At 40.8% G+C, this 142114-nt stretch overlaps 3 protein-coding genes and 1 long non-coding RNA gene across 5 annotated transcripts; 3 read left to right on the forward strand and 1 right to left on the reverse strand.

The window, feature by feature from the left end:
- Nucleotides 1-5710: 5710 nt before the first annotated feature.
- On the forward strand, nt 5711-65553 carry LOC143886156 (uncharacterized). Its single transcript, XR_013253691.1, has 3 exons — nt 5711-6301; nt 63178-63258; nt 65203-65553. It is a non-coding gene; the product is annotated as an uncharacterized LOC143886156 (long non-coding RNA).
- Nucleotides 65554-77386: 11833 nt separating this feature from the next.
- On the forward strand, nt 77387-78721 carry LOC143885898 (uncharacterized). Its single transcript, XM_077389939.1, has one exon. It carries the CDS (start codon nt 77387-77389, stop codon nt 78719-78721), a length of 1335 nt encoding a protein of 444 aa, XP_077246054.1.
- An 11198-nt stretch (nt 78722-89919) lies between these two features.
- On the forward strand, nt 89920-130006 carry LOC143886157 (Chalcone-flavanone isomerase family protein). Of its 2 annotated transcripts, none has more exons than XM_077390112.1 (3): nt 89920-90541; nt 128590-129008; nt 129228-130006. In XM_077390112.1, the coding sequence occupies exons 2-3, from the start codon at nt 128697-128699 to the stop codon at nt 129756-129758; spliced, it is 843 nt and encodes a 280-aa protein (XP_077246227.1). In that variant the 5' UTR covers nt 89920-90541; nt 128590-128696; the 3' UTR covers nt 129759-130006. The 2 variants fall into 2 exon arrangements, with proteins under 2 accessions (XP_077246227.1, XP_077246226.1); XM_077390111.1 differs by lacking the exon at nt 89920-90541 and adding an exon at nt 128169-128464.
- Nucleotides 130007-131389: 1383 nt separating this feature from the next.
- LAP5 (Chalcone and stilbene synthase family protein) lies at nt 131390-133397 on the reverse strand. Its single transcript, XM_077390113.1, has 2 exons — nt 133146-133397; nt 131390-132517 (listed from the first exon to the last, which is right to left on the reverse strand). The coding sequence occupies exons 1-2, from the start codon at nt 133333-133335 to the stop codon at nt 131523-131525; spliced, it is 1185 nt and encodes a 394-aa protein (XP_077246228.1). The 5' UTR covers nt 133336-133397; the 3' UTR covers nt 131390-131522.
- Nucleotides 133398-142114: the final 8717 nt, after the last annotated feature.

The raw sequence follows: 142114 nt of genomic DNA on the forward strand, positions 1-142114 counted from the left end.
GGCTAAATATCAAGAAACAAAAAATAGTGTCTCCAAGTGATTAGAAGTAGCAAAAAAATCAGGAAACGAATATTACAAGTTGGATGATTTTTCCTGACTTTTAGCCACTTCTTAGGCTCAACTCAATCGTGCCTTTTCAAATCTCTCCCCTTCGACTGCCCTACGCTTATCTCACCACTTGGTGACACCGATTTATCATGAAAAAAAAAAACTACTAGCAGCCGGACATGGCCTTAAGAATTTTCTTGGTTATTTTCCAAAACATTGTGGATCTTTTAGGATCTTTAAAAATTTCATTTTTAAAAATTTCATTTTTAAAAATTTCATTTTCTTGGTTATTTTCAAAAATATTGTTGCTCTTATAAGAACTCAAATTTGCATGTGTCGATCGCTTTTTCAATGATCCAAACTATTCCTTTTTTTTATTTTTTGGAAACATTACAGATTTTATTAAAATAATCAAGGATTGTAGAATTGTGACCTGGGGTACAAGGTGTCCTCCCAGGCTGAACAACAAAAGTCCTGCCGGGTTAAAACCTAATGAGCCCTATTAAGCAGCATCAGACGTAATGTTACTTTCCCAAAATGGTGAAGTCCCACTGGTCTACGCTCTTTGGTCCCCAAGCAGATGGTTCTTTACTGGCAATCATAGGCTTGCTTTGTCGACGACTGAGGGTATACTCTTGCACATTCCATCGGTATCGGCAATCTTCCAGTTGGTTGAACCGGTAGGGGCTCTCACTACTTCTGTTGCCATACCTTTATGCCAGCCCGAGGTAGTTTCTCTCGTTTGCAACATTTTCACAATTACAGTTCACTGCGTGCCTTACTAGTACGGGCTTTGAAGCCAGCTGAAAAAATGTAATCACCTAGCGCACTTGACTAATAGGGGCTTTCAAGCCATTGCTTGCTTCAAAAATACGTATGAGCTAGTGCAATAAACGAAACATCAGCTGCCATGGCCGCTTCTTGCTGCGTTTTCTCTTGACAAAATTCATCCAATTCGCTCTCAGATACACCTGATATGAACTGTTATGCAGAATTTCAATCTGATACGAAAGAAAACTCAGAGATCAGATACTTGGACTGCCATTTAGTAAGTGATGCTTGCTAATTTCCTTTAAAGGCAAGCCCTTTCTTCTTCTTTAGGACTGGGATTTGTTGACTCCCTAACCTAATATGGATACCCATCCCTTCGTTTGATCTTTCGTGATGAAACTGGCTACCAGCAAGGAAAGATTCGATGATCTACTACCCTCGCAAGAGTACCGGCACTCAGCAGTTTGAGTTACTACATCTATTGCTCTAAATAGGAATAAGACAAATGCGAATCAACGGCTCCAGGGGGTTACCCAAGGAAGGGAATCAGCCTCTGTCGATTCATTCATTCCCGCTAGAACTAGAAATAGCGAAATGGCGAGGCGAAGCTGTGGAACACAACGAGACTAACGCTCTGCTCGTTGTTTGCTTGCTTACCATCATGGATATTAGGAAGATTCCGCATGCCAGCCCCTGTGTCGATACCAATCATCATTGTGGCGTCCTGCAAAACTGCAGCCGAAATTCATGACACTCCAGTACCATTGAACATCTGGTTCATCCATCGCTCCAGGGTACATATGTAATGAAGATCCCATCGGAATGGGTGGTATGCCCACCTGTCCACTCCTCTCCCGTTTGATCGAGTATCCCCCAAGGGGAACCATTCCCGCACTCGGTCGCTCTGCTTGGGTGGGAGCTAGTGAAGGAAGAGTCACTTGCCCGTAAACCATCATGACACAAGGGAACGAGAAGCGTGATACCATCCCATAAGCTTTAGGGGTTGCTATTGCCTGGTTGCCTTTTTTTATCCCGCCGGAGGGGGAGACCCCATATTATACCAGCATCTCTTTTAGTTCTTCGGTCATCCAGAGGTGTATATTCCCATTCTGCCTACAGTATCATAACTCATATCGTATCGACTTTTTTAGAAAAACCATAAGATATCTTTTATAATGTGTACAAATATGAAATCGAGGATCTCAACTTGCCCTCTATTTTTGTGCCTTTAGTGGGTCTGGCTTCTCGATGCCTTTCAGAGCCATAGCCGATCCTTGTCGTCAATCGAAAGCATTTCTGATCATACAAACACGTGGGGCCCTCTTACGTGGGATTCTTCTCAAAGCAATCAAAAGTGATTGATATTGGTGAATCTTACTGTGGATCCCTGATCTTGCCGCGGGGGGGGGGGGGGGGGGGGGGGGCTGCCCTACCGCGGTCTCCCCACACTCGGGTGGTGCTCGCCATGCGTGCCGCTGGTCGTTGATTGTTGGTTGGGTTGTCCTTTTTTGTTTCCTTTGGCCAGGGGGTGTTTGTTTGTCTGTGTTTTCTGTGGACTTGGGATGAAGATCCGAATCTCACAGAAAAGAGATTCTCAGAGTCGCCACCTAGGTTAGGGCCTAGGACCCATGTCTGCATTCCTTATGAACTAGGGATAAAAATCTGAATTTCATTAGGAAGGTAGTGACCAAAGTTACCATCTAAGTTAGGGCCTAAGTTCCGTAATTAACTCTATTTTCGAGCATGGTCTTGACAGAAATCTGGGTAAGGAATATAGCTACATTCGGGGAAGGTATTAGGTACCCCTCATGCACGGGAAAACCCGGTCTCTTGACTTGATTTGGTGGTTTTAGGAAGACTTTAGTAAAAATTAACTTTAAACCTTTGTTTATGATTAAGCTTATTGTCCGATTGGGGTTCGAACGGAAAAAGGGGTGGAAATGATAGGGAATTTAGGTCTTTTAGTTGTTTATTGAATGCATAAACAGAGGTAAAGGGCCCTCTTTAATTCAATCTTCGACTAACAATAATATTCACGAGATTGGGATTACCCCTAGTCTACTTCTTAGGCATAAGCCCACTTTGAACAAGTCAATTGAGCACCTAGAAGCGGAGGCAGTCTCAAGCTAGTTGATTATCATAGGCGAAGAGTGGAGATTAAAGAGTGACATTTACGAAGAATAAAGAGAGTTTTTATATTTAATAGTGGGGGTTTCCTTAATCTTGTGTTTGTAGACAACAATTATGAAATGATAGAAACAGACTTCCCTGCGGATTCTGGACATTAGGGGTATCGAAGCCCATATTTCCCCGTTGCCACTTACAAATACCGAGAAGAATGGTCTATCTTTAATCATATTGTTTGTTGCGTACAAATAATCGGAAATAGGGAAATAGCCTCCATTTTAATATAGAAAGAGAAAAGAAGGGGATTTACGCTAAGGGTTTCGGGCCAGAGGATCCCCAAACCCTATAACTACCCACTTCTAAGTACTGTAAAGGAAATATAGAAAGTGGTAAATATACCTAGAAAGTAATCAGTGTCGTTCTCGGAACTCCGGCAGAGTAACAGTGCAATAATGTGGGGTCGCTTTGAATCCTCAGAATTTCGGCAGAATGCCGGTGCCAGGGGTTTTTGAGCGATTTCGGGAGAAATTGCGTAGTGTACCAATTCCTGGGGAAATTTGGGAGGTCTCTATGGTATCTCTCTCTCTCTCTCTCTCTCTCTCTCTTGAAAAGGGACCTGAAAATCTGAAAAGAAACTAAATCCTAAGAAATCAGAAAACTAAAAACCAAAGCCTAGTCTACTTCTTAGGCGTAAGCCCACTTTGAACAAGTCAATTGAGCATCTAGAAGCGGATGCAGTCTCAAGCTAGTTGATTGTCGTAGGCAAAGAGTGGAGATTAAGGAGCCATCTTTACTAAGAATAAAGAGAGTTCTTATCTTTAATAGTGGGGTTTCCTTAATCTTGTGTGTTTGTAGACAACAATTCTGAAATGATTGAAACTGACTTCCCTGTGGATTCCGGAAATCGGGGGGGTGGGGGGGTCGAGGCCGATATATCTATGTTGTCGCTTACAAATACCGAGAAGAATAGTCTATCTTTAATCATATTGTTAGTTGCGTACAAATAATCAGAATTAGGGAAATAGCCTCAATTTTAATAAAGAAAGAGAAAAGAAGGGAATTTACGCTAAGGGTTTGAGGCTAGAGGATCCCCAAACCCTATAACTACCCACTTCTGAGTACTGTAAAGGAAATACAGAAAGCTAGTAAGTATACCTAGAAAGTAATCAGTGTCGTTCCCGGAATTTCGGCAAAATGCCGACGCTCGGGGTTTTTGAGGGATTTCAGGAGAAATTGGGGAGTGTACCAATTCCTAAGGAAATTTGGGAGGTCTCTCTCTCTCTCTTGAAAAGGGAACAAGAAATCTGGAAAGAAACTAACTCCTAAGAAAGCAGAAAACTAAAAACCAAAGCCTAGATGATCTAATCTGAGTTTGATCTTAATCTGATCTAATTCTGATATGTTTTTATACAAAAACTCTCATCTGTATATATAGACCCGGATTAAAAAATCGCAACCTGTGATTTCCCCCTGACTAATGTCAGCTCGGCAGGAAATCACAGGCTGCGATTTTCCTTGACAAAATTGTAGTGGGGTTAAATGCTTTAAAAATTGGTTTTTCGGTCCTCGGAATCAAGTCTTGGTTCCTAAGAGTGATTCCCGGTTTCCGACAGAGATTGTCAGTGTCTGAAAAATAGTTTCTTTGCTTCAAAAGTTAGTTTTTGGTTCGGTGCCGTGTGAAAATGGCCTTTTTGGTTTTACTTTGGAATAGGAATTCATTTTGAAATATTTTCACTCTAAAAACTAGAGTGAGAAAGACCATGGGGGCTGCGGGGCTCATCATAGGAAACGTCCTAGCGATACAGCCTATCATTAGCGCGACCTTGACAAAATGGGGTGTCTACAGCTTACACTTTATTGGTGAACTCCGAGGTCCCTCCTTCATTCCCATTCAACTTCCCAAAAATGAAACAGGGTTTAGGATTGAACAAGAAGACCCGACCCGAAAGCATTTCTTTCACAAAAGACATATGGGGAAAAAGGGCCATGCGTCTGTAGACACCCCATTTTGACCGAACCCTTACACCCTTAGTTTAGTTAGAAACCCTAGTAAACTAGTGTTCTAGAGTCCCAAATTTGTTCCTAGAATAGGTTAGGGTCTTATTTTCATCATAATCCGTCGTGGTTTGCCTAGTAAATGAGTGACTTTTGTATTGTAGTGTAGTGTAATAGGGGGTGTTTTAAACAAAGGGAGAGTGCCAATACCAATTTAGATATAACCAAAAGAGCATCAAAGGAATTACCTTGTATTTTATTTTTCATTTTACCATGGCCACCCCTGTAACATAAAGAGAGTAGTTATTAAATGCAATAGAGGCGTGGTCATAGCAACATAAATGGTACGAATATATCATTTCTATATAAATGAGGGTCGAGAGTCTCATTAAAAGGGGAAAAGCTTGTTATTTGTGTGGCTTAAGCGAGAAGGGTGGTGCATTATAAAAGCAGGGGGGTTGTCCTGTAAGAAAAGAATGAATGAATTACCCTAGTAGGGGTTGTCCAAGCGAGTGAAGGGGGTTGAATTTACCATTTTCTCATATGAAAAGGGAGTGAATTATATGAAAGAGGAGCTGTCCATAGAAATTGAAAGGGTCGGATTTATCATTTTCCCTAGGGCTTGCTTTTACCCAGGCACCCCATGTAATGTGAAAGAGTAACTACAAATGCAATATGTGGCTGTCCAAGGCAAGAGTGGGGGTACGAATTTATCACTGCCTCATATAAAATAGAGCGAAAGCTTGAGAAAAAAAAACTCTCATTTTTCATTGCAATGAATTCATAGAGAGAGGGAGAACTAGAGAGAAGAAAAAAAAATCTAAATCAAAACCCAAACTCTAGCTCTCAGATCTCCTTCTTCTCCGGTCGTTCTTGCCGGAGATTCCGGTTAAACTCCGGCTGATTTCTCCTCTGAGCCTTGGGCATCTAAGATCTGTTTTCCATGTACAGAGATCTTAGATCAAATCCTAACATCTCATTGAAACCCTTACTTCTTCTTCTCCTGCTGATTCCGGCCAATTTACCTTCTCCGGCAACATCGATCTCTGGCCATTGCCTCTTCTTCTTTCATTGTTAACTCTTGTCTTCCTTACTTCTTCATTTTCAGCCTCTTAAACCCTAGATCTGCATTATAGTAAGAAGAAGAAGGAAAAATAACGCCATGATCTCTGCAAGTTTTATCCGGACAGGATTGATCATCGTCGGATCCATTTATTATCATCCTTTTAAGATCTCGAGCTTCGAATCATAAATCTAAGTGTGATTTAGAAGAAGGAAGGGGGGGGGGGGGAGGCGGGCAGGGCAGATAGTTCGGTCTTCCGACCCTCATCGTGAAAATATTTTAGTGAGGCAATCTCAGGTAATACTTGTCTTTTAAAAAAAAAATTTATGGTGTGAATCAGGATCATGTTCATTTCGGTAATTTCTTGCTTGCGATCTGTAGTTAATGATTTTGATTTGGATATTTCTGTTGAGATAAATTTAAGCCATGGTATGAAATTAGGACCTTGTATTCTTAGTAATTTTTCACCAGTAGCATGTGATTCTTGGATGAGATTTTCTTGAGACGTCTGTGATCTCCGGTAGTTAAATTTTTTTAGATATGATGATATATAGTCCAATTATTTTAGTGTTAATTTCCCATTCTATTGGCACTCTCAACTCTCAGTTCATACTAAGCTTTGGATTTTGATCTTCAGTGGCTCCTTGTGGATCACACGGTTTGGTTCAATGTTAGCACCTAATCCTGATATGTTTTATTGGAGTAAATTTATGATAGCCATTTGAGAAGAGTAGCAGCTTCGATTAATCTCTTGATGCTTGTGGATTTTTTAAGTATGGTGCATGCAATACTACTTTTGTCATATTACTTGAATTGTCTGTATTCCCCTTAAATGTTAGTTTTTTTTTATCCATTTATATACCCAAGCTAGTAGAAACGTTTAATACATAGCTGGCCCTCATTATTGCTCATTCGAGGGTGCAATGATCATTGGAAGAATTTGTATACTTGGATGTGGGTACTGGACTTACCATTTTAACTATCACTATAGTACATCTTAAGTTCTACTCATGCATGTGGCTGACGTTATGTGTTACACGTTATTGAATCGCAGATGCATTGTTTTGGACACCATATTACATACATGATAGCTTATACATGGATGGTATATTAGGTGAATTATATGTGTGAGTGTATGCTTGTGTATGTGAGAGTGTTTGTGAATATGTATCCATGTGTGTGTAAATGCATGTGTGTGTGAATACGTATGGCTGAATGGATGTGTGTATATGGGAGGATGTGTGTGTGTGTGTCTTTGTGTATATGAGATAATGTCTGTGTGTATAGGATGTGTGTGTGTCTTTGTGTATATGAGAGAATGTCTGTGTATATGAGAGAATGTCTCTTTGTATATGAGAGGGTGTGAGTATGCATGTGTGTAAGTGTGTATGTGTTCATAAGGATCAACCAATTTGTTCTTTGAAATGCCAATCTAGCTTATGAAATGCTTATCATCTAAGGCCTTATCCCCATGTTCAGCCCATGCTTTTGTCAAGATATGATAAGCTCTCACAACAGCCCTTTTGTCCCTTAAGAGTTTACAGCCCACACCATTTTGATACTTGCAGCATGTGCTTCCTTATGATGATAGAAGTCCACACCATTTTGATATTTGCAGCCTATGCATTTGTTTGATGATGGCAGACCTTACATCTTTGATATTAGCAACCCTTTGATTCCTATCCGAGAAAATCACCAGGTCATTGGTAAATAATGAGTGTGTGTGTGTGTAGGTGTTGATATGTGAATGAGTGTATAAAGATGTATGTGTAGGTGTTGATATGTGAATGAGTGTATGAAGGTATGTGAGTAGGTGTTGATATGTGAGTGTGTGTATGAAGATGTGTATGTAGGTGTGGAGATTTGAGTGTGTGTGTGTGAACATGCGCATGTGTATGAGCAGGTGAGGGCAATGAAGGCGTTAGCCCAAGCTCAACATTTTAGGGGATTTACCAAGTCCTAGTAGTAATTCTCTCTCTCGTTTGGGAAACTTTCCCAGTCTTTTAGACACTCTTAGACTTTAGTTTTCTATCATTGCAAGGGCAATAAAAGAGTTATCTAGAGCCCTTCATTTTAGGAGACATGATTTGTTTTGCTCGGCAGCTCTCCTTTGGAGATGAGCCTCATTTAGAGCTTACCCCTTAGAGAATATACCCTGATTTTAGTATAGAGTTAGCATATAGGAGGCTTGCCTTGCCTCATTTATGGAACCTTTCTAAGTTGTACCCCAACTTGTACCCCCTACTAGTTGGAGACCAACTTGGTCTGTTAGTTGCCTCGTCCTAACTTATCATTGTAAGGGGTAATGATAAGGATACTTGGAGCCCTCCATAGGAAACATACACTGTTTCATTAATGGTAGATATATTCCTTTAAGAGACTCGCTCAGTCTCATTTAGCATTCTTGTTTCCCCTTTCTTTTAGGAGACAGACTTTGTCTCATTTATCTTAGTTATATTTTTCTTATCGGAGACAGGCTGTGTCTCGTTTGCTCTACTTGTTTTATCCTTTTAGGAGATACGCCTTGTCTCATTAGCATTTTCTTTGTAGAACCTTTTAGCATAAGATTTTCTCGCTTAGCTTGATTGATTGCCTTTTCGTCTTTTAGAGACTAACTCAGTCTTGTTAGAGTTTTACCTTTTTGGAATTTTATTCATTTACCTTATTGCGCTGGTTTACTTGTTTGTAGAACATTTGTTTACTTGTTTGTGTGCCCTTACTATTTTTGGGACACTTGTTTACCGTTTTTCCTTTTAGCCCACTGGTCATGGAAGCCCTTATAGTTGTATCTTTAACCTTGCTGTGAGTGCTATTTGCACCCTTCAGAGAGAAGCAAGCCTTCCAACCTTCATTAATGCCTTTCTCTCCATCCATGCGGCAAGGTTTCTTAAATCCTCACTTCAAGATCGTATTAGAGAGCTCGAGACCCAATTGAGGAGTCGAGCCGATACAAAGCAGTAGAGAGATCTATCAGCCCTATTCATTCCATTCTTGAAAGGAGCAAGCAGCAAGCGAACTTCACTTACTAATATATATATATATATATATATATATATATATATATATATATATTTGGGGGGTGGGTGGGTGGGGGTGGGGCTATTAGCCCTTATTAGTATAGCACAAGTCATCCAGCTCCTCGCGAATGAAACGATTCAATAATATTACAAATACACATGTATTTACGTACTTGCTCTCACCTAGCTTCGATGTCGCCGCACATCGATGGACATACAAAACTCCTGATAGAAACCCAGTTTCTTTAGTGGGAAATCAACGCGTTGAAAGAGCATAGCCCAGGAATGAACCATATCGATCCAAGGTTGCAAGGAAAGAGGGAAGGTGAACCAGGGATATTGTTGAGCGGTGCTACCACGCTATGGTATTGTTGCCTATCGGCTTATGTTAGTGTAAGATTAAGATACAGAGCAAGTGGCGCGAGTGGAGTGAAGGACTTCTCATTTTTTGGGAATCAAACTATCAAGCAACTTGCATTCCAGTTCTAGCATTATGGATGGAAGCTTGACTTTCTCCTCTCTCCTTCAATCTTGTCTAGGTGAGCACGCATAATTTATCCTCTTCCTCGATGTTATTTGTAGGGGTGTAACTTGGGAGGGCTCAACCCGAACCCGTCGGGTTCAACCCGGGAAAAAGTCGGGTTGGGTTTGTTTCGGGTCGGGTTCGGGTTGAGGGCTTGGGCAACCCGACCCGAGTTCAACCCGAAAATTTTAATAATTTTTTTATTTTTTAAGCTTAAAATCTCGGGTTGGGTCAGGTTGGGTCGGGTTCGGGTTGGCAAAAAAGGCTCCTCGGGTCGGGTCGGATTGAACCTCGTCGGGTTGGAACTCATGTAGGATCAGGTTCGGGTTGAGTAAATGTTTGCTCGGGTTGGGTTCGGGTTGAGGCTACCCCGACCCAACCCGACCCGAGTTGCACCCCTAGTTATTTGTCTCCGCCGACAGATAAACAAAGTGTGACAATTTTTATATGATGAAAGGCTGTATAGACCATTATTTTTCAAATAGTATGGTACGACCCACCCCATGGATGATCCAAACCCCGTGCGATGCACGTGCCGACAAAGAATTGTACGGACCACATCATCGGTTGATCCAAACCATCTATATGATGGAACACAACATCAATAGGTTGTGCCCGTAAGATCATTTCCATAGGCTGATCCTAGCCCTCCAATCTATAGAGGTTTCCATAATTAAAAAAGCATAAAGGAGGGGGGTAGGATTGAAATTATGTGGCTTTAATGGGTGCCTTTGCTAAAAAGCATAAAGGAGGGGGTAGGATTGAAAATATGTGGGTTGAATGGGTGCCTTTGTTAAAAAAAGTCAAAAAAAAGTGATGAGAAGTTCTATTAGAATTTTGGGAGAAATTCAAATAATTCTCTCCTTTTCTCTTCTGATATATATATATATATATATATATATATATATATATATATATATATATATATATATATATATATATATATATGAGGAAAGTGTTTCTAGTCGGTCGACTAGATAAGTTATCTAGTCCGTCAGCCAAAAAACCAGTGGGGGCTCACATTGTTTGGGCGATCCGAAGCATTCATTTGGTAGACCTTGACATGGATAGGGTGTGCCCAAAAAATCAGCTCTATAGGATCATCCCAACCCAACGATTTGTGGAAAATAAAATGGATGAATACAAAACTCCAAAAATCTGTCCATTTTTTAGGCCACAAATTGAAGGGCTAGGATGATCCTATGGAGTTGAATTTTTGGGCATACCCTATCTATGTCAGGGCCTATCAAATGAATGCTTCGGATCATCCAAATAATGTGGGCCCATTGTGTTTCTAGCCGGCGGACTAGATAACATTATCTAGTCGGCCGACTAGAAACACTTTCCTCATATATATAAATAGTAAAAAACCCTGTGCGTTGCACGGGCCGACAAGAATTATACGGACCACATCATAGGTTGATCCAAACTGTCCATGTGATGGAACACAACAAAAATAGTTTGTGCCCGTAAATCATCTCCATAGGCTGATCCTAGCCCTCCAATCTATAAAGGTTTCCATAATATGTTGTGCCTCTTAAGGTGCCCTGAATTCGTCAATATTTTGAAAGGCGTCCTAAATCCGTAGTATTATATAATATGTTCACAAAAATCGGTAGTATTATGTAACATATGTACCAAATCCGTAATTTTACAAAGCGACTTTGTCCACTTATTTTATTACAAAAGTTTTTATTACAAAAGCATAAAGGCGGGGGTAGGATTGAAATTATGAGGCTTTAATGGGTGCCTTTGTTAAAAAGCATCAAGGAGGGGGCATGATTGAAAATATGTGGGTTGAATGGATGCCTTTGTTAAAAAAAGTCAAAAAAAGTGATGTATAATTCTATTAGAATTTTGGGAGAAATTCAAATAATTGTCTCATTTTCTCTTCTGCTATATAGTATACTAGTAAATAACCCGTGCGATGCACGGGCCAACAAAGAACGGTACGGACCACGTCATAGGTTGATCCAAACCGTCCATGTGATGGAACACAACATACATAGGTTGTGCCCCAAAAATCATTTCCATAGGCTGATCCTAGCCCTCCAATCTATAGATGTTTCCATAATTCCTCTTATCTTAAATCGGATGGTTAAGATCACCCTATAGTTTTTTAATTAAAAAACCATAAAGGAGGGGGGTAAGATCGAAATTATACGGCTTTAATGGGTGCCTTTGTTAAAAGCATAAAGGAGGGGGGGTAGGATTGAAATTATATGAGTTGAATGGGTGCATTTGTTCAAAAAATGTGAGGTGTAATTCTCACGTAATTTTCAAAAAAATAGAAAAAACTCTTCTCTTTTCATCCCAGCTTATTGTATTAGATTAGATATATACTAGTAAAAAACCCCGTGCGATGCACGGGCCGATGAAGAACTGTACGGACCACATCATAGGTTGATCCAAACCGTCCATGTGATTGAACACAACATAAATAGGTTGTGCCCCAAAAATCATTTCCATAGGCTGATCCTAGCCCTCCAATCTATAGAGGTTTCCATAATTCCTCTTAAATCGGATGGTTAAGATCACCCTATAGATTTTTTATTAAAAAACCATTAAGGAGGGGGGTAAGATTGAAATTATGTGGCTTTAATGGGCTTTAATGGGTGCCTTTGTTAAAAAGCATAAAGGAGGGGGTAGGATTGAAAATATGTGGGTTGAATGGGTGCATTTGTTAAAAAAAGTCAAAAAAAGTGACGTGTAATTCTCATAGAATTTTCAAAAAATTCTCTTCTGCTATATAGTATATAGATATATACTAGTGGCACACCGGTGCGATGCACGGGGTAACATAAAAATGCATGTTTTAGAATTTGTTTTTTAAAAAAGAAAGAGAATAAGATACATTTGTAAAGAAGATTAGGAGTTAGGAATTAGCAATATCCCATTGAGAATTAGTAAAAAAAAATAGAAGGGAAAGTAGATTTTTGAAAAAGGAAAAAATATTATAATACATGAAAAATAGAGAGGGAGAGAGAGAGAGAGTAAGGACGTAGTGGTGGTGATGATACAAATCACCTTAAATCAATAAATAAATGATCGAGCAATAAAGCATCATAATAAGCATGCAACATGAAACAAGTCAAAAGTCCTAATGTTCATCAGAGAATAATTTATCTTATCAGTAATTTGCTCTCTATCAAAAGTTCTGAACATTTGACAATCAAAATTAATAATTACATAAAAAAATAATAATTGCACTCAACCAAAAACATATTGATGTTATCAAGTTTCTAAAGAAAATTCTAAAATGGCATAACACTTGTGAAACAATGGCTTGGATTTCATGAAGAATACCCAATTCGTTGTCTTTCTCCTTTTGATGCTTCCTCATCTCCACCGCATTAAGCAACTTTTGGTTTCATGAAGAGTACACAAATTCCGAAGGAAAAAAAAGAAAAGATATAGGTCATAAGTGGGAAGCTATAGTGAACCAAAGATATGCAAGAGGAAGTAACGAAAAGCATATAAAAGCATACTCGATAGTATGTAACATATAAGAAAAAAAATCATTGTCTAAGTCATTGAATTGGAGCATGACAATGAGCTAATGACTTCTAATCGTATAAGCAATGTCACTCCCACATACACATGCTCAAATAATGAAGCAATCCACAAACCCATGTCTGCTTTTAACTTCAACTACATTAAACAATATGACATACGCTAGAAAAATGAAATTGCCATTCTGAAATATATTTAATACTTCTAATTGGCTATGTTACCTGCAAAACCAAAACAAAAAGGCTGATAACACAAACACTTCAGAAAAAGAAACCAGCCTTGAATTCATCATGTTTCAGGTTTTGAAAAGACTTCCTGCATTGGAACAGAATCAAACAGAAAACTGACAGAAGGAATTAAAGATTCTAAATTCTAAATAATGAGAGAAGAGTATGGTTGCAAATCATGAGCCAATTTCCAAATACCGTAGATAAAAAAAGAAGAAAGTAAAAAAGTAGTTATTTTTACCTCTACATCTTACATCTCAATCCTACATCCAAATTATGTAAATTTCTTTTTGGAACATGGAAAATAAACTATTATATATAAGCAACGACTCACGTCAACGACAAAAAAAATACACATTAACATACAAATCTAAGATCTTGGTGGGTTTTTATTTTAAGGGACAGATCTGACAAAACCATTAAGCTTAGAAGAAACCAAAATATAAGAAGAAAATATCATTCTGAAATATACTTAATACTTCTAATTGGCTATGTTACCTGCAAAACCAAAACAAAAAGGCTGATGACACAAACACTTTAGAAAAAGAAACCAACCTTGAATTCCTCATGTTTCAGGTTTTGAAAAGACTTCCTGCATTGGAACAAAATCAAACAGAAAACTGACGGAAGGAATTAAAGATTCTAAATTCTAAATAATGAGAGAAGAGTATGGATGCAAATCATGAGCCAATTTCCAAATATCGTAGATATAAAAAGAAGAAAGTAAAAAGTAGTTGTTTTTACCTCTACATCTTACATCTCAATCCTACATCCAAATTATGTAAATTTCCTTTTGGAACATGGATAATAAACTACCATTTCAAAAAAAAAAACATGGATAATAAACTATTATATATAAGCAATGGCTCACGTCAACGACAAAAAAAAAAACACATTAACATACAAATCTAAGATCTTGGTGGGTTTTTATTTTAAGGGACAGATTTGACGAAACCATTAAGCTTGAAAGAAACCAATAAATAAGAAGAAAATTAAAATTTTAGCGTATCACTTACCTCGCTGTTGATTGAACGGCTGAGTTGTAGAAGGGAGTCTATGTTTTTTAGTTATTAGAATACGAAAGCATGGGTAGTATGCGTGTTTTGGAAGAAATCCGGAAAAGGAATTCGGAAGGGAGGGATTTTGGAGAGAGAGAGAGAGAGAGAGAGAGAGAGTACGGTTTTGGGAAGGGATCTAGAGAACCGTTTTAGTAGTGCACTTATTTGTTTCCTTTTTTTATGTTGTGGGAAATCTTATTGATAGAGATGAGAGAAATTTTTGCATCTAAGAATCGAGGGAAGGATTTTCTAAATAAAGGAAGGGAAACCCAGATAAAGAGGAGTTGCCACTCACGTTGTGTAGGAGTTGCCAATATGTAGGATATTGAGTGATAGAAACAATTTTGCTAATATACGTAGGATACTGAGTAATAGAAACAATTTTGCTAAAAACGTGGGGTATGGTGAGATTTTTTCTACAATCCAAATATATCACCTTAATAGAGAGAGTTTTAAATTTTTAAAGGAGGGATGCCACATGGCTCACCCACGGTTTCCGATAAACGTACGATATTGAGAGATAGAAACAATTTTGCTAAAAACATGGATATGATGAGATTTTATTTTGCTAAAATTATGGGACACAGTGAAGATTTTTCTCCAACAAATAGAAACAATTTTGCTAATATACGTAGGATATTGACTAATAGAAACAATTTTGCTAAAAGTAGGATATGGTGAGATTTTTTCTAAAATCCAAATATAACAATTTTTTTTGTACCTGAGATTTTTTCTAAAATCCAAATATATATATATATATATATATATATATATATATATAGAGAGAGAGAGAGAGAGAGAGAGAGAGAGAGAGAGAGAGAAAATTTATATGATGGGTGGCCATGAAAACACGTAAAGACTAAAAAAGTAGGTACGGCCCACTCCATATGATGATCCAAACCGTTCATCTGTTTGGGCACAACGTAAATAGGTTGTGCCCAAAAAATCATTTCCATAGGATGATCCTAACCCTCCGATCTGAACTGATCTGAATATGGAGTGCCCCAAAAATCATTTATGGAATCTTCTACATATCGGAGGGTTAGGCTCATCCTATGGAAATGATTTTTGGGGCACAACCTATTTACGTTGTGCCCAAACAGATGAACGGTTTGGATCATCATATGGAGTGGGCCGTACCTACTATTTTAGACTTCATGTGTTTTCACGGCCACCCATCATATAAATTCTCATACATATATATATATATATATATATATATATATATATATATATATATATATATATATATATGGTTTGGATCACCCATGGGGATTATACTATTTGAAAAATAATGGTCTATACAGCCTTTCATCATACAAAAACTCTCACACTTTGTCTATCCGTCGGCAGAGACAAATAACTACGGGTACAACTCGGGTCGGGTTGGCCTCGACCCGAACCCGACCCGAGCAAACATTTACTCAACCTATATTATTTAATGCTTTCTTTGAAACTGATCAGATTTTGTGAGAATTTTGACTGACATCAGATCACCATTAAAATTCACAAAATTTTTACAGTAGTCTTATATTTCATATTTCTTGCTGCTGTAAAATGTTCAATTTATTTGGATCTTGCTTCCTATGGGATGTAGTGTTAATTCATAATCTAGTCTGAAAATTGAAAAATCCGAAATTGATAGTAAATAGTTTCTAAACTTCATGAACATCTCACAGCGTGCTATTGTTACTTATATCTTACCACTGTAGAAATTTCAATGAATTTCGATTTCTATTTCTAGTAGTTTCTGTGTTATTTTTGCAATCTGGTCTCGTTATTGTTAAATCAAAATTAAATATGAGCTGAATGTAAAAATCTACAAAAATCTTCCAGTAGGCTATATCCCATCATGTCTTGGCCCCGATGAAAGAAAAAACCACGACGGCCGAAGGATCCCGAGGCCGAGGGCCGAGGAGAAACAGGCGAGCAGGAACCCCATCCCCGACTTTGAAAGACTGGGAAGCGCCCCACTAAAGGTTCCCCTCTTCCATGTCCTACTAGTCATCAGAGATCAAGGTCTCCTGACCCCCCCAAGCGAATGGCCACGGACCCAAAGAAACGGTCCGCCAAAAAGTTCTGCGAATTCCACGGGGACCACGGCCACGAAACTGACCATTGCTTCCACCTCCGCCTCCAGCTGGAAAAGCTGGCCAAAGAAGGACACCTGAATCAATATCTCAGGAGCCCTGCGAAAGTTCGCGCGAAGTCCAGCATCCACCCGACGAGCCCAGAGGCAGGCGTCGGTCACCCGATAGGCGCCGGTGCAGCGGCCGCCGCCGATCCACTAGCCGGCACCGATCCCCGAGCAGGCATCGCTCCCGAAGCAGACGTCGATCCCGCAGCAGGCGCGACGCACACCGCCACCAGCGCCCCCGGAAAGACGAGCCCCCCGAACAACCGCAGGCCCACGAACAGCCGCCTACCATCATAGGAAAAATCAATATCATCGCGGGAGGACCGGCAGCGGGAGTACCGACAACAGCTGGTCGGCAGGCATACGCAGAGCGGGTGTTCTCCATGGATATGCCTTCCAAAAAGGCCCGAACGGATCCACCCCGACAAGACCAGATCATCACTTTTTCCAACGAAGACCTCGACGGGCTACAAGTCCCGCACGACGACGTACTGGTCGTCAGGCTGGTCGTCGCCAACTTCGACATAGGAAAGATTATGGTCGACACGAGAAGCTCCGTCAAAGTATTACACCTCGGAACCTTCGAAGAAATGAAACTGGGCCAAGAGAGGCTAGGACCCGCAGAGTATTCCATCTACGGGTTCTCCGGGGCATCCGTGCGGGTCAATGGCAAAATCGACTTACCCGTCACTTTCGGGGCGTACCCCCTCCAAAAGACCATCCTGACCACCTTCATGGTTGTGGATATACCTTTCACCTACAGCGCCATTATTGGGCGCCCCGCCCTAAGAGATTTGGGAGCAGTAGTCTCCACCCCCACCTCAAGATGAAATTCCCCACTCCGACCGGAGTAGGGGAGGTCCGGGGACAGCAAATGATAGCACGCCAGTGCTACGCAGCAAGCCTGAGAGGGACCAACGCCCCTGCCGAAAACTTCACGATCGGTAGTGAAGACCCCCGGCAGCGGGCCCGCATAATAAGAGGAGAGCCCGCCGAGGAGCTAGACTTCATCCCCATAGACCAAGATCAGCCGGAGAGACAAGTCCGGATTAGTTCCCTGCTGAAAGGCCCCCTGCGAGACCAGATGATCAACTTCCTCAGAACGAAGACATGTTCGCATGGTTCGCCAAGGACATGCCCGGGATACCCAAGGAGTTGGCCGTTCACAAGTTAAACGTGAACCCAGCCCTTAAACCCGTCCGACAGAAAAAGAGGAATTTCGCGGTGGAACATCAAACTCACAGAAAGGCCGAAGTGGAGAAGCTGCTACAAGCCGGGTTCATCAGAGAAATCCGGTACCCCGAGTGGCTGTCTAACGTCGTCATGGTCAAAAAAGCTAGTGGAGGCTGGCGGGCTTGTATAGATTTCACAGACCTAAACCGGGCCTACCCAAAAGACCCCTACCCTCTCCCGCGCATAGACCAACTCATCGACGCCACATCCGGACACGAACTCCTCACCTTCTTGGATGCATTCTCGGGTTACAATCAGGTGAAAATGCACGAGCTAGACATCCCAAAAACAGTGTTCATTACCGATCAGGGTGTCTACTGTTACACCGTTATGCCCTTCGGATTAAAATATGCGGGCGCCACCTACCAGCGGCTCGTAAATAAGCTATTCCGGGCGCAAATCGGAAGGAACATAGAAGTGTATGTAGACGACATGCTAGTGAAAAGTCTGGAAGCCTCCAAGCACATCTCCGACCTTCAGGAGACTTTCAACACCCTGCGGCGAGCCCGGATGAAGCTGAACCCCGCCAAATGCGCCTTCGGAGTAACTTCCGAAAAGTTCTTAGGTTTCATGGTTAGCCAGAGGGGGATCGAGGCCAACCCTGAAAAGATCCAGGCCATCTTAGACATGGAGCCCCCTACGACGGTGGTAGAAGTACAGAGGCTCGCAGGGCGAATCACCGCCCTCGACCGATTCATGCCCAAGTCGGCAGAAAAATGCCAGCCCTTCTTCAAATAGCTAAAAATATACGAGAATTCGAATGGACCCCGGCCTGCCAAGAAGCCTTCGACGCCTTGAAGCAATACCTTCAGACACCACCCGTACTCGCCAAGCCCGACCCGGGGGAAGAACTATTTTTGTATCTGGCCATCAGCCTCACGGCGGTGAGTGCGGTGTTGGCCAAGCAAAGCGACAAGAAGGAGCACCCGGTGTACTACGTGAGCAAGACTCTCCACGGTGCGGAGGTCCAGTACCTAAACATAGAGAAATTCACCCTCGCAGTCGTCAGCGTCGCCCGGAAGCTCCGCCCCTACTTCCAGGCCCACCCCATTGTGCTTTTGACCGACCAACCCCTGAGGAAAATTCTCCAAAAACCAGAGACCTCGGGCAGGATGGTAAGCTGGGCCGTCGAGTTGGGAGAATTCGACATACCGGTTCAACCGAGGCCGGCTATTAAATCCCAGGCCCTTGCCGACTTTATAGTGGAATCTACGGCCCCGGCAGCAGAACCAGCAACAAGGGAAAATAACGAGTGCCCCATCGAACAGACGGCTCGCGAAGACATGGCGCCAAGCTCAGCGGAACAGAGCGACGAGATTCACTGGACCCTGCACGTTGACGGCTCAGCAGGCAAAATAGGGCACGGGGCGGGAGTGGTTCTCCGCGGCCCAGAAGGATTCATGCTGGAATACGCCCTCCGGCTAGATTTCAAAGCTTCCAACAACGAGGCCGAATACGAAGCCTTACTGGCAGGACTAAGTCTAGCCACGGAGCTCGGCGCGGGAAAGTTAAAAGTCCATAGCGACTCCCAGCTCGTCGTCAACCAAGTGAACGGAATATACGAAGCCAAGGGCTTCAAAATGAAGAGATACCTCCAGAAGGTAAAAGAAAAGCTGCAGGGAATGGGAGAGGTAGAGATCCTCCAGGTACCGCGAGACATGAACAATCGAGCAGATGCATTGTCGAAAATGGCCGCCGAAGAGACCCATGACTTCGGCACCGTGCTCACAGAAATACTGCCCCACCCCAGTATCGACGAGGTACAAGTCTTAGAAATTCCTCAAGGACCCAACTGGATGGACCCCATCATGCGATACTTGAAGGACGGGATACTACCCGAGGACAAGCTGGAAGCCCGATGCCTAACCGCAAGAGCCGCCCACTACGTGGTCCATGGGCCCAGACTGTACAAACGGTCGTACACATGACTGTACCTCCGATGCCTGGTACACTCCGAATCGGATTACGCCCTACGGGAGGTGCACGAAGGAATCTGCGGGGACCACGGCGGCGGCCGGACCCTGGCTCAGAAAATCGTAAGGCACGGCTACTTCTAGCCCACGATCCTCAGGGACGCCAAGGAGTTCGTCAAAAAATGCAACCCGTGCCAAAGGTTCGCCACAACCCCCCGCCAATCGGCCACCCCTTACACCGCAATGGCAGGGCCCCTACCTTTCGCCATGTGGGGGATGGACCTGCTCGGGCCGTTCCCAAAAGCCCCGGGGGGACACACGATGCTGTACGTTGCCATCGACTACTTCACCAAGTGGGTCGAAGTCAAGGCCGTGGCCAAGCCCAACTCGAAAGCAACGGAGAAGTTTTTTTATCATGATGTGATCTGCCGCTTCGGCATTCCAAGAATACTCGTAACAGACAACGGACCCCAGTTCGCAAGTACGGAGTTTGGCAGATTCTGCGATAATCTAAGCATCGAACACCGTTTCGCCTCCGTAGCGCACCCACAGGCCAACGGGCAGGTAGAGGTAACTAACAGAATCTTACTCCAAAGCCTCAAGAAGCGACTGGGAGAAGCTGGAAAGAACTGGGTAGAAGCGCTCCCTAGCGTCCTCTGGGCCTACCGAACAACGCCACGAACTGCGACCGGGGAGTCCCCTTTTAGCTTAACTTTTGGGGCCGAGGCAGTCATTCCATTGGAAATCGGCCTCTCCAACTTCCGCACGGAGAATTATGACGAACACGGAAATTTCGAACTCCTCCGGAACACCCTCGACCTTGTGCTCGAAAAAAGAGAGCAGGCCCTCCTCCGAATCGCCTCCTACCAGCAAAGAGTGGCACGGTACTACAACGCCCGAGTAAAAAAGCGCTCGGTAAAGCCCGGAGACCTAGTACTACGACGGGCGGAGGTATCCGACCCCCGCAACGCCGGGAAACTCGCACCTACATGGGAAGGACCATACAGGGTCGTTCGGGCACTCCGCCCCGGGGCCTACCAACTAGAACTCCTCGACGGGACCCCAGTCCCTCGAAGTTGGAGCATGGACAACCTCCGAGAGTTTTACCAGTAAAAAGATAGGGTAATTTCCGTGTTTTCCTTTAAAAGTATGACGAGTGTTTTGTTTGTTTCTCTTTTGTGTTTCTAGAAGCAAAGATATATTTTCCTCTTTAACAAATCAATGGGATAGCGTTTCTACCTAAGCCGTACGCATCTCCACTTTTCGGCCCATGATAAATAAGGGACCCGAAAGAAGACAGGGAGTGAAACAGAGGTATCATCGAGGCCGCCCCCCCCCCCCCCCCCCCCCCAAAGATACCCTAAAACGCTCCCCATGAAAAGAAAAACGACAGGGAGTAAGACAGAGGTAGCATCGAGGCTGATCCCCCCGAGAATACCCTCAAACGCTCCCCATGAAAAAAAAGATCTCCCCTTAAAGGGCAGGCGGGACCCATTAACCCCTAGCTGATCACTCGAGGGGAAGATAGTCCTTCCATAAATAAGACGCCCCACTGGGGTGCACCAAATACGCTCTCGCCGAACAAATTGCAATTCAAACACCAAAAGGCTCGAACAGCCCTTGGCACATGGCATACACAACGGCACATGGCATACGCAAAGAAAGAGGAGAGAGAGAGAAAAGAAAAGAAAAGAAAAGAAAAGTCCACAGTGTTATTACAGAAACCATCAAAAGAAGCAAAAACGAAATCCAAGGGGCACCCGAGCCTCACCGAGCTCCCCCAGGAGTCTCAGTGACTATAGGAGCTTCCGGGGCAACCGCCAGATCGTCGGCCGGCCTCGCGTTATCCGCCGGCACCGGCAAAGGACCCCCCTAGGTAAACTCCTCAGGTTCATGCATCAGCTTCTCGAGAGGAAAGGAGGGGTCAACCTCGCGGACACGCCGCCGGCGCTCAGCAAAAGCGTCTATCTCAATATCAACGCTGAAGGCGGCGGCGGCCCTGAAAAACTCCTCGGAGTCGCGCCACTCCTCCCGCGCTTTTGCTAGCTCCGCAGTGAAGGTCTCCTGGGCCACAACTAATTGATTCGCCGTACGATTCCTCACGTCCTCGGAAACCCCGAGTTCCGCCCTGAGTTGGGTAACAGTGTCCTCCAACGCCGCCTTTTCGGCCTGGCCCTTCTCTTGGTCCTCGCTCAACTTACGGACTCGGTCCTCAAAAGCGCCGATCTCGGACTCATCCTCGATCATATACTGCAGCATCTTCCTGGCAAAAATTTGGTCCTACAAAAGCCCCCACCACAAGCAAAAAACGTCAGAAAGGTTGCCGTAAAAACAGCAAAAAAAGGCAGGGGGGGGGAGGAAAAACAAAAATAGAAGGGCCCACCATCCGGTACTTACGCAGGACATCGAATGAAGGTACCGAGCCCCCACGACCCTACGGTCAAAACTCACCAACTCAGCCTCGTCACCAGGAAGGGCGGCCATCAACCCAAACTCCACCCCAACCCGGGGATTCGCAAGAATGCTGTCTTCTACACCGACCTTCCAGTCGGGCTTAAAAAGTTCGCCCCTCGCCCGATAAAATTTCGGAGAAAGCTCCATCCGCTCCAGAAGCACCTTGGTCATAACCGACCCTTCCAGCCGACTCGGCATATCCTCCACAAAAGATGCAGAAGGACAGGCCCCTGGCCGGTTTTTCCCTTATCAGCATCGGAAGAAGCCACCCTCTTGGCAGGGGGCTCCGACTCCCTGGGAGGGGGCCTGACCGCACCCCTCGCCCCGGCTGACCGGCCAGAGGAACTCGACGGCGCGGATGAGGGAAGCCTTGTTTGCGTCCGTTCGACCCTGGCCGCTGCCATAAAATCTGAAAGGATCTTCTTACAGGCAGCCAGACCCTCGGTCGCCGCCACCGCGACCCCCTTTCCCCTGCCAACACCGTCAGGAGAAGACATGTCCGCTGCCCAAAACAGAAGCATAACAATGATTCAACCGGAAACAAATGGCAAGCTAAAAATAAAAGAAAAAAAAAGAGAAAAAAAGAGGGAAGCAGGGGGGAGAGACCAACCCGGGGAAGAAGCCTCACCACAATGGCTGGCAGAACTCTCCCCCGCTCCCTCACCCATACAGCGGACCCTCCCCTCTACAGTGCCCACCAAACCAAGCCTCCTCAGGCCTCTGTCCCACTTAAACTCTGAAACGTCGACGGGCTCCCCGGAAGCAAGTTTCTCCAAATCAAATCTGCTACAGTCAGACTCGTCAGGAAGGGCTTTCCTCCGCCACTCGACAGAACGCCTCCAAGAGCGGGGAAAGCCCCAATCCGCATCCGACGGAGGAATGATGAATACGAACTCCTCCTTCCACTTCTTGATGGAGGAAGGCAAGTTCACCGCGATCTTCACCTGGGGACGCTGGGTCAGGTACAACCAGCCGTTTTCCCCCTTCACAAATGGGCTGAGGGCTACGCAACTCCGAAGCAGAGGAAGGGTAGGCTGAACCTTGTGAAGGCCCGCCTTGGCCACAAAGGCAAAAGAGTACGCCAACTATTAGGCGCCAGCTGGGAGGGAGCCACCCGGTAGAACTCGAGGGCCTCCACTATGATACCCAAGAGCGGGAACCTGACCCCCGCCCGAAAAGCCTCGACATAAAAGGCCACCTCTTCCTTCGTGGCACCCTCGTACACTCCTTCCCTAGAAGAGGGAACCCTAATCCCGTATTCATCGGGAATGTGAAACTCCCTCCTATTCTTCTCCGCCGCCCCCTCTCCCAAAGTGCTCTTGTAACCCGCCACCGGGCCAGGGCGAATGACGGAGCTAGACCGAATATCCCTAATCTCCGCCTCACGAGCAGAGGAAGCACGAAAGGGAGATTCAAGGGGAGCGGCCCCCAATGACGACCCAGAAGCCCCGGAGCTATCCTCCAACTCCCTAGGCTGCTGCTCATCTCGAGAGCCACCGTCCCCACCCTTTACCAACCGCCTCCTTTTCCTTGGCAGAACCCTCTCCACTACTTCTACTGACTTGAAAAACATCGTAAAACGACCAAACGACAGATGAAGTAAAAAAACACAAAACTCACCGAGGCAGATAAGCAGGAAAGGACAAAAGACCAGAGGAGTTGGTAAAGAACAGCGCTTGGAGGAACCAGCGGAGAAGGGAGCCCACTTCACCCGAGAGAAACAAAGGAAAAGCAAGGATGAAATCTCCAAAAAAAAAGGGGGTCTTAAAAAGGTCTTAAAAAGAGTGAGGGTTTCGACACGCATCGATTAGTCCCCCTCCCTATCTAATCCGATGGGACGCGGACACGTGGCGCCGATTGGGAAATTCGAGGGAACCGCCAAAATCGAAACGCCACTCCCCCCTGGCTGAAAAGACGTCACTGCCCCTACCGCTGAATGGGTTCCCCAGCAAGCCATCTCTCTGTCCTCCCCGCCCAACGAAAAGATAGTATCCGAAGACGGGACCCGTCACACGGGCCCGGCAAACAAATCCACTAGATGGAAAAACCCAAGCACATGGGGAAAGGCTCGGGACCCGTCGCAAGGGCCCGGCATACAAATCCACTAGATGGAAAAACCCAAGTGCATGGAGAAAGGCTCGGGACCCGTCACAAGGGCCCGGCAAACAAATCCACCAGATGGAAAAATCCAGAAGGCTCAGTTACTGCGCGAATAAAAAGGAAGCATGAAGTACAAGTTAGAAATGCAAAAAGAAGCCATTAACAACCATTCCCCCTCTAGCCCACAAGCCTACAAAAAGGGGAAAGGAAAGCAAAGATAAAAAAGATAGGGCGCGCAGGCCCAAGTCCCGGAGGCCCCCAAAAAAAAAAACAACAAAAAAAAACAACAAAAAAAGAGAGAGGGGAGAAAACAGAGGAAAGAGCCCCTCCAAAAGCCTCCCACATCTCGTTCCTTCCGGCCTAAAGCGACTGGCCACTGAAAGAGTTCTCCGTGTCAGAAAGCTCCCCATCGGTACGCTCCCCCTCCGAAGAGCTCCCTCAGCCCGGATCCGCTGGGCCCGCCGCCCTATGGTCATTCAACCACCTCACCCGGTTCCTCAGTAAATCGTTCTCCGCACGCAAGGCCGCAATCTCCCTATCCATGTCGATCATCCGGCTAAAGACCTCCATTTCCCTACGATGAACGTAGGAAAAGAATGAACGGTTGCGGTGAACGAAAGCTTCATGAGACTCCCTCTCGTAGAGGGGAGGAGGATGAAAACGTGGGGGAAACCTTTGAGGCAGGCTCCTCTCAGGAATTGGTTGTCGAGGCTCCAGCCCCTCAGGGTTCGTCTCAGGGCTGCTAGGGGAACCCCCCTCGAAGGCAGCCCTCCCCTCGTCACCAATAGAGAGACCCTAAAAAGGCAGCGACATCTTAGATGAGTCCCGAAGAAAGGCAGAAAAGTAGCAAAGGAAGAAAAAAGAGCAAAAAAGCGATCTGCGTAAAAAAACAGAAAAGAGTCATCGTTTATAAAGCCAACTGAGAAGCCAGCGGGCAGGAAAACGAAGCGACTTGCCCAACGCGTGTCAGCCTCCTATTCGATGAATGATCAGCATGGCGCGGCGGCACCACGGTTCCTCGGGAAGGAACCGCCGGACAAAGCAGCACGCCTTCTCGCATTCCAAGGCCCTCATAAATGCCTTCGTCCCGATATTCTTTGACTAGAAAAGCAAACCTTCTACCTCGATTCGTCCAATGGACCGAAGGTATGATGGGACGTAAAAAACGGCGCCGCACTCACACCCCGCCACGTGTCGTCCCTACACCCGCAAAACCCAGCCGTCACAGAGAAAGGCGTTGGGAAGCGGCAAAACCGCACGATTGCGACACACGTCACCCACCGTCCGACCCTCATCGCCACTAATCACCCGACACCCCCCACCTGACCAGCAGGAAGGGTCCGGAAATAGGAAATCAAGCAAGAAGGTCCGACTGTAATCCCGCCAAAGAAGGAGCGCGCGTTCGGGCCCTGAGCCACGGTGCGAGCGCTCGGCGCACCAGCACAATGGGCGAAAAAGCCTAGCGCACCAGATAAAGGTCCAGAACCCCGCACGGATTCAAACAAAAAACAACAACACCACAATCCCTCGCAACAAGGCAGTCCACGCCAAACACAGTGCAAAAGCAACCAAACAAGACAGGGGAAGCAACATAAGAAACACATCACAAAAAAAGCCATCCATTCATAGTCACATCCTTCTGGCCCACGGGCCTACAAAAGAGGGAAGAACCAAAGATTAGGCACGCAGGCCCGGTACAAAAAAAAGAGAGGAACAAAGAGGCAAAGGAAGCCTGGTCCCCCAAAAGCTAATCACCCGAGCGACTAGAAGAAGACTCCTCCTCCAAAGAATCCCCCTTCTCCTCCCAAGAGCTCTCCAGCAGGGGGTCCACCTCATACTCCAGCAGCTGTTCATTAAGGGCATCGACCCTCCTTTGCAGATCCGCGTTTCTCCGCTTCAGGTCCTCGATCTCCTCGTCCATCTTTACGACCCTGTCACGCAATTCCATCCCCTGCCGATAAACCTTGGAAAAGAAAGACCACTCCCTGGCAACACGGAAGCGAGACGATTTATCCCTTCCAGGCAACGAGGAGAGACGAAGGGGAGTAAAACCCGGGGGAGGGCCCAGATCCGTCCTAGCCCTTTCCCAGCGGGCCGCAAGGGTCCCCCCCCGAATCAGAAGACAGGTCGGGATCACTCGATGACTCCGGGAAAAGACGAGCCTTACCTCGAACTCGCGAAGGAGAACCAGACATGTCGACAAAAACAAAGGAGACGAGGCGATAACGAAATGCCAGGATGAGCCTCCTTTTAAACTCGAGGCAAGGCAACCAATAATAACGCCACCATTCCCCAAAGATAACCACCGGATGAAACGGCACGACTCCTCGTACTCCGGTGCCCCAATCAATGTCCTTGCCACGACGCTATTTCACCAACATTACTCCCTTGGCCCATTAAATGGACCAAAGGAGTAAGGGGGTGTTATGATGAGACATAAATACGGCACCGCCCCCTTTGCTCGACATGTGTCACACATGCACTACTAGAGCCCCGCCATCATGAAGAAAGACGTAGGGAAACGGCAAGGCGGCTCAACCACGACAAGTGTCGCCTTCTCGTCTCCAAAACTCATCATCACAAATTGCGAAAGGGATTATTCTACCAAAGCCACGCGCGCCGTCCGGACAGAGGGACGGCCCAATCCTACTAAGGAAGATTTTCTCTCCATAATGATGAAGAGGCCCACACGTCACCCTTTAAAAGGGAGGCAAGGGAAAGAAGAAGGGGATCGATCTTTTTCTTACTCCTCACAGAAACAACCGGAAAAAGAGGCAGGACTACGACAGAGGAGGCTGGGAACTTAATCCCACTCTCCCGATTAGTCCCCTCCGACCCATCCACCCACACGCCCAGAAAAGAATCTGCGCCTTGGCCCTGGTAAACCCGGCCAAAACTCTCTCTCCTTCTTGCTGTCATTTATATTGATTGGTCGAAGGATCTGACTTGGGTGTCGAAGTGGTCGTCCGTGACCCACCCCTGACCCCCTTTGTTTGTGATTGCAGACCCCGCGGAGGCCCTCTACTGACCGCGCGATCGCAGACCCTGATTCAGACGCCATCATATTGGCGCCATCCGTGGGACTCGTCGAGTACTGAACGCCTTATGGCGATGAGAAACCACACCCAACAGCAAGAAATAGGGGTAATGACCAGGAGCCAGGCTCAACGCGCACAAACCCACACCTCAAGCTCCCGGGAGCCCAACTCACATCTCTCGGGCCGACACCAGCCCTCCTCCAGCACACCGCAGATGGTCCCCACCATGGAGATGTTCAACGAACTCCGCCGAGAACTACTCCAACGCTTGCCCCCGCCGAACCCTCCAGCTCCGGGGAGGCCCCTGACGACGCAGGACCAGACGGAAGCCTATGACGAAGGCGACGAGGAATAGCCTGGGGAGCGTCATCCCCGGCAAAAGCGAGCACTGACTTGCCGAACGCCATCCTCGTCGACGAATAGCCCCTTGCCCCCCGCAGCAAGGGGACACCAGCGAGACAGCGGGAGGCAGGCTACGCTAAGCCGCGCTCCCCCTGTTCGGGCTGCCTATTTCCAGGAACCGCCCCCGGTACGGGCGGAAGAAGTAGCAACCTCAGCGCAACCGCCCAGCAAGGATCCGATAGCCGACCTGCAGAGGCAAATCCGAGAGGTAAAACTGGAAATGAAAAAGCCCTACGCCCACGGCATCCTCGACGAATGGGAAGTAACCGAAAAATAAGGAAAACAAAAACTCTATTTTGAGTAGGTTTTTTTCCCGTTTTCTCAGCCACTTCTCAACAAAAACTGTATTTTGAGTAGAATTTCTCTTTCACCCACTTCTCACCCTCTCCACACTCATGCCCTCTTAATTTTCTCCCTTTCCCACCACATCATAAACTAATATTCAAAGGAAAATTTTTTAATGGCTCCACAACATGGCCATATTGATGATACTTTCAAATACCAAAAAACATCAAACTTTTTACTCTAGTAACTAGAAAAATCAGCACTTGCAGTTCAGTCAACTAGTCTTTAAGTGTTTCTCTAAATTATCTTCCTAACAGTTTGCAATTAATATCCAACATACACATCTGAACGGTAAAGCTCCCAGAAAATCATAATGTAGAAAAGATTCTCCTATAATCCAAGAGACTAATTTTATTTTATTTTTTTAAGAAAAGAGAGAAGCGATAAAAACTTCCCCGAACGTTGTGATCCAAACCACGACCACCTTTGAAAAATCATATGCGTGAATAACAATCCAAATAGCCTATTTCTCAAATTATCAGCAAAAAATTCAGACAAAAAAACACAAAATACTAATAATTTCAGAAACGCATGGGCACAAAACATACAAAAAGTATATATCTAGGCCGATCAAATAATAATAGGAGAGAAATGATATGATTGTTGCTTATTTGGAGGGATATCATCATAAACTGAAGCTCCCTCTAAATAAAAACTTACTGCTTTGGTTCAAGTCATATTTTTTCAACTGTAATAAAAAAAAAAGGGAGAACAGGAAATTCTGAAGAGGCCTTCCATTTTCAAACTATTCCATAAAAATCTTGCATATGTACCCGAGCCCTGTACACACCGCCCGTCACACCCTGGGAATGGGTTTCGCCCGAAGCATCAGACCAATGATCACCCATTCCTTGTGTGTACCTGTGGACCCCGATCCGAGAGAGGCGGGGGGACGGGCCCCCCAGACGAGTCTCAGGATCATCCACGTGAAGGAGAGCTCCACCAAGGAACTCTTGAAAGAGTGCCCCTCACAGCATGAGCGGCGATGTAAAGTGAGATACCTCTCGATTCAGGGACTAGCCCGGATTCGAGACGCACCTTAAACAAAGAAAAAGTCGCCATCCAAGGAAGTAGGCCCTGGATCCCATGCTGTGCTCTGTCGCAACAGATAACCAGAGATACAAAAGGTCCGTGCCTGATGACGAATGGGGAAGGGGTTAGCCGCCCCCAATTCGCCCAAGTGCAAGCACCTGGTCTCTTATGCCATTTATTATTAACTTTAAAGAGTTTTGGGCAAAAATCATGTGAAATGGGAACAATCATCCCCGAGAAAACGTCTATCTAAGTATGCATGACCCGGGGATGGGCAAAGAAAGTGAACATCCAAATCCTAACTTATCGCATCTAATCCTAACTCATCACATCTAAGAAAGCAATAAACAATCGCATGCATAGCTACAACTAAGCAGATAATGACAGATTTAATGAGATAAGGAAAGCAAATATCTAAGTTTAGACAGATAATCAAGCTAAGACGAATGGATAAACGCTATAGCTAAGCAATCAAAACAGTAAAGTAAGCACACTAGCATGCGAGCCTATGCAAGAGATAAGACTAAGAAAATGGCAATCGATCGCACGCTAGAAGAACAAACAAACTAGAATGCATGAGAAATCTAAGATAAGCACACAGCAAGCTAAAAGGTGTAAGAAAAGAAAGAAATCAGAAAATCAACGGCATGTGGGAACCAAAAATGCCAAGGGAAAGAAGATGGAACACACGATAGGCTCAGAGGGCGATTCAAAAGGAATCAAGCCTAGCGATCCTAATCTGCTGAAGATCGGACAAGTCTCGCGATCGTCATGACCTATCGTTGGGCTCAGCGAGGACAATCCCTGTAAAGGGGCCACGCTACGTCATCGCCCGTCCCAAAACCCGATAAAACGTCAGAAAACCGATGGAAACCGGAAAATCACGATGAAAATTGGAAATGGAATGAAAAGAGGGCTCCGAGTGACCTGGCAATCACCATCCTTGCCCATTTTTGCTTTTGTTTTGAAATGTTTGAAAATATTTATTAAAAAGGTTTGACTGAACTTGGGTGGACCCAAGCTACCTACGTACCCTGCGGAGAGGGATCAAGCCAACGTAGTTCGGACGAAAAGGTGAGAAATATTTGTAAAATGGTGTAAAAAAAAAGGTGATGAAAAAAAGGTGATGACTAAAAGGTGATGACTAGACTCAGGATGCCAGCTGCACGCCTGAGCTGCCTACGTACCCCTCAGCTAGGGATCAAGCCATCCGTAGTTCGGACCGGATTTTCCTAACTACTCCTAATGACTCTTGATTTTTGAGATTTTTAGTTTTTAGATGTTTTTGAAGTGTTTTTTGAATTTTTGACACAATAGGACAGAATCCTATCATCATAAGGGTAGTGTAGACACCCCATTTTGCTCTGCTTTGATTAAAAAAGAAATTAGGGTTTCGCTGTCAATTTTTCAGTGTTTTCTATTCCGGTGTTCGTCCCTTACGCTTTCTCAAATCTTTCTGGTCATTTCTGCAATGTTCTGATTTTTTTCCGCTAAAGTGCGGAGAAGGGTTATTCGTGAGAATCCGAGCAAGGGAGAATTTGTACCCGTTTGGTGGGCCCGCATTGAACATTTGTTTAAAATTGAATCAACCGGGGGCCCACATTGTGGGGCCCACGTTGTGGGGCCCACGTTGTGGGGCCCGCGTTGTGGGGCCTCAATGGGGCCTCTTGTGAGGCCTCTTATGAAGAGCAATGATGGTAGCTCTCCACTAAGACAACATGATGGGCCCTCCACTAAGAACAATAATGATGGATTCTCCACTAAGAAACATGATGGGCCCTCCACTAAGAACAATAATGATGGATTCTCCACTAAGAGGGACAACATGATGAGCTCTCCACCAACATATCTCTCTCTCTCTCTTTCTCTCCCTATATATATCTTCCTTCCCATCCACACCAAAAAAAAGAGAAATTTATCTTCCATTATCTCTTTCTCTTCCATTATCTCTTCTAATCACTCCCTCCAATCCCTTTCCTCAATATATTCTTCCATCCCTCTCCCTAATATTCTTCTTCCATTATCTCTTCACTCCCTCAATCACTCCCACTAAACACTCCAGAGAAAGCGAAAGACGGCGGAGCGGATCGGCGGCGGCAGGATTTTTTATATTTTTTTGGATTGGGCGGAGATCTTCACCACAGGTAGGTGCATTGTTCTCAAAATATTTCTGTATTTTTCCGAATTTTTCTGATTTTTTCCGCAAATTGTGTTTTAAAAATGGAAAACTCTTCAAAAAACATCTTTTGACGAAGAAAAATTAAATTATATACCAAACAGATTCTAAAATTAATGAAATTTCGTGGGAAAATAATATGTTACTGATTCATTTTACCATGAATTTATAAAGATTTTTGGAGTTTATTTGGTATATTATTTAATATTTTCTTTGAAACTTATCAGATTTTAGGAGAATTTTTACTAACATCAGATCATCATTAAAATTCATAAAATTTTTACAGTAGTCTTATCTTCCATATTACTTGTTACTGTAAAATTTTCGTGTTATTTGGATCTGTTTTAATATGGGATGTAGTGTTAATTTATAATCTGGTCTGGAAATTGTAAAATCCGAAATTGGTAGTAAATAATTTCTAAAATTCATGAACATCTCACTGCATGCTATTTTGATTCATATAGTATTTCTGTAGAAATTTCATAGAATTTAGAGTTATATTTCTACTAGTTTATGTGTTAATTGTGCAATCTGGACATTTAATGGTTTAATCAAGATTAAATGTGAATTTAATGTAAAAATATGCAAAACTCATCCTGTAAGCTACATACATTTTCATCTTGCTGCTGTAGAAATTTCAAATCATTTCGAATTTATTTGCAACAATTTCACTTGTAAAACCGCTCATATGCTTAAAATTGATAAAATCCATGGAAAATTCGAAATTAATTGAAAATCATATAAAAATTCCTAAAGAACTTTAAAATTCTGTCACATGTTCACTCCTTAATCCATTGAAACAGAAATTTTAGGATCTTTAGATTTTCCTGGAAAAATGGCCAGTGCATCCATAATCGTATCCCAATTGCAACTTGATCTTTGACAATTTGAATATTTAAGTTATAGCATGTTGTTGGCTCCGAGGTTATTGTCCACGGAAATCCTGAGATTCTGCCAGGCAATAAGATGCTATAACCTAAGTATTAAATTGCACAAGGAAAGAGCGCACGATTCCCTCATTTGGATGCCATTCAAGGCTGAAATTGGTGAACCCTAGAACCATTGGTAATCCTTAAATGTCTAGAAACTGAAAATCTTCGAAATCTGAAACTCATTAACCTCGAGAACTTAAATCGATTTATCTTGTGTCTTTCGGAACCATTGGATTATGGTTTCCAATCTAAGAACCATTAGAGCCCAATTTAGGAACACTGGTGTCGTGCCGTGTCCTAGGTTTTAGGGAGTCCTAGAGTTAGGAGTCCAGCCTCATCACGGACGCTTGCTATGAATAGCAACCGTACCATAGGTCTAGTTACACTAGTCACCCAATCTTTCCTTAAGACAAGCCTAGTAAACTAGGATGTAGGCAAACCTGCATTAGTCTAAGGAACAACTTGCATTTAGATAAGAATCATGCAGCATCTTAGATGAAATCCTAAGATAATAAAATCCTCAACTTGAATTAAATAACTACTTTTAAAACTGTTGAAACAGTCAAATCCGTTTAAGTCGGTGTCCTAGTTGAGTTAGGCATAAGTAGCTTAGCTTAGGTGCACCGAACTACGTCGACTCTGATCCCAGTGAGGCTTGGGTACGTAGGCAGCTTGGATGTCTGACGGCATACCACCCGCGAGTCGGCACCACAACAAATTGTGGTGTTTTGTATATTAATTTTCTTGTAAATACTTAATCAAATCAGTTAGGGTTTTCCATGAAATTAGAATTCTAGGAGAATTTTCACTTAGAATGAATCCAGACAAATTAATAAATCAAGATACACATCTAGGATTCACATTGAAATTAGATTCTAGGATGCATGTCACTTAGTTCGCACATTAACATAGAGTTGAATGAGCCATTTAAAATAAATTTAAAAGAGTTAGCTTTTGGAATCGAAGACCGATTATCGGACAAGAATGGTGCATGTGGTGGATAACTCCCCATACCTTCCATTCTCGTAACCAGGTAGCGAGTCTAGATTTCTGGTTAATTATGGGTCCTAGATCCCACATCTAGGTGGCGACTCTGTCAGTCTCTTTCGTGTGGAATTCGGATTGCCTTAGTGATCCCAAGTCCACAGGAAAGACGAATTCAAATCAATATTAAAATGCACACGCCAATCGCGTGGGAACGAGAGACCAAAGGAGAGCGCGCGGCGGCTCGCGCCCCACGCCCCTCTCGCGGGATCATGTCCCACAGTCTGGCGACTCTGCTGGGGACCACCTAACTTCATTACAATTCCAAAGGATAACTCATTTGAATCTATTTTAACTGGCTCATGAAAACTCTATCTCTTTTATGCTTGTTAGATTAGTTTGTATGCTTTATTTTCTCATCACATATACTCAAACTTAATCTAACAAAACCTGAAGGCATCATAGATTGCGCGAACTTATTGCACACACTTACATCACTTTCATCTAAACCCCTGCATCTCACATGCACACACGTCCTATTTTAGGAACCCGGAGTGTTATCTAGCATGGTTGACTGGGATTTCATCACCTGGTGCCTCTGTGCTAGAGAAGCATTCCACCCTTAGCCTAGTACCTTTATGGTACGTAAACGGATCTCTTGTTCACGTACTGATACGCCGGACACTGGTACAGTATATCGAACAGGGATTCGCGCTAAGGGAACTCTTGGCCTTACCCCTAGATTAACCCACACATGCATGTAGTATACGAACACATGTGCATCACGTGTGTGAGCCTAGTTTAGGATATCCTACCTATTTGTGTCTAGATTAGGCCGTAGACCATCTTCTAATGGCTACGATCGGTCCTAGGTACACAAACAAAGTCATGAGTCGAGATCCTCTCTCCACTCCGCTAGATTAGGATTAGGGTTGATGCCTTCAGGTAATACTGATAAAATGTGCAAAGATTAAAAAACTTTCCCTTTGGGGTTAGGATTTAAATCCCATTCATTTCCAAAGATCTCATAGGATTAGTCATTCATGATCCATCCGTTGAAAGCAATCTTATGCTATCTCATCTCATCTCGATCGTACGATTTTTAATCTTATATTATCTGATTCGATCGAGTATCCATACTTCCTTTATATTGGTAGGAACTCATCCTAATCTCATGTTCATGTAATCCTGATTATCCCTGTATCCTTTCTCCTGGCTTACAGACACCATGTCTACTCGTACAATTCTTGATTGGATCCGTGGTACATTAAGAGAATCCCATATCTATGCCATAAGTGAGCAAGAGAAAAATCTCTTCGGTTACGTGGCCACCATCAAGCTCGATTGGGGATTACTCTATGCTGCATCAGAGTGTTGGGATCCCGATCATCATGTCTTCCGTTTTGGCAACCAAGAAATGTGTCCCACCTTTGAAGAATGGTGTGCCTTATTGGAATATCCTGTAGATGGCCCTCTGGTGAAGCCATCTTACGTATCGGATTATCGTCCTTTGTTCCTTCGCTTGATGAATAATCCAGATGAATCCATGAACTCTTTCATCAAAGACCAGGAAGTGTCCATGCAACAACTGATTGACATTTACCCTCCTGTTGGGCATATTGGTGCTGTTGATATTCAAAAAGCCCGAGGTCGCGCTCTGAGATTCTGCTCCTTTGCTAGGTTCCTCACTGTCCAGCCTTCTCGCTGTGCGTCAGCTGTTCTCTTGGACCTCGTTGATCAGATGGATCGTGGCGCCAATCCAATTCCTACTATGCTTGCAGAAACCTTCAATGGATTGGATGAGATGGCTCGTCTTCGTGCCAGCTCAGGTCCAGGCTCTTATGTTCGATCTTTTGTTGGGTCCTTCTCAGGATGTCCTGCATTACTTCACGTGTGGTTATGCCACAAGCTAAAAATTGCAGCTCCTGTGCATTTTGATCATACGTTATACACCTTCAGTGAATGGCGTCATGATGTTTCTTTCAATCATAAAGGCGATTGGGCTGAGTGGTTGAGTTCTCGCCATGAAGATCAGATTTATTGGCAAATCCCTGGAATCCAAGAAGCTGTCTTCAATACTGGAGAAGCTAACTACGTTCGCCTTCTTGGCCTCAAAAAGACTTCCTTTTATATTCCTGCCAGGATTCAGCGTCAGTATGGAAGGGAGCAATCCATTGTGCCTCCCCTTCGTCATTTCTATCCGCCTGAGGATCTCAAGCCCAAGATTGTCAAAGCCGTTTCATCTGCTTGGGATGTTCGAGTCATCAAATCTTTCAAGGAATCAGTTGAGGAAGATAGTCGTCCAAAGAAGAAGTCTAGAAAGAGTGCTTAATGTCATGTTTTCTCTTATCAGTCTATCTTTGAAAGATCGAACCATGTACTCAAGCTTTAATGATCTATCAATAAAAGTTCACCTTTTTCTTTCAGTATCTTCGTCTATGCATACATCAGTGTCTACTTCTTTCTGATTTTAAATATGTCTTTCAAATATTACAGGGCCGTAGACACCATAGCTAACCCTAATACTCCTTGGGTTCGGGTCTCTTCTCGATTACAGAGGAAATCTGTATCCCCGCCACCTTCTCTGAGAACCCCAGCATCTCATTCTTTCCCGTCCTCATCCTCACCAATGGCAGAAAACCAGGACAGTCCTCCACTCGCTGCTATCACCGATACTCTTACCTTGATTCTCCGGCAGCTTCAAGAACTCAAGGAAGAGAACCAAGTTATCAAGGCTCAACTTTCTGAGAAGTTCGGACAATCGTTGTCCAAAGATAAAAGGCCCATGCACCATACAGCTACTTCAGTCGCACCTGCCCAGCCGGCGTTTATCCCCATTACTGATAAAATTGAAGAAGATCTGGAAAAAGAGCAGTACAGTCAGGACCACAGTAACCCTTCTCAGTCCATGGTTGATAAGTCTGTTATGGAAAAATTAGAAAGTCTTACCAGGAAGGTACAAGACATCCAATTTCAAGACCAAGGTGGTTTCAATCCGAGTGATCTCACACTGTTCCCAGAAATCCGTCTCCCAGCCAATTTTCAAATGCCGGACTTTGATAAATATGATGGTGTGGGTTGTCCAATTACACATTTGCAAATGTTCACCATCATGTGTCAGCCTCAAGGCTTATCTTCTGAGCAAATGGCTCAATTGTTCCCGGTTTCCCTGACCAAGGTTGCCAGGAGGTGGTTCATGGTATTGGACAAGACTCGTTACAGGACATGGAAGGATATCGGTGAGCAATTCATCAGGCAGTTCAAATATGATGACGGGACAGAAATCACTAGAAAGGATTTGGAAAGAACCAAGCAAGATTCAAGAGAATCTTTTCTGATTTTTGTGAAAAGATGGAGGAGAATAGCAGCTCAGATGATGGAGCGCCCGTCTGAGGAGGAGCAGGTCCAGATAATCATGAAAAATATTTCCCCCCAGCTCCAATATCACATGTCATTACAATATTACCCGGACTTCAAGCACTTCATCGTAGCTGGCACCCAAATAGAGGAGGCTATGGCTCAAGGTGTATTCAACCGTAGCAACCCAAACCCCAGAGATTTCAAAAAATCCCCACCAGCCCAAGTCAGTAGTATCTCCCGTTCTAATGCTCAATCCTCTAAATCCCAGGAACCTCTAGTAATGGACTATGTTCAACCCGCGACCGCACCTCGGCAACAAGCCCGGGTAGAATTTACTCCTCTTCCCATTCCATCTTCAGAGGTGCTTAAGCAATGTCTGGCTTCAGGTCGCATAACCCTACCTGCCACCCGGCCTCCCCCCAATCCTTTACCTGCCAATTGGCGAGCCGACCTACACTGTGAGTATCACAGGGGTCCTGGTCATCTTACAGACAATTGCATCGCTTTGAAATTCAGAATCCAAAAACTTATTGATGAAAAAGTCATTGCATTCCAGCCAAGACCCAATGTTACCCAAAACCCGCTACCTGGTCATGCTAATCCTCCCGATGCCGTTAATGCCATAACCATAGGAGATCCTGAGTTTGACCCTCTCACCCTCATATGTGCTTTAGAACCCGTTTCTGAACCCCAAATCATCTTCTGTGATGAATCGTACCTGAGAGAGTCTGTACCTCCCTTGGTAATCACCTATGAGCCACAAGACCCTCAAATTATCACCTATGGTGAGCCAGAATTGGATGAAGTCAGACATGTGACAAGGGGTGGAAGAATTTTCAAACCTGCTGAATTAAGAGTCGAAAATCCAGGGGCATTGGCTCGAGGAGAGGAGCCGCAATACGTGAAGGACCCAGATGATGAAGTTGTTCAGCAGTTGAAGAAAACTCAGGCTGTCATATCTGTTTGGGGGTTGTTGATAGCATCGAAGAAACACAGAGAGGCTGTGTTGAAAGAACTGAATACCACACAGGTGTCCTCAGAAATATCTCCAGAGCAACTAGCTGAAGTTGTCGCTCTGACACACGCCACCAGGGCCATTAGTTTCTCAGACCAGGAGCTGCCTCCTCAAGGTCGGAATCATGCTAGAGCTCTTCATGTCACTGTTGTTTGCGAAGGCAAGAAAGTACCGTCTGTGCTGGTAGATAATGGATCCGCGTTGAATGTATGTCCATTAAGAACTGCCATTACCTTGGGTTTCGGTCCTACTGATTTTGCCGAATCAACCCTTGGTATCCTCGCATATGACAATACCCGCAGAAATGTGGTCGGAGTCCTTACCACCAGGATCGTTATAGGCGGTCAAGAATTTGAAGTGGAATTTCAAGTTATTGATATCAAGGCCTCGTTCAATATACTTCTAGGACGACCCTGGTTGCATAAGGAAGGTGTTGTTGCCTCAACCCTTCATCAAAAACTGAAGTTCATTAAAGAAGGAAAATTGATCACTGTCAGAGGCGACGAAGAGCCAGAAATAGGGCAGATAACAGGAGAAACTCGGATTCTTCCAGTTACAAAAGCAGATGATTACAACTTGAATGGTTTCGCATTCGATGTTACTGCTATTTCCTATGAAGATGCCTCTCGGGAGGAGTTGTATTTGCCTTTTGCCATCAGTCCTGTGGTTGCCAAGATGATGAGAAAAATGAACTACTTTCCGGGTATGAATTTAGGCCGTGATCCAAGCAAAGCGTCTCACTGGCGCCCAATCAAAGCAAACTCTGGAGCTTTCGGTCTTGGGTATATACCTACTGAGGAGGAGGAGGAATCCATGAAAGAATTGTTGAAATTGAAGGAAGAAATCCGCCGCACTGGAAGGATACTCCCGATGACTCCATATTCCTTATCAATGAATGGTCACTTTATCAAAGAAGGTGAGACTTCTCCATACTATGGGTTTTCTGAACCATGGTATGACTCAGTAACAGGGATCATGATACCGGGTTTTGAAATATTCAGTGGCCTTGCTCTCCCAGAAACAGAACCGCCGGTATATTGTGTTGAAAAAACTGTTGAGGATTGGATAGTCTGCCTTGAGCCAGATATGTTGGGGTCTTTGTTCGAAGAAGATGTGCCTGATGTTGTTTGTCAGGAGTTGCCCGTTTTAGATCATTCTAAAAAGCAAGAAGAGACTGACTGTGAAGATGTGCTAGTGGCGGTTATTCAGGGCGATGCTGCCTTTACTGAACCTCAGAGTCAGATTGCACCTGCAACAGAAAATCTTTCCAACTGGAGTTCTGATATTTTTCCATCTTATTTCATGGCTAAGGCAAGTCTAGTCAAGCCAACTGAATCAGTGTCAGTGCCTAGTCCAGGCGAGTCGTTTTCTGAGTTTATTTACTATATGAATCCTGAGCCTGTTCAGGATGAGTCCAAGAATAATGATGTAATTTCTTTCAATTCAATGAAATCCGATTCTCAGTATGTCTCTGTGTTTGCTTCTGACTTTAATAATGATAACACTCCCTCCTCAGACGAGGAAGAAGGGATCGACGAAACTCCCCTTGAATTGCAGCATATGCTCAAACAAGAGGAGGAACGCCGAGCCCAGCCTCTTAAAGATGAAATCAAAATTATAAACATCGGAACAGAAGATTTAATACAGGAAATACGAATTGGAAATACTCTATCCTCTGAAGAGCGCGATGAATTAATAAACCTACTTAAGGAATATAAGGAAGTTTTTGCCTGGTCCTACAAAGATATGCCCGGGTTGAGCGAAGACATTGTTCAGCACAAGCTACCTTTGTTGCCAGGAATTAAACCTAAAAAGCAGAAGCTAAGGAGAATGAAGCCCGAGTGGGTCTTGAAAGTAAAAGAAGAGGTTACTAAGCAGTTGAATGCTGGGTTCCTACAAGTGGTGGAATATCCAGAATGGCTTGCAAATATAGTACCTGTACCGAAGAAAGATGGAAAGGTGAGAATGTGTGTAGATTTCAGAGATCTGAACAAGGCAAGTCCGAAAGACGATTTCCCTCTACCACATATCGATATCCTGGTAGACAATACGGCCGGGCATGAATTACTATCCTTCATGGATGGTTTCTCGGGCTACAATCAAATTAAGATGGCACCCGAAGACATGGCTAAAACCTCGTTCATTACACAATGGGGGACATATTGCTATCGGGTAATGCCATTTGGTCTTAAGAATGCTGGTGCAACATATCAAAGAGCAGCTACAGCTTTACTCCATGACATGATACATCGAGAAGTCGAAGTTTATGTCGATGATATGATTGTAAAAGCCAAGGAAAGGAGAGATCACATCCCGAACCTCAAGAAGTTCTTTGAAAGAATACTCAAATACCAGCTTCGCTTGAATCCTAGCAAGTGTGTATTCGGGGTTACCTCTGGTAAGTTGCTTGGATTCATGGTGAGTCAAAGGGGCATAGAGGTGGATCCTCAGAAAATTAAGGCTATCCAGGAGATGCCGCCGCCTAGAACCGAGAAGGAAATACGGGGGTTCCTAGGAAGGATACAGTTCCTAAGACGATTCATCGCTCATCTGACTTCGACTTGTGAACCTATCTTCAAGCTATTAAAGAAAAACTCTTCCAAAGAGTGGACGGCGGAATGTCAACAGGCCTTCGAGAAAATAAAGCAAAGTTTGTCTGAACCACCGATAGTAGCACCAGTAATACCGGGGCATCCATTGCTGCTTTACTTGTCAGTAACAGAAACCACAATGGGCTGTATGTTAGCACAGCAAGATCCAGAAACCAAGCATGAAAAGGCTGTATACTATCTTAGTAAGAAGATGTTGGAGTACGAACAGAAGTATACTGTCCTAGAAAAAACCTGCTTAGCTTTGGTTTGGGCTACTCAGCGACTCAGGCATTACCTTTTATCACATAAGGTCTTGCTCCTATCAAGGATGGATCCTCTGAAATATCTCTTTGAAAAACCAGCCCTGACAGGTAGGACTGCCAGATGGTTGTTATTGTTGTCTGAATTTGACATCACCCATGTAACCCAAAAATCAGTAAAGGGCCGAGCCATTGCTGAACAATTGGCAGAAGCACCCCAAGAAGAAAATCAGCCTTTCAAGACGATGTTCCCAGATGAAGAGATCATGATGGTAGAAGATGAATATCCAGAAACTGGTTGGACCCTCTATTTTGATGGAGCAGCAAACCAAACAGGACAGGGAGTAGGGGCATTGCTTGTGTCACCTCGAAATGAGCATGTTCCCCTTGCCGTTAAGTTACAATTCAATTGCACCAACAATATGGCAGAGTATGAAGCATGCATTGTTGGGCTTGAGGCTGCGTTGGCCTTAGGCATAGAGAATCTTGACGTATATGGAGATTCAATGTTAATCATTTGCCAAACCCAAGGAGAATGGAGAACCAAAGAAGAAAAGTTGCTGCCATATCATGAATACTTGGATGTTCTCGCTAAGCAATTCCAGCACATCACTTTCAGTTATTTGCCAAGGTTGAAGAATAGATTCGCCGATGCCTTAGCGACGTTAGCTTCTATGATTGACATACCTCACAATATGAAGATGAGGCCCATCACGGTTCAAGAGCAATGGGCTCCTGCATATGTTGATGCTATAGAGATAGCTGCAAGATGTCCCGATGGTAAACCATGGTATACGGACATAAAGAACTACATCTCGGGCCAGGGGCATCCCAATGAGGCGTCGAATAAGGAGATAAGGACTTTGCAGAGATTGGCAGTTAACTTTGTCATTTGTGGAGGAGAGCTGTATCGACGGTCCTTCGACGGAATCCAACTCTTATGTGTCACTGAAGATCAGGCAGAAGAAATTCTCGCAGATGTTCATGAAGGGGTGTGTGGACCTCATATGAATGGGAGGATGTTGTCAAAGAAGATCCTACGTCTGGGGTACTATTGGCCAACATTGGAAGCAGATTGTCACACATTTGTGAAGAAATGCTATAAATGTCAGATACATGCGAATCTCATTCATGTACCACCTACCGAATTGCATTCTCTTACTTCTCCTTGGCCGTTTTCGGTATGGGGAATTGACATAATTGGCAAGATTTCCCCTAAGTCATCTAGTGGTCACGAGTACATACTCGTTGCAATTGACTACTTCACTAAGTGGGTTGAGGCCGCTTCTTATGCAAAGCTTACATCCGCATCAGTTGCTAAATTCATACGAACCAACATCATATGCAGATATGGAATTCCCCATGAACTTATCTCAGATAACGGATCTCATTTCAAGAAAGAAGTTATCACTCTTTGCGAAGAGTTCAAGATTAAGCATCATAAATCTTCACCTTATCGGCCGCAGACAAATGGAGCGGTGGAAGCTGCAAACAAAAATGTCAAGACTATCATTAGCAAGATGTCAGAAACTTATAAGGATTGGTCGAATAAGTTGCCGTACGCATTGTGGGCTTACAGAACATCAATTAGAGCTTCAACTGGGGCAACCCCTTACTCTCTTGTTTATGGTATGGAAGCAGTGCTACCTGTGGAGATCCGTGTACCTTCGCTCCGAGTATTGACTGAAGTCAAGTTGCCAGAAAATGAATGGGCAGACGCCAGATATAAAGAGCTGAACATGCTAGATGAAAAGAGGTTAAAAGCACTTTACCATGTGCAGGGTTATCAGCGCAGAATAGCCCGGGCTTTTAATAAAAAGGTTAAAATCAGAGATCTCGAAGAAGGCAATCTTGTTCTAAAAGAAAATCGAGCACCAGTGCTTGACCCAAGAGGCAAATTCAAGCCTAATTGGTCAGGGCCATACATCGTGGACCAAATCTTACCCGGAAAAGCCGTCAAGCTCCGTAATTTAAATGGAGAAATATTGCCGGAACCAACAAATCTTGATCAACTCAAGAGGTTCTATGCTTGAACACCAGAAGGCCGTCTTTTGGCCGAATAAAACCCAAATTCATAACCCAAAATCAAAAAATATATAACCTTTTGCAAACCCTTTCGAGCCTACATAAAATTTTCCTTCAAAACCCAATGTACTAGGGGCATTCCCCTGAACTACGCATGACCTGATTCCTACACTGGGATACGTAGGCAACCTGTTCACAGGTTCGGTCGAAACTCTTGCAAAACCTTAAGCCATTTTTTGAAAAGCTCTACCTCACCTGTAAAGTCCTTTTGGTGTTCAAAAAAAAAAAAAAAAAAAAAAAAAAAAAAAAAAAATGGAGCTTGAAAATCCGCTAGATTGAAAACCTGAAAAGGCGATCTAGGCAAAATTCAGGATCATTCCTCTGCTAAGTTGAAAACCTGAAAAGGCAGCTTAGGCAAAAGTTAAGGGGGTAGCCTGCTGAGTTGAAAACCTAAAAGGCGATTCTGGCAAAAGTTAAGGTTGAACGGTCCGCCAAGTTGAAAATCTAAAAAGGAATACTTGGTCGTGGTAAGATGGGGTTCACGCCAGAAGAATTACATCGACCTCTGAACTCTCAGTAGGTCAGGCAAAAATAACAATGATTCCCGAAACTAAGGGCATTAATTTCAAAACAATCCGAAAGTTGATAGAAGGATATATGAAGTATCACTGTCTTAAAAAATAAGTGAAGATGTTTATCAGTGGAGAAACATTCTTTAAAAGAGGCTAACCTAACCCAAAAGAAAATACTGATAAGTCAGAAGCATCACGAGATCACTTGAGTAATCTTTCTTATTTTGTCTTTTTATTACCAATGTCTGTGGTTCTATTTTTAGAAAAATTTACAAATGCTATTTTAAAGAATTGTTGTAGGGTGCAATCACTCTGAAGGCAGGTTCATTAACGGATTCCGAGAAACTTGGAAAAGGTGCGACTGTCACGAATGGTGAAAAATCGTTGCAAGAATGATCTCTGGTCAATGAATAGAAGAAGGTTAGAAGGCCTTAAACTGGGGCAGGTTGCTAATAAAGTGGCATCTCATATTCAAGCCTTGAAAGACCTTTGCTGCATGGTGGTATTGAATCATTTGCTTCCAAAATTGTTAATTGGAGATTCCAGTTCCCCCTTTCCTGATAATCTCTGTTATCATATACTCTCTGAGTCCATTTGAAAGTGGTCTTCTTTCTTTGAACATCATACAAATATGATATCTCATTTCCTTGGAACTCCGTAAAAATACGGTATTCCATTTTCTTCTGAGTCCATTCAAAAATGTTCTCTTATTCTCTTTGAGCATCATACAAATATGATACCTCATTTCCTTGGAATTCCGTAATTCATCAAATCCAATTCTACGTTAAATTCAAATTCCCAAAATTCATCAAGTCCAATTCTACGTCAAAATTCAAAATCCCAAAATTCATCAACTCCAATCCTACGTCAAATTCAAATTCCCCAAATTCATCAAATCCAATTCTACGTCAAATTCAAATTCATAAAAAAACCTCCAAATTCATTAATCTCAACCGAAGATTGAAGCCGTAAAAATACGGTATTTCATTCTGAGTCCATTAAAAAATGTTCTCTTATTCTCTTTGAGCATCATACAAATATGATACCTCATTTCCTTGGAACTCCGTAAAAAATACGGTATTCCATTCTCTTCTGAGTCCATTCAAAAATGTTCTCTTATTCTCTTTGAGCATCATACAAATATGATACCTCATTTCTTTGGAACTCCGTAAAATACGGTATTCCATTCTCTTCTGAGTCCATTCAAAAATGTTCTCTTATTCTCTTTGAGCATCATACAAATATGATACCTCATTTCCTTGGAACTCCGTAAAAATACGGTATTCCATTCTCTTCTGAGTCCATTCAAAAATGTTCTCTTATTCTCTTTGAGCATCATACAAATATGATACCTCATTTCCTTGGAACTCCGTAAAAAATACGGTGTTCCATTCTCTTCGAGTCCATACAACTACGTTCTCTTATTCTCTTTGAGCATCATACAAATATGATACCTCATTTCTTTGGAACTCCGTAAAAATACGGTATTCCATTCTCTTCAGGTCCATACAACTATGGTCTCTTACTCTCTTTGAGCATCATACAAATGTGATGTCTCATTTCCTTGGAAGCCGTAAAAATATGGTATTTCATTCTGAGTCCATTCAAAAATGGTCTTTTCTCTTTGAACATCATATAAATGTGATGTCGAGCGGCACCGCAGCGGGATTTTTTTACTACATTCCAATTCTAGGACTTCGTTTTGGGTTTTACATTAGGTAGTAAATGCTTGCGTCTAGGTTCCGTAGAGTCTTTTGTCGATTAAAGCTACGCAAAATGGTTCTGTCATTTTGACTTTGGTATTCGATGACTACGTCATCTCTACCAAAGAGGGGCATCTGTAGACACCCCATTTTGCTCTGCTTTGATTAAAAAAGAAATTAGGGTTTCGCTGTCAATTTTTCAGTGTTTTCTATTCCGGTGTTCGTCCCTTACGCTTTCTCAAATCTTTCTGGTCATTTCTGCAATGTTCTGATTTTTTTCCGCTAAAGTGCGGAGAAGGGTTATTCGTGAGAATCCGAGCAAGGGAGAATTTGTACCCGTTTGGTGGGCCCGCATTGAACATTTGTTTAAAATTGAATCAACCGGGGGCCCACATTGTGGGGCCCACGTTGTGGGGCCCACGTTGTGGGGCCCGCGTTGTGGGGCCTCAATGGGGCCTCTTGTGAGGCCTCTTATGAAGAGCAATGATGGTAGCTCTCCACTAAGACAACATGATGGGCCCTCCACTAAGAACAATAATGATGGATTCTCCACTAAGAAACATGATGGGCCCTCCACTAAGAACAATAATGATGGATTCTCCACTAAGAGGGACAACATGATGAGCTCTCCACCAACATATCTCTCTCTCTCTCTTTCTCTCCCTATATATATCTTCCTTCCCATCCACACCAAAAAAAAGAGAAATTTATCTTCCATTATCTCTTTCTCTTCCATTATCTCTTCTAATCACTCCCTCCAATCCCTTTCCTCAATATATTCTTCCATCCCTCTCCCTAATATTCTTCTTCCATTATCTCTTCACTCCCTCAATCACTCCCACTAAACACTCCAGAGAAAGCGAAAGACGGCGGAGCGGATCGGCGGCGGCAGGATTTTTTATATTTTTTTGGATTGGGCGGAGATCTTCACCACAGGTAGGTGCATTGTTCTCAAAATATTTCTGTATTTTTCCGAATTTTTCTGATTTTTTCCGCAAATTGTGTTTTAAAAATGGAAAACTCTTCAAAAAACATCTTTTGACGAAGAAAAATTAAATTATATACCAAACAGATTCTAAAATTAATGAAATTTCGTGGGAAAATAATATGTTACTGATTCATTTTACCATGAATTTATAAAGATTTTTGGAGTTTATTTGGTATATTATTTAATATTTTCTTTGAAACTTATCAGATTTTAGGAGAATTTTTACTAACATCAGATCATCATTAAAATTCATAAAATTTTTACAGTAGTCTTATCTTCCATATTACTTGTTACTGTAAAATTTTCGTGTTATTTGGATCTGTTTTAATATGGGATGTAGTGTTAATTTATAATCTGGTCTGGAAATTGTAAAATCCGAAATTGGTAGTAAATAATTTCTAAAATTCATGAACATCTCACTGCATGCTATTTTGATTCATATAGTATTTCTGTAGAAATTTCATAGAATTTAGAGTTATATTTCTACTAGTTTATGTGTTAATTGTGCAATCTGGACATTTAATGGTTTAATCAAGATTAAATGTGAATTTAATGTAAAAATATGCAAAACTCATCCTGTAAGCTACATACATTTTCATCTTGCTGCTGTAGAAATTTCAAATCATTTCGAATTTATTTGCAACAATTTCACTTGTAAAACCGCTCATATGCTTAAAATTGATAAAATCCATGGAAAATTCGAAATTAATTGAAAATCATATAAAAATTCCTAAAGAACTTTAAAATTCTGTCACATGTTCACTCCTTAATCCATTGAAACAGAAATTTTAGGATCTTTAGATTTTCCTGGAAAAATGGCCAGTGCATCCATAATCGTATCCCAATTGCAACTTGATCTTTGACAATTTGAATATTTAAGTTATAGCATGTTGTTGGCTCCGAGGTTATTGTCCACGGAAATCCTGAGATTCTGCCAGGCAATAAGATGCTATAACCTAAGTATTAAATTGCACAAGGAAAGAGCGCACGATTCCCTCATTTGGATGCCATTCAAGGCTGAAATTGGTGAACCCTAGAACCATTGGTAATCCTTAAATGTCTAGAAACTGAAAATCTTCGAAATCTGAAACTCATTAACCTCGAGAACTTAAATCGATTTATCTTGTGTCTTTCGGAACCATTGGATTATGGTTTCCAATCTAAGAACCATTAGAGCCCAATTTAGGAACACTGGTGTCGTGCCGTGTCCTAGGTTTTAGGGAGTCCTAGAGTTAGGAGTCCAGCCTCATCACGGACGCTTGCTATGAATAGCAACCGTACCATAGGTCTAGTTACACTAGTCACCCAATCTTTCCTTAAGACAAGCCTAGTAAACTAGGATGTAGGCAAACCTGCATTAGTCTAAGGAACAACTTGCATTTAGATAAGAATCATGCAGCATCTTAGATGAAATCCTAAGATAATAAAATCCTCAACTTGAATTAAATAACTACTTTTAAAACTGTTGAAACAGTCAAATCCGTTTAAGTCGGTGTCCTAGTTGAGTTAGGCATAAGTAGCTTAGCTTAGGTGCACCGAACTACGTCGACTCTGATCCCAGTGAGGCTTGGGTACGTAGGCAGCTTGGATGTCTGACGGCATACCACCCGCGAGTCGGCACCACAACAAATTGTGGTGTTTTGTATATTAATTTTCTTGTAAATACTTAATCAAATCAGTTAGGGTTTTCCATGAAATTAGAATTCTAGGAGAATTTTCACTTAGAATGAATCCAGACAAATTAATAAATCAAGATACACATCTAGGATTCACATTGAAATTAGATTCTAGGATGCATGTCACTTAGTTCGCACATTAACATAGAGTTGAATGAGCCATTTAAAATAAATTTAAAAGAGTTAGCTTTTGGAATCGAAGACCGATTATCGGACAAGAATGGTGCATGTGGTGGATAACTCCCCATACCTTCCATTCTCGTAACCAGGTAGCGAGTCTAGATTTCTGGTTAATTATGGGTCCTAGATCCCACATCTAGGTGGCGACTCTGTCAGTCTCTTTCGTGTGGAATTCGGATTGCCTTAGTGATCCCAAGTCCACAGGAAAGACGAATTCAAATCAATATTAAAATGCACACGCCAATCGCGTGGGAACGAGAGACCAAAGGAGAGCGCGCGGCGGCTCGCGCCCCACGCCCCTCTCGCGGGATCATGTCCCACAGGTAGGAAAGACTCCCGATATCCCGCAAAGGTTGGACAACATCCCATGCTTTGCGGGGGAAACACTACAGAATCACGACTCTGCAAGGATTGGACAGCATCTTATACCTTGCAGGAGCGGATAAAAATCACACGACTTGATGAGAGGATGGACAGAATCCTAACCCCTATGATGATATGACAGACCCCTGAAAGACTGAAGGACTGACTCCTATGCTGAAGACTGACTCTGAAAGATGGAAGGACGGAACCCTAAACTCTCTATGACAGACTCTAAAGAGGAAGAAATCCCTTAACCTGCGGAAACTGTAAGGCAGGAAGGGAAGGGGTTGGCTCAAGAAGCATTCCGTCATAGCCTCAGCCCACGAGGACAATTTCAACTAAATAGAAAACTCTAGTGCAAAAACCCCTACAAGCCTATTAGAGGAATATAAGCTAAAGTTATACAATCAAAACATGATAGTGTTAACACCTGGGCATAAAAAGAACTAAAGAAATGGTATCTGTACCACTACATTTTGGTATTCCCACGATTCATCTCATCTTTGCACGTAATTATAATTCTCGGAAGAGATCCTTACAAGCCGCCAAGGAGATAAATTTGTTTGTACAAACATCGAAGCATGCATGTGCTGATAGATAACATTTTTCGCAAGAAGAAAATGAAAAATCTCTTTTAGACTCGGGGCATTAACACTGCCATGCTTCCCTAATTGTACCAATTCACTCTATCCTTCAATCTCCGTCGACTTTATGGAGATTATAGTGACCTAAGATAAAAGACATGATGATGCAATTATTGAAACATGGCAAAACCCCCTATTTGCAGCCTCTTTTTTTTTTTTAATTTGAAAAAGAGTTAATGCCTAAGGGATTTAACTAGCAAATAAAAAAATTTGAAATCATGTTGTAAGAGAACAGACTAATGGCATTAATCCATGGAACTCAAATAATTCTCTACTGGACATCAAAATGTCCCCCTTGAAATGCATGAGTTGACAAGACATGTAACACATTTTTGTTTGAAGCACTCAACCATAAGCTATTAAGACTCAGCATTGCTTACACTTCCAAAATAAATAAATAAATCTCAAGGGATCATGAACTGTACCCAAAATGAATTCGGCCTTGAGCTCAAACATCCAAACTTTAAAACGACAAATGGTGTTCACAAAATAGGGTAAAGAAACCCTTTGATCTAATGGGAGATACCATACCACCTGTTTACTAAATTTAAGAAAATTAGACCACCAAACTCAGACTATCATCATATAACCCACATTCTAAACAACCACTTAAGAAAGAAGAAAGAAGATTACCTTAGTCGATGCTTAACCCCAAGCCAAACTGATTTGGGTAATTCCTCGGCTGAACAAGAGTTCCTCCTCGGTCGCCTTCTTCGACCATTAGTAGCTTAAAAGTGAAGTCCCCTTCTATTCTTCAAAAAGTAGATTTAGGTCCCATTTTTTGCTTCTCAAATTCTAGCCTAGAACCTTACACTAAAGCTCCCTCTAACCCTACATTAATCTCAAAACCCTTTTCCTTCTACATCTCCATCAACAGACCTTCTCTTCTTTTTGATTCTCAAACCTTAAAGGCCTCTCCCCCTCCTTGCCATTGCAACACTGCCGTTTTCAGCCCAAGAAACCCTTCTCGATAGAACACCTCCACTGAGTAGTGGGATCCACTCGGATCTAGGACTGAGTGTGTTTGAAAGTAGGGTTTAGTGATAGAAATGAAGGTGGGATTAATGGAGGTGGGATGGCTGCTCCAAAAAAGGGGATGAGGTTAGATTTGTGAGTAATGGGTTGTGGGGATAGAGGTGATGAAAATGGGAAATGAGAGGGTTTGATTGGGTTACTCAGACCCGAGAAATGGTGGCCGGAGACGGTCGGATGGTGGTGGCGTTTGGGCGAATGGTGGTGACTTGCAGAGGGAGTGGTTGATGGAATGGGTTTGCAGGGATGATGGCTGAGGTGGCGGCTGGGCGAAAATGGGGGAAATGGAGGTGGAGGTTGGGCGAATGAAAGGGGTTTAATGGGGTATGGTGGATGTGGGAGAGGCTTGCCGGATTCCGGCCGGAGGTCAGAAATTGCAGAGAAGGGTTTAAGGTTGGGGAAAAGGATGGCAATGGTGAATGGGAGGAGGTTTGGTGGTAGAATGGAGGTGGAAATGGCAGGGACGGTGGAGGTGGTGGAGATCGGTGACATGGGTTTTGGTTTAGGTGGGTTTGGGCAGAGAAGATAAAAAATATGGGTTTATTGGGTGGCAAAATGGGGAAGAAAAAGACAAGGTGGAGGAGCGTCCGGAGAAGGAGTGGTCGAGGGTGGTGGAGATGGAGGAATGGGTGTGAAGATGATGATGGTGGCGGTGGGTGGTTGCCGGAGTGAAATTCCACTTAGCAACCCAAGAGGGGGTGAATTGGGTTTCTTTTCAAATTTTAAGAATTTTGAAAACTTAGATTGCACTAGTTTTAGATTGAATAGGAAATCAAAAATAGTATTCAAAGCAATAGTGAAAACTTACCACACAAGAAGAGGTGAAGAGGCAAAGAAGCTTTGACACCAAGATTTTTATAGTGGTTCGGTCTTATCTCAAGACCTACTCCACTCTTCTCAAGTTACTCTCCTTGAGGATTCCACTATCTTCTCCAAGGAACTTAAATACGGCGTTCCTTCCGCCTTGTACAAATCGAGCTCTACGCTCCAAGGGTCTTCTACGGCGCCCTTTGTGCCAAATACAAAGAAGATGAAATGAAAAAGCTTGCTTGCCTCTAGATAGGCTAATTTAAGGTAAAGCTCACTCACTCTCACAAGAACAAGATTGAACAAGTGAAGGTCCTAAGGTCTCTCAAGAATAATCTAAGGTAAATGGCACAAGAGAGAGATGGAGAGTGAAGATCTTCAAGAGAAGGAGAACAAATGACTTTTTGTGCTCTTGAAATCTTTGTAATGTCCTTAGGTGGAAAACCCAAGAGTCCCTAAGTTCATATAAATAGAGGGGACAAAAAAAGACAAAATATTCGCACCCCAACGGTCGTCTCGGACTCCGGGCTCGGAGCTCCGAGCGGCTAATTTTTTGAACCTGGAACAATTCTCGGAGTTCCGAGAATTTTCTCGGAGTTCCGAGCTCGGAGCTCCGAGAATATTCTCGGAGTTCCGAGAAGCCTACGGCCAGCAGATTTTCCTTATATTTTGCTGATTTTGTTTGGGCTTTTGGAACTTTGATTTTTCAAGATAAATGGAGTGTCATGAGGGTCCAACAATGTTGAGACACCACTATGAACATTCACAAACCCATTAAATTCTATCTAGGTTGATTTTAACTCTCCTTTGTGCCATAGACCTAGACTAAACATTGAGGACCGTTTACATTCTAAATTTACTTGGTCTTCAATCTTGTTGGCACCTTGTAGAGGCTTTGACATGTCTTCACTCAACTCCATTGATGCTTGAGTTGATTTGCCATTCTTGTGCTTGAGTTCAACCTCGAGTTCAACCTTGTCATGCACTCTTGAGGATGGTACACTGTGAACATTATAACTTTGCCAATGGAAATCATTAGTGTATAAAACCTTTAAAACAAATTTAGTTTGTTAATCATCAAAACAATTCAATAGGAGTACTTGTTGAACCCTTGGGCTAACACGGAGAAAATGGATGGCCGGCGGCTCTTTTTCCTCTCTCTCTGTTTTTTTCTTCTTTTTTTTTTCAACGAAAAATGAAACCTCCATCCCCCCCTGTTGTCTCACGAGCTCTCTTGGAGTTAAATAGCTAGGTCTCCCTCTTCAATTTAATCTCCACCCTTCATTTGCTCCATTCCATTTTTCCTTTTTTTTTTGTTGGGTTATTTTCAGCCATTGATCAATTATCCCTAGCCCTAACTCTATCTTAGAAACCCTAAAACCCTAGAATGTTCTAGCTAATCTAAGCCCTATATCTCACCTTTTTTATCCAACAGCCCATGTTCATTGCTTGTAAAGAAAGCAATACAAGCTTCCAAGAATGCCCCTTTTGAGAGGGGGGGTTACTCTTTTACCCATTTTATAGAAAAAGCAACATATTTGCCAACCCATTCTTATCTGGACAGCCCCCCTTTTGGATTATTTTCAATGGCTTTTCTCTGCCCAGAGCACCCCCGACTTGACTAATTCGACCCTTTTCTGCACTATTTTTCGAAATAAACCCCATTACCCAGGTAAATTCTGTCGAATCTCGACGAAACTTCATGGGGCCCACTTACGGTCTCGAACTATCCAAGATTTAACCCCAAAGCCTTGAGTTGCTAATTTTTTTATATTTTATTTATATATATATATATATATATATATATATATATATACATTTGCACTCGATGACTTATCCGGGCCCAGCTGCCCAGGGATTTTCCAATTTTTTGCTTTTTTTGTTTGTTTTTTTGTTTTTGTTTTTAGGGCTTGGTCAAAATGGGGTGTCTACAGTACCACTAGTGCCACAAAGGCTTTTGGTAGTCTTATTGGCGCATACGACGGTGGGGTCTTCGACTGGGGTGAAGTCGTAACAAGGTAGCCGTAGGGGAACCTGTAGCTGGATTGAATCCTTCGCGATGGAAATGCTCTCTTTCATGGACCTGCAAGCAACGGCTGGCTGAAAAGCCGTTGCGCACAAGCTAATCCTTAAACTCAGACAATGGATTCAGTCATTCCTAATGGAAAATCAACCATATCCAATACCTATAAATTGGATATTAAATCATCCAGGGGAAATGCATTATCAGGTAAGAGGATAAGGCAGTGTTTTTTTTCCTAATAAAGCTGTCATTCAAAAAAAAAGTGAAGCAAAAGCAAATACATAATAATCCAGTCAAAGTAGAAACCAATAACCTAATAATGTCACTCGAGTGAAGAAACCCGCAACTGAAAGAAACCTCACATATCCAACAGAGTAATACTAAAAGAGGAGTCCAATAAATACCATAATAAACATAAATAGGATCATGACTTAATTGACTCTACGAGCTGCCTTAACTGCAGGAATCCCAGCAGCAGGAATAATAGCTACAAGCCGAGCTGCCCTACCAGAAGAGCTAGGCGAGACCAGCAACAATGTGTTGCACTCACTAGAATCGATAATTTACACCCATGCATCACCTTGGCTAACTCAGTTCCCTCAGTGACGAGTGCTTTTTCAGTCAATAATCTGCAATGTATAAGAGAAACAAAAAGAGGAGGAAAACAGACAGTATGAAATCAGACATTTTTTAACACGCGAATGAATGACAAATTAATCAAAGAGAGTGCATCAAAAATCATATGCAACTAATTTTCATCAAATTAACAAAAAGTATCAGGGGAAACACATCCAAAGCATTGATATAAGCAAGTGCTTTCTATGTATACATTTATTCTAGGTTCTACCCTTCATAGTGATGAAGGATATCTGCTATCCCAAATACCACCATCATCTAAAACTAGTTGTAATCATGGTTTCACATTCCGACCATAACCAAAACGAAATGACTGGAATATTTCTGTTTCCATTCCGCACTAAAATGCATACAGAAACTGAACCCCGTACCAAAATCAAAACTGTAAGTATACTAGCGGTATACTATATCAGTGTTATATAATAATATTTATATGAAGGGGTTTGCTAGGGTCCATCACAAAAGGCATTTTGTGGTTGGTCTGTCATATGTCAGACCATCCACCTCGTGAATGAACAACAGCTTTTGTCTCCATTCACGAGGTGGCTGGTCTGAAGTGTGACTGAAATTCCAAGGGTAGGCCCGAGTACTTACTCTAATGGCAACAAACGAGGAGGTAAAATTAGGTTACTAACAAGTTTTAAAACTTTGAAAACTTCTAACCCAATTTTGAAGATTAAGAGATTAAAGATGAAAAATTAAGCACACAAGTTAAATCCTAAGTGCAATGCAAATGTAAAGTAAGAGACAAGAGAGAGTGCACCCGAGATTTAAAGTGGTTTGGTCCTCAAAACGCAAGGCCTACTCCACTCCACCAACCAAACTCGTTGATGGCTTCACTATTTGATCTTCTTAACTTCGGCGAAGATCGGTGCCGATAACAATTCCAATCGCCTTTAACCTTGGTGGCACTCCTCACCACGGAGAGTGGGCTTCGCTTCTCCGAACACTCGCCCGAATAAATTGTTCTTGATAAAGAAAGAAAGAACAAAAAATCCCTCACAAGGGTTTACAAACTTTGTAGAAGATGTACAAATTTGAGCCTATGATCCAAATCCTAATTCTAGAGGATGAGAGGCATAAACAAGCTTGATTCACTCTTAGGATATTCCAATAGATTTTTAGAGTGTTATGATTGATTATTGGGAAGTTTAGAATACCCATATATATAGAAAAATCAAATATGACCGTTTGAGGGGCATAGTGGTAATTCTGGCAAAGTCCCAACGGCTATATTTTTCTTCCCGAAATAGTGGTCTCGGAGTTCCGAGAGAATTCTCGGAGTTCTGAGAAATTCCTCGGAGTTCCGAGAATTTCTCTCGGAGTTCTGAGAATTTCTCTCGGAGTTCCGGGAATATAAACAGAAGTTGGAAAAAAGCTACTGGACCAAATCTCGGAGCTCCGAGGATTTCTCGAAGTTCCGAGCTCGGAGCTCCGAGAAGCCTATATGCAGCAGATTTTCAATTCTTGTTTTGGGCTTCCAACTCTACACCAAGTTGGGATTGTTATGAGGGTTCCAAAGTGTTGGAACACCACAAGGACAATCTCTTAAACATTTAGGGTGTGTGAGATTAACTTAATTATGTGCCTCCAAACACCTAAACTAGGATCGGATCTTTACATTCTAAAACGACTTCGATCTTCAATTGCGATGGTTCAAGTCTTCATGCGTCTTGAATCTCCTATGTCTTTGGCCTTCCGAATGTGATCCAATGAGAGCTTCTTGGCCTCAATCCAAGCAATCTTGTCTTAGCACAATTATGATCTACAACTTAGACATTCAAATACATCAGTGATATAAAATCACTTGTGTATTGGAATCATCAAAAGAAGATGGGAATTGCCAAGGTGGGAACCATTGGGCTTACAATCTCCCCCTTTTTTATGATGACAAGCACAAGAGATTTTCCAATAAAAGCACACATATATTTCCTTACACTAGATTTCTCTCCCCCTTTGGCATCATTCAAAAAGATGGGGTATAAAAAAATCAAAGGGATAAAATTTTTAATTTAAACTCCCCCTTTTTCAAGGAAAAAGACAAACATAGAACTCCTCATTTTTAGAGTTTTTATTCAACACAAGAGGGGATATTTAAATAATCATAAAAAGATATTCAATTTTAAGTGCAAGCCCCTAATCTAAAAACACATATGAAGAGAATCATATGGGGGCTTTGGGAACCCAAGATTTCTTGGTTCCACCACAATCCATAATCTTAGATGCACATTGGAATTGATAGTGACCATTGATTCCACAATAATGGCATCTAACATGAGGGTTAGATAGACTAGTCCTATCATAAGATACATGATTAGGTCTATGACTAGCCTTCTTCAAGATTATGTCAATAATTTTATCACCATTTAAGAATCCATGGAGACATAATCTTAATTTTTCATTTTCATTATGAAGATGGGTTATTTGATTTATAAAATCATTAGTGTCATCTTCATAAGATTTGGAAGAGCTTGCCACATTTTGGAGTTTAGCAATTTGGCAAGTTTTCTCATCCAAACAACCCTTAAGGGTTTCAATCTCAAGTTTAGAATTTTTAATTTGTACTTTAGCTTGAGATTTGGAAGAAGAAGATTCATTTCTCAAAACATTAAGTTCATTTTCTAATTTTGGAATAGATTTTTTTTTAACTTTATTTTTTGAAATTTGAGAATGCAAGGTTATGCACAATTCATCATAAGATATGTTTCCACTATCACTACTTGATGAATTACAAGAGGGGTTAGAATTTACCTCATCTTCATGGGTGAGTGCCATGAAGCAAATATCATCTTTTTTATCTTCCCCTTCGCTTGAACTTTTGCCCGACGTGCTTGAAGCATCCCAAGCGGCGACGAGACCCTTGTTCTTCTTCCAATCCTTCTTCTTTTCCTTGTACTTTGAGGAAGATGACTTGAGAAGTGGACACTCCGGTCTTTTGTGTCCCGTCTTCTTGCAATTGTAACACCTTATTCCTCCTTCTACTTCACTTTCTTCTTTCTTCTTCTTTTTATCCTTTTTGTGTTTCTTTCTCTATAAGCTTTTAAATTTTCTTAAAGCTTCTTCCTTATCACTATCCGCTTCATTTGAGGATGATGAGTCCATCTTGGAGGCCTTTAGAGCTAGAGGTCGACTTTCTTTTTTTTTCTCTTTCGGCTTCTTCTCTTCTTGACGGCTTGTGAGGAGCATCTCATGAGTAATAAGAGATCCTACAAGCTCCTCCATAGTTAGCGTATTGAGATCCTTTGATTCTTGTATAGCGGTGACCTTTGGATCCCAATATGGAGGAAGTGACCTAAGCAACTTACTCACAAGCTCATTAGTAGGATAAGATTTACCAAGATTAGCTAATTCATTTGAAATTTTGAAAAATCGGGTATACATTTTGGAAATACTTTCATTTTGACCCATTCTAAACATTTCATATTTGCTCTTTAACAAGTTTATTTTGGAATCCTTGACTTGTGATGTTCCCTCATGGGTAACGGCAAGAGTATCCCAAATAACCTTGGCGGAATCAAAAAGAGCTACTCTATTAAACTCCTCCGTAGATAAGGCGCAAAACAAAGAGTTTATAGTTTTGTAATTTAAATTTGCATGCCTTTTCTCTACAACATTCCATTCTTCAAATGGTTTAGGAGGCAAAGTGTATCCATTTTCCACAATATGCCAAAGCTCCACATCTATCGAAAGAAGATAGATGCGCATCCTTGTCTTCCAATGTCCATAGTTGGACCCATCAAAGAAAGGAGGTCTAGTTGTGGAATGGCCTTCCGGAAGTCCGGTTCCATTTATATTTGTCATTTCACAATTAGAAAGTTGCCAAAGATCTTATGATCTTTCCCTTGAGAAATTTTTTTAAAAAATTTACCAAAGATTTTAAGAAAAGAAATCGTTTAAGAGCCAAGGCTTTGATACCGAGTGAAATTCCAAGGGTAGGCCCGAGTACTTACTCTAATGGCAACAAATGAGGAGGTAAAATTAGGTTACTAACAAGTTTTAAAACTATGAAAACTTCTAACCCAATTTTGAAGATTAAGAGATTAAAGATGAAAAATTAAGCACACAAGTTAAATCCTAAGTGCAATGCAAATGTAAAGTAAGAGACAAGAGAGAGTGCACCTGAGATTTAAAGTGGTTCGATCCTCAAAACGCGAGGCCTACTCCACTCCACCAACCAAACTCGTTGATGGCTTCACTATTTGATCTTCTTAACTTCGGCGAAGATCGGTGCCGATTACAATTCCAATCGCCTTTAACCTTGGTGGCAATCCTCACCACTGAGAGTGGGCTCCGCTTCTCCGAACACTCGCCCGAATACAATGTTCTTGATAAAGAAAGAAAGAACAAAAAATCCCTCACAAGGGTTTACAAACTTTGTAGAAGATGTACAAATTTGAGCCTATGATCCAAATCCTAATTCTAGAGGATGAGAGGCATAAACAAGCTTGATTCACTCTTAGGATATTCCAATAGGTTTTTAGAGTGTTAGGATTGATTATTGGAAAGTTTAGAATACCCATATATATAGAAAAACCAAATATGACCGTTTGAGGGGCATAGTCGTAATTATGGCAAAGTCCCAACGGCTATATTTTTCTTCCTGAAATAGTGGTCTCGGAGTTCCGAGAATATAAACAGAAGTTGGAAAATAGCTACTGGACCAAATCTCGGAGCTCCGAGGATTTCTCGGAGTTCCGAGCTCGGAGCTCCGAGAATTCTCTCGGAGTTCCGAGAAGCCTATATGCAGCAGATTTCCAATTCTTGTTTTGGGCTTCCAACTCTACACCAAGTTGGGATTGTTATGAGGGTTCCAAAGTGTTGGAACACCACAAGGACAATCTCTTAAACATTTAGGGTGTGTGAGATTAACTTAATTATGTGCCTCCAAACACCTAAACTAGGATTGGATCTTTACATTCTAAACGACTTCGATCTTCAATTGTGATGCTTCAAGTCTTCATCCGTCTTGGATCTCCTATGTCTTTGGCCTTCCGAATGTGATCCAATGAGAGCTTCTTGGCCTCAATCCAAGCAATCTTGTCTTAGCACAATTATGATCTACAACTTAGACATTCAAATACATCAGTGATATAAAATCACTTGTGTATTGGAATCATCAAAAGAATATGGGAATTGCCAAGGTGGGAACCATTGGGCTTACAGTGACAGACCAGCCGTGAAATGTGGATGCTAGCAATTCCCTTATATGAATTGCATGTTAAATTTGGTGTGTGTAATATTTAAATATTTAAATGAATCACATGTGAAATGTGGTATATACTAAATTATCAGACATCCGTGACAACGCATGTCACAAGGTGATCGATGTTGTTAACTATTATTGGTCTCTTGCTTATGTGATGTTTTCTAAGTGTGTATTTGTACTTGATATAGCATTTCTTGCAGTTTCATCTTAAAATTCTATCATTTGCATATGTTTCTATACATTTCTGTAATTTAAAACCAAAACCAAAACCAATTTTCTTTTTTTTTGGAAAGTGGACATATTTTCATTGATACTATAATAATTACAATGGGGACCAGGAGTCCCACCTGGCATTACATAGTATCAAATAAAACTGGCCAGGGCATACTCTGAGACAGAAGACTGAAAAAAAACTGGGCCCTTTCTTTCTGAATTGTGTCGTATGCAATTCTTACACTTCGATAAAAACAAGGTTTCCCCGACCGTGCCGAGCCAACTGCCCTGCATTACGATCATTTCGACCTACATCCATCATCTTCCTCCACCACATTCCTTAGCTAACAACAGCGAAAAAGAACAACCAGGCAACATTGCCTCATCAAGCGAAAGACCATGGTCTCTCAAGCTATTGAGAATTTAATACTTTCCTCGGCACACCTGGAATCTGATGTTACATGGGACAATTACTTACTCCTGCCATCTCTCCAATCCACCATTCTAAAGTATCCCTTTGACACCAACCAAGAGAACTGAGTCCAACTTTCTAGGTTCCACAAGTTAGGTAACAAAACACCCAACTTCCCCTTTGAACCTCCCATTTCCTTTCTTGCCTATATTAGAAATTGAAAACGGCAAACATAACCATATCTAGGAAGACTCCACTAATAGACAATTACAATGCTCTCCAACTAATGAACTCAGGTTACCCAGGTACTAAGGAAATTAGTAAACAAAGACTCACTAATGCGATTCAAATAACTAACCATTTGAGCTAGGATCCCTTAAAGTCATAGTCCAGACCCCATTCCAACCTCCTTGGCTCTTTCTTTCTTCTCCCTCACAGCTCTGGCTTCCATGTCTAGAAACATTTCTTTAGTCTTTTCTAGGTCCTCTTGGTATGAGATACCAAATACATCTCCTATTGCTAAGAAATCATTAAATCCCTCTGACTCTCGATGTCCAGAATCCTTCGAGTCATGCGGTATTAGTACACCCTTTCCTTTAGAGATCCCACTAGACTCATTAGGCTTCCCAATTCGCTGACCATCTTCCACATCTAAATTGCCTTGTACAACACCAGCATTAGCAACCCGGCTCTCGCGCATGTTTTCCAAACTTAAAATCACCAATTGTTTCTCCTCTTCCCACAACCACCTTCGAGTGCGCCTTTCCTTTTCTAATATTGGAAGATTAAGGAGCGGCGTATGAAGCTCTTCCTCACTATTCATCTTGGACAGGTTAGGAGACGTGCCCGAGCTACGACTAGATTCTTCCCTTTCTTTCATCCATTGTTTTTTGAGAGGACATAGAGATAACTCACAAGGGGTAGGCGATTCCTTTCTCGCCAATTTTTTGTTATAGCTGAGGTTTTTCAGAAGATCTAGATCCCCATCTTTCAAGATAAAGTCACCATTGGTCCCGTTGATTACACCCCGAGTCCGTTCCCTACCTGCCATATTTGGGTGAGGCGAATTATCAGAAGTTCGTAGGAGCTGCAGAGGTTCGGGATTAAGTTTTTTCTTCCTGAATTCCTTATTTCGGTACATACACTTAATCTTTCTGTTCAATACAGAGAGGCCACCTCGGGTGGCAAAGAGGCAAGCATCCTTCCCGAGTCCTCTACTTGATTTTCCTTTCCCCATACGTATACGCTTCTCACCGTAGCTCTTGCTTTTCCTAAGAAACCTATTTTTTATTTTTAAAGAGTTTTGCTCCTTAGCCTTCCTTAACAAAAAAGAGTCCGCAATATCTTTTCTACCAGCCTTTCCTTTCATGCCACGTGGGGCGGAAATTAATGACTGGCGTGATCCTTCCATCAGGTTGACACTCAGATCCCCTCACCATTGCCTCCCTACTTTTTGACAGACAGGTGGGATGTCTGTGGGGGCATGCGGGTAGTTGAGCAATTCAAAATTCAAAGTGGGGTCCACCAACGGCTCCCTACCGTAGTCAGAGTTGTCCACTGCCACCTTTTCTGATGAAGGGACCACCGCCAGTAGGCCTTTATCGGGATACAGCTGAACGAAGCCCAAAATAGCCAAACTGTCTTTACTGCTAGATTCCTCCACCACCAACAATGCCAAGGTATTAATACTATCCTCGGAAACCATCTTAACTCCTACCGAATAAATGGTAAAATCTACCCTTAAATTGATGGATGGAGGGATCCATTTCTAGAAGGGGGAAATGACCAAGGTTGAAGCAAAGACCATACAATGGATATGATTGCCAAAAAGCTGGGTCTCGAGGACTTGACCCAAATTCAGACCAAGGATCTCTACTGTAGCTGAAGATCACGCAGGATATCATAGAATCTCAACTGAATGGTTCTAGCACCCGTATTATATGCCGGGAACCAGGGTTGAAGAGAAGAGAGATATCCCCCAAGAGCATCACCGCCACTCCGAAGGATAGAGGTGGCCTGGACATCAGATTCAAAATGAAATGTGTTTTTTTTTTTACTCTCTCTCTCTCTCTCTCTCTCTCTCTCAGTTTCACCCAAATCTAGGGGTGCAAATTGGGTCGGGCTCAACCTGAACCCGATTGATTCAACCCAATTTTGGCTCGGGTTGGGATGGCATTTCTTTGGATTGGATTGGTACTTGGTAGAAGCCAACCCGATTTAATTTCGGGTTGGGTTATGGTTGAGGCCTTGGCAAACCGACCCGAACCCGACTTCCGCCCTCTAGTTTTATCTTGATTTTCTTTGGATTATTGTATTTTTTTGTTTAGCCCTAGGTGAACCTAAACCTAACCTGACTCAACGCAATCCGTTTTCAGATTATATGGGTTGGGTTAGGGTTGTGAGATTTTAGATTGACAGGCAAGTTGAGTTAGGGTTGACCATCCTCAACCCACACCTCGGGTTGGGTTAAGTTAGGTTTGAGGGAAAGCTATATCTCGGGTTGTGTTACCGTTGGCCTCAACCGGATCCAACCAAGCCCGAGTTATGAGTTACACAGCCCCTACGAAAATTCCTATTAACAACCCATTTACCACGCCCATTCTCCCCGACAACTAGGTCTTCTCATTGTCTTACTATGGTATAAGTTGTCATGGTTGTCTTCCCTTTCTTCTTCAATTAAACATTTGTTTGGACTTTGGCGTGGGCTGGAAGGCATCACAACTTGGAAAGTTTCCAAGTCCATTGATTCAGCCATATTTCTTTAAAAGAACGCCTTTCTTATTTTAAAAAGGCCATATTTCTTTACAAGCATACATTTCTTATTCTAATAGGAATCCTAGTGTAGTTACTATATAGGAGTTTGGGAAAGTTGCAACATGTTTCTTATTTATTATGTAGGAATTTAGGAAGGTTGAGAAAGTAGAATTTTAGGGTTTAATTACAACCATTAGATTAGATCAAGGGCTTAGAGAGGAGTTTTATTTAGAGTATGAAATAATGCTTTTATAAATACTCAAGTGCAAGGGTTGTTTGCACAATTGACAATTATTTTTCTGAAATAAAGTATTTTGGCTTTCTTCTTAGAAGAAATCTTGTTCTTCGTAGATTCGAAGAATAGCTCCTCATGGATTCGACGAGCGCCGTTCGTGGATTCGAAGGTTTATTCCGATCGGTGTTGATATTAATCAATCTCGACTCGTTCTTCGCGCTTCCGGCTACGCCAGACTTCCTCAGTTTTGTTATGGAACACCCTTATGCTTCTCACTCATTATGTTCTTTTAATCTGTAGCTCTTATGTTTTCCTTTTAAAGTTTTGCCCGCCACCCACCATCTTATTTCTGTTCCATCTGGGTTCACCCATACATTTATCAATCATACATACACGGACGATTTTGTGGCTGTATTCATGTATTATTTCTCTAATGGATGTCTGTTATACCATGATGTGGATTTATCACAACCTTTTTTAAATTTATACTATTATCATCATGAAAAAACAAAAGAGGTTCCCATTTTTCGTTGTGAAAAACCATAAACTATCATGATGAAAGATACAGATTGGCTGAGAATCTTTTCTCACATAAAGAAGAAACAACAAAAATGAAAGAGAACAACTATCTAGAAAGGGCTTAGGATCATGTAATCACGGCGTTCTAAAATATGAAGATTTAAATGAAGAAAAAGGATCAAGTAAGTGTGTTTTAAGGAGCATAAATTTAAATATCTTTTTAGCCTTTTCAAATTTAAAAGCCTTTGGGACGGCGGAAGATATTAAGGCCCTGTTTGGATTGCAAGAAAAACCTTTCTCGTGAAAGAGTTTTTCTTCTTCATAGGAAATTTTTTCCGACTCTAGGATTTATAGGGAAATGATATATGTATGGATTACTTAGAGGGATATCATTATAAATTTAAGGTCCATCCATATAAAACTTGAACTACCAAGAGAGGAGGATGCTAGGGAGTAGAAAGTAAATCATGAAAATAAAGTGAGGGTCACGTAGAAATTTTGCTAGAGAATTCTAACATTTTGGGTTTTAAACTAAACACTTAAACTTACAAATTACAGTATTTATAAGCTTCTTTTCAAAATATTTGCCCAACATATCGATCTATTCTATCAGCTAAGACTGATCGAAGGCCTTACTGTCCGTCTCTCTTGATTCGTCGTTCATGCTGTACCAAGTTTCCAATAGAGCGTTTTGTCTCTTATGAGAGCAATCTTAAACCCCTGGGTGTTGATATATCATTACAACAAAAAAAACTCTATAATAATAAGGTAAGGCTATGAAGCATCTTTGAGTATTCCATTCTGCTTTCCCTATCTTACTAATAATAAGAAAGAGGAGCTTGATAGACTAACTAATTGCTTAACTGAATTGGCAGATCAAGAAGTAAACTCATCCATTGATGGACTTGGCTATTGATTGCTGTCAAAAGATTTTATGAAATTTGAGGGACATTTAGGTAGTATTCCATTCCTACGAGTCTCTCTTTCCATTTGAAAGGTTTGAAAAGTATTTTGAAATGGTATAAAACTTATTAGTCCCTACATGGCAAAATAATTGCTTAAAAGTCCCTAAGAAAAGCATATTATCCAAGAAGTCCTACTTTTACAAAATAATTGCTAAAAGATCCCTAAAACTAACATACGTCAATTTTCTCCGTTTAAAATTTTAAAATGCCAATTTTACCCCAACTACTTTAATCAGTTTTAGCCTATTTTGATTTCCTTCCAATATTTTCGGCAATAAATTAGGAAATAGGCAAAAATAGTATTTCTTCCAATATTTTCGACAAAAATCCTTCAACAAAAAATCATTCGACAAGTTGTTAACGTTTTTCATTGCAAAGTAAATGATATGATTTAGGTTAATTTAGATGAATTTCATAAAAAATTGAAAACCACTCTCAAAAAAAAAATTAAAGAAGGTGGGCTGGAGTTATCTTTTCTTCACATGTAAATAAAGTAAGAAATTTTAAGAATATCTTTTACTTTCAAACTTTTCCAGATAATTCCTATCTTGGTTGGATTGCAAGAAAAATATTTCTGATGGAAAATTATTTTTTAGGAATTTGTTTTCATTAATGATTTAAGGGTTGAATTATTCTGATTAATTTAGAGGGATAAAGTCAAAAATATTGGAAGAGATCCTTTTTATTAAAAAAAATTGGCTAAAACGTTAACAACTTCGTAGGATTTTACAAGATTTTTGTCAAAAATATTGGAAGAGATCCTATTTTCACCTATTTCATATTTATTCCCGAAAATATTGGAAAGGAAATCAACATTGGCTAAAATGGATTAACGGGGTTGGGTGGGGGGGTGTAAATTTGGCATTTTAAAATTTTAATGGAGAAAATTAATGTATGTTAGTTTTAGGGACCTTTTAGCAATTATTCTCTAAAAGTAGGACTATTTGGATAATATGCTTTTATTAGGGATTATTAAGCAATTATTTTGCTATGTATGGACCAATCAGCAAAAATCCCTATATATTTTTTAAAAGTTATTGTTTCAAACTTTACTCCATTTAAGAGATGATTCGATATATTTAAAGAAACACAATAGATCATCATTTGTATTGATGACCTTATAGGCAAGACAAAATGACGTATCTACACTATAGTACGAAATATTAAGAATTTTACTTTACAGTCATCAAACCTACACTGTATTTTCGAAATCTTAGGACTTTTCCTCCTATACCGTGTGTGCCCACTAATTTATTTACTATCACGCTGCATTTTATTTTTTGACCAAGAATATTCCATGTTATTTGTCAAATTAACAACCTCGGTCTTGATAAGTAGTATTGCAGGCTAAGGCTGAACAAAAAACTGGCAAAACTGATAAACCTAACCGAATTGGGCCTTTCTGTTTGGTTCGGTTTGGTTGACAGTTTTTGAGTTTTAATCCGAAAATGAACCGAACCTAACTGATGGGAAATTGTAGACACCCCATTTTGGCCTCCCCTTTACTTGCCCTTTTTGGCCGCCCCCCCTTAACTCAAAATTGCACCTCCTTTCTTTCGTCTTCTTATTAGAGGGATTTTTCGCCATTTTGGATAGTCTAGGGGTAATTATGTCATTGTATCACCCTAAGGTATCAACCCTAGATATAAACCGGATAAACCGTGAACCGAACCCAACCGAACCGGTCAAAATCGGTTCAATTTGGTTCGGTTATACCCCCATCGGTTCGGTTACGGTTTGGATTTTCTCCAAACCAATGGGATCGGTTCGATTCAAAAAACCTCCATAAACCGAACCAGACCGATCCGTGTGCAACCCTATTGCAGGCTGCCAATAAATATAATATTGTCTACCATGTATGTGAATTATGAAATGCTATTTGTAGGGAGCATTTATGGACTTGTGCGTTGCTTTGAAGTGTTGTGTTATATACAGGAATTTCATGCCATAATCGACATTACACAACTCATCTCAACACATGGCTTGTAGATCCGCACACATGATGATCAAGAGCTTGCACTCACAGTGAAGAAATCACCATTTGGAGGATGTTCAATTTTATGTAGAATGCACTTTTAATAGGTTCTCAAATGGTTTTCATACTTGACTTTTTATATCTTTGAAAACTCCCTGGACCACCCTATTCTAGTGTAAAAAGCGTAGTGATAAATACACTAAAGGGGTGGTCCGGGGAAGAAAATGGGGTGAATATATCACTTCTATTATTTGTATTATATTACTTGCTGAGAGCAGATATATAAAAATACTCACTCTGTTTGAAACTTATTTCACTAGTTTTGAGTCATGATAACAAAGTGAAGGGTGGATCTATCAAAATAGGGTGACTCTTGAGCAATCTATCTTACTTCATTAGCCATCACATAAAAAATCAACAACATATTTTGTGTTCCATACTAACGCAGCGTATCAAACAGGAATCGTAGCCGAAGTGTACGATCCGAACAAAAATCGCAGCCGAAGCATACAATCCGAAATTGTCCTAGAATCCAATATGAAGAAGAAGAAAATTCTAAAATCCACTAGGAAAGAAGAGAGATAGAGAGACAAAACGTCGTTGATATTATTTTATTATTGATTGAAGCTCACATATTACAACCTCTTATATAAAAGCAAATATATTCCAAATAAGTAAAAGAAAGATCTAGAATCCTATTACAATAAGAAAGCAACTATAATTAGAATAATAATATTGCCAACTAAAGAAAATTCCTACCCAAAGAAAGTTACTAATCCTATTGGGAAAGAAATAAAAAAATTAATCCTAGTGTCCTGTGTCAGTCCCTCCCACTTGAAAGAAACTCGCCCTCGAGTTTAGACAAAAATGGAGAGAACAAGCAGAAATTTAGACTCGTTGCAAAACACATATGTGCGGATGATCGGCTTGCTTCGATTTCGAATTGAAATCCTTTCCATCGAATCAGGTACTTCCATCTGCATGGTAATCCGGTATGTGTGGACATAAGATTGGACTTTATTCGACTAGAAATCAAGGCCTCAACCTTAATAAACTCTTTGATCTTGGGTAGTGTAGGTAGAACATATCCTTCACTTTGCTTGGTATGAACGGCGTTGTCATAGAGATGGGGTAAATCTCTGTCTGTCATGTTCAACTCATGGTCTGTAACTAAGGATTTCCTCATGATTCTCCGTCGAGTGATTCGGGCTCTCCAGGCTTTCAGAATGATGTTGGCGGCATATTTTATGCATAAATAATCAACTCAAACGATTTTTTGTCACCATCAACTGTGAATCTTAATTGTAGAACTGACACACCTGTTAAATTCTCATTTGGCCTTGTACATAGCCAGTTTTTTTGAATAGTAAGACAAGCAGATTTTTTTCTCGTCTGATTCTAGCTTGGATCTTCAGAGACTCTTGATAAGTAATTTGTGCAAATTCTTTGATAAAAGGATCACGAATTTCATACCAATAGCTGAAGGATGGTTGTCCCAGTCTATTGTGCTCACGTTCCATCTTTTTCAATAGCAATTTGGCATGGAGGTCTATAGTCACTTTGGCACATTTAATCACCTCTTCTTGAGTGAGACCATATTTTTCTTGACAATTTTCGATGGCATCGATCCATTTCAAACACGCGGCCTTGCAATCTCCATAACCAAAGAAGGGCATAATCAAAGATAGATTCATGGGTGGTTAATGTGAAGTAAACTAAAGGAAAATGGAAGGAAAATGTTTACTTGTAGAGCCAAAGAAAAAGAGAAGACCATAGGAAATTTAATCTAGTGGTGTCATTTTCAATATTGAGGTAGGTTTTTGCAAAGGATCTTGTAACAAGGTCTGAGGTTAACAATATGGAGGGTGGTGATGTCCGGGTAAAATAGGAGTCGCTAGAAGTAAGGAAAATGGGCTACAAAAGAGGAAAAAAGAATATGGTGGGCTTGCGGTATTTTTTTTTCATGACTTTGTTTTTTTTGAAGTAAGGGACGGCTAAAGTTTTGCAACTATAAAATAGGAAGTGAGGTGGGCGGCCTAAAATCGAGGGAAAAGGAGGTCTTTCAATGATTTCTAATTAATCCTATGTTTTAGGCAACATGGGCTGTTCCAGGTGTCATGCGAAGAGAGGTTTTGGCAGTCCAAGTTGAGGTAGACTCCTAGAAAGCTAATATTCTTGGGTAATATGCAGGTTTGTGAAAAATCTACATATGGGATAGCTGGGCTGGATCGGGTGGAAGTAATAAGGAAGAGAGATGTTTTCAGGGGGGCTGTTCGAATGTATAATGGCTGCAAAACAGGGTGTTGTTTTGAGGGTTAAATGAGGGAGATGAGGGGCTGTTTTGGGTTGCTAAAACAAGAGTGAAAGGGGGTGGTTGAAAGAGGATGGGTAGTGAAAGTGATTTTTTTCTTCTAAAGGTGAAACTGGGTTGGGATTGCTGATATGGAGGTTTTGATTGGATGGTTAATGGTCTGAGAAATCAAGGGTAAGAGCATGGGTTAGAATCGATGGGTTTTTCTTTTTTTTCTTTTTTTTGTGTGGAAGAAAGTGGTAGAAATGGAAGATGAGATTGAAGATCAGAACCGGGTAAAGATTAGGAAAACTTGCTTGTGCAGGAAATCTGCATCATAAATCCAATCCTCCTTATTTGTGGTGTTTGCCATTGATGCAAGATGGTCCGATCCAAGGAGAGACCTCGCTCTGATATCATCTAACGTAGGGGATCAAACGGAAATCGTAGCCGAAGCGTACGATCCGAACAAAAATCGCAGCCGAAATATACGATCCGAAATTGTCCTAAAATCCACTATGAAGAAGAAGAAAATCCTAGAACCCATTAGGAAAGAAGAGAGATAGAGAGACAAAACGTCTTTGATATTATTTCATTATTGATTGAAGCTCACATATTACAACATCTTATATAAAAGCAAATTTATCCCAAATAAGTAAAAGAAAGATCTAGAATCTTATTACAATAAGAAAGTAAATATATATTAGAATAATAATATTACCAACTAAAGAAAATTTCTACCCAAAGAAAATTACTAATCATAATGGGAAAGAAATAAAGAAATTAATCCTAGTGTCCTACGTCACATACAAAATCACAATTCAAGTTTTCTTACATTAAACGCGTCACACTATCACATCAACGAAATTTATTGGTACACCCAATATTAGACCATTTTCCAATCTACCTTTTCATCAATACAAAAGAAATTTGAAAGCCCGTGTAAATTTGAAAGAGTTTATCTAAGGGCATTTGGGTCTGTTTCCTCGGGTAGTGAGTTTGGCGTAGCAGGAGCATTGTTCTAGGTTCCCTGAAGTGCTTGGAGGTACACAGTTGCACTTTCCACAACAAGCCCCACAAGCCCTCTTGCAAAGACGTGGCCTTTTAGATAAGCTGCATCTTGTTGCACATGCTAACCCACAATCTGAATAAACAAAAATCATTAGTCACCATTTATTAGATACTAGCATTGTTGGCTCATGCTATGCATGGGTGGAGATTGTGGGACTCACCCCATCAAAATATGGAGTGTAAAATGGTGGGCCCCACCCTATGCCCCACCCTATGAATGGGCTTGGGCGGAGATTGTGGGACCAATACCATCAAAACATTGGGTATAAAATGGTAGGCCCCGCCAGCGGCCAGCCAATGTATGGGGTTGAGAGTGGATGGGATCCACTATCAAAATATGGTGTAAAATTCTGCTTCCTACCCTATGCATGGATTTGGGTGGAGTTGGTGGGCCCACTCATTGGTATACAATGGTGGGCCCCACCATATGCATGTGTTTAGCTAGAGATGGTAGACCCTACCGTATCAAAACATGAGGTATAAAATGGTGGGCCTCACCGATGCTGGTTGTAAAATGATATACCTCACCTTATGAAAACATGAGTCGTAAAACGATGGATCCCACTCATGCTCTACTTGAGGTGTAAAAAATTTCACCATAAAAAATTCCGGTAAAAATTTTCCATGGAGGCAAAAGAATGAAACATGCTTAATTAATATATTATAGTATAGATTTAAACAACAAACAACCAAGCAGAAAATTATTCTTTCAAAAAGTGTTCTTACCATGATTGATCAAATTTCATTCATGTTATAGACTTCAATACTTCATCTTAATGAGATGATTTACCAATCAAAATTACTACATTAAAGCGCTATATGGTTGATGGCAAGACATACCCGTACTGGAGGAGAGATCTCTCGGCTCCACTTATCGTCAACTGCAAAATCAATATACATCTAGAAAACTTCAAAGATGCAAGAAATGCCTAAAAGGGCCCTGATATTTAACCTCCCATGATTTATTAGCTACACCCCTCTTTATTGTAAACGTTCTTCAATGCTAGCTACAATTCCAAAGGAATAAATAAATGAGAGGGGTGTGTTGGGGTAAAATAGGCATTAGTCATTGATGAACAACAGGTGGCATTTCCGAATGATCAGGAACGATCTATGAGAAAGATAATAGAATCTTATCATCTCCTTATAAATAGCAATGTTCATAGTTGGGAAACCACCCCTCAAAGAGGTAATACGCCCTAAGGCGGTGGATTTCCAAACTAAGAAGTCCCGTTAATAGTAACTTACTTGTACAGGGAAATAAGATATCTATTGGAAATAGATATAAACTAATCTCCCGGGAAAGTCAACCAATTAGGTAAGACTCCTAAAACGGTAGGATTCTAACTATTGTGGACTCCATTATCTATAAAAGGGATCCTCATATTTATAATGGAACTACGTTAGACTTGATCCTCAAAGAAGGCGTACGTAGGCAGCTTGGCAGCAACCAAGTTCAGTTATAATCCTTCTCCATCCATCTTCGTTGGTAACGTTTCTAAACCTAATCTCCTTCCCTTCAATTCACCTGTGATTCTGATTTCTAACTTAATATTACAGTATCACTCGGAGCTGTAGCTCCAGGCCTACTAACATCTTTCATGTGAGTGTAAGTTATCCACAGGATTAACTCTATCACCGCTCGATCGTGTAGAGCGAATTTCGGCATCAACAGATTGGCGTCATCCGTGGGACCAGTATGACGAATTTGAGATCAAAAACCTTGAAATCTGTCACTAACAACCCATAAGGCGAAGGAGTAATGATCAGGAGTCAAGCACAAGACACAATCCTCGGAAATCCTATTCCGAAGGAAGTGCCTACCAATGAAGATACTACTCCAGTCACTATGACTATGTTCAACCAACTAGCAACACAAGTTGGAGATGTTTCTGTTGCTCTTCAGAAAATATTAAGATGTTTACCACCTCCCACACCGATGGTTCAAAACGTCAGTGTCCCTCCACTAATCGATGAAGTAAGGAACCCGCCTTTAGAAGAAAAACAGGACGAATTGCCCGAGGGTAGAAACCCTCGTAGCAAAAGGCTGGTAAATCACCGACCCTCAGCCTCAATCACTAGCCCTCGGCTGAATCACAAAGACGGGTAGGGGTGTCAACGGATCCACTTTGGGTCAGATCCACCTATGTCACAGTCACGATCCATTCAAATTCCTTATCAGTCGGGTCGGAGTCGGATTGTTCTACGAATCCTACTTTCCACATCATGATCACGATCCATTTTAATTCAGACCGTCCATCGGAGTGTCCTATTATGTCCCACTAAGCTAAGTAAACAATTAATCTTTTCCTCCGTGAAAGTTTGAAATGAAACAACTGAAATGAGTGAAATCGCATTCCCATCCGATTCATTAAGTGATAAGATAGGTTTTGACCAAAATACCCTTCATAGAATGGTTTGCATTAATAAAATTTGGAGGGTATTTTTGTAAACCATTTCGGATCGTGACTATCCAATGGGCATCTGTGGCGTGCCCATACACAATCCAAAATTTTTCGTATCCCAAATTTGATGATCCGAAATATGCCCATGGATCCTATTCATATGTTTAGATCCCATTTACTAACATTCGGATTCGGACGATCCCTCGGACCGTTTGGATCCATTGACACCCCTAGAGACGGGGAAGTAAACGACAAACGGGCACCGGAATTGACCTTTAGGCCTACTCTGACCCAGAATAACAACGTCCCCTAAAGAGCTAATAGCGCGGGAAATCTGAATCAAGTGCAGGACAACCCGTAGCAAAATTTGAGAGACGGAATTAATACCCTGTAGACCCCCCATTTTGACCGAACCCTAATAAGCTCAGTTAGGATAGAAACTCTATCAAACTAGTATTTTAGTGTCCCCGATTTGTTCCTAAAGTAGATTAGGGTCTCATCTAGGTCCCCTTAAAATTTCATCTGAATCCGTTGCAGTTTGCCTAGTAAACGATTGAGGTTTGTAATGTAATGTAGTATAGGAATAAAGGTGGCAATTTAGCCAGACAGGGGGTGTACTGGGACCCGGAAAGCCAGTTCAAATTTACTGCAGTGGGCTGTCCAGGAAGATATATGGGTGTGCAGATTAATGTGTAGCATAATTAGGGGGTGCATTATCCGGAAACAGGACAGTTTGGTAATAAGGGAAGATTCTTTTCTTCTTTTCCAAGTTACAATTAGGCCTAATCATGAGCTAATGATGTTTAAGGCTATGATTAGTTGGAAAAGAATATTAGGAAGCTTCCTAGGAGGTTTAAAAGCTTTTGATCTCAGCCCTTTATTCATAAAGGCAATTTGAAGGGTTGAGATCAAAAGAGAGAAAAGATATTTGGCAAAGATTTTTCCCTCTTGTTTTCTAATTGGACCCCCCCTCCATGTAGGTTAGAAAATGTACAAAATGCACTATATGTGGCTGTCTAAGTAGGGAGGGGGTGTGAATTTATCATTTCCCTTTTAAATGCCCAACGAATTAGGGTTTAAGGGTCTTCCTTTTTTCGTTAGAAAACAGAGAAGAGGGAGAGGTAGCTGAGAGAGGGAGAGAGAGAGAGAGACAGAGAGAGAGAGAGAGAGGGAGAGGAAGGAGAAGAAGAAGATGGGGAAAACCCTCTTCTCCGACCTCATTTCCCGCCGAAAATCCGACTAAAACCCCCCAAAAATCCGAAACCTCATCCTCATTCCTTTAGCCACTTCTTCTCCAGACCCACCATCATGCCTTTGATCCAAACCCTTTTTTCTAGCACTAACCTCCATTGATTCCGGCAGGAACCTTGTCGGAATCTGACCGTCACACCTCAATTCTTTCATCAACCCCACCATACACCATCGTACTTTGTTTTCTTCAACCAAAACCCACTTCATTTTCACCTCTGCAATCTCCCACCACCGAACCCTATTTTCCATTAAAATCCCAATCCACCTCTTCTTCTTCCTCAAATCCGACACAATCATCTCCCATGTGCAGCCATTAAACCCCTTTTTCCTCCATCAATTTATTCAAACCCCATCTTCTCAAACCTACCATCTAAATCCAAACCTTTCCCTACTAACCTCCACTCAAACCCATCTCAGCCATCATTCCAGCCTCTTAAACCCACTTCCATTTCTTATTCTTCCTAAACCCACTTCTCATTTCCCCATGACCCACATCGACCATCGCCTCCACCATCCGGCCAGATCTACCTCCATCGCCACTACTATTTCTCCCCTTATTCACCTTCCTCTTCATTTAAACCATCACCAAAACCCTTCTCTATTTTGCTATCCACTATCGTCATTACCTTATTTTCATCTCTCCCCACTCCGATCATCATCTCCGGTCACCCTGCCAGAATCCGGCACCATCTATCATCTTCACTCCAGCCAATCCTCCTTCTCCGGCCAGCTTGCTGCTCCTTCAAAACTTAGAATCTCCATCCCCTTGGTTAAAACCTGAGATTTAACTTAGAAAACCCTAAAATTCTATGCCTTTCTCACTCAAATCTGACTTATGCCTGCATTGAAATCTTAGAGTCGGTTTTTGTGGTCATAAATCTTGCCATTTTCAGTGAAATTTGAATTTTCATTATCTTCTCATCGAGGGATCTCACTTAGATCTAGAGGTGTACTGTGAAATTCAAATTTCTCCTCAATTATAGTTCAAGTAAGGATTTATTTTTATTTCATTTTTTTTTGTTTGAATAATCTTACTTTGTTTCTGTGTGAGGGAGATATACATAACATGCTAGAATGATTCATCTCTTTTCTTGAACAGTTTATATTATTTTTGTTGTAAAATGATTTATTTAATCTTTTGTCTTTGAATTATTCACTTTTTTTTTAGTAATGTACTTGATCTTGTGTTTGAATGGTTCATTGTGTTCATATGACTAAAATTTTTTGTTGATCCTCTTTGCTGAAATTATCTCATTGAATTAGAATTTTCAATTTCGTCTCTAAGTAGTTAAGGAATTTTCTTTTATATATGATGGAGCTGGGGTTAATTCAATTAATTTTCATCATTCTGTATTTATATAGAGTTAATATAATTGATTCTTTAGAACTGATTTTCGTTGAGAATTTTGATTAATGTCAATGGTGAAGGTTCTGTTGGTTCAAGTCATTAATTTCTAGTGCATGACATTTTTATTATTATTAAGAAGCAAGATTCTATTTTAATTCTCATCATAGGTCGGGCTTTGATATATGATAAGATTATTCCTTTGAGAAGGAGATTAGTGATTCCAGTAATATATAAGGCGTATTAAGTTGTAAGCATTTGTTAAAATAGTGACAATCATTTCTGGTGTTGAGGCATATGTTTTGAAGTTGTGAACAAGTTTTAAAAAATAATGGTTTAGTCTGTTCTCTTTCATTTTAACAAGACAGTTGTATGCTGTTGAAATGAAATTTAATGAAAGCTATATGTTTACCATCTTATATACACATTCAAGCAAGGAAACCATATATTATACCCTCTTAATGGACCTTTGGTTTCTCAATTCCATATTCGTGTGGTTGGTATCTTAGTGGTGGGAATAGGCTTAGTTGCTGGTATGTTGATAACATGTAGAGTGTTGATGTGAGATGGTTTCATGGCTTAACATGGACATCTAAGGGAAGAGATTCCTCCAAAAGCTTTTGTGTAGTGGCTGTTTTGCAAAATCTTGGCAGTAATTGCTTCTTGAATGTTATTTTACATGCCCTGGCTAGTTGTTTTTTGTTTCTATTCTTATCTCCAGAATATAACTGAGTTAGACGATTTAGTGGTTGAAGGATTGGTTGGGAACTTCCCCCTTACAGTTGTGTTGGATTCATTATTGGAGGGAGAATGATAGTGCCAATAGCTTGCTTGGAAGTGTTGAGAAATTGTCGAGCCATCATATCAGTTGAGCCTTCTCTCTCTAGTCCAAATTAACCTCTCCTTATAGAAATTTCTGATGGCGAATTGTCTCATCTTTGTGTGTTGATTTGAATTTGATTCGCTTTTGATTTATGATTTGAAGTGCAGTGGTATTCATATGACTGCTCCCTTGTGTAGACTGATCTTTAGTGGTATACAATAGCAGCCCCTTTCTTTGTATACCAGCCCTTTCCATAGTTTTCGGGGCAATGAAAGAGTTATCTAGAGCCCCCACTACGAGACACACTCTGTCTCATTAAGGCAATTCTCCTTTGGTGACAAGCCTTGTCGTTTAGAACCTTTTCCTTAAGGAATCTGTTTTAGTTTGGTAAAGAGTGTACCCATAGGAGGCATGCCTTACCTCATTTATAGAGCACCTATTTGGAGACAAGCCTTTTCTCATAAAGAGAGTTTTCCCGTTAAGAGGCTTATCCAGCCTCATGCTAGAGCAAGCCCTTCTTCTATGGTGAGTCTTTGACTTATTTGCCCCATCTTTGGTAGTGGTATTAGAGAGTCTTTGACTCATCTACACTCCTTCTCTAGTATTTTTAGTTAGGAGTTTCTCTTTAGTGTTGTCGTTGCTCTTCTTTGATTAGAGACTAACTCAGTCTTAATAGAGCTTTGCTTGCTTGGGATCTTAGATCATTTTCGCTATCCTTGGGACGCTTGTTTACTTATTGTGGATCGTCTCTTTGAGACGCTAGTTGCTTATTCGGGATTTTCCCTTTAGATTTAGGGCTTTGCCCTAGTTTGTGGTGTTATTTGCGTCTTCCCTTTAAGACTTAAAACATTTAAAGGTCCAAAAACATTGGAATATTGGAAAACTCAAAAACATTAGAAATTTAAAACATTAAAAACATTTGAACTAAAAAACCTTAAAAAAATCTTAAGTGTTGAGTTTTAGGAGCGTATTAGGAAAGTTCGTATTTCGAACTACGTTGGCTTGATCCTCTTTCATGAGATACGTAGTGCAGCTTGGGATCTTTATCCCAAGTCCAGCCAAACTTTGAAAATAAATCATTTGAATTCATTAAAAAGCACGAAAATCTTTAAAACCTCGTTTTAAAAAAGATCTTCCTCTAAAGTTAGGAGTTTGTCATAGATAGAGAGTTTTAGAATTAGGAGTTTGTCTTTGTGTGTTTTGTGTTTGTTTGTAGTCGTGTTAGAGTTAGGAGTTCGTTCCGCCTCCGTCCGGTCAGTTGGCGATTCACATTCTTCGACTGATGACTAGGTCTAGGATGCGTTAATGATCCCATTGTTTTTTCTTACGACACACAGCCTAGTTACACATAGGTTGTAGGAACCACCTGCATTAGCTTATGGCTAATCTGCATTTAGTTAGGGCACATAGGTTGTCCTAAAATTCACAATCCACTGGAATTTAAATGATCGAACAAGAAGCTTTAATAACTAGTCCGGTCTTTTAAGTCGAGTTTATGATAGAGGTTTAGATATCTTAGGCATCGTGGCTTAAAATAGGTGCGAAGAACTACGTTGCCTTGATTCTCGTTGAGGCGGGGATACGTAGGCTTCTTTGGATGAATATCAGATCATCTAAAGACTCGGGCTTAAGCATTAGTCTTAGGATCTGTTGTTAGCACTTTGGGGTTAGTGTTTGTATTTTGATGATGATTTTTACATAGGATCTTGATAGTGTGCGTTCATTTCTTTGATTACTTACATGTTTAGCTGTAATATTTACCTGTTTGTTCACCTTGATCGTATGGTTAGTTTTATCTAGTTTATCTTGTTTATTGTATTTGATATATCTTGTGCATACCTTATACCTATAGCTATAGCATGCATGTGTTTGCACATCAGAACCTAGACACCAATTAGGTATGACACTCATAATCTAGCTATTCTTTGGTGACACTTCTTCCATTTATTTTGTACATGCTTATTATTTTATCCCCGGGTCATACATGTTTAGGTAGACGTCCACTTGAGGATATTTGTTCCCATTTCACATGATTTTCGTCCAAAACTCTTCAAGGTTAATAAATAAATGGCATAAGAGACCAAGTGCTTGCACTCGGACGAATTGAGGGTGCTCTTTGGACCTTCTTCATTCTTAATTAGGCACGGACCTTTTGTATCTCTGGTTATCCGTTGCAAGTAGAGCATTTGTTTTTGGTTCCATGGCGTATCCATGGATGGCGACTCTGAGTTATTTTTAGGTACGTCTTGGTTTCGAACCCTGGTTTTGAATCAAGAAGTATCTTATTCATTTTGTATCGCCACTCGTGCTATGCTATGAGGGTGGCATCATTTCGAGAGTTCCTTGGTAGGGCTCTCCTTTACATTGTGGAGATCTTTTGAGGATTGCAGAGGATCTCGTGTCCTCCGCACTCGTCCTCTCTGATCGGGGTCCACATACCCCTGATTCGGGACTCATTGCCGAACTTAAGCGACAAGTCAAGGAAATGCAACGTCATGTTAAGAAATCTTATGAGCTAAATCCCCTGACTGAATGGGAGAATAAAATACAATCACCATTTGTGGAGGCCATAGCACATGCCCAATTGATACCAAATTTTGATCTACCAAGGCTTGATCTCTACAATGGTAAGTCAGATCCATTGGAATACCTGCAACGGCTGCAAGCCTACCGAAGGGCGATGGAATTCAAAGGCGCTAACGACACAGTCATGTGTCACACTTTTTCTTCATATTTAAAAAGAGGAGCAAATAGTTGGTACGGTCGCCTTAAACCCAGTTCCATATCCTCGTTCTAGGAGTTAGGTAGGGAGTTTGTTACGTATTTCGCTAATAGCCTACCACAGAAGAAACCCGCTGACGCACTCCTCGCTCTCCGGCAAGGAAAGGAGGAAACCTTATGATCCTTCACAGGACGGTTTAGGGCTGAGTTATCCCAAATCAAGGACCCTAATAATGAGATGGTTCGAGCAGCGATGAAATCAGTTGTCCATGATAGGGATCTCAAGGTAGCCCTGAATATCGACCCTCCTAGAGATCTCCAAGAATTAATGGCGGTAGCAGACAAATATGTCAACAATGAAGAATCCTTCGCCATGGAAAGAGAGTTGGAACTCGCAAAAGTTCCGAAGAAGTGGAAGGATGAGACTCGCTCAAATAACAGTCACACTAAACCTCCTCGATCCGACAATCGACAGTCACAATCTAGCAGTCGAGCTCCTTCGCAACAGTTTGAAAGGTACAATTACACTCCTTTGAATACATCTATTGCAAACGTCCTTTATGAGATCCGAGGAAAAGAATATCTCCAATGGCCACAAAAGATGAAAGGTACTGGTCGGAAGCGTAACACTCGCAAATATTGCCATTATCACGACGACCATGGCCATATGACAGATGAGTGTTACAATCTCAAAAATGAGATTGAAAGGCTGGCGGAGCTTGGGCGTGTGGATAAATACTTGTTGAACCCGAGGAATAACGGATCTTCACGAAAATCCGAGGTTCAAAAGACGCCCGGCCCCTCTAATCTAATTCAACCAACCATCAGACATGATCAGGCTAGACAGATTTCTGAAGTTAGACAATCCCCGGACGTGAGGACCGACACCCCACTCATAGTTGCAGGGAGCAGCGATGTAATCGTTGGAGGTCTGGCCTCAGGAGGACCAACAATTTTCGGACAGAAGGCTTATGCCGCCAAAATTCACGCGGTAGGGGCTTCAGCAATACTGTCGGATTCGACATATAATGAGGAACAAATAGTCTTCTCTGAGAAGGATTATGAAAAAGTCCACCTCCCCCATGATGATGCGGTAGTTGTCCATCTCATTATTGCCAACTATAACGTAAGTAATGTATTGATCGACACCGGTAGTTCTGTTAATATTTTACATTACGATGCTTTTAAGGAGATGCACCTTGGGATGGTCAGACTTGTACCAGTTGAATGGTCGATATACGGATTTTCTGGCGGATCGATCCTTATCGAGGGTAGGATAGACCTCCCTGTAACGTTCGGTACCGAACCCTGTCAGAAAACTATCATGCAGACTTTCCTGGTAGTTAAAGTCCCCTCCACCTATAATGCCATCATTGGGCGTCCGACCCTGAAGAAGCTCGAAGCAGTTGTCTCTACTCCCCACCTCAAAGTTAAGTTCCCGATGAAAGCAGGAGTTGGAGAGGTAAGAGGAGATCAAGAAAGAGCCAGGAACTGTTATGTTGACTACGCTAAAGTAGTGAAAAAGGGCAAAGGAATCCCTCCAAATAGCCGGTACCGACCCATGTTTGGATAATTACCAGACGCGTGGAGAACCAGTAGAAGAGCTGACTCAAGTACCGCTGTTTGGAGAAGATGACAAACGGACTGTCCTGATTGGATCACTTCTCACAGGTAAGTCTCGAACCAACCTGATAAAATTTTGAAATCTAATGCAGATGTTTTTGCATGGTCTACTTTAGATATGCCAGGTATCCCGACGGACGTTGCTGTCCATCGGCTAAGTGTCGATCCCTCTCATAAACCCGTTAAACAAAAGAAACAGAATTTCACTCCTGAGCGACAAAAGGCCATAAAAGAGGAAGTCGATAAACTCCTACAAGCCGAGTTCATCCAAGAAATACATTATCCAGAATGGCTCGCCAATGTAGTAATAGTAAAAAAGGCTAGCAGGAAGTGGCAAATATATGTGGACTTTACTGACCTAAATAAAGCATGTCCAAAGGACCACTACCCCCTCCCCCGAATCAACATGTTGATAGATGCTACATCCAGCCACGAGATGCTTAGCTTCATGGATGCTTTCTCCGGATATAACCAGATACGAATGTACTCCCCAGATATCCAAAAAACGTCCTTCGTCACAGAACAAAGACTATTTTGTTATAAGGTCATGCCCTTTGGCCTTAAGAACGTAGGAGCCACATACCAACGGTTGGTGAATAAAATTTTCGCCTCACAAATTGGTCGGAATGTGGAAGTATACGTAGATGACATGCTCGTTAAAAGCTTAGAAACTACTAGCCATGTTATCGACCTTCAGGAAGCTTTTACGATATTGTGAAAATATCAGATGAAGCTCAACCCCTTAAAGTGTGCCTTTGGGGAGTAACTTCTGGCAAGTTCCTCGGATTCATGGTAAGTCAACGAGGCATAGAGGCTAATCCCGAGAAGATACAAGCCATCCTCGCCATGACACCGCCAAGAACCGTGACCGAGGTACAACGACTCGCGGGAAGGATAGCGGCTTTGAGCCGATTCATGTCCAAATCCACCGAGAAATGCCTCCCATTCTTCAAAATACTGAGGAACATGAAAGATTTCCAATGGACAACCGAATGGTAAGAAGCGTTCGAAAGACTCAAGACATACCTTCAATCTCCCCCGGTGTTGATGAAATGCTACCAAATGAAGAGTTATACCTCTATCTAGTGGTGATCCCCTTGGCTGTTAGTGCTGTACTTGTCAGGCAAGAGCAAGTACTTGTCAGGCAAGACCAAAGGACATAACACCCTATATATTACATCAGCCGAGTACTGCACGATGCCGAGACAAGATACCAAAACATCGAGAAATTTGCATTTACGGTGGTTCTCACCAACCAACCGTTGCGCAATATGTTTGGGGTAAAATCGGCATTAGTCATTGCTGAACAACACGTGGCATTTCTGAATGATCAGGAATCGATCTATGAGAAAGATAATAGAATCTTATCCTCTCCTTATAAATAGCAACGTTCATAGTTGGAAAACCACCCCTCAAAGAGGTAATACGCCCTAAGGTAGTGGATTTTCAAACTAAGGAGTCCCGTTAATAGTAACTTACTTGTACAGGGAAATAAGATATCTATTGGAAATAGATATAAACTAATCTCCCGGGGAAGTCGACCAATTAGGTAAGACTCCTAAAACGATAAGATTCTAACTATTGTGGACTCTATTTTCTAAAAAAGGGATCCTCATATTCATAACGGAACTACGTTAGACTTGATCCTCAAAGAAGGGGTACGTAGGCAGCTTGGCAACAACCAAGTTCAGTCACAATCATTCTTCATCCATCTTCGTTGGTAACATTTCTAAACCTAATCTCCTTCTCTTCAATTCACTTGTGATTCTGATTTCTAGCTTAATAGTACAGTATCACTCGGAGCTGTAGCTCCAGGCCTACTAACATCTTTCATGTGAGTATAATTTATCCACAAGATTAACTCTATCACCGTTAGATCGTGTAGAACAGATTTCGGCATCATCAGGGTGCATTTTACGAAATAAGGTTGGTTTAAGTATCAGGTTCCAAAGAAAAGAAAGATTTGTTGTGTTGGTTTTGCATGGTACGGTGTTAGATTTAAAGCCAAGACGGGCTTCAACATGATGGAGAGCCAAAGACAAGGGTAATGAGAAAAACTCTACGGGAAGCCATTGAAAGAGAAAATACGAGAGAAAAAGAGATAAGACTTGTGTGAAGGGGTTCTTGCTTAGAAACTCGGAGTTGAGTTGCAAATTAAGGGATGGGTCAGCACAATTTATACGTGAGGGTGAGCAGGGGCGTTGGCACATGAAAGGGAAGGGGCAATTGCCCCCTTTAAGTTTTTGCCAAAAAAGAAGAAGAGGAAGTCCAGCGTTTCGGGACACTATTGGCCACTAGGGAAGGGGGGACAATATGAAGCTATTCGGGACTCTATTGGCCATAATGTGCCTTGCTGGCTTTCCCTTCTAATACTACAATTAATACATCGGCAAAAAAATTGCCCATGTCCTCTTGACGCTAAAACTGAGAGGCTGGCATTGATTTTGATATAAATCCTTCTCTTAAATACCATCAATAGAATCCTAAATAGTCGGCATTTTCCTCACAATCCAAACCGTTGATTTGTTGCACCCTTGCCCATAAAATCATCTCCATTGGATGATCCTACCTCTTCAATCTATAGATATTTCTAAATGTAATTTATCTACATATTAGAGGGTTAGGATCATCCTATGGAGATGATTTTTTCACATGTGATTCCTAAATCAAAGTGTACTAATAGGCCACACGCAGAATCTAATATTTGCACTCCATTTAATTGAAAGGTCTCAGATCCCTTAAGAGACGTCTTTCAGAGAGGGAGATTATATGATGGCCGGTCATGTATGAGGGTGCAGCCAAGGCCCACATTATTTGGGTGATCCAAACCGTTCATTTGTTGGGCCCTAATGTATATAAGATGTGCCCCAAAATATCTTCTCCATTGGATTATCCTAACCCTCCAATTTATGGAGGTTTAAAATTGATGATACAATATAGAAATCTGTACATAACAGATGGTGAGTGTTCGGATGAACAGTATGGAGAAATGTTTTTGGGATACACCCTATGTACATCTACGTAAGGCCCAAAAATTAATGGTTTGGATCAGCCAAACGATGCGGGGCGGCCACCATATATAATCTCGTTAGAGAGAGGGGTTTTTTTGTTCACTCAAATAAACCCGAACAAGTTGACACTCGATAACATAGAAGTATCAAGTAACTATATTTACTCCGTCAATGCCCGTCAAGAATAACGCTATAACGAGAAAGGCGCATTAAAGAATGGAGCATGGCCGACAATTTTCACCGATTTTTTTGCCGATGTATTAATTGTAGTTAGAGAAGGGCAAACCAACAAAGCGTATTATGGCGAATAGAATCCCGAGTACAAATAAGTTTAAAATTTTAATTTTACCATTTTTATATCCCTTCCTTCTAAAAAATATCTTTTTCTCTTCCCAAGTGAGGGTTTTTCCTTTTTTCTTTTAAAAAAATATGCCCCCCATTTAGGGATATAACAATGAACATATGAGGTTTTTTTTGGAAACTATAATAGTGCTTTCTTTTGTTTGGAGAAAAAAAATTACTATAATTTTTGCTCCCCCTGTACAAAATTTTTGGCATCGCCGCTGACGGTGAGGGGAAGAAGGATCAAAGGATGGACGAGTCCACTAGTAGAAAAGAAAAAGAAAAAGAAAAAGAGAAAGAAAAAGTTAGATGGTGTTGTGGGCAAGCGAGAGGAATAAAAATTAGTGTAATGTCTTAGTTGTCACTTCAATTAAAAATTGGTTCATGGTTGACTAGGGTTCACTTTTGAATCTTGTTTTGTCATTTGATGGAAAAGAAAATTTAGGCAGGCTTTTGAACTTTTTAGGAAGGAAAATGATATTCAACCCATTCTATCTGTCTAATCTTAAAAATGCTCCTGTTTCCACTCCTTCTAGCTTCTTTTAAAAGAGATGAAAGAGGATGAACAAAATTGGGAAGGGGATGGAAATATCAATGGAATGGTCATTAATTGTTGGATGGGAGTGGTGAGGGAAGCATCTTATGCAGGTGTATTCTTAGCCAGAGAGACAGCTGTTTGTGGGTCAAAGGGTCAAAAAAAGTATTGGTTTTGGTGCTCCAACAGCTGTTTTCGTCCCGAAGCGGTTGCCATTTTGCTGCTCTCTCCCTTATCTTCTTGACTTCTTCTCATGAAGGATAAAGAAAAGGTAAGCTTCCTATTACTGCATGCTTTATAGATTTGAAAGAAGTCTGTTTAGTAGTGGTTTGAGGCACGAGAAAAAATCACGTCTTTGTTGACGTTTCTAGCTAAAATAATAAATGTTCTAAATCTTGATCATTGGCTATCAATACTTAGTTTTATATAAAATCAAGTTTTCGGATTCCTAATAATGCCCACTTATACACAGCAATTCCCTGGAGAGACTTTTCCATATGCATGTCCTATCTTTTATATTCGTTCATTATCAGATCAACAGTCAGGATTAACTTTTGGAGAGACTTAACATCCCATAATTGCCCATCACCACCAAAACCACTTGATGAGTCACCTACTCTAAACTTATTCATCAACTGATGTGACAAAGACTCATCCTCTCTTAAAGATACTCATCCTCTCCTAAAATTTGCAATGCATATGCCATAAGATTGATAAAGACAATCTTTCTTAAATTATTTCTATACAAAATAATAATTATATTGAAACGCTATCAGCTCTACAGTATTTTGATAAGGGCGCTCCTCACTTTATTAAAAGTACGGTATGGCCCGCACCATAGGATGATCCAAACCGTCCATTAGATGGGCCACAGCCTAAATAGGTTGTGCCCCAAAAAATATTTCCATAGGTTGATCCTCATCCTCCGATCTCAACCGATGGAAATGATTTTTGAGGCACAACCTATTTAGGCTGTGGCCCATCTAATGGACGGTTTGGATCATTTGATGGTGCGGGTCATACCGTATTTTAATAAAGTGAGGAGTGCCCTCATCAAAATATAGTAGTGCTGATAACATTTCCCTTATTATAATATAATTTGAAAATCAATGACTGTGGTGTGTGCAATGCGTGTGTCGAGGATTGACATGTGATGATCACCATCCGCACGATCTACAACTGAATGACCATACGATCCAACACTTTACAGGTGGTGCAGCTCTAGCCTCGAAATGGGTGCCAATTTCCCTTCCAAACAGCGCAATAGGGCATAATATTTATCTCATCAAGTTTTAATTTTTCTAAAATTACTCATAAAAACATGAGATAAGAGCATGCATGTAAACCAGAGTATTTCAGAATCATTAGAAATGGCAGTAGGAAGCTTCCGTTTACTTTATCTTTAATGAAAAGACAAGAAAGAAAGCAGCAAACACTGGCATGAAACGCTTCAAGACTAAAACAGCTATTGGAGCACCAAATCCCATACTTGTCTTTTTGAGCTCCTTTGACTCACATAACAGCTGTATCTCTGTCACTTCCTAGATGATGCCCTCTCCACTCCCACCTTAACTCATGCCCATGCATGGATACCTCTCTCTCTCTCTCTCTCTCTCTCCCTTATAAATTGTTGTGACCCTCCTTCATTTCTCAACTCAACTCCAAGTTTCTAAAGCAAGAAACCCTTCATCACATTCTCTCTTCTCTCAAGTCTGCTCTTTCAATGACTTCCACTAGAGTTTTTCTGGTTTCCCTTGTCTTAGCTCTATTGGCTCTCCATCATGTTGAAGCCCGTCTTGGGTTTGAATCTAACACGGTACAATGTCAATGAATCCCCACTTTCTCTTTTCTTTGGAAGTTGATACTTACACCCCCCTTATTTCGTTGGGAATTGCTAGCGTCCATCGCAAAAGGCTTTTCGGGCTGGTCTGTTGCATGTTTGACCAGTCACTTCGTAAATGGAGACAATCTGTTGTCTTCATTCACGAGGTAGCTGGTCTGACATGCAACAGACCAGCCGCGAAAAACCTTATGAGATGGACGCTAGCAAATCCTATTTCGTTAGATACATCCTATTCAACTTTTACCGTTTACTGTTGTAGACTTGTAGCCAGCAATGGAAAACTTTGACAATAAAAAGAGGGGTGCATCTAACCAATCAAGGGGATTTAAATATCAGGGTCCCTTTTAGACATTTCTTGCACCTTTGAAATTCACTTTTATTTATATGGATTTTGCAGTTGACGATAGGGGGAACTGAGAAATCTGTCCTCCAATACATAGGTATGTCTTACTATAAAGTATAACCCATATATTAGTTATAAGGAATGCTAAACTCAAGGTCCCCTTGCAAAAATTGGATGAAAGGGAGCCCCCAGTGGTGGAATGTCACTAAAGTGCATTTAATGTTCTTTCACTTTTACATGTTATAAATGCACTTTGGTCATGTTCCAACAGTGGGGGCGTCCTTTCATCCAATTTTTGCAAGGGGACCCTTGAGTTTAGCATTCCTCATTACTTTAATCTATTAATTTTGTGTGGTAAACCATCCAAGAGGCAGTCTATACATGAATGATTTTGATGAACCATGGTAGCTAGTAACACTATTTGACAGAACAATTTTCTGATCGGTTGTGTTGTTTGAATCTGTAATATATGCTAAAAATGTTTCTTTCCATTTCATTCCATCTCTTTCCATGGAAAATTTTCATTAAAAATCCATTTTCATGGAACAGTTTTACTCGAATTTTTACTGTGGTGTATTTTTTGCACCTCATGCATAGAATGGGTGGTGTCCATTTTACAACACATGTTTTAATAAGTTGAGGATTATCATTTTACACCCATGCTAATGGGTGGGCCCCACTGTATTACACTTCTCATTCTACATAAACCTGTGCATATGATGGGGCCCACCATCTCCACCCACTTCCATGCATGGGATGAGGCTCACCGTTTTACATGTTTTGATTGAATGTGAAGGATCCCACATCGGAAAGGGCAGAAAAGTTACTGGGCTATATATGTGGACTCCCCCTCTCCCTGTGTAGACGAATTTTCAGCATCTCCAAGGGCAAGCCCCACGGAGTGGGTCGGGCACAGTTAGTTTTGCTGGAAAACAAAACCGGGGATGGCTGCAGCCCATCATAAACCTGTGCATATGATGGGGCCCACCATTTCACACCAATGAGTGGGCCGACCATCTCCACCCACTTCCATGCATGGGATGAGGCTCACCATTTTACATGTTTTGATTGAATGTGAAAGATCCCACATCGGAAAGGGAGGAAAAGTTACTGGGCTATATATGTGGATTCCCCCTCTCCCTGTGTAGACTTGTTTTCAGCATCTCCAAGGGGCAGGCCCCACGGAGTGGGTTGAGCACGGTTAGTGTTGCTGGAAAACAAAACCGAGGAGGGCTGCAGCCCAGAACTGGACAATATCTACACAGTGGGGCCGGGGTGTGACATAATGGTATCAAAGCGGGACCTCCCATCCAGTACGGTGTGCCAGCAAGGACGCTAGGCCCTAAGAGGGGTGGATTGTGAGATCCCACATCAGAAAGGGAGGAAAAGTTTCTGGGCTTTATATGTGGATTCCCCTCTCCCTGTGTAGATTCCTTTTCAGCATCTCCAAGGGGCGGGCCCTGCGGAGTGGGTCGGGCAATGTTAGTGCTGCTGGAAAACAAAACCGGGGAGGGTAGATGACCCAGAACCGGACAATTTCTATACAGCAGGACGGGGGTGTGACAGAATGCATCCCGCCAACTCCACTCAAACCCATGCATTTGGGTGGGCCCCTCATTTATCTCATCATATATTGGTGGATCCCACGGTCTCCACCCAAGCCCATGCGTAGAGTGGGGGCCACAATTTTACACCTAATGTGTTGATGGGGTGGGGCCCATACCTATGCATAGCATCGGCAGGGCCAAGAATGCAAGCTATTATATATCTAATAAACGGTGTTAAATGTTTATGATTTTTCTATGCAGATTGTGGGTCAGCATGTGCAAGGAGATGTCGCTTGTCTAAAAGGCCAAACCTTTGCAAGAGGGCTTGCGGAGCTTGTTGTGGAAAGTGCAGCTGTGTCCCGCCCGGCACTTCAGGCAACCTAGAACAATGCCCCTGCTATGCCAACATCACTACTCGAGGAAATAGACGCAAATGCCCTTAGCTAAACTCATTCAACTTACTTGGCCTTTCAAATTTCCTATGTAATAATTGGGAAGATATAGCCAAAAATGGTGTCATGGATTTGATTACCAATAAATTTGGGTTAATTAATGTAATAATGCAAAGTGATTAATGTAATAAAATATGACTTTGTCAAAAAAAGAGCACTGAAATGTTATTGATTATGGATTTGCTATTGTCAATCGCAAAATGCATTTCGGGGATGTGTTGTTGCATGTCAGAGCAGCCACACAGTCTCCCTTTTCGGCAGATTTTCTCTTCATTCACGAGGTGGCTGCTCTCACATGCAACAGCCCATCCGTGAAATGCCTTTTGCGATGGACGCTAGCAAATCCCGATGGATTATGTGGTTAATACGATATGGTTATCTCTAGGATTTGGATTATGGTGATCCATTGGTGAGACTATGCAAATCTTAATATTCAGTAGGGTTAATCATTTTATACTAATTTATCTACCGCAGACATTAGTCGAGAAACTTGAAGAATTGCATTTGTTGACAACATCCGTTCCGATTGTGCACAATAAACATAATATTAAAAAGAAAAACAAACCACAACACAAGATGAACACCAAGATTTTACTTTGTTTGGCTAAGATGCTTACTCGACAGCTGACAACACGATCTTCCACTATGAGAAAGCAAAATTACAAGGATTAAAATGGATTGATCCGAAACTCATAAACCCGCAACCCTTTCCTTGCTTCTCAACTTAGACTGTACACAAGAGAAACCTGAAAGATAAAACTCAAGAGAAACCTTAGAAGAATCCTAAGAGAAAACTCTCTCTCTCTCTCTCTCTCTCCTCTTTGCAGCAGCCACATAAAGAGACTTTCATACTATTAGCTGTAAGAATATATAGAAGAAAAAGAGACCTACTTTCTCATTTTTTGCCTTCCCACCATAATTAGAAACCTAATCATATTAGGTAAGTAATGATGGTAGAAAACAAGGCAACTTTCCAACAATCTCCACCTTTCCAGCCGCCAGAAGGCTTTTCGCTGATGTCGCCACCTATCTACTGTCTCTGCAAACCTCCAGTGGCCTTCTGAAGTACTAGCTATACACTGTAGCTGTGCATGTGTATGTTTACCGCTTTCTTATATATGATGAGTTAGGATTAGATGTGATGAGTTAGGACTTTGATGTTTTATTTTTCTTTATCCATTCCCGGGTCATGCATGCTTAGGTAGACGTTTTCTCGGGGATGTCTGTTCCCATTTCACATGATTTTACCCAAAATTCTTCGAAGTTAATAAAAGATGGCATAAGAGACCGAGTGCGCTCGGGCGAGTTGAATGCCTAACATCTTCCCAACTCGTAATCAGGCACGGACCCAAAGTATCTCTGGATTTATCCATTGCACAGAGTAGATTTTTAGTCCCATGGCCGTATTATGGCGACTCTTTCTTATTGTTGGTACACTCTCGATCTCCACATACACCCATCTTGGTTTTGACTTCACCTGACTCTATCAACACAACCGATACACATTGGCTCACCAAGTCAACTATGGAAAGAGATCTCGATCCACCCTCCCCACCACAGGTATTGTCATCTCCTCACAATCGTCTGCAACCTGTAAAGTTGTCTCTATACCGACTACGAAAGAGACCATACGCATGTGCACACCACCACTCTCTTTATAACTAGCTATCGAGATCTTAGAAACACTAGTTATTATGTACCCAACCAGACGATATAATCAGCCACAGTTATCTCCTTTCATCAGAACTACACAATCGCATGTGATTTTTGTGGTTCTACTTGCAGCTGAATACCTGCAACCCCTGGAATTCAACCGGCCAAGTAACACTAGATTCTTCCATATCTTTGGGACATACGTCACGCCACTCAAATTAAAGTATGAACCATTTTATTGAACATCATGGTTTTCATAGTTTCAATTCCTGTGACATCTCAGGTAAACCCGTCACCCAAGGACGTTATACTTACCCTTGTCTCTTGGAATATATCAAAATAGTCTCTCATGGAGCATACATGAATAGAGCACCTTGAATATGGAATCCACTCGTCACGAGAAGTGTGATTACCTGTGGAGAGTGTGACAACGTCTCCAACCTCTTCACTCTGATCACCTGCCGTATTTGTAGCACCATTTTTTGACGTATCAACTTTCTTTGTATAATCCCACTTGATGTGGACGTATTCTTTTCAATGATAACATTGGCCGCCCTTTTCGTTGATCCTAGATCTTGGCTTGACTTTTCGCATCAAACGTCCTCCATCTCTAATTCATACCATAAAACAATCAGCCTATGATCTTGACTCTTATTAAGAGTAGGCTTCTTCTGCTTCTCATTCGATAAGAATGACGACGTGACTTCTTCTAACTTTATTGTCTCCTTACCATACAACGAAGTCATCACTAGGTTGTTATACAAATCTAGAAGCGAAAAAATAAAAGGGTCTTGTCTTCTTCTCTAGCTTCCCATTGTCTCATTTTAATGCATTAGCCAGTCCCTGTTGAACAAGGATGTCATTCACCCTCATCAACCATATGGTGAAACTACCCTTTCCGTAAAAAATGTCGATGTTGATCTGTGTAGAACACAATTTTAATGTCATCTAAGATCACCCTCGGTGTAAAGATCCACCTCAAACAAGACTTTCTCAGACAACCTTTCTGCCACCAATGATCACTCTAATCGGAGAGTGTAGACACCCCATTTTGACCGTACCCTAAACCTCCATGTTTGAGCAATACCCCATCAAACCAATGATTTAGGGCCTCAAATTTCACCCTAAGCTAGGTTAGGGTCTCATCTAGCTCCTTGCAAAATTTCGTCAGAATCCGAGCAAAATTACCAAATAAGACGAGCAAAGCAAGAACTACAATGCAAATCAAAAGGGGGGTTCATTTATCCTGGAAAGGGCCGAACCTGGGCCGAAAAAGACACAATGGTGTCGCGCGCCCATCAAATTTCCGCTCAAACCGTGTACCTATCAAAAATAATAGTGCCAATATCAACATCTTGTTTTGTCTATATATACCAAGTTAATCCTCATTTGTCAAATTAATGGGGGTTTTTGTTCCAAATTTAGAGAGAGAAAGAGAGAGAAAACCTAGAGAGAGAAAATAGATCTTGCCATTCTTCATCTTCTCTGATCATCTCTGGCCATTCTCCAGCCAACCTGCGGTCAAATTCTGGTCATTCCTTCATTGTTTCACTTTCATCTCATCTTCTTCCTTTCATTATTTGCTATTCTATCTAGAGATTTTTAAACCCCAAACCCTAATTCCGAGCAAGTTCCATGGATTCCGGCAAGCATTAAACCAGATCCGGTCACCGGAGCTCCGGCCATCTGTTCCTTTTCTAAAATACTCTATTTTCTTCCATTAATAGCTTTAAATACTGTGGCTTTCTTCATTTACCATCGTTGAACCCTGTTTTTATTGTCATCTCCTAGATTGCTTCCCAAAAGTTTAGATCCAGACCCTATTTTCTCAAATTTCACCATTAGCTTCATGTTTTTCATGAAGATCCTAATTGTTTTCACTGAAAGGGGAAAATATCTAAGTTGAAACTTCAAATTTTGAAAGCTCAGACCAGAGAAGGGAGGCTGTTGAAGCGATTCTTACTGGAATGTGATATTCTTTCCAATTTCAACAAATTTGGTTTGGTCTCTGAAAGTTATCACAGATTTTAATTCATCTTCTCAGGTAATTTTTCTTTTCTTTTCCTTGTCAATTTCTAATTTGTATGAAAATGATGCTTGTCAGGATGATATGGAGTTTACAATTTGTTTCATCTCTTGGTCTTGTGTTCATTGAAGTCCTTTAGATAAAGTATTGCAAGCATTAGTAGTTATACTTAGATCTTCTTTGATTTCCTTCTCTGTTGTGCCTCCTATTTTTATAAAAATGAATCTTGTGTCAATGAATGCCTTTAATTATTTTACTTGACCCTTTTTTTTAATCTAGAGGAATGCTTATACATAAATTTTAGTTCCTTTGTAATTCAGTTGGTTTGGATATGTATAATGCCATTGTTGAAATGTAGTGCACGTGTTGGTATTGTTATTAAAATGAAGGGACATTAAAATTCGCTCTATTATATCTCATTTACTCATACAGTTGTCCATGTCCATAATTGCTTTACACATGACTAACTTCCAATAAGTTGTTATAATTTTCCCCCCAAGTTTTGCAAACAAGGAATGTTTTTGTAATTGGTAATTATAAGAATAAAGAGGTTGTTTGGCTTCAGTTTTCTCATATGGGACATTACTATGATTCCTTTTTTAATGTAAATTTTATTTGATTCTGACAATTGTTCAAAATAAGCATCCAGTTCTCTTTTGGATCAGGCTACCTTATGCATATAGGACTGAATTTTAGGTTCTTCTTTACCAATTGTTGTATTAGTTACATGGTTATTGCATGAGCATGGTTTGAGACTTCATTGATTTGTTTATGCTGACCATTTAATTCCTTAAGACTTAGAGTTGTGCATAGATCTTCCTTCAGTTTTGCATTAACGTGTTTTGAATGACAGATTTGTGTGTAGTTACATGTAAAATCATTCCTTTATTCAAGGGCATTCTTGTAAAGATAACTTCACATCCCATACCATTTTGTCATTACTCGTTCCCATATAATATATGGCATTTTTTTGGGGGGATTCTAAAACATTATTGTGCATGGTACAGTTGCATATAATGAAATACTCTCATAGTATTGTTGGTTTCACATTTAGCGTAAAAGAAGGAAAGATTTTACTTTTTTTTTATGATCCAAGTGCTTAATATCTGCAGATTTGTAGTGCCATATAGTGCATGTATAAACTGGTCATGAGGTGTTTCAATCAATTGACCACCTTAAACTCATTTAAATTATAGAAAATTATATTCACAGACCATTCGATTTAGTGTACGATGGTGTATTTTGGAGGGAATGATTTTCCATTTTAGAGAAGTGTTCTTTCCATGAGCTTAATGTCTCAGACCTGATAATTATGAGGTTGATCTTATACTCTACAAAAAGTCAGAGTAAAGCCTTATATGTTGCTGATTGGCTATCATAACTGATGTAAATGCCTGGTGTTTTAGGTAGATCCACTTGCTATAGTAAATGCTCAGTTCAAATCAGTTTTTTCAACTGTATGTTTCCTGGTTAATAAAGTTAAAATTCTTCAGCCCTAGAGCATCATGGACATAAAAAACTAAGAAACCTCATGGATCTCCATGTCATATGACTGACTAATCTCAATAGGTTGAAATGGGACCAGAAAAAGGGAAGTTCTCTACGTGTTAATTTCCACTATAGCTTTCTTTATGAAATAGAATTACTAAACCTATTATCACATCTGATCTCTCGAAATTTTTTAGAGTCTATCATATAGCATAGATATCCCTTATCTTGTCTTGCATCATTATACTATTGTAGTATGGTAGTGAATAAGCATGAAATATGGTAGCGTAATCTCGGAAGGTATTATTCTATTGAAAAGTATTTACTTTGGCTATGAAAATGTACGATGTCTGTTTACCTTCCCAAAGCAAGATAACATATTCCTACATGTCTTCTCTGATTTTATAGACGGTATTTGTATTCATAATCTTTGGAGTCATTGTTTCTTGGACAGAACTTTTGGAATGATCTTTTGGATTTGCTCTTAAGGCGATGATGGCGTTAGCCCAAGCCCATCATTAGGGGACTTGCTCAGTCCAAGTAGCACTCCCCTCTTTTATTTGAAAGACTTGCCTAGTCTTTTAGATGTGTATCCCCTAGGCATTAGATCCCTTCTTTCATTGCAAGGGTAATGAAAGAGTCATCTAGAGCCTTTTTTTAGGAGACAAGTTATGTCTCATGCAGAAAAGCTCATCCTTTTAGGAGACAAGCTATTTCTCAGTAGAAAGTTATTCCCTTTTTGGAGACGTTCAATGTCTCATATAGAGTTAGCTGTTTCTCTCATAGGAGACAGGCTTTGTCTCTTTTCCTCTACTCGTCACATCTTTTTAGGGAGACTCGCCCAGTCTCATCTTTGTTATTTAGGGAGACTCACCCAGTCTCATCATTTTTCTTTTAGGAGACTCGTCCAGTCTCATTCTCTTGCCGATTCTTCTCTTTTTTGAGACATGCTATGTCTCATTGACCCGAGACATGCTATGTCTCATTGATCCTAATGGTCATTTTCATTTGAGAGACAGGCCTTGTCTCATCTGCACAATCTTTCAGAGAAGAGCAGTGCAAGACTTCATTTTGATTTCGTCTTCTCCCTTCTCTTAGAGTCTAACTCAGTCTTCTTAGGTTTTCACACCTTCTTGGGATTCCTTCTATTCTATCATCTATTTTAGATACCGATTTGCTCGTTTAGGACAACCCTTAGGCTAAAAGGGTTTCATCCTTTCATCTGACACTTCTCCAGGCTATGGATCACAGGAGTGTTCTTCTCATTCTAATTGTCTCCTTGTTTCCCCTTTGGCTAGAAGGGAGAATCCTGTAAAAACATCAGAAATTCAAAATATCAAAAACATTGAAACATTTTAAAATCCAAAAATATCTGAAAAATCCAAAATTTGAAACGTTAGAGTCATAGGAGTGTAGTTAGAAAATTCTGTTCCGAACTACGTTGGCTTGATCCTCTTCCACGAGGTACGTAGGCAGCTTGGGATTCTTATCTCAAGTTCAGTCAAATCTTTCAAAATAAACATTTAAAACCTTCCAAAAAATATAAAAATTCTTCAAAACCTTTTCAAAAAGATCTTCCCCTAGAGTTAGGAGTCTGTCCTAAGTGTTTGGGGTGTCTTAGAGTTAGGAGGCTATCTTGATTGTGTTTGTTCTAGAGTTAGGAGTTTGTCCTACTTAGGAATAGGTTACGCCTCCGTCCAGTCAGTTGGCGATTCACATCGCCGATTGATGGCTAGGTCTAGGATGCGTTAGTGATCCCATTGTTTTCCTTAGTACACACAGCCTAGTTATACATAGGTTGTAGGAACCACCTGCATTAACTTAGAGATAACCTGCATTTAATTAAGGCATATAGGGTGTCATAAAATTCTCAATCCACTGGAATTTAAATAATCGCAAAAGAAGCTTTAATAACTAATCTGGTCTTTTAGGTCGAGTCTAGGATAGAGGTCTAGATGTCTTAGGCATCGTAGCTTAGAATTGGTGTGAAGAACTACATGACTCAGATTCTTGTGGAGGCGGGGATACATAGGCTTGTTTGGATGAACATCAGATCATCTAAGGACTCGGGTTTAGGCATTAGAGTCTTAAGATTTGTTGTTAGTACTTCAGGGTTTATGTTTGTATATTGATTATGATTTCTTGCATAGGATTGTGATAGTGTGTGATCATTTCTTTACTAACTCACATGCTTAGCTGTAGCATTTACCTACTTATTTACTTTAATCATATGCTTAGTTGTAGCTCATTTATCTTTCTAGTTTATCATATTGTTGTATCTTGTGCACACCTTATGCATTTAGCTGTAGTATGCATGTGTTTGCCCAACAGAACTTAGACAGCATTGAGGCATGACACTCATAACCTAGCTACTCTTAGGTAACGCTTATTTTATTTATTTTGTGTGTGCTTACTATTCATCTCCGAGACATGCATGATTAGATAGACGTCTTCTTAGAGATATGTGTTCCCATTTCACATGACTTTCGCCCAAAACTTTCAAAATCAATAAATAAATGGCATAAGAGACCAGGTGCTTGCACTTGGGCGGATGAGGTGCTCTTCGGACCTTCCAAATTCTTAACCAGGCACGAACCTTTTGTATCTTTGGTTATCCATTGCAACAGAGCATAATATGGGATCCATGGCCGACTTCCTTAGATGGCGACTCTTCTTTGTTTCAAGTACATCTAGAATCCGGGCTAGTCTCCGAATCGAGAGGTATCTCACTTTACATCGTCACTCATGCTGTGAGAGGCACATCTTTCGAGAGTTCCTTGGTAAAGCTCTCCTTCACGTAGAAGATCTAGAGACTTTCTAGGGGTTCCTCCCCCGCCTCTCTCGGATCGGGGTCCACAGGTTGGCGACTCTGCTGGGGAGTTCTTGAAATATTGCCTAACTTTGTAAATATCCCATTTTTACTAATTTTGAAGAAATTTGGGCCAAAATCAAGTTAAATGGGTACTTTATAGTTAGAATCCAGGGGCACCAAGTAGGTGCGTAATAAAATAAGGGTTCACACACTTCACTCCATGCATTTTTCTATTTCTTTTTTAGTTTTATTTATATATTAGTACGTCGGCCTCGGTATGGATCCAGCCAGGACACAGGAGGTCATGACCTGTTGACACCGCCTGGGATCTAATACCAACGGCATGCAAATGGTGCATCACTCTGTATTTCCCCCAGATATTCGGGAGATACAGGCTAAGTCGTGCATCAGCATGTTGACCCATTTAGTGTATATATTGGGGCCTTACTTTACATTATCATATGCATATAGGAAGAACATGTGCACCTAGCACATGTAAGCCTAGGTTAGAAACCAGCCTTGACCTATGTAGTGTAGGAGCGTAATTCACCTTATGTGGTTACTTGCTTCATCTTTTAGTGCACCCATCAGTCAGTTATGAGTTGAGACTTTCTTGACTCCACTTGATTAGACATAGGGCTGGTGCCCCTGGTTAGGATATATATATATATATATATATATATATATATATTGATTATTAGATTAGGACCTACTCCTTAGTGAGGTTTCCTTTTCTGATTCAATTAATTATATACATCAGTTATTCGGATCTAGATCTGGTTCATGACTCTACTTGTCATTTTGATGGCTATGGTCTATCTTGTCCTCTGATTATCAAATGGGAACTTACTTTTTAGTAAGATTTCCTTATCTATCCTGATCAAATATGTCCATAAATCATTTAGATAAAGATCTGGTCAGTGGCTTCTACTTGTTATCATCCTGGCCGTGGTCTATCATATGATTCTGTGATTATACATTTGACCCATACCCTGTACCATTATTTTATGCTTCATATGTTGATTATTAAATGGGAACTTACTCTTTAGTAAGATTTTCCTTATCTATTTTGATCCAACATGTCCATATATCATTCATGTGTAGATCTGGTCGGTGGTTCCCATTTGCCACCATTATGATCATGATCTATCTTCCGGTCCTTTGATTATATCATTTGATTCCTATGTAGTACTTACTCCTTAGCAAGGTCTCCTTATTTATTCTTGTCAAATATATCCATCCACCCTTCAGATTTAGATCTGGTCCGTGACCCTTACCTGTCATCTTTATGACCTTGATCTATTTTATGATCCTTTGATCATGCTTGGTACATATCTTCATTCATTTACCTTTTTTTGGATCATGATTCAAATCATTGATGGAAAAGTTTATTTTACCAGTGTATCCTTAATTGTTCTTGATTTATTGTTGAGTTTATCCTTATATTTATCTATTTAGGGTTGCCCTTTTCCTTATAATTCTGTCTTGACTACCCTTCTTTTTTTTTTACCTATTGAGAGTTGATCGACCCTCATTATTCTGTCTTGTATGACTACCAGGAAATCATCACGTCGAACTCACTCTTGCAGCAGTGGATTAATCAAATCCCGAGGAACCATGGAATATACAATTTGTCTGACCCGATTGAGCAGCTTGTAGATACCTTTCATTACTTGAATTTCATCGACATAGACTGGAAATTGCTCCAAGCAGCCGCCATGTGTTGGGATCATAAACTTCATGTCTTTAGCTTTGGCCTTCAAGAGGTTTGTCCCACTTTTGAAGAGTGGTGTACCCTTTTAGAATACCCTGTAGATGGACCATTGATCGAACCGACATTCAGGGGTACTCGGGGTGATGCTTTCAACCATTTGGTATAAAATCCTTGGGTCGAAACCAGAGAATTATTCAATGGCAATGAGATAAGACTCACCGATATGGTAAAAGCATTCGTCAAAACTAGGGGTGTAAACATATCGAATTCGAATCGGATAGTGCTAAATCCGAATTCGAATTCGTTTACAATATTCAGTATCCATATCCATATCCTGTAGACACCCCATTTTGACCGTGCCCTAAACTCTCCATGTTTGTGCTAGATCCCATCAAACCAATGAGATAGGACCTCAAATTGCACCCTAAGCTAGGGTAGGATCCCACCAAGGTCCTTGTAAAATTTCATCGAAATCCGAGCGCGTTTGCCTAGCGAATGAGCCGAGAGAGGACCGTAGTGTAAACCAGAAAGGGGGGTGAGTTTATCCTGAGAGGGGGGCGAATTTATCCTGGAACGGTGAGATCTAAATTCGAATGGGATGCGATTGTCAACACGCTCTATCAAATTTGCGCGCAACCGCGCGCTTATCAAATTGGAGTGTCAATATCAATTCTAAAAAATACCTATAAATACCCATTTAAGCCATCATTTAAAAAAAATCATTTTCTCTAATCCAGAGAGAGAGAGAGAGAGAAAAGGGGCGATTCTCAAACCCTAGCTTATTTTCATTTTTTCCGATCAAAATCTTATTCTCCGGCCAAGATTCCGGCCGAGATCAGGCACGTCTTTGGCCAGCAGTAGTGTTGTTCTTGTCTGCTTCCTCTTTTCTTCTTAATCTAGCCTGCTTCCATGGAATTTCGGTTTTGTAGCCTCACTGTAGCTTGAAACCCTAGAACTCCTCTTTCTATAAACCCTAACTCATTCAAGCTTTCCGATCTATAATTTTCTCTTGTCAAAAACCTCAAACCCTAATCTATTGATCTCCATTTTCGGCCAAATATTGCTTCCTCCGGCAATTCAATTGAAGCTCAAGCTTCATCTTTCTTGGAATCGGTCCTCTCTGTAGCTGCTTACTCTTTCCTTTTGTCTCAGATATGCTTGGATCTACTTATTTTCTTAGGTGTTCATAGATTTTGATCGTATTTCTGAGTTAATTTGAGGAGTTAAGAAGAAGAATTAAGGTTGATCGATAGATCTGAAGGAAATCAGGGAAAATGAGAAAGTAGAGTGATAGAAGCAAAGGTAGATGTTAGGGAGAGGGCCGAATCAAGGGGATTTTTACTCTTAAAAAAAAGAGTTGAGGAAAAGGAAATCAGAGAAGAATCTGAGGTAATTAGAAGTACTTTGCGACCATTACATTGCAGCGGCAGGGAAAAGAGAGGTGGAGATGATTTTCATCTAATTTTGTATCCATTCGATCAGGTAATTTTTTTTTTAATTTCTTCATTAAACTGAATTAGACTGTTAATCTTACAATTTCAGGTATCATAGGTGATCATAGGTGTGTTCAATTCAGGCATATTTCAGCACAGACATGTTTTTCTCTTCATATATATGTTCTGTTCAAGCCTGTTTTAGTCGTATTAGCAAGTTTCAGTAGTTGCACAAAATTAACCTATTCTTGCTATTTAAAGTGGTTTATCCTAACTTATATTAGAGGTAAAGATGAAGTCTCTCATGACTGTGTTGATGTAAAAGGGCAAGAATACTAGCATATCGTCACTATACATTCGCCTTGACAGATTAGAAATTGTTTGATCACCCTTCATGCTTGACACTTTGATCTCATAAAGTCCTGATGTACAGGAGTTTGTGGACTAGATAGGGTTGTATGGCTGTTGTTTTTTATAGTTTTTAATCATGATTTAACATGGAAATGACAGATTTAAGGTGATAAAACAGGGTCGTTGGTCTGTGATTTTTCCTTGTGACTTGCAGGACTGAATTTCTGGATGTGACTTTATGCCTCTAACTACTAGTTTCTGTATTTTATTCATCTTTAAATTCTTATCCTTGTCTGTCAAGCATGCAGTGCAGATTAAATTGAAATTATTCCATAAGATCTGTTCTTGTGTTTAATATGAAGTGGTTTAAGCTTATGCATGTAATATACATAGTTGTGCTTCATCAGTCCTCATAGATCTCATGTTTTAGTCCCTACAGAGTTCAAATATGGGCATAGGGTCAATTTGTGTGTTTGGTTTAAAGCATCTCTACGAAAAATCTGTTCGAATACTTTTTACTGTTACCAAAATCCTAGTTGAGCCAGAAGGGATATTAAATAAGATTATGAAATTCATTGATTTAGTGGGATCAGGGGATGCAATTCCTTGATAGACTTGGTTGAATTTAATTATGAGATCAGCTTGCATATCAACGAACAATGACATTTAAATTCTTATGCATGTGTACTTTGAGTGAATATGAAACTAATGTTGGGTAGGTTTTTCATGATTTAAACTGAGAATCGGCTCGAGAAGAGGATCTTTTGGCCCTCATAATATTGGAATTTATAAGTCAGAGTAATCTGCTACTTGTTTAATATATATTTTTTTAGCATTTTTACAAATCAATTCTCTCACACTGTTCAAATTAGGGAATCTTTATGTCACGAGAGGCTCAACCTTGTGTGGCAGTGTTGCTTTGTTCATTTTGAAAAAACACACCATTGAATATTTGTATCAAATATAGGGCTTGTGCTAATGCTTTTATAGTTGATTCAGAAATAATTCTATTTAGCATGATATTAGTATACAAGTATTTGATCTCTTCTAGTTTGTTGATTTTTTTTAGAACCTTTTAAATACTGTTGAAATTTTTCATGGCTGATTTGAAATGATAATATGAAGGATGCGTTGTGGAGGGTATTTCGTTTAGATGATTACCTGTTCTTGATGCTTATAGAGTGATGTCAGGTGGATCATTGTTTGAATATACATGGTTTATTTAATTCGTTTATCTTGATAAAATATTTAAGAATCACATGAAAATGGATTATGCTTTGATGAATGTGTAGCTTATTCGTTTAGAGGTAACATTGGTTGGTTGCTTTATTCTCTAAAGGATGATGTTTATCATGGATATTTTAATTTTTATACTTCTGTTGAAATAGTTAAAAAATGAGAAAAATATTTTCCCTGTCTTTATAGAATTGCTTCTCAGGGTTATAAATATGTCTATATGTTATTGTCCATATAATTAGGTATAGATGATACTTGTCTTTTAAACCTCCCTTTCATTTCAAAGGCGATGAAGGCGATAGCCCAAGCCTATCCTTAGGGGATTCGCTTAGTCCGAGTGGCACTCCCCTCTTTCATTTAGTAGACCTTCTTAGCCTTTTAGGTACCCCTAAACATCAGTAGCTTTATCATTGCAAAGGCGATGAAGGAGATATCCCAAGCCCTTCCTTTAGGAGACTTACACAGTCTTTATAACATTCCTCTCTTTATTAGGTAGACTTTCTTAGTCTTTTAAACATTCTTAGACATTGGTCCTCCGGTCATTGCAAGGGCAATGATAGCACTAGCTGGAGGTTTCCTCTTTTAGAGAGACAAGCTATGTCTCGTGTAGAAATGTAACACCTTTTGGAGACATGCTTTGTCTCATTGGTGAGTCTGCCCATAGGAGACTATCCAAGTCTCACGAGTAAAATACCCTTATTAGTAGCAGACCAACTAGGTCTGTTAGTTGCTTATATCCTTATTCTATCATTGCAGGGGCAATGATCAGGATACTTGGCGCTCATCTCTGTGTTTAGGAGACTTGCCCAGTCTCATTAACACCCTTTTTATCTCCTCTTCTTTTAGGAGACTAGCCTAGTCTCATTAGCACTCACCTCTTAGGGTTGTACACTAGGAGTCAGTCATTTCGTATATGAGTCTGTCCTTAGTATTAGGAGTTTTTGTCCTTAGCATAGGAGTTTATCCTTAGGTCGAGACTCAGTCCTCATTTCAAGAGTCTGTTCTATCATCATAGGGGTTAGGATTCTGTCCAACCTCTCATCAAGTCATGTGATTTTTATCCACTCCTGCAAGGTATAGGATGATGTCCAACCCTTGCAGGGATGTGATTCCATCCAGCCCTCCCCGCAAATCATAGGATGCTGTCCAGCCTTTGCAGGATATTAGAAGTCTGTCTTTCCCTTATGATGATAGGATTCTATCCTCTTGTGTCAAAAATAATAAAAATACTTGAAAAACATCTGAAAAACCAAAAATCTCAAAAATCTTGAGTCATTAGGAGTGTAGTTAGGAGAGTCTATTTTCGAAATACGTTGGCTTGATCCCTTTTCCACAGGGTACGTAGTGCAGCTTGGGACCCACATCCCAAGTCCAGCCAAACCTTTAAAAATAAACATTTCAAACCTTCCAAAAATACAAAATGAATCTTTGAAATCTTTTCAAAAAGATCTTCCCCTAGAGTTAGAAGTTTGTCCTAGATATTTGGGGTGTCTTAGAGTTAGGAGTCCTTCCTGATTGTGTTGCTTTGTGTGTCTTGTTGTGTGAGTGTCCCTAGAGTTATGAGGCCTCGAGTCGTGGTCGGTTAGACATTTAGTCGAACCGATGGCTAGACTAGGAAGCATTTGGTCAGCCCATGATTTTCCTTAAGATGCACAGCCTAGTTACACATAGGATGTAGGGCCCACCTGCATTAACTTAAGGCTAACCAACTTGCATTAGTTAGGGCATATAGAGAGTCCTAAAAACTAAAATTCACTTGAACTTAAGCAAACGTACAAAAAACTTTAAAAATCAGTCGAGTCTAGTTGATCGAGTTTAAGATAGCGATTCTAGATGGTTAGGCATTGTAGTTTAGAATAGGTCATCGAACTACGTTGATTCTGATTCTTCCCGAGGCCGGGATACGTAGAGCAGCCAGGATGGATGGCCATCTTGGTCCGATTCAAGTATTGCATTACAGTTTTAGGGTTTGTTGTGTCGAGTCGGGTGTGGAGTCAAGTTGTGATGTGTGTTTTTATTGTGTTTTCTTACTTTTATGTACAGACCTTATACCTTTAGCTGTAGCATGCATATGTTTGCACACCAGAACTTAGACACCAATTAGGTATGACACTCATAACCTAGCTATTCTTAGGTGACAATTCTCTCATTTATTTTGCGTGTGCTTATTATTCATCTCTGAGACATGCATGATTAGGTAGACGTCTTCTCGGAGATATATGTTCCCATTTCACATGACTTTCGCCCAAAATTCTTCAAAATCAATAATAAATGGCATAAGAGACCAGGTGTTTGCACTTGGGCGGACGAGGTGCTCTTCGGACATTCCAAATTCGTAACCAGGCACGAACCTTCTTTTATATCTCTGGTTATCCATTGCAACAGAGCATAGTATGGGATCCAGAGCCCACTTCCTTGGATGTCGACTCTTCTTTGTTTATGGTACGTCTCAAATCCAGGCTAGTCCCCGAATTAAGAGGTATCTCACTTTACATCGCCACTCATGTTGTGAGAGGCACTTCTTTCGAGAGTTCCTTGGTAAAGCTCTCCTTCACGTGGATGATCTAGAGACTTTCTGGGGGCTCATCCCCCGCCTCTCTCAGATCGGGGTCCACATATCCGAATTCGACGGATGATTAAAATTTGTTACCGAATTCGCATCCGACGGATATTATTCGAATTCGAATTCATAAACGGATATCCGAATTTAAATCTGAATTCAAACGTATCCGTTTATCCGGATTCAAATTCGAATTTGAATTCATAAACGGATATCCGAATTCGAATTCAGTGTCTGAATCCATATCCGAATGCCTAAATTCATATCCGAGTTCATATCCGGATAAATCATATCCGAATGTCCGAATTTGTATCCGAATTCAAATTCGAACACCTATTATAACGAAGAAATTACAAACATCCAGTTCAAGTGTTTACAAATACCACTTTGAAATCATTTAAAAGAAATTACAAACATTCAGTTCAAGAAGAAATTAATAAAAGAGGAGGATTCAACCACTCTAAAAAGAAAAAAAGAGATTACAGATACCCCTGCGCCCATCACTTCCTTTAGTACAACATTGCATTCTAATCCAGTAATCCTCTATGGAAATCATCAAATCAATATAACAAAAACAAGTAGTAGTTCAAGTGTTCAACCATCAAAACTCAAAGGGTCCACTCTCAAAACACATAAAATTGCAAAACATGCTTATGTCAAACTACTTGGATCTTTGCCTTATGGCCCTCATTTTTCCGCGCTTCCTCTACTCTAGAAAAAGTCAAAGTAAAGCCTTATATGTTGCTGATTGGCTATCATAACTTATGTAAATGCCTGGGGTTTTAGGTAGATCCACCTGCTATAGTAAATGCTCAGTTCAAATTGGTTTATTTGACTATATGTTTCCTGGTTAAAAAGGTTAAAATTCTTTAGCCCTAGAGCATCATGGACATAAAAAACTAAGAAACCTCATGGATCTCCATGTCATATGACTGACTAATCTCAATAGGTTGAAATGGGACCTGAAAAAGGGAAGTTCTCTACGTGTTAATTGCCACTATAGCTTTGTTTATGAAATAGAATTACTAAACCTATTATCACATCTGATCTCTCGAAATTTTTGAGAGTCTATCATATAGCAGAGATGTCCCTTATCCTGTCTTGCATCATTATACTATTGTAGTATGGTAGTGAATAAGAATGAAATATAGTAGTGCAATCTCAGAAGGTATTACTCTATTGAAAAGTGTTTACTTTGGCTATGAAAATGTACGATGTCTGTTTACCTTCCCAAAGCAAGATAACATATTCCTACTTGTTGTGGGACCCGATCCCGCGAGAGGGGTGGGGCGCGAGCCGCCACGCTCTCTCTTGGTCTCTCGTACCCACGCGATTGGCGTGTGCATTTTATTATTGGTTTTAATTCATCTTTTATGTGAACTTGGGATCACTAAGGCAATCCGAATTCCACACAAAAGAGACTGACAGAGTCGCCACCTAGATGTGGGATTTAGGACCCATAATTAACCAGAAATTTAGACTCGCTACCTGGTTACAAGAATGGAAGGTATGGGGAGTTATCCACCACGTGCACCATTCCTGCCCGATAATCGGTCTTCAATTCCAAAAGTTAACTCTTTTAAATTCATTTTAAATGGCTCATTCAACTCTATGTTAGTGTGCGAACTACGTGATATGCATCCTAAAATCTAATTTCAATGTGAATCCTAAATGTGTGTCTTGATTTCTTAATTTGTCTGGATTCAATCTAAGTGAAAGTTCTCCTAAAATTCTAATTTCATGGAAAATCCTAAGTGACTTGATTAAGCATTTACAAGAAAATTAATATACAAAACCCCACAATTTGTTGTGGAGCCGACTCGCGGTTGGTATGCCATCAGACATCCAAGCTGCCTACGTACCCAAGCCTCACTGGGATCAGAGTCAACGTAGTTCGGTGCACCTAAGCTAAGCTACTTATGCCTAACTCAACTAAGACACCGACCTAGACGGGATTGACTGTTTCAATAGTTTTAAGAGAAGTTATTTAATTCAAGTTGAGGATTTTATTATCTTAGGATTTCATCTAAGATGCTATATGATCCTATCTAAATGCAAATTGCTCCTTAGACTAATGCAAGTTAGCCTATATCCTAGTTTACTAGGCTTGTCCTAGGGAAAGATTGGGTGACTAGTGTAACTAGACCTATGGCACGGTTGCTATACATAGCAAACGTCCGTGATGAGGCTGGACTCCTAACTCTAGGACTCCTTAAAACCTAAGACTCCCTAAAACCTAGGACACGACCTGACACAAGTGTTCCTAAATTGGGCTCTAATGGTTCTTATGACGGAAACCGTGATCCAACGGTTCCGAAAGACACGAAGCAAATCGATTCAAGTTCTTGAGGTTAATTAATTTCAGATTTCAAGGATTTTCGGTTTCTGGATATTTAAGGAATACCAATGGTTCTAGGGTTCACAAATTTCGGCCTCGAATGGCATCCAAGGAAGGGAATCGCGCGCTCTTTCCTTGTGCAATTTAATACTTAGGTTATAGCATCTTATTGCCTGGCAGATCTCAGGATTTCCGTGGACAGTGAACCTCGGAGCCAACAACATGCTATAGCTTAAATATTCAAATTGTCAAAGATCGAGTGCAATTGGGATACGACTATGGATGCACTGGCCATTTTTCCAGGGAAATCTAAAAATCCTAAGATTTCTGTTTCAATGGATTAAGGACTTAATATGTGACAGAGATTTAAGGTTCTTTAGAGATTTTCAGATGATTTTCAATTAATTTCGGATTTTCAATGAATTTTATCAATTTTAAGCATATGAGTGATTTTAGAAATGAAACTGTTGTAAACGAATTCGAAATGAGTTGAAACTTCTACAGCAGAAAGATATAATGAAATGTAGCTTACTGAAAGATTTTTACAGATTTTTACATTAAGGTCATATTTAATTTTGATTTAACAATTAATTGATCAGATTGCAAAAATAACACAGAAACTACTAGAAATAGATATCTAAATTCAATGAAATTTCTACCGAAATAAGATACGAATAAATATAGCATGCTGTGAGATTTTCATGAATTTTAGAAACTATTTACTATCAATTTCGGATTTTTCAATTTTCAAACCAGATTATGAATTAACACTACATCCCATATGAAACAAGATCTAAATCACTTGAAAAGTTTACAGAGACTAGAAATAAGAAATATAAGGCTACTGTAAAAATGTTGGGAATTTTATACATGATCTGATGTCTGTAAAAAAATTTCCAAAATCTGATAATTTTCAAAGAAAGCATAAAATAATATACCAACCAGATTCAATAAATTCTCAAAACTTCATGATAGAATGTATCATTATCATATTATTTTCTCACAAAATTTCATTAATTTTGGAATTCATTTAGTATATATTTTATTTTTCTTCATCGAAAAGATATTTTTGAAGAGTTTTCTATTTTTAAAACACGATTTTCTAGAAAATTACGATTCCGGAAAACGTCCTCCAACCTTTTTCTGATGTGATGAACGCAAGAAAAATTTAAAATTCCAAAAAATAGATCATCCTGAGATGGCTATTTTTTCGAATTTCGTAATTACTCAGCCAATATTTTAAATAAAATACCACTCTTCACTCAAATTCTAAAAAACCGTTAATCCAATGCCCGATCCGATCCGATAGTTATTTTACTCTATTTAAGTAGAACATCGTATTAAATTTTGGGACGAAACGGATTTGAAACGCTCATGCACATCATGATTTTTAGCAAACACACATAATATTCAATTAAATTCAATTAAACCTTTAAAAATCATGCAAAAATATAAGAAAATGCCAAATCATCCAGGAAAAATCTGAGAATAGTGTACTAACCTGTGATGGAAATCCACGCCGAATCCAAGAGCCGAAAAGTCCGAAAATTCCGCCGACACTGCGATCCGATGATCCCTATTCTCTTTCTTCTTCTTTTTTTCTTACTGCTATGAGAGTGCCGTTCCTACTGTTTTTCTTTCTTCTTTTTCTTATTTTCTGTATGTTGGGAAGCTGAAGAGGGTGAGATTAATAGGGAGAGTAACCAAGAGAGATAGAGAGAGACCGAGAGAGAGTAATAAAGAGATAGAGAGAGGTTGATAGAGAGATAGAGAGAGGTTGATAGAGAGGAGATGAAAGACCGAGAGAGATAGAGTAATAGAGAGATTAACAGCGATCAACAGAGTGAGGGTGAGAAACAGAGGGTGGTGAGTGAGGTAAATGGAGAAACAGAGGGTGGTGAGTGAGGTAAGTGGAGAGATGAGGTAAATGGAGCGATTAAATGAATGAGATAGAGAGATAGAGATATAGAATTGGTGAGAGATGAGAAGGAGATGGAGAGAAAGAGTGATGCGGAGAGGGGGAGAGAGAGAGAGAGTATAGGAGAGAGTATGGGAGAAAAAACAGAGTATAGGATACTCTGTTTTTTCTTTCACGCTTTTTTTTTTGTTTTGGCTTCTTTTTTTTCTTTTTTTTAATTTAGTTTCAATGCTTTTTTGGGTTATATAGGGTGAGATAGAGAGTGAGATGAGAAAGAGAGGGTGATAGTGAGATGGAGAGGGGTTGTTTGGAAAGTGTAGAGAGACGAGATGGCTGTGAGGAGGGCGGTGTGAGCTGCTGCCGAGAGGGAGATTGGGGGAGAGGGAAAACGTGAGAGGAAGAGGGATATGCTGTGTGGAGAGGAGACGAGAGTTGTTATGCCGAGAAGCAGAGAAAGCTTGAGCGATCCAAGAGAGAGTAGAGATCTTGATTTTTGCTCCTTCCACCTCTCTCTCCCCCCCGGGTTGCTCGGTCAATGCCTTTTTTAAATAGAATCTTGCTCTCTTCCAAATTGTCTTGCTCTTCCTTTTTTTGTTTTAGAATCTGCCGAGCTGTGTGGCTCGATCTTTATCAAACGTAAATGGTTTCTTTTTTTTCTTTTTAGAATTCTTCCCCACAGTTAGCTTGCTTTCATTTTTTTCTTTTCTAAGGGGATGAATTCACTTACCGTTTAAAAATAGCATATATTCACTTTCCATGTGGCATATGATTTTTATTTTAGCCATTCTAATTTGGACGAAGATTGAATGTTGAGCTCCCGCTGAAAATGCCATAGCAGACCCCACTTCATAGGATGATCTAAATCATCCATTTAGAATGGGCCATTTTACAAGAGGATTGTGTCCCCTGAGCCATTGTTGTGGACGACCCTAAGTTGTTCCATTGATGGGCCTTCATCATAAGCTTTATTTTTCACATTAATAGGCCCACCCCAGATTAGCAAAAATACACTATGCCCACCATGAAAATTGATCTCGCTCATTGGGTCCAAGGTGAGTTCGAAACCCATATTCTTTGTTAATATCAATGCAAGGAACAATGCAGGATCTTATTCTAATAAGAAATGTTCAATGCGGGCCCAGCAAATGGGTCCAAATCCTCTTTTGCTTTAATTCTTGCGAACAACCCCTCTCAACAATTATCAGGACGACGCAAAACATGATAGAAATAACCGAAAGGATCGAGAAAATATAGGGAACGGACACGTGAAAGGAAAACACTGAAAAAGACTGATAACAAGAACACTAACTTCTTTGTTGATTAAAGCAGAGCAAAATGGGGTGTCTACAGATGCCCCTCTTTGGTAGAGATGACGTAGTCATCGAATACCAAAGTCAAAATGACAGAACCATTTTGCGTAGCTTTAATCGACAAACAACTCTACACAAAACGGAACCTAGACGCAAACATTTACTACCTAATGCAAAACCCTAAACGAAGTCCTAGAATTGGAACATATATCAAAAATCTTTTATTCTAAACCACTGGAGGACTCGATTATCAGAGGATTAGAGGCTTAAGGACTTGAGAACTGGAGAACTGAATAATCAAACAATGGGTGGACCGGAGAATTTGAAGACTAGATGACTTGGAACTGGAGAATTGAAGATTGGATGAACTGAAGAATTGGAAAACTGGAGAAGTAGAAAATTTAGGGACTGGATATTTACAGAGCTAAAAATTTGGAGAACTGGATGATTAAGAGACTCAATAGTCAGATAACAAGAGAATAAAAAAACTGAGAAGTTAAGGAGCCAATTCACTAGGAATTGTAGAACTTGATTACTGGAAAACTGGAGAGTCAAAACTTGATAACTGGTGAACTGGGGATTAGATTAGATTGACATTTTGATTGATTCAATTGGGATTGGAATTTGATTACTGGATGTTAGGACTGGAAACTGGAGACTGGAATCTTAATCTAAACATCGGGAACCGGAACTCTAGAACGAAGACATACCGGATACTAGAATTAGAGTACTGAAACACTGGATTTTCGGACACTGGAACTGGATGTTGGAATTGGAGTGCCGAAATACTAGGAACGGAATACAAGTACTGGAAAATGGAACACTGGAATATTGGTGATAGAGATACTGGACACTAGAACTATGATACTGGAATATTCGATGCTGGAACTGGAGACTAGAACTGGCATAGTGAAATACTGGAATATTGGAATTGAAACTGGATACTGGATGCTGGAACTGGAATACTAGAGTACTGGATTTTGGAACTAGAATACTAGAATACTGGATACTGGAACTGGAATATTGGAATATTGGATACTGGAACTGGAACTGGAATACTGGAATACTGGAATCGGTGAACTGGTACTGGCGAATTAGGAATTGGTAATTGATGAACTAGTAAACTGGTTCTTACACAAGTTTATTAGCATTTTGATTTGTTTACTGGAGATGAACAAGAAAGTATCACAGGGCTTGAAATTTCTTAGATCAAGATCTTCTTTACCGGGGATATGAATTGGGACCTCGGAATATTTGGACACTGGTACAGAGGATTCTTCTTTTGACAAGCATTCAGACAAATATTCAACTGACTGGAAGGAGATTCTGATTCTTAATGGTTCATCTTTGTGAGAAACTGGCTCAACCACCATTGTATCTAACGCTCTTCCAAGCTCAAGGTGCTTTTCTAGGGTATGATCTTCTTATGGGAACTGGTTTTTCGGATTTTTCTGCTTCTGGATTCTTCTGGAACTGACTTTGCTTAGACTGGATTTTTTTTTCTTAACTCCTGAAATCCTTGCCTGCGGATTAACTTAGCTCTGGAACAATTGCAGGGGGTTAGCTACACCAGGCATCCTTTACCGAGACAGTTGCAACATTTGACTAATTGGACAATGATCGACTCTACTAAAAAGGGGAAGATGGTAAAAGACACTATTGGATGAACGGGAAGTTTCTAAAAGAATGGGCTAAAACGAACAGGAATGGACTGACTGGACTGGTACACAGTGATGCTCCTGACTTAGTTATCATTTTGTTTGGTAAGTCTAGCCTTTCAAAGAGTATTTTCTCAATTGATAAGCACTGGAATTTTTTTTAAAAAAAAAAAACAGTAATGCTCTTATAATTTGATTAGCACTCCTAGGATTGCTTGGTTTCAATGCCCCCAAGTTTCTTGGATGACATTTAAGCTTGCTCGAACTTCTTTTCTCTTCTTCAATCTTAATACCGGCTGTAACCTTCTTATGATGATTCTCTTACCGTAACCAAGTCACCTCTTCGGGGTTTTTAACTTGGCGGACTGTGTTAGCCTTAAATTTTGCCTGAACCACCTTTCTAGGTTTTCGATCCAGCAGGCTATCCCCTTAGCTTTTACCTAAGCCGCTTTTTCAGGTTTTCAACTTAGTAGGGGAATGATCTTAAATTTTGCCTAGACCGCCCTTTCAGGTTTTCAGTTTAGCAGATCTTCAAACTCCGCTCCGTTTTTTTTTTCACTTTTTTGTTTCGGGACTTATATCGTTAATTCTGAACACCGGAAGGACTTTATAGGTAGGATAGGGTTTTTCAAAGAATGGCTTAAGGTTAAACAAAGATTTCGACCGAACCTGTGAACAGGTTGCCTACGTATCCCAGGGTAGGAATCAGGTCGTGCGTAGTTCAGGGCGAATGCCCCTAGTTTGAAGATAAATTGTTTGAAGGTTAATTGATTTTTCTTTTTTTTCTTTTCTTTCTGGAATGGTTGACTTCTCTTCTTTTGGAACCTGTCCCTCTTTTTTCTGAAACGATTGAATTTCTTTTCTTGTTTTTTTTTTTAATCGACCGAACTCGGTTCAACCGAGTTGCCTACGTACCCCAGTATAGGGATCAGGTCTCGCGTAGTTTGATGGGTTTTCAAGAAAATTACATTCAGGCTCGAAGGGTTTGCAAACCGGTATTCTTTTGACGTTGGGTTCTGATTTTGGGATTTATTCGGCCAAAGGAGGCCTTCCGATGTTCAAATTGGGAATCGATCTAGGTTACTAGAGTCCCTCTGGTACTGATTATTTATTTATTTTTTCTTTCTTTTTTCACGGAGTTTGACGGCATTTCCCGGTAAGAGATAATGATTCTTCTTCCTTCTGGATATTGATAAGTAATTTGACCTTGAGGGTGCATACCGGTTTTTGAACATCATTTCATCCTTGAATCGGTGGCCCTTGATATTTTGATGATCGCTCTGAGATGATTGCTCTTGCACTTTTCATATTGAATTTGATGGCTTTACATTGTCACCGGTGAAACCTGTGACCAGGGCCATTGACTGGAGATATGAAAGTTGTTTCGAATCCATATCCCTTGTATAGCATGTGACATTTACTTCATTCTTTCTTGAACCTTCTATCTGGGTCTTTCTCCGCATTAATGTTAGCGCTTACTGGACCACCTCTTTATTCTCGAAATAGGTTTATCAATTCCTCACATTCTTCAGAGGGTAATGTATTTTCAATCGGCATTCACTGAAACAAAGTTTCAGTGCCAGTGCTTACCATTTCAATTTTCTCTTTGAGAGGCTGAGCTCGGCGCTCCTCCTCTTGTTTGAGCATAGGCTGCAACTGAAGAGGAGTTTCGTCGGCATCTTCTTCCTCATTTGAGGAGGGAGTATTATTCTCATTGGTTATTAAAGTTAGAAGCACACATTGGAATGTATAGAGAAAGCAAGTTTCATTGAATTGAAAAAAGACCACATCTGATAAGACTTATCCTGAACAGACTCAGAATTCACACTCCTGACTCAAAAATAAAAGTAAGAAACGACTCAACTGGACTAGAAATTTATTCAAATTTTTAGAAGACTGCACTTAATAACTGGACTTGACATCATGACTGGACTTAATTAAAATAACAAAAGGACTAAGACTGCTGCAATTGTCTGGCTTTAGAGGCTCGGCGAAAACTGAATCATCATCATAACAAGTGCCTTTTAACTTCTGGTTCTTCTCTATCACTGCAACTATACCTGAGCTTCTCAAACCCCAAGTGCCTAAACATCATCCAGCGGCGGTACAACCTGGTTTTGTATAGGACTATCAGCAATATTTGGTGCTTGCTGAAATGGTAGCTTGCGCTCATCGATCAACTTCTGGATCACATGCCTCAGAGTTATGCAGTGATCAGTACTATGCCCCGATCCTCGATGAAAATCGTAGTGCTCTTCCGCTCTCCATGTCCTGGGGAGCGGATTAGGAGGTTCCTTAATGCGAGGCAAGTAGATATCGCCGGATTCCAATCCTTGCTGCAATATGACAGATGGTGGAAACAGGAGAGGGGTGAATTCCCTATTAGGCTTTTGCTGAGCTACAATCCTTGATTGAGTATATTTGAATACCATAGAGTTCCGTGACGGGTTAGCCATTGATACATTATCAACCTCAGAGATCTTAGCTAGAGTCTGTGTCTTAACTTCTTTTGAATTGGGGTTTCCTCTATTGTAAACTCCTTGTGCCATTGCTTCCTCAATTTGCATACCAGCATTGATGAAGTGTTTAAAATCTGGATAATACTGAAGAGACATGTGATATTGGAGCTGAGAGGATATATTCTTCATAATCATCTGGACTTGCTCCTCTTCTGAGGGACGCTGCATCATTTGAGCTGCTAACCTTCTCCATCTCTTGACGAAAGTTAAGAATGACTCTTTTGAGTTCTGCTTGGTTCTCTCAAGATCCTTCCTAGTGACTTCGGTCCCATCATCATATTTGAACTGCCTGATGAATTGCTCACCGATATCCTTCCATGTCCTATAACTAGTCTTGTCTAGGACCATGAACCATCTCCTAGCAACCTTGGTTAGGGAAACTGGGAACAATTGAGCCATTTGCTCAAGAGATAAGCCTTGAGGCTGACACATGATGGTGAACATTTGCAAATGTGTGATCGGACAACCCACACCATCATATTTGTCGAAATCTGGCATCTGAAAGCTTGCGGGGAGACGGATTTCAGGAAACAATGTAAGATCACTTGGGTTGAAACCACCTCGGTCCTGAAGCTGAATGTCTTGAACTTTCCTAGTAAGGCTTTCTAATTTCTCCATAACCGTCTTATCAACCGCTGACTGGGAAGGCTTACCATGACCTTCGCTGTACTGCTCTCTTTCTAACTCCTCTTCAGTTTTATCTGGGATAGTAATGAACACTGGCCGGGCGGGTGCTGCTGAAGTAGCTGTATGGTGCATAGACCTTTTATCTTTGGAAGACGATAGCCCGAGTTTCTCAGCAAGCTGGGCTTTGAGGGCCTGATTTTCATCTTTGATCTCTTGTAATTGCTGGAGAACTAAGGCAAGAGTTTCAGCAACAGTAGTGAGCGGAGGATTTCCCTGGTTTTCTGCCATGGGTGAGGAGAAAGAAAGGGACGCCGGAGTTCTCACAGAGGGTGGTGGAGAGACAGATTTCCTCTCTAACCGCGAAGAAATTCGAACCCAAGGAGTAGTAGGTTTTGCTATGGTGCCAACTTCCTGTCATGGAAATAATGAACACGAGGTATATGAGCTTGACATTCATGGAGCGTTCATTCTCAATGACTAAAAAAAGATTACACATTTAAACAAGTAACTAGGACAATAGAATGCATCCTAAAGGACCAAGACATGACAATGATGACAGATTCGTATAGGGGAATGCCCCTAGTTCAAGGATTATGAGAGTGAACTCTGAAGGACTTCGCAAAATATTCTTGGAAAAGGTTGCCCTTAGAGTAAGAGAAGACTAAAGGTACAAGCATGATCAGATCATCAAGATTGCACAATCAAGTGATCGAGACACAATTTCCGCCAATTGAGAAAGGGAATGAAGACATAATGGAATCCCACAAGAGGCGAATGATAGACAGACGATCAAAAGATTAGATGAGATTACATAGGATTACTTTCAACAGATAGATCATGAATGACTAATCCTATGAGATCTTAGGAAAGATGGGATTCATATCCTAACCCCAAAGGAAAAATTTTTAATCTTCGCACATTTTAACAGTGTTACCTGAAGGCATCAACCCTAATCCTAATCTATCGGAGTGGAGAGAGAATCTCGACTCATGACTTTGTTCGTATATCTAAGGACCGATCGTGACCATTGGAAGATGGACCACGGCCTAATCTAGACACAAATGGGTAAGATATCCTAAACTAGGCTCACACACGTGATGCACATGTGTTCGTATACTACATGCATGTGTGGGTTAATCTAGGGGTAAGGCCAAGAGTTCCCTTAGCGTGAATCCATGTTCAATATACTGTACCAGTGTCCGGTGTATCAGTACGTGAACAAGAGATCCGTTTACGCACCAAAAGGCACTAGGCTAAGGGTGGAATGCTTCTCTAGCACAGAGGCACCAGGTGATGAAATTCCAGTCAACCATGCTAGATAACACTCCAGGTTCCTAAAATAGGACGTGTGTGCACGTGAGATGCAAGGGTTTAGATGCAAGTGATGTAAGTGTGTGCAATAAGTTTGCGCAATCTATGATGCCTTCAGGTTTTGTTAGATTAAGTTAGAGTAAAATGTGATGAGAAAATAAAGCATACAAACTAATCTAACAAGTATATAAGAGATAGAGTTTTTATGAGCCAGTTAAATTAAATTCCAATGAGTTATCTTTTGAAATTTTAATGAAGTTAGGTGGTCCCCAGCAGAGTCGCCAAACTGTGGGACCCGATCCCGCGAGAGGGGTGAGGCGCGAGCCGCCACGCTCTCTCTTGGTCTCTCGTACCCACGCGATTGGCGTGTGCATTTTATTATTGGTTTTAATTCATCTTTTATGTGAACTTGGGATCACTAAGGCAATTCGAATTCCACACAAAAGAGACTGACAGAGTCGCCACCTAGATGTGGGATCTAGGACCCATAATTAACCAGAAATCTAGACTCGCTACCTGGTTACAAGAATGGAAGGTATGGGGAGTTATCCACCACATGCACTATTCCTGCCCGATAATCAGTCTTCAATTCCAAAAGTTAACTCTTTTAAATTCATTTTAAATGGCTCATTCAACTCTATGTTAGTGTGCGAACTACGTGACATGCATCCTAAAATCTAATTTCAATGTGAATCCTAAATGTGTGTCTTGATTTCTTAATTTGTCTGGATTCAATCTAAGTGAAAGTTCTCCTAAAATTCTAATTTCATTGAAAATCCTAAGTGACTTGATTAAGCATTTACAAGAAAATTAATATACAAAACCCCACAATTTGTTGTGGAGCCGACTTGCAGTTGGTATGCCATCAGACATCCAAGCTGCCTACGTACCCAAGCCTCACTGGGATCAGAGTCGACGTAGTTCGGTGCACCTAAGCTAAGCTACTTATGCCTAACTCAACTAAGACACCGACCTAGACGGGATTGACTGTTTCAACAGTTTTAAGAGAAGTTATTTAATTAAAGTTGAGGATTTTATTATCTTAGGATTTTATCTAAGATGCTATATGATCCTATCTAAATGCAAATTGCTCCTTAGACTAATGCAGGTTAGCCTACATCCTAGTTTACTAGGCTTGTCCTAGGGAAAGATTGGGTGACTAGTGTAACTAGACCTATGGCACGGTTGCTATACATAGCAAACGTCCGTGATGAGGCTGGACTCCTAACTCTAGGACTCCCTAAAACCTAAGACTCCCTAAAACCTAGGACACGACCTGACACAAGTGTTCCTAAATTAGGCTCTAATAGTTCTTATGACGGAAACCGTGATCCAACGGTTCCGAAAGACACGAAGCAAATCGATTCAAGTTCTTGAGGTTAATTAATTTCAGATTTCAAGGATTTTCGGTTTCTGGATATTTAAGGAATACCAATGGTTCTAGGGTTCACCAATTTCGGCCTCGAATGGCATCCAAGGAAGGGAATCGCGCGCTCTTTCCTTGTGCAATTTAATACTTAGGTTATAGGATCTTATTGCCTGGCAGATCTCAGGATTTCCGTGGACAGTGAACCTCGGAGCCAACAACATGTTATAGCTTAAATATTCAAATTGTCAAAGATCGAGTGCAATTGGGATACGACTATGGATGCACTGGCCATTTTTCCAGGGAAATCTAAAAATCCTAAGATTTCTGTTTCAATGGATTAAGGACTTAATATGTGACAGGGATTTAAGGTTCTTTAGAGATTTTCAGATGATTTTCAATTAATTTCGGATTTTCAATGAATTTTATCAATTTTAAGCATATGAGTGATTTTAGAAATGAAACTGTTGTAAACGAATTCGAAATGAGTTGAAACTTCTACAGCAGAAAGATATAATGAAATGTAGCTTACTGAAAGATTTTTACAGATTTTTACATTAAGCTCATATTTAATTTTGATTTAACAATTAATTGATCAGATTGCAAAAATAACACAGAAACTACTAGAAATAGATATCTAAATTCAATGAAATTTCTACCGAAATAAGATACGAGTAAATATAGCATGCTGTGAGAGTTTCATGAATTTTAGAAACTATTTACTATCAATTTCGGATTTTTCAATTTTTAAACCAGATTATGAATTAACACTACATCCCATATGAAACAAGATCTAAATCACTTGAAAGTTTTACAGAGACTAGAAATAAGAAATATAAGACTACTGTAAAAATGTTGGGAATTTTATATGTGATCTGATGTCTGTAAAAGTTTTTCCAAAATCTGATAAGTTTCAAAGAAAGCATAAAATAATATACCAACCAGATTCAATAAATTCTCAAAATTTCATGGTAGAATGTATCAGTATCATATTATTTTATCACGAAATTTCATTAATTTTGGAATTCATTTAGTATATATTTTATTTTTCTTCATCGAAAAGATATTTTTGAAGAGTTTTCTATTTTTAAAACACGATTTTCGAGAAAATTACGATTCCGGAAAATGTCCTCCAACCTTGTTCTGATGTGATGAACGCAAGAAAATTTTAAAATTCCAAAAAATAGATCATCCTGAGATGGCTATTTTTTCGAATTTCGTAATTACTCAGCCAATATTTTAAATAAAATACCACTCTTCACTCAAATTCTAAAAAACCGTTGATCCAATGTCCGATCCGATCCGATAGTTATTTTAGTCTATTTAAGTAGAACATCGTATTAAATTTTGGGACGAAATGGATTTGAAACGCTCACGCAGATCATGATTTTTAGCACACACACATAATATTCAATTAAATTCAATTAAACCTTTAAAATCATGCAAAAATATAAGAAAATGCCAAATCATCCAGGAAAAATCTGAGAATAGTGTACTAACCTGTAACGGAAATCCACGCCGAATCCGAGAGCCGAAAAGTCCGAAAATTCCGCCGACACTGCGATCCGATGATCCCTATTCTCTTTCTTTTCTTTTTTTTTCTTACTGCTATGAGAGTGCCGTTCCTACTGTTTTTGTTTCTTCTTTTTCTTATTTTCTGTATGTTGGGAAGCTGAAGAGGGTGAGATTAATAGGGAGAGTAACCAAGAGAGATAGAGAGAGACCGAGAGAGAGTAATAAAGAGATAGAGAGATAGAGAGAGGTTGATAGAGAGGAGATGAAAGACCGAGAGAGATAGAGTAATAGAGAGATTAACAGCGATCAACAGAGTGAGGGTGAGAAACAGAGGGTGGTGAGTAAGGTAAATGGAGAAACAGAGCGTGGTGAGTGAGGTAAGTGGAGAGATGAGGTAAATGGAGCGATTAAATGAATGAGATAGAGAGATAGAGATATAGAATTGGTGAGAGATGGAGAGAAAGAGTGATGGGGAGAGGGGGAGAGAGAGAGAGTATAGGAGAGAGTATGGGAGTAAAAACAGAGTATAGGATACTCTGTTTTTTCTTTCACGCTTTTTTTTTGTTTTGGCTTCTTTTCTTTTTTTTTATTTAGTTTCAATGCTTTTTTGGGTTATATAGGGTGCGATAGAGAGTGAGATGAGAAAGACAGGGTGATAGTGAGATGGAGAGGGGTTGTTTGGAAAGTGTAGAAAGACGAGATGGCTGTGAGGAGGGCGGTGTGAGCTGCTGCCGAGAGGGAGATTGGGGGAGAGGGAAAACGTGAGAGGGAGAGGGATATGCTGTGTGGAGAGGGGACGAGAGTTGTTATGCCGAGAAGCAGAGAAAGCTTGAGCGATCCAAGAGAGAGTAGAGATCTTGATTTTTGCTCCTTCCACCTCTCTCTCCCCCCCGGGTTGCTCGGTCAATGCCTTTTTTAAATAGAATCTTGCTCTCTTCCAAATTCTCTTGCTCTTCCTTTTTTTTTTTTTAGAATCTGCCGAGTTGTTTGGCTCGATCTTTTCCAAACGTAAATGGTTTCTTTTTTTTCTTTTTAGAATTCTTCCCCACAGTTAGCTTGCTTTCCTTTTTTTCTTTTCTAAGGGGATGAATTCACTTACCGTTTAAAAACAACATATATTCACTTTCCATGTGGTATATGATTTTTATTTTACCCATTCTAATTTGGACGAAGATTGAATGTTGAGCTCCCACTGAAAATGCCATAGCAGACCCCACTTCATAGGATGATCTAAATCATCCATTTAGAATGGGCCATTTTACAAGAGGATTGTGTCCCCTGAGCCATTTTTGTGGACGACCCTAAGTTGTTCCATTGATGGGCCTTCATCTTAAGCTTTATTTTTCACATTAATGGGCCCACCCCAGATTAGCAAAAATACACTATGCCCACCATGGAAATTGATCTCGCTCATTGGGTCCAAGGTGAGTTCGAAACCCATATTCTTTGTTAATATCAATGCAAGGCACAATGCAGGATCTTATTCTAATAAGAAATGTTCAATGCGGGCCCAGCAAATGGGTCCAAATCCTCTTTTGCTTTAATTCTTGCGAACAACCCCTCTCAACAATTATCAGGACGACGCAAAACATGATAGAAATAACCGAAAGGATCGAGAAAACATAGGGAACAGACACGGGAAAGGAAAACACTGAAAAAGACTGATAACAAGAACACTAACTTCTTTGTTGATGAAAGCAGAGCAAAATGGGGTGTCTACAGATGCCCCTCTTTGGTAGAGATGACGTAGTCATCGAATACCAAAGTCAAAATGACAGAACCATTTTGCGTAGCTTTAATCGACAAACGACTCTACACAAAACGGAACGTAGACGCAAACATTTACTACCTAATGCAAAACCCTAAACGAAGTCCTAGAATTGGAACATATATCAAAAATCTTTTATTCTAAACCACTGGAGGACTCGATTATCAGACGATTAGAGGCTTAAGGACTTGAGAACTGGAGAACTGAATAATCAAACAATTGGTGGACCGGAGAATTTGAAGACTATATGACTTGGAACTGGAGAATTGAAGATTGGATGAACTGAAGAATTGGAAAACTGGAGAAGTAGAAAATTTAGGGACTGGATATTTACAGAGCTAAAAATTTGGAGAACTGGATGATTAAGAGACTCAATAGTGAGATAACAAGATAATCAAAAAACTGAGAAGTTAAGGAGCCAATTCACTGGGAATTGTAGAACTTGATTACTGGAAAACTGGAGAGTCAAAACTTGATAACTGGTGAACTGGGGATTAGATTAGATTGACATTTTGATTGATTCAATTGGGATTGGAATTTGATTACTGGATGTTAGGACTGGAAACTGGAGACTGGAATCTTAATCTAAACATCGGGAACCGGAACTCTAGAACGAAGACATACCGGATACTAGAATTAGAGTACTGAAACACTGGATTTTCGGACACTGGAACTGGATGTTGGAATTGGAGTGCCGAAATACTAGGAACGGGAATACAAGTACTGGAAAATGGAACACTGGAATATTGGTGATAGAGATACTGGACACTAGAACTATGATACTGGAATATTCGATACTGGAACTGGAGACTAGAACTGGCATAGTGAAATACTGGAATACTGGAATTGAAACTGGATACTGGATGCTGGAACTGGAATACTAGAGTGCTGGATTTTGGAACTAGAATACTAGAATACTGGATACTGGAACTGGAATATTGGAATATTGGATACTGGAACTGGAACTGGAATACTGGAATACTGGAATCGGTGAACTGGTACTGGCGAATTAGGAATTGGTAATTGATGAACTAGTAAACTGGTTCTTACACAAGTTTATTAGCATTTTGAATTGTTTACTGGAGATGAACAAGAAAGTATCACAGGGCTTGAAATTTCTTAGATCAAGATCTTCTTTACCGGGGATATGAATTGGGACCTCGGAATATTTGGACACTGGTACAGAGGATTCTTCTTTTGACAAGCATTCAGACAAATATTCAACTGACTGGAAGGAGATTCCGATTCTTAATGGTTCATCTTTGTGAGAAACTGGCTCAACCACCATTGTATCTAACGCTCTTCCAAGCTCAAGGTGCTTTTCTAGGGTATGATCTTCTTATGGGAACTGGTTTTTCGGATTTTTCTGCTTCTGGATTCTTCTGGAACTGACTTTGCTTAGACTGGATTTTTTTTTCTTAACTCCTGAAATCCTTGCCTGCGGATTAACTTTGCTCTAGAACAATTGCAGGGGATTAGCTACACCAGGCATCCTTTACCGGGACAGTTGCAACATTTGACTAACTGGACAATGATCGACTCTACTAAAAAGGGGAAGATGGTAAAAGACACTATTGGATGAACGGGAAGTTTCTGAAAGAATGGGCTAAAACGAACAGGAATGGACTGACTGGACTGGTACACAGTGATGCTCCTGACTTAGTTATCATTTTGTTTGGTGAGTCTAGCCTTTCAAAGAGTATTTTCTCAATTGATAAGCACTGGAATTTTTTTTTTTTTTTTTTAAACAGTAATGCTCTTATAATTTGATTACCACTCTTAGGATTGCTTGGTTTCAATGCCCCCAAGTTTCTTGGATGACATTTAAGCTTGCTCGAACTTCTTTTCTCTTCTTCAATCTTAATACCGGCTGTAACCTTCTTATGATGATTCTCTTACCGTGACCAAGTCAACTCTTCAGGGTTTTTAACTTGGCGGACCGTGTTAGCCTTAAATTTTGCGTGAACCACCTTTCTAGGTTTTCGATCCAGCAGGCTATCCCCTTAGCTTTTACCTAAGCCGCTTTTTCGGGTTTTCAACTTAGTAGGGGAATGATCTTAAATTTTGCCTAGACCGCCCTTTCAGGTTTTCAGTCTAGCAGATCTTCAAACTCCGCTCCGTTTTTTTTTTTTTCACTTTTTATGTTTCGGGACCTATATCGTTAATTCTGAACACCGGAAGGACTTTATAGGTAGGATAGGGTTTTTCAAAGAATGGCTTAAGGTTAAACAAAGATTTCGACCGAACCTGTGAACAGGTTGCCTACGTATCCCAGGGTAGGAATCAGGTCGTGCGTAGTTCAGGGCGAATGCCCCTAGTTTGAAGATAAATTGTTTGAAGGTTAACTGATTTTTCTTTTTTTTCTTTTCTTTCTGGAATGATTGACTTCTCTTCTTTTGGAACCTGTCCCTCTTTTTTCTGAAACGATTGAATTTCTTTTCTTTTCTTTTTTTGAATCGACCGAACTCGGTTGAACCGAGTTGCCTACGTACCCCAGTATAGGGATCAGGTCTCGCGTAGTTCGGGGCGAATGCCCCTAGTTTAATGGGTTTTCAAGAAAATTACATTCAGGCTCGAAGGGTTTGCAAACCGGTATTCTTTTGACGTTGGGTTCTGATTTAAGCTTGCTCGTATTAAATTTTGGAACGAAACGGATTTGAAACGCTCATGCAGATCATGATTTTTAGCACACACACATAATATTCAATTAAATTCAATTAAACCTTCAAAAATCATGCAAAAATATAAGAAAATACCAAATCATCCAGGAAAAATCTGAGAATAGTGTACTAACCTGTGACGGAAATCCACGCCGAATCCGAGAGCCGAAAAGTCCGAAAATTCCGCCGACACTGCGATCCGATGATCCCTATTCTCTTTCTCTTTTCTTTTTTTTTTTTCTTACTGCTATGAGAGTGCCGTTCCTCCTGTTTTTGTTTCTTCTTTTTCTTATTTTCTGTATGTTGGGAAGCTGAAGAGGGTGAGATTAATAGGGAGAGTAACCAAGAGAGATAGAGAGAGACCGAGAGAGAGTAATAAAGAGATAGAGAGAGGTTGATAGAGAGATAGAGAGAGGTTGATAGAGAGGAGATGAAAGACCGAGAGAGATAGAGTAATAGAGAGATTAACAGCGATCAACAGAGTGAGGGTGAGAAATAGAGGGTGGTGAGTGAGGTAAATGGAGAAACAGAGGGTGGTGAGTGAGGTAAGTGGAGAGATGAGGTAAATGGAGCGATTAAATGAATGAGATAGAGAGATAGAGAGATAGAGATATAGAATTGGTGAGAGATGAGAAGGAGATGGAGAGAAAGAGTGATGGGGAGAGGGAGAGAGAGAGAGAGAGAGTATAGGAGAGAGTATGGGAGAAAAAACAGAGTATAGGATACTCTGTTTTTTCTTTCACGCTTTTTTTTTGTTTTGGCTTCTTTTCTTCTTCTTTTTTGATTTAGTTTCAATGCTTTTTTGGGTTATATAGGTTGAGATAGAGAGTGAGATGAGAAAGAGAGGGTGATAGTGAGATGGAGAGGGGTTGTTTGGAAAGTGTAGAGAGACGAGATGGCTGTGAGGAGGGCGGTGTGAGCTGCTGCCGAGAGGGAGATTGGGGGAGAGGGAAAACGTGAGAGGAAGAGGGATATGCTGTGTGGAGAGGGGACGAGAGTTGTTATGCCGAGAAGCAGAGAAAGCTTGAGCGATCCAAGAGAGAGTAGAGATCTTGATTTTTGCTCCTTCCACCTCTCTCTCCCCCCCGGGTTACTCGGTCAATGCCTTTTTTAAATAGAATCTTGCTCTCTTCCAAATTCTCTTGCTCTTCCTTTTTTTTTTTTTAGAATCTCCCGAGCTGTTTGGCTCGATCTTTTCCAAACGTAAATGGTTTCTTTTTTTTCTTTTTAGAATTCTTCCCCACAGTTAGCTTGCTTCCCTTTTTTTCTTTTCTAAGGGGATGAATTCACTTACCGTTTAAAAACAGCATATATTCACTTTCCATGTGGCATATGATTTTTATTTTACCCATTCTAATTTGGACGAAGATTGAATGTTGAGCTCCCGCTGAAAATGCCATAGCAGACCCCACTTCATAGGATGATCTAAATCATCCATTTAGAATGGGCCATTTTACAAGAGGATTGTGTCCCCTGAGCCATTTTTGTGGACGACCCTAAGTTGTTCCATTGATGGGCCTTCATCTTAAGCTTTATTTTTCACATTAATGGGCCCACCCCAGATTAGCAAAAATACACTATGCCCACCATGGAAATTGATCTCGCTCATTGGGTCCAAGGTGAGTTCGAAACCCATATTCTTTGTTAATATCAATGCAAGGCACAATGCAGGATCTTATTCTAATAAGAAATGTTCAATGCGGGCCCAGCAAATGGGTCCAAATCCTCTTTTGCTTTAATTCTTGCGAACAACCCCTCTCAACAATTATCAGGACGACGCAAAACATGACAGAAATAACCGAAAGGATCGAGAAAACATAGGGAACGGACACGGAAAAGGAAAACACTGAAAAAGACTGATAACAAGAACACTAACTTCTTTGTTGATTAAAGCAGAGCAAAATGGGGTGTCTACACTTGTCTTCTCTGATTTTATAGAAAGTATTTGTATTCAAAATCTTTGGATTCATTGTTTCTTGGACAGAACTTTTGGAATGATCTTTTGGATTTGCTCTTAGGGCGATGAAGGCGTTAGCCCAAGCCCATCATTATGGGACTTGCATAGTCCAAGTAGCACTCCCCTCTTTTGTTTGAAAGACTTGCCTAGTCTTTTAGATGTGTATCCCCTAGACTTTAATCCCCTCTGTCATTGCAAGGGCAATGAAAGAGTCATCTAGAGCCTTTTTTAGGAGACAAGTTATGTCTCATGCAGAAAAGCCCATCCTTTTAGGGGACAAGTTATGTCTCAGTAGAAAGTTATTCCCTTTTTGGAGACGTTCAGTGTCTCTCATAGAGTTAGTTGTTTCTCTCTTTGTTTGTTCTAGAGTTAGGAGTCTGTCCTACCTACTTAAGATTTATTGTTAGTACTTCAGAGTTTATGTTTGTATATTGATTATGATTTCTTGCATAGGATTGTGATAGTGTATGATCATTTCTTTAGTCACTCACATGCTTAGCTGTAGCATTTACCTACTTATTTACTTTGATCATATGCTTAGCTGTAGCTCATTTATCTTTCTAGTTTATCATATTGTTGTATCTTGTGCATACCTTATGACTTTAGCTGTAGTATGCATGTGTTTGCCCACCAGAACTTAGACAGCATTTAGGCATGACACTCATAACCTAGCTACTCTTAGGTGACACTTCTTTTATTTATTTTGTGTGTGCTTACTATTCATCTCCGAGACATGCATGATTAGATAGACGTCTTCTCGGAGATATATGTTTCCAGTTCACATGACTTTCGCCCAAAACTCTTCAAAACCAATAAATAAATGGCATAAGAGACCAAGTGTTTGTACTTGGGCGGATGAGGTGCTCTCCGGACCTTCCAAATTCGTAACCAGGCACGAATCTTTTGTATCTTTGGTTATCCATTGCAACAGAGCATAGTATGGGATCCAGGGCCGACTTCCTTGGATGACGACTCTTCTTTGTTTCAGGTACGTCTCGAATCCGGGCTAGTCTTCGAATCGAGAGGTATGTCACTTTACATCACCGCTCATGCTGTGAGAGGCACATCTTTCGAGAGTTCCTTGGTAGAGCTCTCCTTCACGTGGATGATCTAGAGACTTTCTGGGGGCTCGTCCCCCGCCTCTCTTGGATCGGGGTCCACAGAGAGTGACGACGTGACTTACTCTAACTTTACTGTATCCTTACCATACAACGAAGTCATCACCAGATTGTTATACAAATCTAGAAGCGAAAAAATAAAAGGGTCTTGTCTTCTTCTATGGCTTCCTATTGTTTCCTTTCAATGCCTTAGCCAGTCCCTATTGAACAAGGATGTCATTCACCCTCATCGACCATATGGTGAAACTACCCTGTCTGTCAAAAATGTCGATGTTGATCTGTGTAGAACACAATTTTATCGTCATCTAAGATCACCCTCGATGTAAAGATCCACCTCGAACAAGACTTTCTCAGACAACATTTCTGCCAATGATCGCTCTAACCGCGGGACCTGGCAAAAAGTGACCCAAACCCGCAGGTCTACCCGGCACGCCCGTAATTAACGGGGTCCGGGTCACTAGTTAGTGACCCATTTGAAATTTGACCCACCCCGTACGGGTCACGTCAAAACTGGGCCGGGTCGGGTGGACCCACGGGTGCCCTTGGGTGCCTGTAAACACCAAAATGATTTAGATTTTATATGGTGTAAGCTCTTATAATCCAGTATTTTTCATATTGTATTGCACAAACCACATCTTAGGATGATCTAAACCGTCCATGTGATGGAACACAACTTAAATAGGTTCTGCCCCAAAAATCATTTCCTTAGGATGATCCTAGCCCTCCAATCTATAGAGGTTTCCACAAATAATAATATGCGATTCCCGCATAGATCAGAGGGCTAGGATCATCCTATGGGAATGATTTTTTGGGCTCAACCTATTTACTTGATTGGCTATCATATGGATGGTTTGGGTTATCCTATTATAGTGTGGGAATAAAAACAGCAAAAAAGAAAAGAAAAAAGAAAAAATCGGGCGACCTGCTGCCTGCGGGTCCACCTGGCCTGTATGGGTGGGGTCCAGGTTCACCAAATTGTGAACCGTAAAATTTCGGGTCATAAATGACATGGCCCGTAAGACCCGGACCCATGCAGGTGGGGTGAAACCCGGCCCGGCCTGGCCCGTTTGCCAGGTCTACTAACTGTGATCCAACCACGGCACCCATGATCACTCCAACTGTGGCCCAACGACTATCGCTCCAATCTAAGATCTAATACCACGTGTTGAGAAAATTCGTCGGGCAAAATTGGATCTAGTCGTGCAAAATTAATGAAATATTAAAAAGAAAAGCAAATCACAAGGCAAACATTGAGATTTTACATGGTTAAGCCAAGATGCCTACATCCATGGGTGAGAACACGATCTTCCACTATGAGTGAGCAAAATTACAAGGATTGTATTGGATTGATCCAAAACCCATAAACCTACAACCTTATCTCTTGCTTTTCAACCAAGACTGTACACAAGAGAAAACCCCCAAGGCCCTGTTTGGTTGTAAAAAACATGGAAGACGGTTGGGCATTTCCCTGGATATGGAACGCCAAATGTTGTTTGGTTGCCAATTTTGATCTCAAAATCCATTTGACTACAAGACATGCAGGGGATATCATTATTAGCTTTTTTCCTATGTGGCGCCTAAGTGGACGAATTGTCCCCCCTACTAATCTTCCAACCAAAAACCTCCATTTTGGTGGATTTTAGAAGGGAGAAAATAGCATATGTCTTGGCTTGTGTAATCATTTCATTTTTCTCTGTTTCTCTCTCTTCCCTTTCTCTCTTCTACTATCTATTTTGGTAACGACACCCCTACATTTTCCACACAGTTTGACGCCCAACCAAACACACTGCCGCTCTTCCCCTATTCTCCTCTAGACAACTCTACACATCTCCCATTCTTTGTTGGGACCCGGGTAGAACTAGCCCTCAAAAGGTAGCTGTTAAGGAGAGGGAACCCATTCCCTTATAAGCCCATCCACATCGTTACACTTTTTCAATGTGGGACTATTTTGCGCTTTCACATGGAATCCCCCCAACAATCTCCCCCTCCACGTGGAAGCACCATGGACAATCTCGCCCCTCCACGCGACAGGAGCTTGGGAACTACGAGATCTTCCTCGAGGGATTTTCCGTCCTCGGAGGCATACCGGGGTTACCGAGATCTTCTCCGAGAGATATTTCCATCCTTGGAGGCTAAACCGGGGTTACCACGTGCCCGGCTCTGATACCACTTGTAGGGAATTTATCTGGGTAGAACTCACCCCCATCCCCATCACTTTATCGATGTGGGACTATTTGCTTTTGTGTGGAACTTCAACAATCTCCCCCTCCACGCCGAAGCAAAGTGGACCATCTCGCCCCTCCACGCGACGGCTACATGGGAACCACGAGATCTTCTCCGAGGGAATTCCACTGTCCTCGGAGGCATATCGGGGTTACCGAGATCTTCCCGAGAGTTACCACACCCCAGCTCTGATACCATTTGTAGGGAATTTAACCAGGTAGAACTCACCCCTAAAAGCTAGCTATTAGAGAGAGGGAGCCCATTCCCTTATAACCCATCCACATCCATCTCACATGTCCGGTGTGGGACTATTGCTTTTGCTTGGAACCTCATCAATCTCCCCCTCCACGCGGAAGCAACGTGGACCATCTCGCCCCTCCACGCGGTGGCAACGTGGGAACCACGAGATCTTCTCCAAGGGAATTCCACCGTCCTCGGAGGCACACCTGGGTTACTGAGATCTTCCCGGGAGTTACCACACCCCAGCTCTGATACCATTTGTAGGGACTCGCGTAGAACTCACCCTCAAAAGCTAGCTGTTAAGGGGAGCGAACCCATTCCCTTATAAGCCCATCCACATCGTTACACTTTTCCGATGTGGGACTATTTTGCGCTTTCACGTGGAACCCTCCAACCTTGTTGTCACCTCCCTGTTGACTACTACTTCCACTACTCTCCCAGCGAACCAAACAGAACCCAAGAGAAACTCTCTCTCTCTCTCTCTCTCTCTCTCTCTCTCTCTCTCTCTCTCTCTCTCTTGTTTCTGTCTCTCCATGCCTCCTCTTTGCCGCTGCCACACAAAGACTCCATACTCTTAGCCGTGGGAATAAATGATCTTTTATACTACATTTTCTAAAAGGAAAATGTTATCAGCACAACCATATTTTGATATTTGCACAAACCCCACTGTCTTTTCTTCTTTAATTGGCTCTTGAGAGCATTTTGGGAAATGTAATAACGTTTTGACCGCTCTTTAAATACTGAAAGGCAAGATGGTTTTGAAAGGGCAGTGATAAATCGACTCCCCAAATGGATAAATCGACTCCCCATGTGTCTATCTCTCTCCTTTTTCTCTCTCTAACCTAGAGGAGAGAGAAAGACACATGGGGAGTCGATTTATCAATTTGGGGAGTCGATTTATCACTCCCCTTTTGAAAATATCAAAATATAGGACTGCTGATATCATTTCCCTTTTATGAAAAAGTTAAAGAGACACTGTCTTGTTTTTGCCTTCCAACAAGAAGTAAAAAACCTAATTATACAGGGCAAGTAGTGGTTGTAGAAAACAAAACAACTTTCCAACAACAAAATGTTTGCTGATATGTCAATAGGTGAGAAATTTCACGTCCGTTATATTGTTAAAACAGAATTACTTGACATCAATTAGAATTAATCACCCATCACAATCGTATATTCTTGTATGATCAGATGATCTTGACCATTCATTCGCCTCGTAGACTCTCTTGTGATTAGCATTTACAATGATTGTTAAAGATGTGATGTGGCCCTAATGGTCAACTTAAATAGGGACCATGGTGCTAAATTCACTTTAAAAATCGAGGGCAAATTCCTCTGAAATTATTTTTTACATAAAAATTAAGTCAAATATAATCCCAAACGGCTAGTTCTAACTTTCTAAATTAGGTCAGGCCTTCAGCCTAGGGAAATCCAGCACGCCGTAACGGTCATATGACCGTTTCGTTTCCCCAATTCAAATCTTTTAAAACCTCGCAGTCTCTCTCTCTTTTAAAACCTCGCAGCCTCTCTCCCTCTCTCTCTCTCTCTCTGTCTCTCTCTGTCTCTCTCTCTCTCTTGCATTTACATTGTAGTCTTCCCCAATCTGCTGATCAGAATCCGGCAAAGTTTCCCATTTTCCTGTGATCAAAATCCCATTCAAAGCCTTTGTCATACCTTTTTGTTCCATAGTTTTTAGTCACTTTTTTGTAGTATCTTTGAAAATCTTTTTCAATTCAAAAAATGGAAACACCATCATCTACGAGAAGGATGACAAGATCGCAGACCGCGTCTTCTGCATTGAACAACAGTATAGCAGTCTCAAGTGAGTTACATTTCTTTCTCGGTTTCAGATAAAAAAGATTCAAAATTTTCTAAGACATTTTCTTTTCTTTCCTTTTCTTTTTTCCAAGTTGCCTGTTTTTCTTACCAAAATCTTTTTAATTGCAGGGCAGAAGGAAGAACCCAAAAAAGTTCTTTCAAGATCAAGAAAAGGAAAACCCGATCGATCAGCGCTTTTTGATATCACGAACGATTCACCTATCACTGGGCTTGCAATGGGTAGTTCAAAAACCCCTTTATCTGTGTCCAAGAACACGAGTCAAGCTAAACGCACCCCTGGATCGGGTGAAGCCCTGCTTCGTCGGCAGGTTAAAACCCTCTTGCAGAAGGTTGAGGAAGGAACAGAACTCCCAAAACTCTCTTTGGAGCAATTCCCTTTGCCCCTTTTTCAAGAAATTTTGAATTCTCCCAAGTTTCTTGCTCCAACCCCAACCAATACTCCCCTTATTGCCCTTCTTTCGAATGATGATGCCTTGCAGACTGTATTTCCAGTACAGGAAGAAAAAACCTTCAAGATTATTTCACAGGTATAGTTTTCGGAGAACTCATTAAAATTTTGCTGCAATTGGGTTGTCTGGTTATTTGATTCTCCTTTTGTGTGAAACAACAACCAATTACTCCAAAAGCTAAAACTGTTAGAAGTTGGTGTGATATAAACATTTTAATTCAGTTTGTGTTATTTAATAGTTTATACTTCAACATTTTTCTTATCTGGGTTTTGGTATTTTTTTTATTTTTTTGCTCAGGCAATGGATGATCAGGAACAGGAAGCTCTCGATTCTCAAGAGGGCCTGGTCACTAAGGTCTCACTGTTTGATCCCACTGAAAAATCAATAATCTCTGATTCCTCTGTTTGTCTGTCATCTGTTCTATCATTCGAAAGTACTTGCCGTCAAGACAAGTTGTTTGAGGAAGATGATTCTTCAGCTTGGTCTATCCAAGCCAATAAAGGTTCACAAGACGAAGAAGACGATGAAGAAGTAGAAGAAGAGGGGCGGCAAGTATGTGATGAGGATTATGAAGAAGAAAGCCAAGGGGATGATGAAGATACAATCAATGAATTATGCGAAGGACTGAGAAATATGTGTTGTCTCGAGAAGAAAAGAATGCCTGAGTTTTTGGGCAAGCACACTCGCTTTATCTACAACAGTGATGATGAGATCGAGGGAGAAGAGGAGGTTGCAGGGGATTCTGTTTCACCTAGTATCTTGCGTTTGAAGGGCATGCCTACACCGGAAGGAAAACATCTTCGCTTTCTTGAGGAAGAAGATAATTAATATTGGGAGTGGATTGTATCTTTCTTGATACCATTTTTCTGATTTTCATTACATTTGAGCCAAAGCAAACAGTGTCTTTCTTGACACACCATTTTCTGATTTGAACATGTTTTTGATGCCTTTTTCATTTAAGTTCATCGAAACAAATTAGTTGTAAGGCCTGGTCTTCTTGGTTTGTAATACCTTTTGCTGCATCAATCAGTGTACTGAATTCATGGAAAAAATTGAGTTGAAGTTTTGTCTTGATTTGCCCAGTGTTATATACCTTTTTTGCTACATGAAACAATGTACTGAATCCCATTTGATGAGATTATAGTGGATTTTATTCCATTTCTCAATTAATCAAGTTTGTCTTGATTATCCCTAATGAGTGTTAGAACACTCAGAGAGAATAGAGATAGAAAGATAGAAAGAGATAAGAGTGGATTTTATTCCATGTTGTAAAATAATAGATTTTCTATTAATCTTGGATGTTTACAAACATATAGGAACAAAGATAAAGATAGAAAGAGATTAAAGAGTAAGCGCATGGAAAATGATAAAGATCAAAATCTCAACTACTAAGCTTACTTGCTCATCTATCCAAACTACCTAATATTATTGAACACTCAGGAGAGATAAAGATAGAAAGAGATTAAAGAGTATTAAAGATAAAGATAGAAAGAGATTAAAGAGTAAGCGCATGGAAAATGATAAAGATCAAAATCTCAACTACTAAGCTTACTTGCTCATCTATCCAAACTACCTAATATTATTGAACACTCAGGAGAGATAAAGATAGAAAGAGATTAAAGAGTACATAAATAAGCATGGAAAATGATATCGATCGAAATCCTAACTACTAAATCTAGCTTAGTTGTTAATCTCCTAACTACCTAATCTACCACAACTCAAGCATAATGGTTGGGGATCTCAACTCAATCCGAATGTGGGTGGGGGGGGAGGAGATCTCAACTCAATCCGAATGGTTGGGGATCTCAACTCAATCCAACTATGAGATCTCGCATTCTCAACTCAATCCAACAATGTTCAAGTTGTATGCATAAATTGGTGTTTACTTGAAGCATAGATCGAAATCCTAACTACTAAATCTAGCTTAGTTGTGTTAATCTAGCATAGATCTCAACTCAATCCGAATGGTTGGGGATCTCAACTCAATCCAACAGTGAGATCTCGCATTCTCAACTCAATCCAACAATGTCCAAGTTGAATGCATAAATTGGTGTTTACTTGAAGCGTAGATCGAAATCCTAACAACTAAATCTAGCTTAGTTGTGTTAATCTAGCATAGATCTCAACTCAATCCGAATGGTTGGGGATCTCAACTCAATCCAACAGTGAGATCTCGCATTCTCAACTCAATCCAACAGTGTTCAAGTTGTATGCATAAATTGGTGTTTACTTGAAGCATAGATCGAAATCCTAACTACTAAATCTAGCTTAGTTGTGTTAATCTATTCTAACTACCTAATCCACCACACACTCAATCCGAATGGTGGGATTTCAACTCAATCCAACAGTGAGATCTCGCATTCTTAACTCAATCCAACAGTGTTCAAGTTGTATACATAAATTGGTGTTTATTTGAAGCATAGATTTCCAAAAGCAAGTAGTAGTATATATAAGCAAAGTAAGTGGAAATCACTGAAATATTTGTCATTGTGAATTAATCAGTGTACAATTGGTATACATTATTGGTGTTTACTTCTTTTTTTTATTAAGGATTGATTCTAGTTCTATAAATAAACAAAGTTGGATGGGCTCTCAGACGAGGTTCCTTGCAAGAATTCCCTCAAAGGTAATCCCAGGCCCAAAAGCAAGTATCATTCCCCACTCAGAATCTTTATCCACCCCCATCTTCTTCATCTTCAAGCTCTCCTCAATCATGTACTCCAGTACATAGACAATAGTGTTGCTACTAGCATTCCCGTAATCCATGAGAGCCCTCCTACTAGCACTCAACTTCTCAGGACACAAATCAAGCCTCTTCTCTAACTTGTTCAAGATAGCTGGCCCACCTGGATGAACAGCCCAAAACATCTCATTATACTGATTCTCATCAAACCCAACTCCATTCATCAACTTTTTAACAAACTTCTCTATGTTATCCTCAATTATCTGAGGTAGTTCCCTCCCCAATTTGAAGCTGATACCTTCTTCGGTCAGCCGTCCATCGATCGTCTTCTCAGTGTTAGGCAAAAAATTTTGTATCGCTGAATGTAGCTCGAAAAAAGGAGTCTCCACACCCTCAATGGGGTCTGTTCCAAGTATCATGGCTCCTGCACCATCTCCGAAAAGTGCAGCCCCAACAAGGTCATATGGACGATTGGCACTTGGGGGCTTGAACCCAATGATCGTGGTCTCGGATGTGGCTAATAACACTCGGCTACCCGGGTTGTTCTCAGCGATGTCCTTTGCGACACGAAGGCCAGTGACACCCCCAGAGCAGCCCATAAAGTAGAGCATGACCCGACTAACCTCAGGGCTTAGTCCCAATCCTCTTGCAAGGTAGAGGTCTCCCCCTGGTAATCTGGCTTCACTAGAAGAAACATAGACTAAATGTGTTATGTCTGAGCTAGGCCTCCCCCAGTTAGTGATGCAAGCATTTGAGGCTTCTATGGCCATTTGAGTCACTGCTTTGTTAGATATGTCTAGGCGCTGTTGTACTGTAGGTTGCCCTTCAACTGCTATCTCTGGGTATTTCTTCAAAATCTCGTCTGACATTACTACATACCTTGTTTTAACTGTTGTTGTCTGGCCTACAAACCAGAAACAGAAAGAAGTTTACAGTAAAAGTTAGTACCCATCAAACGAACTTCAAATAATAGGTAATGTATAAACCAAACACACTAGAGAGTAGTGGAATAAGTTGTCAACAGGGAGGAGACAAGCTTTGGAGTGTTTGGTTGCGCAACATAGACTCGGAGCAGGGGAATTAGTAGGGGTGTCATTACCAATATACAGAGACAAGAGAGAGAAAAACCACTATTCCCAAGAAATTCCAAGAGAAATTCCACCTTTTTTGTGGATTTTGACTTGGATGTTATGAGGGGACAAACATGCCACATCACCAAACATACCCAAGAGACATCCCAGGAAGTCTCTAGGGAGTTCTATGCTATATTGGCAACCAAACGGGGAATTTTGCTGACATAGCACCCAAATACCAAGCAAAATCCCTTATCTCCCTGGCTTTTGGGCAACCAAACACAGAAATTCAAGTGTAGGAAGAAGATTTGGAATTTTTGAAGTGTAATCAAGTGATAGGTAAGAGAATTTAGAAAATTTTGAAGTATAATCAAGTGATTAGAGATGGAAACTCCATCATGGATTGCTAAGTTCAGTTAAGAACTAAGTAGAGTAGATGAGACTAATGTCGTATTTTACAGAGTCGAGCGAGCTTTTTCTTAAGTTCGGGGTCGTCGCAGTTGGTGTTCTTGAAGTAACCATCTACAAGGAACTCCTGCATGACTAGCTGGTGAGGGAATGCCTTGCCAAGAGCCATGACTGTTGTTTTCCCTGGCGTGGGCTGCTTCTTGGAAGAAGAATCTTGTCCTTGGGTCCTCACTGTTACCATTTTGTAAGGGTAAGGTCTATGTTTTGTTTGTGGACTTTTTGGGTTTGGGTTGAAGAGACAAAGTAGAACTTGCTGTTATATACTTTCATAGGGACATTAGAATTTTGAGCACTGAAAGATGGTGTTCTTATTAGAGAGAAACATATGAATAGATTTTATGTTACCTTAATGTTTCTTGATGATTAGTTGAGAAACACTGCATGCATGCCATATGAAAGTGTAGTTGGAGATTAGGAATGGGGTTTGGGAGTTGCTTCATGTCAACGTGAAGTTGTTAGACAAGGAGAGGTGTTACCTTAATGTTTTTTTATGATTAGTTGAGAAACACTGCATGCATGCCAGATGAAGGTGTAGTTGGAGATTAGGAATGGGGTTTGGGAGTTGCTTCATGTCAACGTGAAGTTGTTAGACAAGGAGAGGGAGGGAGCCACAAACCAAGCATTATTGTTTTTCTATGAATTTCCTTTTTGTCAACAAAGAAACAGCTTTGTTTACTTGCTAAGAAACTGAATAATGCCACAAGTGGGTCCTTACATAAGAAAGGACATGTCTCAAAAGAGTTTTTAAGAAGTGATTTTTGCAAAATTAGTCTTGTACTTTGTTTTATGAGGAAGTCTAAACTGAAAGGAGCCCTTGCAAAAAAGAGGTGATAGGGCTCCCCCATTGACTGCACATCACCATCATGCCCTTTAGTTTAGACTTCCTCTTGTTTTATTTGCAAAAAAAGACTTTAAGTTTGACAATTTGCAAATAGAGTCGTCACATTTAAGGGAATTTTTTTTTTGTTTACTAGCTAAGAAAACTGAATAATGCCACAAGCGGGTCCTTATACATAAGAAAGGACATGTCTAATACGTAAATGGGCTGCGCCCCAAAATATCATTTCCATACGCTGATCCCAGCCCTCCGATCTAAATAGAAACTGCATATTATGAAAACCTCAATAGATTGGAGGGTTGAGATCATCCTATGGAAATGATTTTTGGGGCACAACCTATTTATGTTGTGACCCATCAAATGGATGGTTTGGATCATCCTATAGTGTGGGCCTACAGTAACATTAAGGCCCAATTGTAGGCTCCACCCATATTTTAAAAATGAAGTGTACGGTCCACACCATAGGATGATCCAAGCCGTCCATTTGATGGGCCACAACATAAATAGGTCATGTCCCCAAAGTTATTTCCATAGGATGATCGCAACCCTCCGATCTATAGAGGTTTCCATAATATGCAGATGCTCTTTAGATCGGAGGGGTAGGATCATCCAATGGAAATTATATTTTTGGGGCACAACCTATTTACATTGTGGCCCATTAAATGGACAATTTGGATCATCCTATGGTGTGGGCTGTACACTTCATTTTGAAAAATATGGAACTTCATTTTGAAAAATCATATGTTTCAAAATATGGATGGGCCTACTTTGTTTAAAGATTTCAACAAATTAATTGTTGGGCTCACCAACGGTTCATGTTTGGAGTAGTTGTACGGTTGGGGTCAATATCACTGCCCTATGTGATAATGTTGTTTCTATGAGTTGGGCGGAGGGGAGAGGATAGGACTGTCAATCGGGCCCGAGCTTGGACGGGCTTGAGGTGCTCAAGCTCAACCCATGGCTATACAACGGGCTACGAGCCGAGTTCGGGCCTGACTAAATTAGAAAATTTGCTTGCCCAAACTCCACAACGGGCTTCGAGCCGAGTTCGGGCGCACATCACCTCTTATTTTCTGCACGAGAAAAGACTATAAGGCAAGCACAAACTAAGGAAACCAGGTACTAGCTCAAAGACAAGTTAACAACTAAAAACCTGTTGAACATTCCATCGAGAAAAAACCTGTTGAACATATTCTTGTTTAAGTGTTGAACTAGAAAACCATTTAATATCATAAGGAGTAACAGAGAATGAGGTATACAACCATACCGGTAATGGATGTTGAACCAATCATCATTTAAATTGAAGCAATCCACTAGTCAAATGCAGTCTAAACATAAGATAAGTCTAAAATTTAGCATGACAAAATTGAAAATTTAATATTCAAAATTCCAAAATGAGCTATACAACCGTAGTGGTAATGGATAAGTTTAAAACCTCTATTCTGTTAATGTTTAAGTACCTATTTAATTAATATCCACTGTTATTTTTAAGGACATAAAAAATCCTGAAAAATTATATAGTAAATATATTATCGGGCCCGGGCCCATAACGAGCTAGACGACCCTTGATCAAGCTCAGCCCAAATTAGAGTTCGGGCTTCAACTTTTGACCAAGCTTGGTTTGGCTTGTTCTCATTTTAATTATGGGCGGGCTTTTAGCGAGCCGAACGAGTGGGCTTCAAGCTTGCCCATCCCGATTGACAGTCCTAGGAGAGGACAATGGGGGGTGTTTCTAGTTTGCTTCCACGTGCTGCTTTTTGCTATTTAGACTTGAGGCTGTTGAAGGACAATGAGGGTGTTTTCATCAAATATGGGGGGTCGTGAATATCAGCTAATGAATAAGAAAAGTTTCTTTTCAGCTTTTTCTTAAACCGATGTAACGGCCTCACGAGGCCGGATCTTTCTCCTTGCAGAAGAATATAAGGTTACCTACCCTGCCAAAAAAAAAAGAAGGAATATAAGGGCTTTTTTTTTTTTTTTTTTTGGATATGATATTTTCACCCCTCTGCAGTATGCATTCGCCCCCTTATAAAGTCAACAGTGGGCAACTTTAACGCTTTTTTATGTCAAATCACGTTACAAGGGGGCGAATGCGTACTGCAGAGGCGTGAAAATATCATCTCCCTCTTTTTTTGGGTAGTGTTTTTTTCATGGATACGGATTTTCAAACTACCATATCGGCCGATAAAGCTCCGATACGGTTGTCCTTTCCACATTGAATTTCGTGGAGTTGTTCTCAACAATGACACCTTCATCGGATGATTCTAGTCCCTTCATCCAGGCCTACCCAAGTCACATTAACATGATCTAGTCCATTCATTTGATAGGCCCTATTATCGATATATAGAGGCCAAAAATAAGATTTAATGCCTCTGAAATGAACAATTAATTGAAACATAAAGAGGAATAATTTGAATGGAATGTATTTGCGCATTAAATTCTTGGATCTAATGGTTAACGTTCAAATAGAGCTACCGATTTTATTCCATTCCATTGATTGAAAGGTGGAGGCTCTTAGATGAAGGGTTAAGATCAGTTCTCAAAAGATCATTTCTCAAATGAAACCGTAAGCTTTCTTTTATGCAACATTTGGTTGCTTGGATTGGCTCGGAGAGTAGTGGAATAGGAAGTCAAAGGGGAAGAGACAAGAATTTTGATTTGTCTAGAATTACCTCGGAAAACTGTGTAGTAGTGTTTGGTTGCATGGCAAATAATGGGAGATTAGGAGAAAAAGTAGGGGGTGTCATTACCAATATATGGAGAGATGAGAGAGAGGGAAGAGAGAGATAGAGAGAGCATCATTCCTTAGAAAATTCAACCATAATTCTTTGCTTTTGGAATAAGGGGACAAGAAAGAGACAAGCAATCATTACATGAGAGAAATCCAAGGGAATCAATCGGAGTCCAATGCATTTTGGCAACCAAACGTGGAATGGCATGCCAAATCCAAACCAAATTCCGACAGCTACTGAGCTTTTGTGCAACCAAAGGCTCAGTTTCTTTCGATGTAAAAATGGACGTAAAATTTGTTTTATTTTCGAACATAAAACAAATGACATGAAGGCACTCTTTTCACCAAAAGTGTCTTTTGAAAGAAAATACCATTTCACATTAAATATATTCTCCACAGTACAAAAATGCCCATCATATTGTTTTACTTATAAACTAAACATGAGGTATTTCCGGTATATAATTCTAATATGGTAAAACTAAAAAGTCTCATTCAAATGTGTTAAAGGGGTAAAATCCATCCACCAAATAAGTGTGCAACATGCGGTCCTCAAGCCGAACTTATGAAGACCAAACTTGCCTCTTAAATAACAAGGGCAAAAAGGTCTCTCCATCACCATGAATAGCAACCACATGTAAAAAGGAATGCTCCCTAGGAAAAGATCGAACCTATCACGACAACCTTCCTAAAAACTTGAAGGATCGACTAACATGGAAACCTAGTTCCATTAGGAAACTTAGACTTTTCAAGATAAACATAGGAACCAGTTCCTTAGGGAGGTCGACCAATAAGGAAGGACTCCCTTAAAGGCAAGTATTCCAAACTGTCTAGGACTTCACCTCTATAAAAAGACCCCCACTCTCAAAGGTACGTATGATCACACATATAAGCATCATTATTCTGCTACATTGCTGCTTGGATTTTCTACTTGTTGCCGATTTCTGAATTGAGCGACAGAGTGGTCTCCCGGAGTCCAAACTCTGGAACCCTAACTCATGTTCTTTGAGTACAGGACGAGAATAGATCGAAGCTCTACTGAAGTGCACTTGACCAGATCGGATTTCAGCACCAACAGATTGGGGTCGTTCGTGGGACACAAAAGAGATAACATCTATGAGCATGACACTAGTTCGGAAGAAGGGCACAAGGGGAAATAAGTGAAATCCAATCTAAAATCTGGGCACCACCCTGGGCAAGGCAGCTAGATCCAGCTGAGCAAAAGAGCTATTCCATGGATGAGTTAAAAAGTTTCGCCGAGGCTGAGCAAAAAAGCTCTTCTGATGTCGAGCTAAAAAGTTCGGTCGAGGCTTAGCAAAAGAGCTATTCCATGGATGAGCTAAAAAGTTTCGTCGAGGCTGAGCAAAAAAGCTCCTCTAAGGTCGAGCTAAAATGTTCGGCCGAGGCTAAGCAAAAGAGCTCTTCCGAGGCTGAGCTAAAAAGTTCCGCCGAGGCTCGAGCTAAACAGTTCCGCCAAGGCTGAGCAAAAAAGATCTTTTGAGGCCGAAAAGAAGCTCCATTGATAGATTCCGTCCAAGCAAAAATGCTTCGTCGACAAGATTCTACTGAGCAAAGAACCTCCACCAAGGCTGAGCAAAAAAGCTACACGGACAAGATCCAGTCAAGCAAAAAGCTCAGCCGACCATAGGGGTGCAACTCGGGTCGAGTTGGGTCGGGTTGAGGTCAACCCGACCCAATCCGAGGAACCTATTTTTCCAACCCAACCCGACCAAACCCAATTTCCAACCCGGCTGGGTTCAACCCAACCCAACCCGATTTACAATTTCCTCAACCCGACCCGATTTCTAATTCGTGTCGGGTTGGTGGGTTGACCCGATTTGGAGAGAGAGAGAGAGAGAGAGAGAGAGAGAGAGAGAGAGACATAGTTTTAGTCTCTCAAAAATGAATAAGACATAGTTTTAGTCTCTCAAAAATGAATAAACCACACGGCTATCAATCCAACAAACACATATGTCTTAAAAAAAAGGATTAAAAAAAATAACTCTCCCTGTGTTTTCGTGTGGACCTGGAGACGAAGCCTCCGTGCCGTTGTGGGGGAGTTAGGGTTAGGGTTTGGTAGTGAGGAAAATAAGAAGAAGTTTTAGTGTTTTACACCAGTTGATAGGCACAAAGTGCAGAGGAAAGAGCTCATACATTGACCAAGGTCGGTAGAGGCCACAACTCTCCCGACTACTTAGTCGAAAGCAAAACCAGATTAAGCACGGTCCCCAATCTAATAAGGTCGAGGAACCAAAGTAAAGCCCATTTGAAGATTACTCCAACAGAGCGCAACCCCGCCCCTCATAGAGGGAGCATGTAATTGAAGCTCGGTAGTCTGAACTACTACTTTGCATAAAATGGTAACCCGACTAGCCAAGAGGACTGCCTAATCGGCCCGAAACGATAGGAGGAAGTGGGGGCATTATGTTAGGGTCAAAATTCGACCACCACTAAATGGAACCGACCAAAAAAAAAGTTCTCTAGGGAAAGAACGAACCTAGCACGACAACCTTCCTAAAAACTCGAAGGTTTAATAAGAAAGCAAGTCCAATGAAACTCATGCTTTACAAGATAGGCATGGAAGCTGACTTCTCAGGAAAGTCGGCCAATTGGAAAGTCTTTAAGAAAGGCAAGCTTCCCAAGCTGCAAAGGACTCTAAGTCTATAAAGGGGACCAAAACTCCAAGGTATGCATCTTCTTCTACCCCATAACCATGTTCAAGCTATCATTCTCCATAAACCATAGTGTTCAGATACTGTTTGGTGCTATTATCTGACTTGAGCGTCAGAGGGTCTCCGAAATCCAAAATCCGAGGTCTCCAATGAAGTTCTTTTTTAGCGCAAGTCATCATATGCAACCGAGTTGGTTTGAGATGCCACGAGGATCAAGACCAGATTTTGGCATGAACAAAATGAATTGAATCAAACGAAGTCTCTAACCATCTCTTCTCTCTTGTTTGAAACCTATGACCCTAAAACCCGTATGTCACTGGTCATGTCTCCATTCATCGATTGCCACTTGCAGCCACAGGTAGATATGCTCCCTTCTTCTCTATTCGTTGCTGTGTTTAAAATTTAGGGAAGATTTCACTAATTTCTTAGATACTTTACAAAGAGCCCAATGAGTGATTATATGGGTTAAACATAGAAAGAGATAAACATAACCAAGGCAAGAGATAAATATAGAAATTCTACCTACTAAGATTGGCCTAATTGCTAATTTAATTGAGCTATCTAATCTAGCTAGGTTACCCCATTCAACCCACCTGCTTAATCTCCCTCCAAGATGATCCAACGATCAAATTTTCCCCTATACAATCTGACAAATCTTAACATTGCGTGATTGTGTTAGTCAAATCACCGCTATTCATTGCCCATCTTTTTTGCTAAAATACATTCTAATAATAAAAAGCATACACTATAGTGTCTTTTATATGGCTTTAAATACATGCAGCAGAGGCACATTGATAATTCTAACTTTGTACAACATTTGATATGCTAGGGAATTTCATATAAAGGCATTTCGTGGCTGATTTCAGGTACGGAATTTCCCCTGAGAGAACAGCCACCTCAGGCTAATCAAATGAATAAGACAAAATCTAATGGAAAGTGAGCCCATGTAGCTCCTCTCAAGCAAAAGTTTGCCACGAAATGCCTTTCCACGAAATTCCCTAGCAAGTCCCACATTTTAATCATGTAAAATAAGGGATTTGTGAGCGTCCATCACAAAAGGCATTTCGCTGATGGTCTGTTGCATCTGACAGCAGCCACATAGGCTCACTTTTTCAGCAGATTTTGCCTTCATTCACGAGGTGGCTGCTGTCAGATGCAATGGACGCTAGCAAAACCCATAAAATAATATAAGAATTATGAGTACGATTCACACACGTCGGACTGTGTACGATTCATACACAGTCAATCCGATCCGAATTGGGTCCATTGAATCCGATCCGATTTGGGTCCATTGACAGCCCTAGGGTCATGAAACCATACTCTTCTCAATGACCAAAATATTCTCATAACAAAATGACCGAAACACCCTCCTATTAACGTATTAGTTATTCATTGACCCAATGGATCTCGAGGGCTTTTTGGTCTTTCAAATAAATGGGTTTTTCTGGTAATTTTAGCTACTGGGGGGTTGGTCGCGAGAGATTTCAGCGTATTTTCGTGGGTTTCACGAGTTCGGCGTTAGTCGCGCGTGATATTTTTGTCTGCACTTTAAAAGTTGCCGCTAGTGGCAAGTTCGCAAAAATGACGAACTCTGTTCCGCCCGTGACTTAAAGTCACGCTGTATGTGTAAAAATGACGAGATTGAAGTTCGCCTCAAACAAGTGTGACTTCAAATCTTGGGCGAAATGACGCTCGTCTTCATCCCTCTCTAAAATAGAAATGAACCAACTTCGTCTTCATCCCTCACAAACTTCATCTAACTCTCTTCTACAGTCACGAAAGGATATGCTCTCTCTCTCTCCCCCCCCCCCCCCCCCCCTCTCTCTCTCTCTCTCTCTCTCTCTCTCTCTCTCTCTCTCTGAGTTCAACCCAAAGGGAAACCCTAACCCTAAAAACCTCATTCCATTCCTTTGCTCTCTTTCTCTGAGTTCAGCCCAAGTGAAATGGAAACCCTAACGCTCAAAGCCTATCTCTTCTCATTCCACTCTCTATCTCCCTCCTTCTCTATCTCTATTCTACAGGCCTATTTAAAGGGTTTTGTGTGAGCCAAAATCGAAATGTCGGATGAAATTTCGAAAAAAAATTCCTTTTTTTTTATTTCTTTACAGAATTTCGGCTGAAATTTCGAAAAAAAATTCCTTTTTTTTTATTTCTTTACAGAATTTCGGCTGAAATTTCGAAAAAAAAATTCCTTTTTTTTTATTTCTTTACAGAATTTTTCGGCTGAAATTTCATTGGAAATTTCGGCCAAAAAATCAAAATTTCTGGATTTTGGCCAAAATTTTGGTTTCGTCTGTGACCGAAATTTTACCGAAATCAAAATTTAAAACCATGTATGTTGGAGATAAAAAATAAATAAAATGAAAAATCATAATTTGATAGAGGATTAGAGGCTACTGATACTGGCACTACCATGTTTTTTATAATAAAAAAAATGCCAGGCGCAGATTTGTATGTGTTGGATAAAAAAATGGAAATAATGCCAAGTGCGGATTAATGAGAGGGAAAAAAAAAAAAAAAAAAGGAGAATCATAATTTATAGGGCTGGCAATTTCACCCGAAAAAGAGGGGATCCGCCCCGCCCCGCCCCGTTTGGGGAGGGGATTCCCCGATTTGAAAGGGGAAGGGGAAGGGGATGGAGTTGTCCCCGCCCCGCCCCGCCCCACCCCGCTACGCCCCGCTAATCAATGCCATTTTTTTGTAAATTTTTAAGTGTTTTTTT

Source organism: Tasmannia lanceolata, unplaced genomic scaffold (genome assembly GCF_043159265.1).
Source record: "Tasmannia lanceolata isolate RefF3 unplaced genomic scaffold, GAP_Taslan_0.1 ptg000011l, whole genome shotgun sequence".
Lineage (NCBI taxonomy): Eukaryota > Viridiplantae > Streptophyta > Magnoliopsida > Canellales > Winteraceae > Tasmannia > Tasmannia lanceolata.

Bases quoted from the DNA above. Each gene is read 5' to 3' on its own strand.
- LAP5 (XM_077390113.1), bottom strand. From the start codon at position 133,335: ATGGTAACAGTGAGGACCCAAGGACAAGATTCTTCTTCCAAGAAGCAG. The intron at 132,518-133,145 runs GTAAAATACGAC...TCTGGTTTGTAG, and splicing joins GAAAAAGCTCGCTCGACTCT to GCCAGACAACAACAGTTAAA.
- LOC143886157 (XM_077390111.1), top strand. From the start codon at position 128,383: ATGGAAACACCATCATCTACGAGAAGGATGACAAGATCGCAGACCGCG. The intron at 128,465-128,589 runs GTGAGTTACATT...TTTTAATTGCAG, and splicing joins CAACAGTATAGCAGTCTCAA to GGCAGAAGGAAGAACCCAAA. The intron at 129,009-129,227 runs GTATAGTTTTCG...TTTTTTGCTCAG, and splicing joins CCTTCAAGATTATTTCACAG to GCAATGGATGATCAGGAACA.
- LOC143885898 (XM_077389939.1), top strand. From the start codon at position 77,387: ATGGTTCGAGCAGCGATGAAATCAGTTGTCCATGATAGGGATCTCAAG.